This window comes from Schistocerca serialis, chromosome 5 (assembly GCF_023864345.2).
Source record: "Schistocerca serialis cubense isolate TAMUIC-IGC-003099 chromosome 5, iqSchSeri2.2, whole genome shotgun sequence".
Lineage (NCBI taxonomy): Eukaryota > Metazoa > Arthropoda > Insecta > Orthoptera > Acrididae > Schistocerca > Schistocerca serialis.
In genome coordinates this window covers 385,403,013-385,547,191 of record NC_064642.1, presented here as the reverse complement: position 1 = coordinate 385,547,191, position 144,179 = coordinate 385,403,013, and the positions used below count along the sequence as shown (strand labels likewise).

Genomic DNA, 144,179 nt, shown 5'->3' with positions numbered 1-144,179 from the left:
ATAGGTTGGTCTTATCTAATAATTCTTTGAGGGCAGAGAACAGAGTTCCATTTCAGAGCGCTGTGTATTCATTTATCACTTGTTTTCCTTCCACTGTGGCTTTTTGTATTTGATAATTTTCTTCAATAATTAGTTTTTGTGGGGGGGCTGTTGCTGCATTTGAGAATTTTCAAATCAGTATTGATGTTTGTTGGGTTATGTTGCTTGTCCATAAGGTGTTCAGCAAATGTGGAATGACAGCTGTTACTTTTTAATGCTCTTCTATGTTCTGGGTACCTGGTATTAAAGTTTCTGCTTGTGTGTCCTATACAAAAAACCATAGTGGAACGAAAACAAGTGATAAATTATAGTGTTTCACAGTGTAGAAGATGAGGTAAAATAAAATGTAAGTGAAACATAATGTAAATAGATGTATACACACACACACACACACATACACAGAATTAATTAATTTCAGGCATAGCCATAACAATTGTCAAATCGTAATTTTGGCTTAAATAATTTGTCTACTTTAAGGTGTAAGTGGTTGCAGGTGACAAACTGTGAAACAAAACAGTCACTGTAGAAACATTATACTTCAGGAAAACAACACCATGTGGTAAATAGGTATGAATTCATAATGTTATGTGTTTCTTCAAATATCTGTAATTACGATTTAAAAACTAAAATTTATATGTATACAAACAGTACAGAACATTCTTTATCTTTAACAGCCATAAAATAAAAGCCCACGGAACTGGAGTAAAACATGTTTGGGTTAAAAAACAAAATCATATGTTGCTCAAGGCGGACCCTGTCCAAAAACATATGTATTGTTAAAGCAAACACGGGAAAAAAGAGCTTCAACCCCAAGATGATTATGTGTGAAACACGTTAAATATATGTGACATGTATGTACGTGAGCAAATCCACAGGTAAAAAGCTCCTGCTAAACACCTGTAGCGATTTCGACGAAATTTGGTTCACAGACAGAGAGGAGGAAGGAGGAGATAGTCATAGATAGGTGGGAGGAAGAGATGAACGGAGAGAGGGGCAAGGGACAATGGAGAGAGAAAGGAAAGAGAGAGGGATCAGAGGAAATGGATAGGGAGTTAGTGGTGTAGGAGGTGGACGGAGAGTGTGGTTGGATGAGATGGACGGAGAGAAGGGGAAGGAGGAGATGGATGGAGTGAGGAGGGAGCAGGAGATGGGTTAATAGGAGACTGGAATCAATTCGTACCCAGGTAACACTGGGTACTCAGCTAACCTGTTATATAAAGCAAATTATAAATGTATGCAAACATGAAGAGCGAATGAAAAGTAATCTGTATTCAAAACTTGGAGTTTCACGTAATTTAAACGAGTCAAGTAATGTGGATGAAATTGTTTTCTGTGCTAAAGACTTTAATAACACAAGATTTTATGATTGGTGGTTGTGTGAGGGCAGGAATTACAGGTTTTCTTCCTAAATAATTCATGAAAGATGTATCGAAATGACTTGTTTGCTACTTCTGTTTGTTCGCTGAATTTAAATTTAAAGTTCTTCAAGGAGATCCATTTTCTTTCCTTTGTTGGCAATGTTTATAATTTGAATGTTGGCTTTAATACCCGTGACAGAGTGATTACTTTCTTTCAAATGTTTTGCAGAGATGAATTTATCAAAGCTTTTGAGCCGAAAGGCATCCATGTGTTCCCAGTACCTTTCAGTGAAAGTTCCTCCTGTCCGGCCTTCATAGAACTCGTAAACGCCTGACTTGCAGTGACACTACCTATTTGTCTTGCTGCAGTGGATAATGTGCTATTGTAACTTAAACTTGCTATTAGTGCTTAAGCTTATTCGGATACCAATGTTACTCACCGTTATCTGGATTTTACTTAGCACTAAGATTCAGAAAGCGGTTGTTCTCGGACTGGCAAGAGGAATTTTCGCGGGCATCAGAAATCAAAGGCAGTCACTATGCACTAAATCATCCCACGATTCCAAAGTACCATGGTAGAAAACGCACAAACATCAAGCAGCTTCACGACAGTTCTAACAGGGCTGAAATTTAATGACTGCAAATTCAACAAGCACCTCTATCGGCTCAACCTAAGCGTCACCCCCTCTATGTCTTTGGGGAGAGGAAGTAGATCCAAACCATGTATGTCTACGATGTCCTGGGGACACGTGTCACATAAACGTACTTGCAAGTAATCGTCGGGCTCTTTGTCATCAGTTCCCAAGCAGCCTTCAAACGTTGTTATCAACGATATAGCAATATATGTATATACTGCTATGAGTTCGTCAACAGTGCCGACATCAAGATATAGCTCCCCGGGCTACTAATCTAATGCTGTTGGCAGCTACAGTGCCAGGGGAATACCAGAGCTCAATTAATTGACTACATTCCCACGTGCTACTCACCAAAATGTATGTCACTATGTATCTCCTGCATGTTTCTGTCCGAATACTTTTGTAACTAATCGTATGGCTGTAATATCCAAATCTGGTTCTTGTAAACTGTTCCCCTGTTCTGTCTAGATGGTGCTTACACACCTGCACAAATGTTCGTGCAGGATATACAACAGAACATTTTACTGTTACTTTAGATAAATATGGACTGAATTCGGAATATCTCAAATGTGTACCAACGGCGATTTGTCATTTCTTATTGTGTTACCAGCAGGATTTTTATAGCATACTACACCTTTGCATCCCGCCCACCTGTTTAACTGAGTGGTAGCGTGTTTGCCTGCCCGAGGATGGGCCCGGGTTCGATTTACAGCCGGCTTGGAGATTTTCTCCGCACGGGGACTGTGTGTTGTGTTATCCTCATCATCATTTCATCATCACCGACACGCTAGTCGCCCGATGCGGCGTCACCTGAAATAAGACTTGCAACTCGGCGGCCGAACTTCCCATGTTAGGGCCTCCGGGCCGACGATGCTACATGATCTCCTTTTTTCCGTGTATCCCGCGTTACATTTTCATCTTGTTTACTCCTTTCAGTATACTGTGGCTGTAAAACTTATTTTATGTCGGATTCAGTCCTTTGTTAAGCCTATGTTACTTCGTGCCAGAGTACGACTTAAACTAATGTCCACTTTGAATTCTCAAAACAAACTGTAATATAATATTTCCATTCTTGAGATGGCTGTATGAGCACTAAGATTGTGAAAACAGGTCTGCATACTATGGCAATGTGTTGCCATTGTCGAGATTTTTAGCTTTTATGCTACTACATTCTCCGAAAGTTATTTGAAAAATTTTGGAAATTAATAAACACAAAATTTCTCCATTTTTATTCTTCTGGTCATTTACAGTATCGAGAAAGGTATTACAGAATATCTATATCTTGAATAGATTCATCTAATGAAACGTTTTAATTTCCAAATAGCGCAAATCCAACGTACAGTAACGAAACTAAACGCCGTGCATTCTATATGGATGGAATAACTACTGACAGCAATGTGAGAATCTACTGACGCATGGTAGGTATCTCTTGCTAGAGGGCGGGGGGGCACGGCGTTCAGATCACGCGTTTACTTCACACTTCGTACACTGTTAACAGTCCATTAGGACGACAGAATGTGCGAGTGGGAAGGCGTACTACTTACACTATCTCGAGAATATCGCAAAAGAAGTTTTATGCATCAGTGATATATCGGTGTGGTGCGACCTTGAGCACGAGCTGGTGGTTAGCATTCAGGTCCGTAATGGATGGATCACTGGATCGAGTCCCCCTTGTCTTTTAATTTTTTCCAACAATAGTATTGTTATTTCGTACATATTACATTTGAAAGGTAATATGATGAAAAGAACAGGGTATTTGCATGAAGTTTTATTGAATTTCCAATGTTATTTCTCTGTTTAATATTTTTGTTATTGCAACAAATATTTTGCGACTTTTATTTCTGTGGGCAAGTTAAAAACTTTATCAACCGCGCTCAAACTTGTTCATATTTGATTGACAACGAACGAGAAACTGCTTCGCGTGAAGATGCTATTAAAATACATTCAATCGCACATCGCCAACTTCTCGCCACCGATATTGACGAATGCGTCGCGTTACGGATCGTCTGCATCCACATTATCGGAAGAAAGAAAATTTTTTTCAAAATGTCGAAGACCTTTGATTTTTCTGAGAAAATATGAATATTTCTTGCATCTGCGGGAAAATTGTATTCATTCAATATAGTAGATGCCATTTTAATTTATGTTTTCTGCGTCTGTATGAAAAATATCAACCTGCAACTTGTAATGTCGAAAGCACATCCGACGATTAATCGTACATTACCCTCATATTCTGGCATATTGTAACTCATTGTAATACTGAATAAAGTTATTTACAACTTTATTTACCGATGTTAGACTTGTGTTTTCCAAGCCTGTCCCTCGTCCTTGAAAAATATGTGTCCAGATCGAAGCGTCCAGGTGCATAGCAGTTCTCGATATCTTACCCGACAGCTGATATAAGGGATTTAAGAAATCAAGGCACACATACATTTTCAGGAAAACATTACGCGTTTGATCGTTTACGTGTCGATAATCAATTACATTTGTCTTGATAATAAGAATTAGAAAACTACCAAATAACATTGGAATTCAGTAACAGTTGATGTCTTTTTGTCATATTGCCTTTCAAATGTAAAATGTACGAAATAACATAAGCAGTGTTGAAAAAAAATGTAAATTAAAAAAGCGAGCAGGACTCAATCCAGCGATCCACCGATTACGGAGCCTGAATGCAAAACAAGAGGACCACCACCATATCGTGCTCAGAGTCGCAATGCACCGGTACATCATTGATGCATAAAAATTCTCCTGCAACTTTCTCGAAATCGCCTAAGAAGTATGCCTTGCTACACTGGTGTCCATAATTAAAGCAACAAGAGGGAATTTCGCCACGTTGCGTCTATTTTGCCACAAAACAGTAGAAACAGGTGATAGCAAAGTAGAAACAAAGAATACAGAATGTTGACAACTGCAACATGCATAACAGTTGATGAAAATGTTCTTCGTTTTTTCCAACCTAACAGATTTGCGCACACGTTCCAGCAACTGGCTGAATGTATTCACTATGGGATGTAACCACCTCCGGTAGTAATACGACAGAGCATGGTGAGAATAGTCATCAATATACGAGGGCTATCCACAAAGTACATTACGTTTTGGAATTAAAAATAAATACAGTATTGGAAATTTTTTTTATTATATACAGATGAAAGCCACTCTTAAATACTACTTTTCTACGTAGTTGCCATTTAAATTAAGGCACTTATCGTAGCGATGGACGAGCTTGGAAATTCCTTCGTCGTAAAATTCGGCCGCCTGCGCCTTCAACCACGTGGTTACCTCTTCTTGAAGTTGTGCGTCGTGATCAAAACGCTGCATAGCCAACCACTTCTTCATTGCTTGGAATAAGTGGAAGTCGCTCGGTGCCAGGTCGGGACTGTACGGCGGATGAGGAAACAACTCCCACTTAAAAGATTCGAGAACTTCACGAGTGGCATTTGCCGTGTGGGCCCGGGCGTTGTCGTGAATCAGCAAGATCTTTGAGCCCAACTTTCCCCAGCGCTTGTTTTGTATTGCTCTTCTGAGGTTCTGCAGAGTTTGGCAATACCTTTGAGAGTTTATTGTAGTGCCTCTTTCCAGGAAATCCACAAAAATCACACCTTTTCTGTCCCAAAAGAGGTAACCACGTGGTTGAAGGCGCAGGCGGCCGAATTTTACGACGAAGGAATTTCCAAGCTCTTCCATCGCTACGATAAGTGCCTTAATTTAAATGACAACTATGTAGAAAAGTAGTATTTAAGTGTGGCTTTCATCCGGTCGCAGGTTCGAATCCTGCCTCGGGCATGGATGTGTGTGACGTCCTTAGGTTAGTTAGGTTTAAGTAGTTCTAAGTTCTAGGGGACTGATGACCACAGCTGTTCAGTCCCATAGTGCTCAGAGCCATTTGAACCATTTTTTGTGGCTTTCATCTGTATGTAATAAAAAAAATTCCCCATACTTCATTTATTTTTAATTCCAAAACGTAATTTACTTTGTGGATAGCCCTCGTATAACGCCCCATTCTTCCGGCGGAGCTGCTCGCAAGTCTTGAAGAGTGGTTGGTGGATGTTGACGTGATGCAAACCGTCTCCCTAGTGCTCTCCAGACATGCTGTATGGGATTCAAATAGGGAGAGTGAGTCGGCCAAGTCATGCATGCAGTATCTTCCGTTTCCAAGGAAACATCAACCACTCCTGCTCTATGAGGTCGAGCATGATCGTCCATCAATACGAAGTCTGGGCGCACAGCACCTCCCAAGATCGAGTCACGATACCTGACAGCAATTAAACCTTTCCGATTCACCCATGCAATTTCATAAAAAGGTGTTCGATTGGTCAACATAATCCCTGCTCACATCATTGGGTATCTCCCGCGACATCGGTCTCTTTCCACAATGATTGGGTCCCAAAATCGTATTCTACGTGCCCTTCAGATTCGAATCCGTCGAGAATCACTCTCCAGGCCAGATCGGGACTCATCTGTGAAAAGAACATTGGCCCACTGTTCGGCCGTCCAGGTGGCATGTTGACGACTTCACTCTAGGCGCTCCCTTCTGTGAAGACACGCCGGAGTTAAACAGACAGCAGGTCTCTGACAATAAAGGGCACTCTGCTGAAGCCTTCTGTACACCGTTTGGCTCGATACAAAACGTCCTGGAGATGCTGCGAGGTCAGTTGCCAGATGCAGTGCAGTAGTAAGTCGCTACCGCCATGCCCTTACAACCAAATAAGGGTCCACACTTTCTGACGTCACACGAAGTCGCCCCTGTCCTCCGGGATACAGTTTCGGTCTCTATAAACTGTCGCCTCATCCGAGAAACAACAGAACGATTCACATTTTCGAGCCATCGGGCCACATCAGTTTGCAACTCTTCTCCTTCCTTTGTTCCTATGGGCCTTCACAGCAGAGAGTGTGTAGGGGTCTTCTTTGTGTCATACTGCACTGTCTGTGACTGTGTACACAGCGATTGTGGATGTGGGACTACCCTACAAACACTACTCCGCTTAATAGATGCCCAGACGGTATTGCAGGCGCAGTTGTCCGTTGATCGGAATGCCAGCTTCTGTGCAGAACACCATCGTAACGACATCTGTTGACAGTTCGTACGATTATATCGTGCATTAGACACAGGACGGAGAAATAGCAGTTAGTTGCTTTAATTTTAGACACCAGTGTATAAATTAATGACTTGGCTGATAGTATTGGTTACAATCTCAGATTTTTCGCAGATGATTCAGTTACCTATGAGGAAATTCTAGCTGGTAAAATATCCACTTAGATCTGAGCAACATATCACCTTGTGCAAAGACTGCCACATTGGTCTTGATGTAAAGAAGAGTGCGGTTGTCCGCTTAACGAGACATAAAAGATTGATATCCTTTGGTTAACACATTAATGAGCCACAACTAGATTCGCTAATATTACACATATAAAGAGTGATCGAAATGTCGAGCACATTAAAACGTAATTGATGTGTGACGAGTGGCACCACGCTGCTGCAACCAATAATCGTTCATCTGCCTCAAGAAGCGAATTAACCGTGTAGGCCTAACGACATTGTTCACTGTTGTTTCAAAGAAAATAGAGCTCACTATTCTGCCACTCGATACGGTACAACATACGCATTTTCTGACAGTGTGTTTTCATGAAAGACTTGCGAATTTTCGGTTGACCAAATTCTTGTGTTCTAACTATTCGCTTATACACTAAGGTGAAAACACGTCTCATCAGTGAAGAAAATATGGCCCAGTTCTGCACTCCAATGGATGTCAAGAAGTGACCGAAACCACGTAGCCCACGGAATACTAGACGCCTTTATTTTTATATTATTTTTTTTATTTTTTCGTGCACACTTCGAACATGATATGCACGATATTTAACTTCTGTGTATCTTTCTAAGCTCTACCGTACGAAACCTGAGACTGGGCTGACAGTTTCCTCAAGCTTTCGAAGGCGAGCGCAGCATCGCATCACCCACTTCAGTCAGCTTAGCGTCTGTCAAAATGGCCGGTTCTTCCCATAATCTTCTTGTCTGCAACCGATCCGCATTCCCGGAAACAGGCGATTTATCTCGTTGTTGAATCGTTCAGCACTGATGTGTCTGGATATTTCCCAGGAATTGCGTGTACGTGGGCAAACGAACGACTGGCATAATACAGGTCAACAACATAAACTCGTTATTGAATTTTTCAGCACTGCGGCATTTGGATATTACGCACGAATTGTGTGTATATATGCATACGAACGACTGGCAAAATACAAGTCAACAATGAGAACTCGTTGCTAATGGAAATACGCTTGTTTACCAGTAATACACATGTTATGTGACCTGCGCCCGTAAAATTGGCGTTTTTGTTTGTTATCGGTAACATCTGTGTTGCTATCTTGGTGTGTCTGATAAAATGAATGCAATAAAACTCCACTTTACAGACACCTATTTTTATGTGCATGACTTTTCGATCGCACAGTATTTGCTAGTAACAACGTGTAAGCATATAAAATTGAATGATCACAAATGCTCAGCATTAGGTAAAGCGAATGACGGGCCACTGTATCATTGACATGATACTGGGAAACTACAGTTTCTTCACAGATGAGAATACATACATCAGGCCGGTATTACACTATCCAATTTTCTGATTTGATAGTGTCATAAGCGCCCCTACCCCCCCCCCCCCCCCCCCCCCCGCCCCCCATGAACCATGGACCTTGCCGTTGGTGGGGAGGCTTGCGTGCCTCAGCGATACAGATGGCCGTACGGTAGGTGCAACCCCAACGGAGGGGTATCTGTTGAGAGGCCAGACAAACGTGTAGTTCCTGAAGAGGGACAGCAGCCTTTTCAGTAGTTGCAGGGGCAACAGTCTGAATGATTGACTGATCTGGCCTTGTAACACTAACCAAAACGGCCTTGCTGTGCTGGTACTGCGAACTGCTGAAAGCAAGGGGAAACTACAGCCGTAATTTTTCCCGAGGGCATGCAGCTTTACTGTATGGTTAAATGATGATGGCGTCCTCTTGGGTAAAATATTCCGGAGGTAAAATAGTTCCCCATTCGGATCTCCGCGCGGGGACTACTCAGGAGGACGTCGTTATCAGGAGAAAGAAAACTGGCGTTCTACGGATCGGAGCGTGGAATGTCAGATCCCTTAATGGGGCAGGTATGTTACAAAATTTAAAAAGGGAAATGGATAAGTTAAAGTTAGATATAGTGGGAATTAGTGAAGTTCGGTGGCAGGAGGAACAAGACTTTTGGTCAGGTGAATACAGAGTTATAAATACAAAATCAAATAGGAGTAATGCAGGAGTAGGTTTAATAATGAATAAAAAAAATAGGAGCGCGGGTAAGCTACTACAAACAGCATAGTGAACGCATTATTGTGGCCAAGATAGACACGAAGCACACGCCTACTACAGTAGTACAAGTTTATATGCCAACTAGCTCTGCAGATGATGAAGAAATTGATGAAATGAATGATGAGATAAAAGAGATTATTCAGTTAGGGAAGGGAGACGAAAATTTAATAGCCATGGGTGACTGGAATTTAGGAAAAGGGAGAGAAGGAAACATAGTAGGTGAATATGGATTGGGGGTAAGAAATGAAAGAGGAAGCTGTCTTGTAGAATTTTGCACAGAGCATAAATTAATCATAGCTAACACTTGGTTCAAGAATCATGAAAGAAGGTTGTATACGTGGAAGAGCCGTAGAGATACTAAAAGGTATCAGATAGATTATATAATGGTAAGACAGAGATTTAGGAACCATGTTTTAAATTGTAAGACATTTCCAGAGGCAGATATGGACCCTGACCACAATCTATTGGTTATGAACTGTAGATTAAAACTGAAAAAATTGCAAAAAGGTGGGAATTTAAGGAGATGGGACCTAGATAAACTGACTAAATCAGAGGTTGTAGAGAGTTTCAGAGAGAGCATAAGGGAACAATTGACAGGAATGGGGGAAGGAAATACAGTACAAGAAGAAAGGATAGCTCTGAGGGATGAAGTAGTGAAGGCAGCAGACGATCAAATAGGTAAAAAGACGAGGGCTAGTAGAAATCCTTGGGTAACAGAAGAAATGTTGAATTTAATTGATGAAAGAGAAAATATAAAAATGCAGTAAATGAAGCAGGCAAAAAGGAATACAAACGTCTCAAAAATGAGATCGACAGGAAGTGCAAAACTGCTAAGCAGGGATGGCTAGAGGACAAATGTAAGAATGTAGAGGCTTATCTCACTAGGGGTAAGATAGATACTGCCTACCGGAAAATTAAAAAGACCTTTGGAGAAAAGAGAACCACTTGCATGAATATCAAGAGTTCAGATGGAAACCCAGTTCTAAGCAAAGAAGGGAAAGCAGAAAGGAGTATATAGAGGGTCTATACAAGGACGATGTACTTGAGGGCAATATTATGGAAATGGAAGAGGATGTAGATGAAGATGAAATGGGAGATACGATACTGTGTGAAGAGTTTGACAGAGCACTGAAATACCTATGTCGAAACAAGGTCCTGGGAGTAGACAACATTCCATTAGAACTGCTGACGGCCTTGGGAGAGTCGGTCATGACAAAACTCTATCATCTGGTGAGCAAGATGTATGAGACAGGCGAAATACCCTCGGACTTCAAGAAGAACATAATAATTCCAATCCCAAAGAAAGCAGGTGTTGACAGAGGTGAAAATTACCGAACTATCAGTTTAATAAGTCACAGCTGCAAAATACTAACGCGAATTCTTTACAGACGAATGGAACAACTGGTAGAAGCCGACCTTCGGAAGATCAGTTCGGATTCCGTAGAAATGTTGGGACACGTGAGGCAATACTGACCCTACAACATATCTTAGAAGAAAGATTAAGGAAAGGCAAACCTACGTTTCTAGCATTTGTAGACGTAGAGAAAGCTTTTGACAATGTTGACTGGAATACTCTCTTTCAAATTCTGAAGGTGGCAGTGGGAAAATACAGGGAGCGAAAGGCTATTTACAATTTGTACAGAAACCAAACGGCAGTTATAAGAGTCGAGGGGCATGAAAGGGAAGCAGTGGTTGAGAAGGGAGTGAGACAGGGTTGTAGCCTATCCCCGATGTTATTCAATCTGTATATTGAGCAAGCACTAAAGGAAACAAAAGAAAAATTTGAAGTAGGTATTAAAATCCATGGAGAAGAAATAAAAACTTTGAGGTTCGCCGATGAGATTGTAATTCTGTCAGAGATAGCAAAGGACTTGGAAGAGCAGTTGAACGGAATGGACAGTGTCTTGAAAGGAGGATATAAGATGAACACCAACAAAAGCAAAACGAGGTAATGGAATGCAGTCGAATTATTAAGTCGGGTGATGCTGAGGGAATTAGATTAGGAAAGAGACACTTAAGTAGTAAAGGAGTTTTGCTATTTGGGGAGCAAAATAACTGATGATGGTCGAAGTAGAGAGGATATAACATGTAGACTGGCAATGGCAAGGAAAGCGTTTCTGAAGAAGAGGAATTTGTTAACATCGAGTATTAATTTAAGTGTCAGGAAGTCGTTTCTGAAAGGATTTGTATGGAAGTGAAACATGGCCGATAAATAGTTTGGACAAGAAGAGAAGGGTAGCTTTCGAAATGTGGTGCTACAGAAGAATGCTCAAGATTAGATGGGTAGATCACGTAACTAATGAGGAGGTATTGAACAGAATAGGGGAGAAGAGGAGTTTGTGGCACAACTTGACAAGAAGAAGGGACCCGTTGGTAGGACACGTTCTGAGGCATCAAGGGATCACAAATTAAGTATTGGAGGGCAGTGTGGAGGGCAAAAATCGTAGAGGGAGACCAAGAGATGAATACACTAAGCAGATTCAGAAGGATGCAGGCTGCAGTAAGTACTGGGAGATGAAGAAGCTTGCACAGGATAGAGTAGTATGGAGAGCTGCATCAAACCAGTCTCAGGACTGAAGACCACAACAACAACAGTGTAATAAGGAACTTCGTCAAAGTTAGGCCTTGGTCAAATTTTCTTTGATCAAATCTAGCGCCTTGCCTTAGATCTAATCAAAGAAAACGTTCGTCATCTATTTACTGCTTTGAGGAATGTAGCCGCTAGGAGCGTAAGCGTTGCCGCAACTGTTTTCTGTTTAATGTAGAGTTTATAAAAGTTAAATATGACCACAAAGTCCGAGAGCACACATGACGTTGGCGCAAGCGCAGTGAAAGAACTGTGTCGGAATACTTGATGACAGTGTAATGCCTATGGAAAAAAAAAATCCATTTTGCGCCACATCAAAGATCTTTGTCAAAGAAATATGATGAATATTTGATGAAATTTCATTGTCAAAGAAAATTTTATAGTGTAATACCGGCCTAATATATGTATGGTCTTTACCCAAATACAAATTAAGTTTACAGATCGTATATCAAGTAAGGCTAACAGGGTGCTTCAAGCACATACAAAAGAAAAGTGGAGCGACTGGTAACATGCTTATTTCACTGGCGAGTGCATGTAACAGAAATACTGAGAAACTTCAACTGGCAGACATTCGAAGAAAAATGACTTACACCGCGAGACTACTTCTTTCGTATAGCCTCGCTGCCAGTTTTGTAATGGCCTCGTCGCTACTACTATGGGGCCAAGTTGTTATGGTTAGCCGAATACGTGAAACGGCTTCTGGTGTAGTACACCACTAACACAATTTCTACCTGCCACTTATTACACAGCTGTGTCCCGGGACCAGATGACAGGACAGGATAACGAAGGTTCTACAACACTCCAAGAAATTAGTAACAGAGTCATACTAATGAATAAAAAATATCTGCTTATCCTTGTGACTTGTTTAATAATGAAGTCTGCTACACTGCTTGTAATATAACACAAATACAAGGTCCTCGATGTTTAAGTGCTAATAATCGAAGGTTAACTTCACAGTCCATAGCAAATATAATTTACAACTGTCTGTTCACTTCTAAGAGTTCACTAAACGACGATCGCTGTCTAAGTCAGCCCTGAACGATGATTTATAACCAAGTGGGCGAGAGCTGCTCTATCTTCCGAGTAGGCTTCTGTCCGTTATCGCCCGATCAATGGTGGATTCTACTCGGTCGGCAATTGGTGGAGGCGAAGACGATATCTTCATCCTCAGCGCCACCCGTGGCGCTGGTAGAACTCGCACAAGGGGTGAGTCTCTATGGCACTGGCACCATCTTGCATCTTTGCGCCTGTGGTGCTTTTGCCCTGGCTGTGTCTTGTTCGGACGACACAGCAGCTTCAAGAACAGTTTTTCGGGCAGAAATAACGGAAGGCAATCCCGCCTCTCTCCCCGCTCCTTGCGCATGTGCCTCTTAGGAACGGCGCAGACAAAGTTGGGCAAACAACAGCTTGTACAAATGGCGTAAAAGCAGTGTATCTATAACTACATCTATATCTATCCTCTGCAAACCAATGTGAAGCGCATGTCATAGGGTTCGTCCCATAATACAAGTTATTAGGCCTTTTTCCCATTCCATTCACTTATGGAGTGCAGGAAGAATCATTACTTAAATGCCTTTGAATGTGCTGTAATTATTAATCTAATCTTGTCTTCGTGATCTCTTTGAGAGCAATACGTAGGAGGTTGTGATATATTCCTAGATTCATCACTTAAAAATGGCTCTAGAAACTTTGTAAAGAAGTTTTCACGTCTCCATATCTGATTGGTCAGCGTGGCTGACTGTCATGCTGGGGACTAGGGTTCGATTCTAGGCACTGACAGGGATTTTTCCTTGGTAGGCTGGCTGATAGGGCGTGTACCCAGTCTCGTGAGAGCAACTGGGGAGCTGTTCGACAGATTAGGAGCGATTCCAAGGTCAAGGAGTCCCACAACGACCGGTAGAGCTGTGAAATCGGTAGGCACGCAATTTGGTTAGTAGCCGCTTCTGAAGTTTAAAGTCATATCCTTCTTGCCATCGCATCAGACGCGGCCTGTGCACATGAGTTTAGTCTCGGGAACATGGCGGAAACATATTAGCTCGATGGTGGTGCGTGCACAGTGCTGTGAGCCATCAAAATGAGTGGCCGTAGGGAATTTAACATCTTCAGTGATTGTGGAAGGAATAGTGTCAAAACCTAGTGGTATAGAAATTCAGCCACACACGGGCAGTAGTGGGGCTACAGGGGTGAGAGTTATTTTGTTAGTGCAAGTTGCCTACATCAGGGGCAGGTATGCACTCAGGGGGGAAACCTATTGTTCTCCTTTGATTAACAGGTACTTAACCTATTTTCTGTTAAGTGGTTTTCCATCTCACCCCATTTCCTTTTGATTGACAGGCACTTAATCTATTGTTCACCCTGCCCCCTACCCCTTCCCCCTCGCTGCTACAGGTACACTTACAGGTCTGAGTCAATTTGAGTCACTTCTTAATTAAATTGATCAATTAATTAACCCTCAGGTGGGAAAGTGCCATACCCCCCTGCCACACACACTCCCCCCCCCCACCCTGGTTGGAAATTCATATTCCATCAGGAAAATGAAACCTATACTAACCTAAGTAAATGTCAGGAAAGAAAGGGCACTTGGACTACCTCCACTAACCTGTCACCCAACCACCACCTCATCCTAGGATATGGCGAGAGGTTTGAATTTTGGCGGGAAGATAGGTCAATTGGGCTGTCTCTGCTAATCTAAGAAAATGGTGGGAAAGAAAGGGCAGTTCCACTAACCTAAGTCACCCAAACATCACCTCCTCCTAGGGATTCATGGGAAGAGGACTCGACCTCTGCTGGACATAAGTCTTTATTATGTTCAATGCACTAGTGCATTTAAACAATTAGAGGCACTACCACCATCCAGTGTGGACGCCAAGGGGTCCAGACTCCAACCAACCTAGTACACAGTACCACCACCAAAAATCATCCCTCCTGTGATATAATCCAAGATGGTGGGGGGAAATGGTGGGAAACAGTGTGGTCACCAAGGGGTCCAGACTCCAACCGACCGAGTACACAGTACCACCACCAAAAATCATCCCTCCTGAGATGTAATCCAAGATGATGGGGGGAGATGGTGGGAAACAGTGTGGTCGCCATGGGATCCGGACTCCAACTGACCTAGTACACAGTACTACCGCAAGAGGGAGCTCTCATCTGTGATGTAATCCAAGATGGCAACCATGACGTCAGCTGATGACGCAAGTACTGTTATTTAGGATGGTGGCAAACAGTGGGTTCACCATGAGGTCTGGATATAGTACACAGTACTGCCACCAGAGTGCACTATTGTCCAGTCCCTGACGTAATCCAAGATGGTGGGGGGGGGGGGGGGGGAATGGCAGGAAACAGTGTGGTCGCCATGGGATCCAGAGTCCAACTGACCTAGTACACAGTACTGGCACCAGAGGTCGCTGTCGTCTGTTCCATGACATATTCCAAGATGGCTGTCTGATGGTCGAGAGCAAGGGTCTCACAACAGAAATTTCAAGGGCATATTGTTTATTTATAAATAATCAGTCTGTGAGGGTTGGATTTCTCTTGCTCATCATTCTCTGCTGTTTGGAAACTTGTAGGTCTTGTAAGAAGTAATTACATGGAGCAAACATGTTGCATAACCTAAAATTCCGCACTGTAATCTGGGTGTCTTAACCTAATGTTTCGCCATTTGTCGAAACTTAACCTATTGTTCTGTTAAGTGGTTTTCCATGTCACCCCCATTTCCTTAAAATAATCTACCGCCTTTGAACCAAATTAAGTAATTAGTTATGTCCTCCCACCAGCTTCTGGTACACTTTTCGAATTTCACATGCTTATGAACGCCATTTATGGCGCATTCTTCTTTGTCACACTCCCCTTAAACTATTGTATTGCGCTTTACATAAAAAGTATGCAAATTAACCTATTGTTCTGCACTTAACCTGCTGTTGTGCTCCATGTCACCCATTCACATACACTCTCCCCTTAACTATTGTACTGTTAACACCACATTGATATAAAAAATTTATGCAAATTAATTTTATCGGTATTCCTGACATGTGTGGGGTAGTTTTTCTTAATTTGCAGCATCCTATTGGTCAGTGAAATCGATGGAATACAGTTTAAACTAAAGATCACTAGTAAAAAACACATCGTCCCCCCACTCGACAACCGATGCTGCCGCCGTCAGCTGCCAAGCAATGCGTAGGTGTCGGTTCGGGTCCCGCAAGGATGAGGCTGCGACATCACTTTCATACATGACACCTGAGAAATTCCTGTCAGAACACATGTTCACCTAGGTACCTGTGCTGGTGCAATGACACATAGCTGCGGTACATGTCTAGCGCCGAGAGAGACGCCCCAATGCTTCCCAGAATAGCACAGGTTGCATTGTTCCTCGCGACCCTAACGGAACTTGCAAGCTGTGTCTAGCATGCACGCGTACCCAGCGCGGCTAATGCTTCACGGCAAAATGCTCATCCTGCTGTCAATATACCTCTCAGAAACGTTAAATGTTCACACCGCTAAAAAGCCTGTGCACTCATACTAAAACATCATTAATCATAAAAGCATTCTTGTTGTTTGGAAACAGATCACTGTCAAAGCACAGATGGGGGGAAATCATAACAATTATGCAAACAGAATTCGAAGCACTGTCATTCAGAAGAGAAAAATGTCCTGAATTTTCTGTATCCTACAGCTACAGGTCGGGAAATGTCCTAATGGCACAGTGGCGGATAAGTGACGGCATCCCCGCCAGAGATGGATGATCTGCTTCAACTTGTCTTTGAACACTTGCTTTCTCAGAACTTTCAGCACATACATTACCTCCAACCTACAATTTAGGGGATTCAAGGCATTGTATGGAATATATGGAAATTGGTGGAGAAGAAGGAGCTCATAACAGGAAATTCAAGGGTCTATTGTTTATTTATAAAAAAAATCAATTTGTGGGGCTTGGATTTCTCTTGCTCATCATTCCCTGCCATCTGGAAACACGTAGGTCTTGTAAGAAGTAATTACATGGAGCAAACATTATGCATAACCTAATGTTCGGCACTGTACCTTGGGTGTCTTAAATTAATGTTTGGGCCTTTGTTGCCACTTAACCTATTGTTCTGTTAAGAGGTTTTCCATGTCACCCCCATTTCCTTAAAATATTCTAGCGCTATTGATACCAAATTAAGTAATTAGTTATGTCCTCCCAGCATTTTCTGGTACACTTTTCGAATTTCACATGCTTTTCAGCTCCATTTCTGGCGCATTCTTCTTTGCCACACACCCCCTTAATCTTTTGTACTGTGTTTCACATAAAAATTAATCCAGCGTTCTGCACTTAACCTGCTTTTCTGATTCACGTCACCCACTTACGCACTTCCTCCCATTAACTACTGTACCGCTAACACCACATTGATACCAAAAATTTATTCAAATTAATTAAATCGTTATTCTTCACATGTATGGGATAGTTTTTCTTAATTTGCAGCATCAAGGGAATATAACTTAAACAAAAGATTGCTAATAAAAAACACATCCCGCCACTCGACGCCCGACGCTGCCTCCACCCCTACCACAGTCGCCGCTACCACTGCGAGCCACCGTCAGACACAAGACAGCGCGAGCCATTGCTCTCACACTGCTGCAGGTGAAAATTGGGTCTATTTTCGTGTATACAGTTAGAATTCTTTGAGAGTTATACTGACGTCACAGAACCCCAAGGCGCACTCATGTTGGTCCCATACGTGACGATACATAGCTGTGGTATGGTCCAGCAGAGAGAGATGTTCCAATGCTTCCCAGAATAGCACAGGGTGCATTGTTCCTTGCGCAACATGAGAGACACATCTAACCGTGCTTAACTGTCCAGTATGACTGATGCTATGCCGCAAAGTACACGCCCTTAGCTACAAACCCTGGCAAGAGCATCTAACAAGGTTCTCAATCTTATACTGATGTCACATGAATACGTAAAAATAAGAATCGAGTTGACCTCACGGAAATTGTATAGTGTCCCAAAAATAGTTCATGCTCGCTTTCCCGATGTCTCAGCTTGTATGCACGGAAATTTTTGCCCTAACAGACCTAACGTGGTATGGGTACCATCACGTGTTACCCTTCCTGCTCTCTATAGACACTGTACCCCCTCCTGGATGGTGAACTCTCTCCCTCCATTTATCCAACTCTTACCTCACCTCCCCCTCCCTCTGTCCTTTCACCGGGCTCCCTCTCCCCCCCTTCCATCCTGTTTCTCCCCTACCTCCCTTCTCTTTGACTCCTTTCTCTCCCCCTCCCCCCCACCGAGTCCTTTTTCTTTCCACTTAACCATCTTCCCCACTCCTTCTCACGGCTGCCCCACCTCCCCCCTTTTTCTGTGTCCTCTCCCTCCATTGGCTCCCACCTTTTTTGCCTTTCCTCTCCTCTCCCTCTTTTTTTGCCCTCACCTGTCCTGGTCCTCCCACATATGCCTGGGTCCTCCCCCTCCGTATGCCTTCGTACTCTATAGTGCAGTGTTGTGCATCCCCTTTTTAAGTGTTGTGAACAGCCACCATACTGTTTTTAATTGTTGTGAACAGAAAGGAGACTGTTGCCATGTGCCTTAATTGTCTATTTCAAGGGGTGGGGGAGGGGAGGGGAACCTGTGGTCCTCCCAGTCCAGCAGCTGGACACAGATTGAGTGAATTTCCTGCCATTTTTTCCCTGGCCTATCTTGAATTACAACACAGGAAGAGAGAGGGAGAGTGTGAGGGGAGTTTCCTGAGTGGGCCCCATGTGCCAGCTGGGGAAAAAGATGATGTCATCTAGTGCTGACAGGTAGTAAATTGATCAATTTAAATTATTGGCATAGTTAATTTGATATCCCACTACTCGCTTACCTCAGTGGCAGAGGGTTACGTAGCATGACAACTGCCAGGTTTGAAAGTATGAGAAGTGGAATTTATGGGGTTTGTCTTCCAGTACAACAACTTACAGTCATGTCTGCCTCTTACTGATTAGCTACTATGGTGAAAATTTAGAGACGGGAGTAACATGTATTACAGAGATGATCATCTTCAAATGCGGTACTTGTTTACAACAAGTGACACATTTAGTGAACATCTGTGATCATGTCTAATATTGCATAATATTTTTAAATATAAGGAAGTTATTAATCAGTTAATCATCCACTCACACAGAAAGTCAGGAAATTACTGTGTCATAATTTTGAGGTCGCTGAGGGTGGCAGCAAAGAACAGTTGGCATGAAGTTATCCAAATTTTGCCGACTGCTAGTGACCAGTACATGGGAGTTGGCGACCAATTTATTGCGACCTATTATAGCTCATCTATTGGGGCTTCACAACATACTAAATTGGGTACATCACCAATTAATAACAAGATGGCGTGCATCCCCAGGTGCCATCCAAAAATGTCGGTATTTGCTCTTGAGCAAAAATAATTGGCGACCACTGCTCTACAGAGCGTCGTCATGTCGCCTTGGTATCCTCAATTACCAGATGCCTTTCTAACGAGTACGTATGGGAGATTATCGAATGACAGCTCCAGCGTCTCAACAATCAGCATTAACTGTCCCTCTTTTGACCAACCAAGTGCAACAGGCATCGAACTCCATCCCACAAAATGACATCCGGTACCTATACAACACAATGCATGCATGTTAGCATGCTTGAATTCAACATTCTGGCGGTTACATCGGTTATTAATGTACAAGCATTTCACATTTGCAATGGTGATCCTCGCACTTGCATTAAGCTGTGATCTCGTAATGTTAATCACTTACATATATTAGTCACAATAAAGGATGACAGCCAAAAACAGTTGCAGGATCCTGCAACTGTTTTTGGCTGTCATCCTTTATTGTGAAGAATTTTAACAGTTGCTGCTGCAGCCATGTTTAAAATCTTGACATATATTAGTATTGGGACAAGAGTGATTCTGGCACACTCTGCATTGTTGCCAGATTTATCCAAGATGGCGGTGGTGACATCATCCAAGATGGCGGTGTTTAGACTTGGCAACAACGAATGACATCATCCGATATGGCGGCTGTGATGTCATTAAAGATGGCGGATTTTGGCGTGAAGTATGAATTTTGGCAGGAAAGTGCCGCAACCCCCATCCCCCCACATAAATGGTGAGAAGTTTGAATTCCAACAGGTTAATGAGACACACCTGGGTTATCTCGAGTAAGCAAAGAAAATCGCAAGAAGTTACTTGGGCTACCTCCGCTAACCAAAGTCAACCGACCGCCACTTCCTCCTATGAACTGGCGCCAAGGTTGAATTTTGGTGGTAGACGAAAGTCATTTCGCTGCTAGGGTAAGAAAATAGCGTGAAAGAAAGGACACTTGTACTAACCTCAGTCACCCGACCGCCACCTCCTCCTAGGAACTGGCACCAAGTTTGAAGTCCAACAGCACAATGCATCACACCACTGTTATCTCTGCTAGGCAAACAAAATCGCTGGATGATATATCACTTGCCCTACCTCTACTAACCTATGTCACCCGACCATCACCTCTTCCTATGAACTGGCACCAAGTTTGAATTTTGGCAGTAAACAAAGGTCAATTCGCATATCTCTACTAAGCTAAGAAAATGGCGCAATAGAAAGGACACTTGTACTAGCCTCAATCGCCGGACCGCCATCTCCTCCTAAGAATTCGTGGAAAACAAGGACTTCTCTTCATTATTTAAACAATTTCATTCAGGTGTGTTTGCCACTGGGTCCAGAGCTCAACTGACTTAACACACATCGCCACCACCAGACGGCGCTCTCATCTGTGACGTAGTCCAAGATGGCGACACCAAGTGTATTTACCACGAGACCCAGACTCCAACTGACTTAGTACATATTGCTGCTAGATGCATAGGGGGTGAGTAAAACCAGATTGTAACTTTACTGTAGGAGACAGGTTCGAGGAAGGTGACTCATTTCGAGATATGAGAGTGCAAGAAATATGATTGACTTGCGGGTGTGGTCCGATACAGATATGTGGTTGACTGGAAAGACCTGATTCCAAATGACAGACATCATTTCTAGCAGATAGCTTAAGACTAGAGATCTGAAAAAGCTAGTGTACATTTCATACAACCTCAATCGGCACATCATCCACTACTGCTGTTTGTGTTGCTTCTCAATCAGTCATTGCCTATAGCTCAGTGGATATATCGCAGGATCTCTGACATAGTATTGAGACAGAATCCTCTAGAAATACTATATAATTATCTAGTTGGGGCGGTATGAGGGAACCGCAAATACTGCTTACTTACTACGTTCCTTAGTCAGATCACTTTCAAAATGCGGTAATTTTATCCTGAGGTTGCATCATGGTCGGTAATACACATTCCTACGATCACCGTCACGGTATTTGCCCGGTAAAAACTACCTCAATCAGAGGTAATGTCGTACCAAGATTCGTAAAGTGGGTATAGGTTTTAACCTGGATACTTCTGCACGCCTGACGAACCAAGATCGCTTGTGACAGTAACATACGGTAGTTGCTGCGATCGGGTTTTTCTTTAACATCTCACCGATTACGTCTCTCTTTCCAAGGCACAGTGGTAACACATGCAAGAAAAACACAAGAGACATGCCCACCTGTGGTTGATTTTCGGTTAGTATTATTTCGTGTGGTAGGCAATCAGTTATTGACGAAGTATTATACTTAGTAGTAGTTGTGGGTGCATGATATGTTCGCATTTCGGCATCAGATTTATAAAGTATGTGTTTGTGGAATGGAAATGGCTATGTCCAGTCGTCAGGAGGGTATGGATATGACTGGAGTACTGTGATAGCAAAGGGAAGAGTATGTCTAGTCATAAGAAAGGTAGTGATATTTGTATTTCCAGAGCCACTGCCGACATCAGGGTGTATTTCCGATACTTCGCTCATTGTCGAATGCCATTAAATTGAGGCCATGATTGTAAGATTTACTTGTAAGTATAATGGTAAACATATGTGAGCAGTTTTCTGGAATAATTCCGTGTATGCATGGCCTGTGGTGGGAATGATTCATGTTTCTGGTTAATGGCAGCAGCTGTCGGAATGCAGAGGCCTGTTTGAGTGTAGTAATGTATCTGAGTTAGCTTTGCCGTCCTCTAGATGACCGAATAGCGAACTAATACGTAATATGTGTTGGGCGGCTTTAGTGATCAAGTGGAAATTTGAGAAGATTGTGTATGGAAGGGCGTTTGCACTGGACTGTTGTTATTTCCTCCCATGTAAATTGTTCGGTTGACGGCTTCTGCACATTTCGCACCTTTATTTAGTTGAGGGAAGATCGATTGTGGTGTGTGCATTTGACATGTGGAAGACATGTTTGCCTGTTCTCTAGACATGGGGTAGACCTTAGTTGGCTTGTAAATTATAGGGGTGATTTGGAATATGTTACATAACTGACATCGATATTCGAGAGTGGAAATAAGAGTTTAATATATTTGTTTCTAGGTAGTCAGTGGTTTACAGCACGCTGCACCTCACTAAAGTTTGGGATTTGTAGAGAAATAATTTCCAGTTTATATCTTGGGAATTATGTTGCGCTAGCGATCGGTTTGATGCTGCCTAGTGCTTGATATCGAGAAGTACAGTGAAAATGGTATAATATTATGGCGAACAATGTGGGAATACTTGTGTTCATCTAATCCCAGAGTCTGGAGATGGGTGTAGAAACGCAAGCAAGCAGGCAGGTCCAGACCAGAAAAGGGTAGCGTGTTTGTACTGAGGGGGAAACTAGCCGGTCTTTGCACATCAGTTCTGAGAGTGACTTCGATTCATTGAGGGCTTTCTGATGTAAAAGGGGTGATTTTTTATGGTGTAGGATACGAATTGTATGTTTACTACATGGACACAGTATGTGTTTATATATTGCTGACTTGGAGATCAATTTCATGCACTAATATTCAAGCTCCTGACACCAGTGGGAGGACAGTGTAGATGAGTAGGTGTCTTTACGAATTTGACGATATGTATGGCACTTTGCGAGGTTTGGTTGTTGGTGCCATATGGCGATCAGTGTAAAATAGTTTATTGCAGCCGAATGTCACGTCTGTGAAAGAAAGAAAAGGTGGACGGTGCTTTTCTAGGACGGGGGAGCATCGTGACATATAGCCTGTGTGAGTGTGGGCATAGTATAATTTTTTCGGTTGCTGTACAGATATAAAAGATAAGTGGACTGTTTGTGTAAAATTGCATTGTAAAGTTGCTGTGGCTTATGTTGTGTCAAATGTGTATATATTGTAAAGTTAGTGTGGTTTATGTTGTGGCATGAGTAGAAAGGATGACTGTGTGTCCTATCGTGAGGGATGTATAGGTTCAGCAAATAGATAAAAGGGAGAGATTTTTTTATGTGGGAAAATTACATGCACTGTAGATAATGAGGTTGGTTCAAGAAGGACATTGGTCAAGAGAAGAGATTACCTGTACATAGATCGGTGTCAGACTGTAGCAGCAATGGTAGTATTTAACTGTAGTTACACTGGTAGATATGTTCCTGGCTTCCAATATTCTTGTGAGTCTGGTATGTATTTGATCAGCTATAGACAAGTTAATAGGTTGCACTTCAGCAATATGTGCAAAATAATTTTACCGCTGAAAGTCCCAGCAAGAAGAGGTGGATGGTGCTTGGAAACCGGCGGCATCAGTAATTCCACGGGTAAATTCCGTAAGAGCTAGTCATAGTGCTCTATTCATTCACATCATTTTTGCTGCGATATGGGAGCGTCTGTGAGAACATTTGCGTATGTTTAGAGCAGGAAGGATAGCATGTGATGGAGAGGGTACCATGTAGGTCCACGAGGAAGACTGCTTTCGATGTTATTCTGCGCTATTTTCGTAAAGAGGTTGTGTTAGGACAAGAAGCTGAGACAACACGAAAACTCGTAAAAAAGCGCACATTACGTATTTCTGGGGAACTATGATCTTTACTACATTTCGACTTGGTTATTATTTTAGATAGCAATGTGGCTTCAGTATAACATTGAGAACGTTGCTAGATGCGGTTGCGATGGTAAGTCGCTACGTGTGGCAAAGCATCAGTCAAACGTCACACATGATCCGTTAGAATCGATGAGGAGAAAGCAGCTTTTGCTATTCTGGAATGGATTTCTGCAGCGTCTTCGCCGGACCGCGGTTAGAGTGAGGGTAGCAACGAACCCACGTGCACAGCCCTGCTTAGAGCCTGCACTTTATAAATACGCCTTCACTCCCGTCTGATTGCGTCATCAACAGCGCCTAGATGACTTTCACCTGCATTTGGCGGCTGCTCGCGTCTGCCGCTCACGCCGGATCACGTCAACATGTGTGTCTAGGTGAACACGTATTTGGATAGGAATTTCTGAGAAATGAAGTATGAAGATGTCGCCGCCTCATGCTTACAGGACCCGGGCGAGGGTCTGTGCGTGGTTTGACAGCTGACGGGCGTGCCACTTGTTTGTAGATGCCTGTGCGCTCTACTGGACAGGGCTTGGCGGAGGGTGTTGGTGCGCATTGATTGCATTATTTTGTGAGCAGGTCGGTAGGCTGTACTTGAGTTATTTGGACAGTTTACGCGTACTGAGCGTGTCTACACATCCCTGTGCTGCATTATTTAGGAGGAGTCTGCAAGTGTGTAATGAAATTATTTCGGAAAATTCTGAGTTGTTTGCGAGTCTGAAGAGCGTTATTTAGAAGTAGTTTACAGGTCTGTGGGCTGTGTGAGATGGCCCCAAGCATCTCAGAGCCTGTGTTCTGTGTAAGTGTGATAAATATAATCCATCCCTAAATAAATTGTTTCAAAATAAATAGAGTGCAGTCGTTCTTTACTCTATACAGCAACCCAGTGCAGGCTGAGTCATTTTCGCGCCATTTTCCTCCTCCAGACCACCATCTTGGGTTACATCTCATAAAGAAAGACAGCACCATCTAGTGGCAGTGCTGTGCTCTAGGTAAGTTGTAGTTTAGATCTCATGGTGGAGAAATTGGCTGCAAAATAAAGACTTTGTTTCCAGAGTCATTTTACCGCCATATCCCCTCACCATCTTCGATTACATCACGAAACGGACGACAGCACCCTCTGCCAGTGGTACTGAGTACTAGGCCTCATGGTGAACACATTGTATGCCGCCATCTTGAATAACGGTACTTGCGTCATCACGTGACATCACGACAGCGCCCTCTGGCGGTGGCAATATGTACTAAGTCAGTTGGAGTCCGGATCTCGTGGTGAACACACTGGGTGTCGGTATCTTGGATTATGTCACAGGTGAGAGTGCCGTCTGGTGGTAACGATATGTACTAAGTCAGTTGGGCTCTGGACCCCCTGAATGAAATTGTTTAAGTAATAAAGAGAAGTCCTTTTTGCCACAAATCCTTAGGAGGAGGTGGCGATCAGGCGACTGAGGTTAGTACAAGTGTCCTTTCTTTCGTGCCATTTTCTTAGCTTAGTAGAAATATGTGAATTGACCTTTGTTTACTGCCAAAATTCAAACTTCGCGCCACTTCATAGGAGGAAGTGGCAGTCGATTGACATAAGTTAGAGGAGGTATCCCAAGTGACTTCGCGCGATTTTCTTTGCTTACTAGAGATAACCAGGGTGACGCATTATCCTGTTCGAATGTGAACTTCCTGCCATTTTTGTGGGAGTTTGGGGGTGTGGCATTTTCCTGCCAAAATTCATACTTCACCCCAAATTCCGCCATCTTTAATGACATCACGGCCGCCATCTTGGATGAGGTCATGCACTGTTGTCAAGTCTACATGCCGCCATCTTGGATACATTTGGCAACAATGCACATTGTGCCAGAATCACCCTTGTCCAAAATACTTATGTTAACTATCCAAATTTTTTCCTGAAATTTCATTACTCTGCATTAATTATTTCTTAGTGTTGAGTTTTTTTCCGTCAGTATACGCATGAAAGACGTTATTCACTCTCGTTGTTCATTTTCATGATACCTGTAATTACATGGCTGATTTATCACCATTATGTCGCAGACATTTGATGACAAAAAAAAACATAGCTTACATAAAATCAAGCTGTCTGCCCCCTAACAAACAATACAGCTGATTTTATCACATAGCAAACATGACAGGTCGTATGTATATTTCACGGTTCATTAATCATATTTTAATGACATTATCTTCCTCATACATACTTTAATAAAATCCCTAAGTGTTTCGCATATGCCACTGCAGAAATCAGAAAATCGGACACAAAGCAGCAACTGAAATGCAGAACAGTCACTACCGGTAACGTAAATGTCTCCTGTTTCTAATAAGCAGTAAGCAAATGCTAGCCTTTCTTCGGGTACGTTGGTCGTCGGTAACTGGCGTTCTGCTTTTAGACTTCCTCTTCAATTTAATGAGAAGTCAGCCAAAAACGTCAATCGACATACGTGGAAGGTATGTTAAGCTGGGGCTACAATAAAGTGTTAAATGCATTATCTCAACGCAGTTCATCTTTACGTACAAACTGAGACATCCAAATTCTTCCTTTTCCACGGCAAGTCTTACGTTTCTGGTCTCCATCACGACATTGATCGGAATAAGTTAAGCAATTTTATCCCGACAACGTCAGCGCCAAAAAACATCACACATGTTCCTTACCTCGCGCCAGAGTAAATGCTTATTCGCAGATAGGCAATGATGGAGCTCACACGCGAACCGTTTGCTGATGTTAATCCGCTTGTATTCTCTTCGGTTAAATGGGTCTTGACGTGTACACGTGGCAAGTTAGAACACTCGTTGCTGTATGTTCTATATAAATACGATTATACAAATAGGAGTGGGACATAGATGATAGCAATGCTGTGTGTGTCTGTTTCTCCTCTTCGGGCATTACTGCTCTTGAATCACTTGCTCCTTACGCTGTAGCTTGTAGGTAGGTAGTAGATTCGTACAACACATTTTATATTTTCCTGTAAGTGTTCTGATATTCTAGGAATTAACGAACGTTTGATCATAATTGTTTGTTTTGTAAGCACCATACTCAGTTCTGTACGGAATCTTCTCCTTCGCATTTAGTCATCTGCTTATTATTTGAGAGCGCAAGAACCTATCGATTGCTTATTATTGAAATCGAACATTTCGATTACATACGATCATTTTATGAGATTGTAGTATGTAATCACGTACAGGTTTATTCGTCACTATCAGCGTCTACACTCCCGTCGCTTTGCACGATTAATACCATTTCTGCATTCTTTTTGTTTATTGTTTGGAATGTATGAGCAAAGGGGGCAATTGTTGTCTGGTTTCTCATCAAATGCGAAAATGCTGCAATTTACTGGCCTACCCATTAATGACAGTAGTTCTTGTGGTAGTTCCTCCGCATAGTACCGACTACTCCCGGTCACTGATTAGTGTGCAGTTTGTTAGCGACTGGTGTAGGTGTAAAATAGTCACGTCTCTGGCTATGTTTACAATGAATCGCGTTCACAATTAATAGAATGTTTCGAGCTGTTACGCCGTGGTCGAATGGATTTCACATTTAAACCCAAAGTTTTTTCCCCGTCTGCGGAGGATATTTTCAAGCGGGATCTTAGCTCTGAGTGTCTGATACACGCAGGCTCCCTGCTGACTGCAGCAAAATGCGTTTACACGTGCTTCCGCGCAGTGGCGTGACGTCCCATGTTATAATACCCGAGTGCAATTGGCCGTTTTCGACTGCCGTCGTCCGTTGTTGCTATCGCGCCATCGTAGAAGGCTGGAAGACATCTTCAGCGCCAGAATCCAGACACTGTATCGTTCAGTTTCACGCCCTCCTCCTGCTGAAATTCCTGGGATGATTTACAATCTGTATGGCTCTCTGTACAGCCTTTCATGGTATCCGCTTGTGGCTGCCAGTAGTTGACTCCTATTAAAAGTAGGGCGTCAAATTGAAGGAGATCTGGATTTCGGTGCTGAAAAATATGTGTAGCAGCCTTCCAGTATGGAGTGATAGCAACAGCGGAAGACGGCAGTCGACAACAGCCAATTGCACTCCGGTATTCAAACCATGAGACGTCACACCACTGCGCGAGAGCACGCGTAAACGGAATTTTGCTGCTGATAGTAACGAGCCACAAAGTGAATCGGACACTTAAGTCCTCCACAGATGGCGACGAAACGTTGGGTTTAAATGTGAAATCCATTTGACCGCGGCATAATAGCCCGAGACAATTTATTAATTGTGACATTTACGGCCGTGAAAGTTTATACTTTTCAATGGGTCGTATTAGTCGTAATACCACATTCCCTGCATCATTGGGTGCTTCATATGGACCAGCAGGCAGCTTGCCTGCATATACCTCCATACATAGGATATGAAAATTTCTAGCATCATTGCATACACTTTTATGCTGTGTTTTTCTGGCTTATTTCGAATGTACTTCTTGAATTTGCAAAGTCCCCGGAATGCTTCCAACATCTCGGCTATTGTTGTCAGTGCTCCTGCATACAGTCAGTCACAAATTCATATTATATTTCTCTCATTGGTACCGGATTACCTCTTTCCTTCCTCTGCGCCCCCGTAACGTCATCAAATCGCACAATGTGCAGAAGAATATTGACACTCCGTTTGCAAATCCATGCATGCAAAAAACATAGTGTGTAATGCCACCAGTGGGCCATAGTGCACTCCTATCAGGAATAAAACACCAAGGGAAGTTGACAGTTGTGCAAAATCTGTCTGTGGGCTTTCTCAAACACTACGGGCATAAGCTGCTGCAATTCTGTCTAGCTCTAGATTGTGTAATTTGCCATACGGTCAACCAGTTTCCAATAATCGAGAACGTTTTCGAATTTTTTGCTTCCCCCTTTACACCTGCACAATATTCTGGCCAGAAGTTTTAGCTGGATGGGCTTTTGTTTTTCCATTCCTACCTTGAAACATATCACGATGTTCAATAGCTGGGGCTATTGCAGACGCACTTTGAGAATTGTTGTCCGACTGCTCTAATGCTGTATCGATCCCTTCATGCTCAGACTGTGCGTTGGTATCAAAGACAAGTGCTGTGTGTGAGATTCTTGTCTTGCGGTTCTGTGCGTTAATATCGAAGACAAGTGTGGGGCGTGATTCTCACGTAGGGCCTGGCCACAACAGTAGCTGTTCGTCTGACGTGATTTCTTTCCTGTAAAATTTTATATATTTTCACATCTGGCGGAGCATGTAATGTATTCTGTGAACGCAACTGCTTCATTCAGTACGTAAAACCAATGCTAATTCTAAATTTGCTTCTAAAAGGCGTAATGTACACAGAATACATTCAGGAGAAAAATCAGGCCAGTTGCAAGTTTCTAGCAGAAAGAAACAGACTGAAGGATAAGCAAGGAGATATTTCAAGAATCCACAGGGAATTGTTATGTAATAGCTCCCGTATGACAGAAGGTTAACCATGCACAATGCTCCAACCAAACCGCTATCAGCAGGCTTTAATTGTAATTTGAGAGACGAAAGGCGCATCTACCGCAGGGAGAGCTAACAAAAAAATCACTGCCAATTCGATACTTCACTATCTTTAAAATACATTGAAATATTTTAATAAAATCATGAATGTCAGATTTTTTCTCAAACGCGAGCGATCGCGGCCTAAGAAGTGTCAAATTATGTAAAATGGAACACGCTCTCAAAAATATTGATATTAGAAATTAACTAAACATAGATAGTAAAAAAATGGAAAAAAATAAGATAAGTTAAACCGGACCTCTACAAAGAATGGATCTCGAAAGATTACCAGTAAAAATAAAGAAATACAAACCACAAAGTAAACGAGACCCTAACATTGAGGAAAAGACGGGAACCGTAAAAAGTAGTAAATAGCCTAAAATGAGAAGTGAATTATAACAATAAGAGGTGGAACGCTGCACTTGGTTGAATGCTAATGGCACTGTTGTAATGGCAGTAATATACCTCGACAGCGTGTCTGAAAAAAGGTTCCGCCTCGATTGTCGTTTCTAAAATACAGGGTGTTTCAAAAACTTTCATCCGATTTCTAAAAGACTACATCTTCTACACCAATAAAGATAGAAGGCTGGATGAATTTTATCTACCTTATCGAAACTTTAAGTTTACCTTGGCGCCAGTTGCATATTGGCTGTTCACGTTTTGCTGCCGTTGTGGTCTCGCTAGCCCTTTCGTTCATAGCCCGATTTCCGTCGAGACCTGGTGAGGATAATACAGGAACAAAAACAAAATATGAATGCTCCATTTCAACAAGTACAATTCAGTTACAACAGTGCGGCGTGATTAGTGTAGAATTCAGTGTCTTCTTATCTCACGGCAACGTACGTGATATTCTTCCTCTGGAGGTTTGTGTATGACTCCGTTTATGTGCCACCTTTTGCAACAACTTTGGATGAACTGGCATCGTTGCACAACGGCAGTGATAACGCAACGATTCCAGATCCACATAAAAGTAGGGGACGAGTCTGGCTGCCATTAGATGTTCGTCGTGTGTCCGGTGGAGAGCTCAAAGAACATTTGTGAAATTTAGGCCCACTGATCATTTGTGAAAGTTAAACGAAAACTTTGATCCTTAATGTAATTGTAAAACGTACCCCAAGGTTTTATGTGCACTCATGTAAAACATATACCCTTGTAAAATCGGAGGGTTCTTCTGAAAATAAAATCTTTGTAGTCCTACACGTAGGCAAAAATTTACCTCCAGTATCAATCTACATTAGTGTACAAGGTAACAGTGTTACGAAACAGCATGCATCCATTTATCTGTCTGAAACAATTATTAAGATTATTTAATCTTTTCAACTACTAAAAAAAACGTATTTGATCACCAAAAGCGTTTCTTTTATTGACATGAAACATCGTCAGTGGTCTGGAATGAAACAAATTTACAATAATGAATTTTTTCTAAATCTAAAAACACGTCGTTAAAAAGGTATTGTAGTGGGATTTTTACTTACCGCAGTTTTGCACGATTTCCGCTTATATGTGGAATTGTTGATTTGCTGCGGTGCACATCTCTTGACGTGAAATGCGAGGTAATACAGCACCGCTCCTATTGTTTACGCCATCCTGGCTAAACGTGTTTCTGTTTTTTGTGTGTGTAGTGTTGCCAACGTAACTGGCAGTTAGGGTTTTCAATTTATTTAAAATCTTCCTTCTGATCTGTGTTTTACTTTTGCCATTTGTATTTATTTAGTATGTAAGGAAATGTGTGTGTGTTAAAGAGAGAGAGAGAGAGAGAGAGAGAGAGTTGAAGACGCAGATTGTGAATAGGTATGGGTGGGGAGGAAGGTGGGCGGACAGAGATCAGTAATGATAGTGACAGCGAATGCAAAGTCAAGGATGCTATAACGCTCGCATTTCAATAAATTTTTATGAACTGATTTTAGATCTAGAAACCAAACCAAAATTGTCAACAGGTATGTTTTAATTCAATGAAACGAAACCTTATCGTAACATAACTAGCCTACGCATTTTTAGAAACTGATGAGGGATTTTAAATAACTTAATACTGTGAAGCAGATACGTACAGATTCGCCACACAAATTGAGAACTTTCTGGAACAGCCTGCACTGTAGCAATGTGGAAGCGAGTAAAAGGAAAATAAGAACACAAAAAAATCGATCGTTTCGCAGCCACAAAGGCAATTACCGTAGCTCATCTCACGTCCCGCTCCCACCCTGTCTCTTCAGAGCCATAAATCACATAAAGGTAGGAGGGCCCGCCAACAGGACTCTACGAAGCGACAGGTGGAAAAAACACGACCGCGAGATGGAAGGGGAAGTGGGCGGAGCTTGAGCGAGCATTGGTGGGAGTAGCCGCGAAGCAAATGCGTTTGTGCAACGCGGAAAATACGAAGGCGTCCAGTAGTTGGCTCGGAGAGCTCGCTCGCAATGACTGCGAATGGGTATGTGGTGAGCGTCGCCAAGAGCGTAGAAGCAAACACGGTGCAGGGGCTGCAAGCGCAGCAGCGCGTGCTGGCGCTAGCGCAGAGCCGCGGCGTCGGAATAGTCCAGATGAACGGTCAGCGCATCTACGGCCCGCCCCGCTGCTGGGACGGCCCGCCGCCCCCGCGCGGCTGCGAAGTCTTCGTCGGGCGGCTGCCGCGCGATGCGTATGAGGACGAGCTGGTGCCCTTCTTCGAACGCGTCGGCACAATTTACGTGCTGCGGCTTATGATGGACTTCAGCGGCACGAACCGTGGCTTCGCCTTCGTGCAGTACACTACTCCGGAGGCGGCCGCGCTCGCAGTACGCCAACTCGACGGCTGTCACCTGCGGCCGGGCCACGAGATCGGCGTCGTCCCATCCGTGGACAACTGCCGCCTCTTCATAGGCGGCATCGCCCAGGACAAGAGCAAGGCCGAGGTCCACGAGCAATTGGCGCGCATCGTGGAGGGCGTGGAACGGGTGATAATGTACCCAGACGAGGACGGCAAGGCGCTCAACCGCGGGTACGCGTTTGTCGAGTTCCGGACGCACAGGTACGCCGCCATGGCCCGCCGCCGGCTCGTGCAGCTGTGGGGACACAGCATGGCCATCGACTGGGCCGAACTGGAGCCGCAGTGCGACGAAGAGGTCATGAAACAGGTACTGCACCTACTGCAATTGCGCTTATTACGCGCTGTTTCTCTGTCTGCTGCACAGCTGCTGGCTATACTCGTGACTGGATCTGGACGAACTCGCATTATCAATCGTTTTATGAACATGCTTGCTTAAATGTCAGGTCTGTACGACTACTTGATCGACTGTCAATTATGCGAACTTCACGCAAGCGCCGGCCGGGGTGGCCGAGCGGTTCTAGGGGCTACAGTCTGGAACCGCGAGACCGCTACGGTCGCAGGTTCGAATCCTGTCTCGGCCATGGATGTGTGTGATGTCATTAGGTTAGTTAGGTTTAAGTAGTTCTAAGTTCTGGGTGACTGATGACCTCGGAAGTTAAGTCCCATAGTGCTCAGAGCCATTAACGCAAGCAAACAACGTGTGTTTGCTTGAGCGTGTAGCGGCCCGTACACGATCGTTGGCCGTGTACGGTGCTGTTTGATGCATTTGTCAAGCATAGTTAATGTTTGACGTCTTTTCGAGCAATTTTGAGTAACGGAAAATGTGACAAGATGGCGGATGTTGTTTGTGTCGATATTTAGCAGCCGCATGTTCGGTGGAAAATTGTTTTATTACAATCTAATTGTATCGTTAGTTTCCAAAACTGTCGAAACTACGACCAGGGACGATAACAAAGTAGCACTGACAAGTGCCGAGAAGATGGAGGTATCACGTCTTTCCCAGCCGTAAATAACGCAGGAAGAGGTTATGAACAAAATTAATATTTTACGCATAATATACAAGCAGGAGAGCCATGGAATAAGATAAATAGCTAGTCTCCGGTTCGTTCACAGCGTAACATATACTTTAACATGTTTTCATTTGTATATATTTTTAATCCATTCTCTTCTTTGAACACAGTGCTAGCGTCAATGCAAGGACTGCTTTCTCTACATTTGTGGTCATTCTACCAGTCACAATACTCACGGAACATCGTCTGAGTTAAAGTGAGGTTAAACTGACACTGTACGTGTGTGACAAACCCGCTGCTAGATAATGGCGCATTTTACTAGTTTACGGGGGCCTTAACACTAGAGAGGCTTCTAGAAACATGTCAGTTACCAGATTTTCGTAGAGATCATGTTCAACGATCTGAAACACAACTGCAAATTGACGGATGATTTTATTCGAGCCAGTGATAGCTTTTAAATCATGATAAAGCAAAATGCTACACTGAGTACAATCCTCTTGTTAAATAGAAAGCAATTTATCCTGCAGCATGAATGATGTAGTAAGAAGAAAAGCTAAATTCACCGAGATAAAATTGCTGCAGAGAGAAAGGGAAGGAGAAAGGTTGTAGAATCAGCCCTCAAAGTAAAAGCTTAGTCTTCTGTGAATACGTATGGCAGTCTTCGTGAACTCTTTGTGACTTTAGACTCTTAAATGGTCAGTGACTCGTAAGAAACCCTTTATTCGGAAGAAGACCGCCACCCGATGTTCCGCCTATTGTGCAGAAATCGAACACAATAATTTGCTTCTGACAAGTAGAAATATACTGTGAATATGTTTGTAATTTATATAAAGTGAGCCTCGTGCAACTAAAGGAACTGTCTCTGTATATTTTCCACCATTGCAGCCAGCACCGTGCTGAAAATTCGATCTCGTTGCAAAACCATTCGCTGTCTTCGGGAGACATGTGAGCGCATCGTTGACTTGAGTTTGATGTATTTTAGCTATGAACTGACGCTTGTACATGATGCTAGAGGCGCAGAACGCATTATCATGTATGTAAATGTGAATTTACTTACTGCCCGCGCCAATTTCAGTTGACACTCCGCATGGTAGCTGACGGAAGTGTCCATAAAGGCATTTCCGATTTACAGTCGCTCCCATCAACCACCGCGCTGAGCGTCGAAGCCAGACAGTACCCAGTAGCCACCAACCCATTACAGCCCAAGCAAGCGTGTTCAAGCAACAGTTTGTGTTGCGACTACGTTAGTCCGTGCTGAAGATATATTCACATGATTTGTTTTATTACTATAGGTTAGATAAACAGATTTGAATCTATCATTACTCATGACACCTTCGATTAAAAAGCAGAATGCAATCATGAGAGTAACTGTAGCGCCTCATGAAAGACTGTTTAATAAACAGAGCGGGTAAGGGTTTCAAACCGATAGGTTCACCATTTGACTGTGCGCGTTACGATGCATATTCAATGTTGTTTATTTTAAGATACATATTTGTTTTTGTTTACATTAGTTTTCATTTTTACTCCTTGTGGTAAAAGTTCTTTGGGGTGGTGGTGCCCTACAACCGAAACAAGATATGAGACACGGCCTCTTTAACTGCAATTGAACCTAATAACATTGTGAACAATAATTAAGGCGAAACTGTTGTAGGTAACGTAACGTCGAATTCCCGCATCAGTACGTTGTAATACTGACTGCTTGTTTTCATGCAATAGTGAAGACTATAATAAAGCACTTTTTGATACTCTGTTTTAGTTTTAGGAGACCAAAGTCAAAAATCCCGCGTCGTTATGTTGCAATCCCAACTGCTTGTGTTGTGAAAACTACATGAAGCACGTTTTCGATACACATTGTGTGAAGCACTGTACACACACACACACACACACACACACATGTGAGAACAATACGGTATTGCTTTAAATACGCAGTTATACACTAAATAAGCATTTATACGGCACTTATCTCCGTCATCTCTGGTTTAATATATAACTCTGATTTATTTCCTCACGTAATTGGTTTTGAGAGAATTTATACTTTTAATCATGACTTGTTTGTATATGATAGGGCAGTTGGTTTATATGTAACATACTTAACATCCAACTTTGTCTTACTGCGATTGGCTTTCGCTTTAATTCTGTGAAAACAAGCATTCGTATTCTCGAATAAGTTTTCGTAGAAATGATATACTATAGAAAGCTTTCGTAGAAGTGATATACTGTAGAAAGTGAAGCTGCTGAATAATTTATTTTTAATTGTACGACCAGTTTCGGCTAGAGACTACCATTTTCCAGTACCTGTTGCACAACATTTGGCCTTGTAACACTAGTATATAAAATCGAACGATTTTTGTATCTAGAAAGTGTCTGCAGAAAATTGAGCGCTTATGTATACAGACTGCTGAGAGACATTTCTTGTCTAGACATGCCTTGCAACAAAATCGCAGTACTTTTGACTCTCGTTTGAAATGGGAGGCATAAGACAGTTTCTGGACAATATTGCGCAACACGTGGAAGTGTGGACGCGTTGGTGCGCATGGCCGCCAGTTATTCTCGTGGCGCCGTAAAAACGCTTCGTCCAATTTTTATTATTTCTATTTTCTTATTATTAAACATCTTTTATCAAGATGTGCTCAACGGAGAAAGGACTGCAGTTGACTGAAGATTTTCACGTAGTGTATTTGCGGGAAGTTGTAATTCCGAATATAAAAATCGCAACAAAGAGTTGGTTGTCGAGGAACTGACCAAAAAATATGAGTTGATGAGTGATGTTCAAACAAACATGCCCTGCTACTATGAATGTCGAAACTAAATTACAGCCGATACACCTACCTTTAAGGCCAATTCACGTAGTTCGTCACGTCAAGGTGTGCTCATACCGTCCGTCAGGACAACGCAAGTCAATTCAGGTCACGTGATGTCAAGGCACACGGCTGTCCTCAACTGTATTTTCACGGGGCTTGAGATTTTCGCAAAATGATTTTCAGAGCACATGCAAAACGCGGTAGCATGTAAATGTGAATGCTGTAGTCCACATTTGTACGAAAATGACATTTATTGGAATCAAATGGTTTGCTTGCAGGGATAGCTTGTACATTAGAGAAGGAAGACAGAAGTGCAAAACAACACAAAAAAAGAGTGGATCCGAAAAAAATCATTACGTGGTACACAAGGGAAATTTCACACATTATACAAGGAGCTCGAGGAAGAGGAATCCGCATTTTATGCTTTAGAAAGGTGAAGCACTACTTCTTTTCATTTGTCACGTCAAATTGCTCCCAGAATAAGTGAAAGGAACACAGTATTGCAAGCTGTCATCACATGAAAAATTGGTGAGTTTAAGGTCTAGTCGCCAGTCCAGTGCAAATTTTTGTGTAATATTCATATCTTCCTCAATACCTTTCCCTTCAAGATGTGTAGGTTTTCTTTCCATATTGTATTTGGTTTTTAATAGCTAGTGCCGTATTCGTACGAAGGTTAGCTAATGTAACCACATAAATATTGACCACTTTCGCTTGCAAAGCTGTTTCACACACAGCCCAAAGAGCTACTTGACAATAAAGAAGCCTGCCACTAACACGTTTAAATAAACAACCTTAACATGTTACTTTATGTATACTTTGTCGCAAAAAAAAAAAAAAAAACATTTTGCCATTAATACAGCGCCTGAAGCTTTCAAGCCATTTCTTTATGTAACAGAAATGCCTGAGAACATACAAATAAATTATGAGATTCTACCCACAGTACTTTTTTCAGTTAATGGTGAAGCCATATTGCTATCCACTACACTGTGAAATATTAAATACAGTACCAGTTTGAGTAGAAATCTACTTTATAAATGTAGTAGAGGGGAAGTAATTCAGAATGCCCATGTAAAATTCAAACTGCTGCCTTACTGCTTCAGTTAATCTTTCGTCATTTATTAAAAATTTAACAAAAGAAGTAAGGGTACGAAACGATTTATAACAAATAACGAACAACATGCTACTGATATCGATCACGAAAACCACATCGAAACGAAATATGGAGGGTTTGGCCGTGAATCGCCAGGAAATGATCTAGGGGTCACGTGATCAATAACGGACTGATGACGCCAGCCGTCGAAAAAATCTTGGCGGTGTCCAAACATGGCGTGAAGGGACAGGACGGCCAATGTAGATGCCGCCATTTGAAATGCATTGCAGAATGTTTTGACGTGACGGACTATGTGAATTGGCGTTTACGCTTTCCACTTAATGAGAAGAAGCATGAGAGCACTTGTGTCAGTTTCAGTGAATTCGCGGCCGTAGTAGGTCGTGGTCCAGAAAATTTATTTCAGTATTATTACCTTTCTTTGTTACCCGGTCGAATAGCCACACGTGTTAAGCCGCACTTTCGGAAAGGGGAGGTGTGCCGGCTCTGAATCGTATCCGTCCCGCTTATTATCGACGAGGGCCAGTGTGCCGGACAGCCTAGGTGTGATTTCTAGGCGGTTTCTCACATCTCAGTAGATAAATACCGTGCTGGTACCCAAGTCCTATCTTAGTTACATTATTTGCAAACATTTTGAAAACTTCTTTCACATCCTTTTAGTACCTCCCGTTTTTTTTCTACTAGTAGCATGTAAGATACAGAAGGACGTAGGTTGCAGTAATTACTCGCAGATGCAGAAGCTTGCACAGGATAGAGTTGCATGGAGAGCTGCATCAAACCAGTGTCTAGACTGAAGACCACAACAACAGCGACGTAAGTATATTTTGCAGAAAAGCTGGTCTGTGAGCTCTATTGACCATTTGTCAGCGGTAATATTTCGATTGCTTCTGAATAGTGGTTTGGAAACACAAAGAACAGCTTTTGTTGCAATAGCAAACCGTTTAAATATTTTTGTAGTATATGACTTGTACTGTATATCTAGTTGGTTCGAACATTCAGCAAGGCATTCAATTTTCAAATCGTATTTTACTGGTTTGCATCCAAAGCCGACCAGCATTTCATCCGTAGTTGCACTGGTTCCGGAAGTATAAGGTGACTAAGAATTTTGATTAAATACTTCAAAAATATGTCACATCGCCGCAGCCGGTTTAGGTTTGCTCGTAGTATTTTCTATTCATGAATGTCAAACCTCAGACAAGGTGATTAAACAGCAAACCTTTTTTTTGCAGAAGTTAGTTACTAAGCGAAAACTTTCACGACCAGTTCTGTCTGTTGAAATCATAATTGCTCCATTGTCAGACTTGAAGGCAGCAGTTAATAGCGGAAGGTCCACTAAACAATTTATTTCACTGGAATTTGTTTCATTTTACTCTGTCCAATCCTGACTAACTGGCTTATTACGAAGTGCCTGAATTTTCAAATTTCTATAGCGCACAACTATATCTAGTATATCTTGTGAGAAGAGTTTGACATGTTTCCGAGAGCAGAACTTTTGGTAAAGCATGATTATTTCCCGGCAATTTCGTTAATTGTGGGCTGCCGTGATTACAGCTCGGGTTGGTTCGGTGGCAGCCCATTTCTATCGTCCGCCCCCCCCCCCGCCCCGTTTATTTTATTTTATTTTATTTTATTTATTTTTTTTTCGGCTCACCTGCGACCCCATCGTCTTTACTTTCAGTAACCTGCATCTCAACTTCGTCATCAGATTCATCGCCAGGAAGTTCACTCGCTGTTTCTTGCTTATTTGAAAATGCATTTTCGATGGTAATGTTGCTCTCGGGATCGCTATCTTGAACTGAACAGTCAGCACCACATTCCTCAGTGCATATTTGTACACATTCCTCAGAGACAGCATCAGTAGCGTTACCGTTTTTTGGATTCGCGGACGTAGTCAGTAAACTGAAAATATTATACCTATCTGTCTCCGATCTCGAGAAAATGGATCGTATGCGGCGCATTCACTTCCGATCACACGCCCGCGACAATGAAATATTTATAACATCCCTTATATCTCCTAAACTGCTCGAGACATCGAAACGAGATTTCGGCGAATGGTGGCACACAAGCAGGATAGTACTTTGCCAGTATGTAAACACATTGAATTTTCTTATCTTCGCTTAAGTTGTACTTTCTATTTAATTTTTTCATTCCAGTGACTGATTCTTTAAGAGTTGTCGACAGCTAGTAAAACTAAGTTTCCTAGTATGAAAATAACATGAAATTTCTTGTCATATGTTACCGCAAACCGACATAATGAGGTTTTTTCGCAAGCTATTGAGCTCTCTCGCCAATTATTTGTTTAATGAGACACTGTTTCACAATTGTCACAATAGCTGCTTCAAAAATGAGTTTGTGCAAATTATGCTGTGTTTTGGCGTTTTGGCAAAAGAAGTAAAATTGAACCTGTCAACAGGGGAAATGTGTTCATTATTCATAAATTGTGATGCTTCTTCGAATGAGAAAAATAAATCAAATTCTGTTGGAATTTTGGTTGAATCCCATAACCCATCGTATTTTTAATACTGAGCGACTGGAATGGAAACTTACGAAAGGAATTTATTCCGTTTCTTCATCTGAGCAGTATTAAAGTAATGAAGAGTGTACCCTTCAGGCGGAATGACACGCACATGCCAGATGCTGGTTATTCACTTACGCCTTGCCAAACTGACAATCTGTGATTCGCGAATAAAAAGTTGTTATTGAGAAAAGTAAGCAATTGTTACGTGGCACAACACAATGGTCAATGTATTGTCAGCAGCTGAGAAAATACACGCAACAGGAACGCGGAAGCTAACCAAGTGTGTTTTGGGAGAGCAAGAGTTCACGTCGTTCGAGAAACATTGTCATGAAAGTACATCTCCCTTGTCAGCAACACATTTCAACAAATTAAATATATATGAGATAATCAAACTTTATTAGGATAGTCATAATACCGACCACTACCTCATTTGTGTAGTCTGTTGTGTAATTAGTTTATTAATGCTGATAGCATATATGCAACCACTGATATGCTTTTTCTCGTCACGACGAGCCGATTAAAACAACATTGTTTATGAGGGCTTCTCGACTGTTTCTAGCTTGCAGTGAAAGTGCCATGTCCACATATACGTAGTGTAATGTCTTTTATTACATCCATATCTAGGACACTTTTTACCAGAAGCACAAACGGGTCATACCTGTGGAAATTACGCCTTTTCGACTTTTTGCAACAGATTGTAGAGATACGTGAGCCTAACAGGCAGCAAGTACATAAGTTTTTTTCACTTCCCTAGCTTGCTTCTAGGTCACGTGATTTTATAGTATTTCTTACTTCCGTATTCACTACCCTCACGATGAATCGTCTGTCCCTTCCTACGATCTGAAAACATTGTGGAGGCAGTAGATATAATTCCAGTGGCTAGTGGCTCACCAGCTATTGAACTGTGCATTGTTCTTGACAAATAAATAAAGAAAACAAAATAGTATACAGACATCTGTAACTGAAAACATACTAGCGGAAAGAGTGCTCGCGTGACTCGCGGCGCGAGAAACTGTGCCACAACCACAACGCCGCGCGACCTGGCGCAGGCGCGTGCCGCGTCCCAGTCGCGTCGCGTCGCAATTTGCGCGGTCCCATTTGAACCTGCGTTGTTACAAAAAAGCGTGTTGCGCTGCGCCCTGCCACACGCGCTATAAGCATATCAATTTGCGCCCAGCCTTTTAAACTGCGTCGCGGAGCCCTGGGCACTAACCAGTTTGTTGTTTGCGATGGTTTACTTGGCTCACGAAATGCAGTTGCCTGACCACGGGGAGCGTCTCCCCACCACAGAAAGCTGCTGAACTGCGCATGCTGCCTGATCAGTACATAAGGAAGTTAGTATAACTTCATACTTCTCTGGAGTTTCTGATATTCCGCAAAGCCTGTTAAGGATTAAATTAACCTCTGCGTCAACGTCCATACTCTGCAAACCACAGCAAAGTCCACGGCAGAGGGTACGTCCAGTACCAGTTATTACGGTTTCTTCCCACTCCATTCAGCTATGGAACGCAGGAAGAATGCTTTTTTTAATGCATGTGCGAGTTGTAAGCATTCTGACCTTGACCTCACGTTGCATATGCGAGCGATACGTATAGGTTGTAGTATATTCCTAGAGTCATCTTTTAAAGCCGGTTCTTCGAACTTTGTTAGTAGACTTCTTCGCATTTAAAGCCGGTTCTTCGAACTTTGTTAGTAGACTTCCTCGGGATAATTGTTTACGTATGTGTTCAAGAGCCCGACAGCTCAGTTTCTTCAGCATAACTGTAACGTTTAACATTTTGCCACGGTTGAAACAAACCTGTGACCATTTGTGTCGTCCTTCTCTGTAAATACGTTCAGCACCCTCTGTTAGTCCTGTTTGGTGTGCGTCCCACACTGTATTCTAGAATGAGTCCCACGAGTGATTTGTGAGCAATCTTCTTTGTAGACTGAAAGAGCTTCCCCAGTAATCTACGAGTACCAGTACAATGAAGCCCATAGCCTGCCTTATCCTGAATGGAGCATAAATGATAATTCCATTTCATATCCTTACAGAGTGTTGCACGCAGGTATTTGTATGAGTTGGCCGATTCCAGTCGTGACTCATTGATATTATAGTATACTACGTTTGATGAAGTGTATGATGAGATAAAAGAAATTATTTAGGTAATGAAGGGAGGCGAAAATTTAATAGTCATGGGTGACTGGAATTCGGGAGTAGGAAAAGGGAGAGAAGGAAACATAGTAGGTGAATATGGATTGGGGGTAAGAAATGAAAGAGGAAGCCGTGTGGTAGAATTTTACGCAGAGCATAGCTTAATCATAGCTAACACTTGGTTCAAGAATCATAAAAGAAGGTTGTATACATGGAAGAATCCTGGAGGTACTAGAAGGTATCAGATGGATTATATAATGGTAAGACAGAGATTTAGGAACCAGGTTTTAAATTGTAAGACATTTCCAGGGGCAGATGTGGACTCTGACCACAATCCATTGGTTATGAACTGTAGATTAAAACTAAAGAAACTGCAAAAAGGTGGGAATTTAAGGAGATGGGACCTGGATAAACTGACTATACCAGAGGTTGTACAGAGTTTCAGGGAGAGCATAAGGGAATAATTGTCACGAGTAGGGGAAAGAAATACAGTAGAAGAAGAATGGGTAGCTTTGATGGATGAAGTAGTGAATGCAGCAGAAGATCAAGTAGGTAAAAAAAACGAGGGCTAGTAGAAATCCTAGGGTAACAGAAGAAATATTGAATTTAATTGATGTAAGGAGAAAATATAAAAATGCAGTAAATGAAGCAATCCAAAAGGAATACAAACGTCTCAAATATGAGATCGACAGGAAGTACAAAATGGCTAAGCAGGGAGGGCTAGAGGACAAATATAAGGCTGTAAAAGCTTATCTCATTAGGTGTGAGAGATAGATACTGCCTACAGGAAAATTAAAGAGACCTTTGGAGAAAAGAGAACCACTTGTATGAATATCAAGAGTTCAGGTGGAAACCCAGTTCTAAGCAAAGACGGGAGAGCAGAAAGGTGGAAGGAGTATATAGACGGTCTATACAAGGCAATGCACTTGAGGACAATATTATGGAAATGGAAGAGGATGTAGATGAAGATGAAATGGGAGATACGATACTGTGTGAAGAGTTTGACAGAGCACTGAAAGACCTGAGTCGAAACACGGCTCCGGGAGTAGACAACATTCCATTAGAACTACTGACGGCGTTGGGAGAGCCAGTCCTGACAAATCTCTACCATTTGGTGAGCAAAACGTACGAGACAGGCAAAATACCCTCAGACTTCAAGAAGAATATAATAATTCCAATCCCAAAGCAAACAATTGTTGACAGATGTGAAAATTACCGAACTATCAGCTTAATAAGTCACAGCTGCAGAATACTAACACGAATTCTTTACAGACGAATGGAAAAACTGGTAGAAGCCGACCTTGGGGTAGATCAGTTTGGATTCCGTAGAAATATTGGAACACGTGAGGCAATACTGAATGTACGACATATCTTAGAAGAAAGATTAAGGAAAGACAAACCTACGTTTCTAGCATTTGTACATTTAGAGAAAGCTTTTGACAAGGTTGAATGGAATATTCTCTTTCAAATTCTGAAGTTGGCAGGGGTAAAATACAGGAAGCGGAAGGCTATTTACAGTTTGTACAGAAACCAGATGGCAGTTTTAAGTCTGGGGGCATGAAAGGGAAGCTATGGTTGGGAAGGGAGTGAGACAGGGTTGTAGCCTCTCCGTGATGTTAATCAATCTGTATATTGAGCAAGCAGTAAGGGAAACAAAAGAAAAGTTCGGAGTAGGCATTATAAAAACTTTGAGGTTTGCCGATGACATTGTAATTCTGTCAGAGTCAGCAAAGGACTTGGAAGAGCAGTTGAACGGAACGGACAGTGTCTAGAAAGGAGGGTATAAGATGAACATCAACAATTGCAAAACGAGGATAATGGAACGTAGTCGAATTAAGTCGGGTGAAGCTGAGGGAATTAGATTAGGAAATGAGAAACTTAAAGTAGTAAAGGAGTTTTGCTATTTGGGGAGCAAAATAACTGATGATGGTCGAAGTAGAGAGGATATAAAATGTAGACTGGCAATAGCAGGGAAAGCGTTTCTTAAGAAGAGAAATTTGTTAACATCGAGTATAGATTTAAGTGTCAGGAAGTCGTTTCTCAAAGTATTTGTATGGGGTGTAGCCATGTATGGAAGTGAAACATGGACGATCAATAGTTTGGACAAGAAGAGAGTAGAAGCTTTCGAAATGTGGTGCTACAGAAGAATGCTGAAGATTAGAGGGGTAGATCACGTAACTAATCAGGAGGTATTGAATAGACCTGGGGAGGAGTTTGCGGCACAACTTGACCAGAAGAAGCGGTCGGTTGGTAGGACATGTTCTGAGGCATCAAGGGATCACTAATTTAGTACTGGAGGGCAGCGTGGAGGGTAAAAATCGTAGAGGTAGACCAAGAGATGAATACACTAAGCATATTCAGAAGGATGTTAGCTGCAGTAGGTACTGGGAGATGAAGAAGCTTGCACAGGATAGAGTAGCATGGAGAGTTGCATCAAACCAGTCTCAGGACTGAAGACCACAACAACAATAACGTTCTTTCGTTTTGTGAAGCATTTCCGAACATTCAAAGCAAGCTGCCAATCTTTGTACCACTTTGAAATCTTGTCAAGATCTGAGTGAATATTTATGGAGCGTCTTTCAGACAGTAGTCCATTACAGATTACTGCATCATCCGCAAAAAGTCTGAGGTTACTATTACTATTGTCCGCAAGGTCATTAATATACAACAAGAACAGCAAGGATCACAACACACTTCTGTGGGGCACACCCGAAGTTACTTCTACATCTGACGGTGACTCTCCATTCAAGATAATATAGTGTATCGTCCCTACCAAAAGGTCCTCAATCCAATCACAAATTTCACTTCGAGCTTAATATTCTACTGCTTGTCTACGTGATTGCCAAACCCTACCTTAGCCAGCAAGGTCTCCAGATCTCTACCCAATTGAGAACGTTTGGAGCATTATGGGTGGGGCCCTCCAACCACCTCGGGGTTTTGACGATCTAACGAGCCAATTGGAAATAATTTGGCACGATATTCCTCAAGAGAATATGCAACAACTCCGTTATCAATCAGTTCCAAACGGAATAACTGCTCGGGGGCTGTTACAATCTTGACTTATTACTTTTTCGATTACATCGCGAAAATAAGATTTAATTATGAGAAGAAAGTGTGCGCATGGAAGAACATTTTAGGAACTGAAGTTCCGTAACCTGTTGCGTTTTCTTAGTTTCAGTAGCCGGCCGGGGTGGCCGAGCGGTTCTAGGCGCTTCAGTCCGGAACCGCGCGACCTCTACGGTCGCAGGTTCGAATCCTGCCACGGGCATGGGTGTGTGTGATGTCGTTAGGTTAGTTAGGTTTAAGTAGTCCTAAGTTCTAGGGGACTAATGACCTCAGAAGTTGAGTCCCATAGTGCTCAGTGCCATTTGAACCAAGTTTCAGTACATTTTGGGAGGGGAGAGGAGAAAAATAAGCAAATGCTTATGACAAGTCATTAAACGTTGTAAATATACTGGTTCAGAATTATTGGTAACTGTTCGAACGGCAAAGGAGAAAAAGGCGTCATAACGGAATGTCCGTGATTCACGTACATACACTAATGGTAAATAAATCGCAATAGAGTAATGAAATTTCGGGAAAACATTTTCTAGGTAACACAGCTAAGTGATTGACACTGCAAGATAACAGGTTAATGTAAGAGCGATATAAGCCATTGCAAATGTGAGATGGGTACATTAATAACTGGTGTAACCGCCGGAATGTTGAATGCAAGCATGTCGGATGCCAGTTTGTTGGATGGAGTTTTATGCCTGTACAGGAACTTATGCCTGTACAGGACCGGGTAATGCTATTTGTGGATGACGCTGGAGTTGTCCGATGCCCCAAACGTTCTCGATTGGAGACAGATCTGGTGATCGAGTAGGCCAAGGCAACATTTGTGAGCCCTAGAATGGTGTTCGTGAATGGAAGCACAACATCTCGAATCACCACTTGACATACAATTTTACAGTCGGGGTGCATGGGACAACCGCCAGAGTGCTCCTGCTTCGTACAAAATTGCTGCCCACACCATAGCTCCAGTTGTTGATCTATTGTACCTAGCACGCAGACAGGTCGGTCGCAGGCACAACTGGCCTCCTCCTGGCCAAAACACGGCCATCGCTGGCACCGAGCCAGAACCATCTTTCATCAGAAGCCTGCCCTCTAATGAGCCCTCGCTAGACTCCACTGAAGTCGCAAAAGGCGTTGATTTGTTTTCAGTAGAATGCACGCTATAGGGCGTCTGGCTGGCTGGCTGGGCTTGAACTAACCGATTTGTAACAGTCCGTTGTTACGGTAGTGCCCACTGCTGCTCAAATTGCCGCAGCAGATGCAGTACGATACGCCACAGCCACACGCCGAATACGACGGTTTTCTCTCTCGATACTGCCACGTGGCCGTTCAGAGACCGGTCTTCTTGGGACTATACGTTCTCGTGGCAACCGCAGTCATGTGGCGCAGTCTTTGCAGTGGCTAGTGGCTACATTCGGCCCAACTCTTTTTGCAGTACCGCAGAAGAAACATCAATCTTCTCGTAGCAAACTCAAGTGAGATGTTGATAGTGGCGTTTTTTTCACCTTAAAGGCATTCGTCACATCAACTCACTGTGTCCAATCTCTAAGGTAATTAACGTTCACGACTGTTACATAGTGTGTTTAAACCAAACCTTATTTGCATCCTCATAATGCCACTACCATTATCACTCTTATGCGACTGGTGCGAAAGTTGTTAAGCAGGTGAATGGGTTGAAAATAAATAAATCGCCAGATCCTGATGGGATTCCAATTCGGTTTTACAGAGAGTACTCTACTGCATTGGCTCCTTACTTAAGCTTGCATTTATCGCGAATCTATGCCCAACGTAAATTCCCAAGCGACTGGAAAATAGCGCAGGTGGCGCCTGTTTATAAGAAGGGTAGAAGGACGGATCCTCAAAATTACAGACCAATATCCTTAACATTGGTTTGTTGCAGGATTCTCGAACATATTCTCAGTTCGAATATAATGAATTTCCTTGAGGCAGAGAAGTTGCTGTCCATGCATCAGCACGGCTTTAGAAAGCATCGCAACTGCGAAACGCAACTCGCCCTTTTTTCACATGATATCTTGCGAACCATGGATGAAGGGTATCAGAAGGATGCCATATTCCTTGACTTCCGGAAAGCGTTTGACTCGGTGCCCCACTGCAGACTCCTAACTAAAGTACGAGCATATGGGATTGGTTCCCAAGTATGTGAGTGGCTCGAAGACTTCTTAAGTAATAGAACCCAGTACGTTGTCCTCGATGGTGAGTGTTCATCGGAGGTGAGGGTATCATCTGGAGTGCCCCAGGGAAGTGTGGTAGGTCAGCTGTTGTTTTCTATCTACAAAAAAAAAAAAAAAAAAAAAATGGCTCTGAGCACTATGGGACTTAACAGCTGTGGTCATCAGTCCCCTAGAACTTAGAACTACTTAAACCTAACTAACCTAAGGACATCACACACATCCATGCCCGAGGCAGGATTCGAACCTGCGACCGTAGCAGTCGCGCGGTTCCGGACTGCGCGCCCAGAACCGCGAGACCACCGCGGCCGGCTTCTATCTACATAAATGATCTTTTGGATAGGGTGGATAGCAATGTGCGGCTGTTTGCTGATGATGCTGTGGTGTACGGGAAGGTGTCGTCGTTGAGTGACTGTAGGAGGATACAAGATGACTTTGACAGGATTTGTGATTGGTGTAAAGAATGACAGCTAACTCTAAATATAGATAAATGTAAATTAATGCAGATGAATAGGAAAAAGAATCCTGTAATGTTTGAATACTCCATTAGTAGTGTAGCGCTTAACACAGTCACGTCGATTAAATATTTGGGCGTAACATTGCAGAGCGATATGAAGTGGGACAAGCATGTAATGGCAGTTGTGGGGAAAGCGGATAGTCTTCTTCGGTTCATTGGTAGAATTTTGGGAAGATGTGGTTCATCTGTAAAGGAGACCGCTTATAAAACACTAATACGACCTATTCTTGAGTACTGCTCGAGCGTTTGGGATCCCTATCAGGTCGGATTGAGGGAGGACATAGAAGCAATTCAGAGGCGGGCTGCTAGATTTATTACTGGTAGATTTGATCATCACGCGAGTGTTACGGAAATGCTTCAGGAACTCGGGTGGGAGTCTAGAGGAATGGAGGCGTTCTTTTCGTGAATCGCTACTGAGGAAATTTAGAGAACCAGCATTTGAGGCTGACTGCAATACAATTTTATTGCCGCCAACTTAAATTTCGCGGAAAGACCACAAAGATAAGATAAGAGAGATTAGGGCTCGTACAGAGGCATATTAGGCAGTCATTTTTCCCTCGTTCTGTTTGGGAGTGGAACAGGGAGAGAAGATGCTAGTTGTGGTACGAGGTACCCTCCGCCACGTACCGTATGGTGGATTGCAGGGTATGTATGTAAATGTAGATGTAGAAAGTTCAATAGACGTCATCTTCGTAGAAGACTTCCGTTTATGTCACACAACTTCCTGGTGTTCAAATTTTTTTCGTCAGTGTACATACAGTTTCGAAAATACTTGAATAACATAAAAGGCGCAGCAAAAGCAGAGATGCGTTTCTACACGATCGTAAACGTTAAGATGGATGCCTCCTTTTCGCAGTGCCATGCATGAGTGACATTGTTATCAAAAATTAATTCTTCTCCCACTAACAAAATGTCTGCCTGGATTAATCTGAGCAAACAGTAGAGGATGGATTTCGAAGCAAAACGTGATTTCTTTTTCTAGTAGAGGATGGATTTCGAAGCAAAACGTGTTTCCTTTTTCATATGTTTAAAGGTAATGGCAAAGATTATATTTCGTACGTTGGCAAGAAACTTTAACTGTGTTTTTAACGAATATTTTACTGCAAGTCAACGCAGCTGATTCAATTCTTCATTGGCAAATAAAAAAATTTAGTCCAATTTATAACAAAAATCAACAATATGTTATGGACGGAAAATGAGGGTCCCTGGATGACGACACAGAGTACAGCAAAGCTAAAGTCGGCAGAGCATTCGGGGATTCTCCAATATAAGACGTAGCGAACGCGGGTATCGTCATGTGACGTTGCGTGTGAAACTACAGAGCATCGCCCAGAATGAACAGCATTCATAGCAAATGCTTAAACGAATATGGAATTCATATTTTTAGTGAGAACAATAACCCTTCTTGTTTCAGGTATCAACACATTCGCAGGTATTATGCGGACACTATGTCGTGGCAGTTTTAGGTAGGGAGTGTTTTGAACTGATCTTGCGTTCGATACCGGTGATATCCTCGAGCTCACTGATAACCGGTAGAGGTCAAGCCTGAGTTACACCACTGCCAAACGCAGCAAATAATTGCGCTGTAGCCACTATCAAATGGTTTTTATGCTCCATTTCGTTATGTGTTGAGGATTGCGTTTTTCATATTCTGAAATGAGTGAAGAGACCGCTCCTGGTTCAAAAAGGGATTCGAAAACTAAAGGTATCAGCGATCCTTACGACTGCTATGTCAGTTCCGCTTTCGTGGGAAGACAGAACGCGGGAAGTATGATAGCAGCCCTTAGAGAGGGAGGCGTGGCTTAATCCCCCTCACCGCTCCACTCCCCTCCGGCAGTCGAAGTTCCCGTTTGCTCTCACGGTCTCAGCCAGCTGCCACGCATCCACACACTTTTGCTTTGTTGTTATTTATTGACGATGCACTACAAGTTTCGAGTGGGCAACCTTACGTGCTTTTTTTCTTTACAATATCACCATGCCACTGCATGAAAACAGGGAATTGGAAATTAATCTTCACGATTTTAACGAGTCAGAAAGACAAAAGACCTGTATTTATGTGTCGTTGCTTAGATCAGTGGCGGCCGCTTGGCATTTGTTGCAGCACCCTGTAAACATCGCACCAAATTAAGCCATTTCACTTCCAATACAAGCTTGAAATGGCACGCAAATTACGCCAGTTCTCTTCGAATGCGATCCGGAATCGTATTAAAATTTCTCTAAAACGGACGAAAACATGTTTCTAGTCATCTCTCCATGATAACTAGAAACACCTAACCTAACCTAACCTCCGTGCAGGGACCACTGGTAATAAGTATACAATTGAAAAGGTGCCCTCGTCTGCTATCGAGGACCTGCATACGTTTCAACGCGCCGCCCCCTGCCGGAGATGGCTGCTGTCATTCGAAAGACCTGGAGTGTCAACATGCTGTGAATTTAACGCCACGGCCTGCCTTTCTCGTGTGCCATGTTCGTGCAAGTGTAGAGTATGAGGACTTTTTGAGAAACAGCTGTCGCGACGCCACTGTAATCGAGTGGTGTACTGCAGAGGCTGTTAACTTACAGACCTCAGTTTGAATCCAGTTGATTCCAACTTTCATTTTATCCATCGTAATGTTAAACTATTAACTATAAAATTTGAAAATGGCATTTCAGGTTATATATGTAATATTAATGTATTCAGTTTAATCACTATTACTACTCTTGCAAGTCAAAAGGCAATACTCGAGATCAGGGGTGCTCAGCCTTTCTAGGCATGAGCTCTACTACGTGAAATTTAGCCCATGTAGAGATCTACTGACTTTACTCTAGCGATATCAACCTATTTTCACTAAAGCGCGTTACCAAGGGGGTGGGGTGGGGGTACTTAGCGCCCACGCTAAAAACTTTAAAAACAAAATTCGTTAATTTTTGTTGTCTTTCATTAACAACATGCTCTTTTAAGAGGTACTGACGTGTAAGTAGGTCCAGAAGCTGAAAATATCTTTCATCACATTCTTAGGTCTACCAACGACTTTCAGTCGTTGTTGAATTTCACTCATAACATAATCGTTAAAGTGAGACTGACGTGTAAGTAGCGAACCAGCAAATGCTAAAAATGACATTCATTAAGACTTAAATTTTGGATTAGCTGAAAAATTTTAAACATTTGTATTGACTGCTAGAAGACTTAATCAAAAACAATTCATATCATAATTTTTACAGTGTTTTAAAATATGAAGTACGAGGCCTCATTACAGTATTTGTAAAACTAAGCACAGAAGTACCACCGCCCTTTTCTGCTTGGTATTGTGAGGATTAAAAATTTATGAAATCTTGATCACAAAACAACACAGTAGTCAAAACTTATTCAAACATGAAAGATAATTTTATCTCCATAAAGAGTTGTATGCGTACTACTTAATTTTCAAGAATTACACTTGTGAAAAAAATTATACACCATCACAAATGTTGATAAACGTTTACTGAGATACTTGGCTTTGCATATCGTTGACAAATTTATTATAGTCTGAATAATTCACCAGCGCCAACCTTACACAGTGTGAAAGATGAGAATCAGGCAGTTTATTTCTACATTTAGATTTCACTATGTTCGTCGTTGAAACCACTGCCTCACATAAAAAAGTTGATCCAATCAATGATATAACATACGATGTCATTTTTACAATGTTAGGGCAGGTTTTTCGCTTACTAATTTCCAGAAGTTACCTTCATTCTACTCTGAATTTTAGGAAATGTCATTTTGAAGTTGAAGCATTTGCTCTTCCAAGTTCAGTCTCAGTCTCACTAAAAGAGTGCCCTTTTTACTTGAAATATCTTCCACAACCACGTTTTGGAAAGTTTGAGCTATGAAAGCTACACCAGGTTCCACTGTCTTGAAATCTGGAAATCATTTTTCAAATTTCGTCTTCAGTGCTGTCACGTTGGTCGTATACTGATTTGGAGCTTCTTGATTCAACGATACTTGTAGGTCAGACATTTCTGATTGTATTTGACGAAAGTGTTTCACATTTAATTTCTGTAACTGTGGTATCCAAAGATCAAGTTTTTGCATGAAACTCCTCATGTAAGACACATGAGTTATGACAGTCTGGTTTTATTCCTGAAGCACTTTGCCTAACTCATTTAGTTTAACTATCATGTCACTTGCAAATGGCAGATTCAACAACTAGCTTACACCATACGGTTGGGGGTAATGTCACAAAAGATTTTATCACTGGCAGAAGTTCTCTTAAATCTGTTGAGAACCATACCTATAGGTCGGCCACCAAACTTCAGTATGCAGTAGATCTCCGTACTGGCTGTCCAATTCTCCAAATAGCACTCTTAAACTTTTCCCTCAGCATGATTGAGTGAATTGAATTCACAGTTTTGGTGACAATACAAGTACGATTTTCAAAATATGTCCACAAAGCACTTGCTCGATGCAGTGATACTTTAAAAGAAAGATAGGAAAGATTCATCGTTCGCACACAAGGTAACAAATGCTTTGTGTTTGCCTACCATGCAAGGCGCTCCATCAGTAGCAGTACATGCAAGCTTCTGAATTGGCAAATCATAATCCGAAATGCAGGGTTTGAATGAATTGTAAAAATCTTTTGCTTGTGTAGTGTCTTTCAAGGTCAATTCCTCTTTTACACTGAAATCTGAAAATATCATTCTTAAAAAAATCATAACTTGAGGTGAATCGACCCCATCTGCTGACTCGTCTAACTGCAGCGAGGAAGACGAGCAGGATTCTGAATCTGTTATCAGCCGACCTTTGTTTTCTGTCGTTAATTACACTGTTCTTGTTATAGTAGGCCTCGAAAGAGGCATGTCTGATGGCTGATATGATCTATGGCTTCATTTTGAATGTGAAAAACAAGGACTCACTAGCTGCCAGGAAGTACTCCTTAACAAGTTTGACATCGTCAAAAGGCTTCGCATGTTTCATCGGTACTCCAAATGCACGAAATTATCCTATATTGGATGAAAGACCTTTTTGTCTAAGTTTTACAAAAAACCACTGCTGTGATTGCAATTTAAGAGTAGAAAGTTTTCCTCCGCAGCTGACTACCAAAAGCTGCTTCCGACGCGAAGTCTTCATGAATTCTTCTAAAATGACGTTCAGTATTTCCCATTTTAGGTATGGTTAAAGTGGTGTTACGTATCAAACATATACACCTATTTTTATGCGTTGTAACAAAAAACTCTTCTTTCCATTCATCGTGGAAGTGATAAGTTTTCCTGTGTTTAGCTGCACTTAATTTGCACAAATACGGTACTAACAGGGAACCCCTTGAGTTCGATGTCGCGAAAGGCCAACGACGTTTACGCATTCGACGCCCCATATCTACATTACATTTATATGGATACTCTGATCTCGTATATCGCGCGGAAAGAACGAACACATATATCTTTCCGTACAAGCTCTGATTTCCCTTGTTTTAACATGGTGATCGTTTCTCCCTATGTACGCCGGTGTCAACAAAATATTTTCGCATTAGTGGAGAAGATTGCGCCGCACATAAAAACGCCTTTGTTTTAATTATGTCCACCCCGGATCCCGTATCATTTCAGTCACATTCTCTCCCGTATTTCGCCGTAGTACAAAACGTGCTGCCCTTCTTTGAACTTTTTCGATGTACTCCGTCAATCCTATCTGGTAAGGATCCTACACCGCGCAGCAGTATTCTAAAAGAGGACAGTCAGTCTCCTTAGTAGATCTGTTATATTTTCTAAATGTCCTGCCAATTGAACGCAACATTTTCTAAGTGTCCTGCCAATAAAAGGCAGTCTTTCGTTAGCCTTCTTTACATTTTCTGTGTGTTCCTTCCAATTTAAGTTGTTCGTATTATAATTCCTACGTATTTAGTTGAATTTGCGGCCTTAAGATTTGACTGGTTTATCGTTTAACCGAAGTTTAACGAATTCCTTTGAGCACTCATGTGGATGACATCACACTTTCCGTTATTTAGCGTCTGATGACTGTATTAGTCGATAAACGACAGCGTCATATGCAAACCACCTAAGAGGGCTGCTCAGTTTGTCTCCCAAATCGTTTATGTTGATATACAGGAAAGGGCCAATAACACTACCTTGGGGAACCCCAGAAATCACTTCTGTTTTACTCGATAACTTTCCGTCAGTTACTAGGAACTGTGGCATTTCCGACAGGAAATCACGAATTCAGTCACATAACGGAGACTGTATTCCATAAGCACGCAGTTTCACTAAAAGCCGCTTGTGTGGTACAGTGTCAAAAGCCTTCCGGAAATCCAAAAATAGTTCAGATGGCTCTAAGCACTATGGGACTTAACATCTGAGGTCATCAGTCCCCTAGAATTAGAACTACTTAAACCCAACTAACCTAAGGACATCACGCACATCCATGCCCGAGGCAGGATTCGAACCTGCGACCGTAGCGGTCGCGCGGTTCCAGACTGTAGCGCCTAGAACCGCTCGGACACGGCGGCCGGCCCGGAAATTCAGAAATAAGGAATCAATACGGAAGCTCTTGTCAATAGCACCCAACATTTCATGCGAGGAAAGAGCTAGTTGTGTTTCACAAGAACAATGTTTTCTAAATCCGTGTTGACTGTGTCAATTGACGGTTTTGAAAAAAAAAAGTTCAAATGTGAGTGAAATCTTATGGGACTCAACTGCTAAGGTCATCAGTCCCTAAGCTTACAGACTACTTAACCTAACTTATCGCCGGCCGTGGTGGCCGAGCGGTTCTAGGCGCTACAGTCCGAAACCGCGCGACCGCTACTGTCGCAGCTTCTAATCCTGCCTCGGGCATGGATGTGTGTGATGTCCTTAGGTTAGTTAGGTTTAAGTAGTCCTAAGTTGTAGGGGACTGATGACCTCAGAAGTTAAGTCCCATAGTGCTCAGAGCCATTTGAGCCAACATAAATTATCCTAAGGACAAACACACACATCCATGCCCGAGGGAGGACTCGACCCCCCGCCGGGATCAGCCGCACAGTCCAATGGAGGGTTTTCTTCGAGATAATTAATAATGTTCGAGCACAATAAATGTTCCAAAAGCCTGCTGCATATCGATGTTAATGATATGGGCCTGTAATTTAGTGGATTACACGTACTACCTTTCTTGAATATTGGTGTGACCTGTGCAACTTTCCAGTCTTCGGGTACGGATCTATTGTCGAGCGAACGGTTGTATATGATTGTTAAGTATGGAGCTATAGCATCAGCATACTCTGAAAGGAACCTAAGTGGTATGCAGCCTGGGCCAGAAGATTTGCTTTTATTTAAGGGGCTCCGGAAAGGCTCAAAATCATGAAAAGTTCAATTTTTACTTTTTTGCGTTTTCTGAATCTGCAGACTATTACCTTTTAATAGATATATAATTTATTCAATTCCGAAGACTACAACTATTTTTAATTTTTTTTTGAAATGTGTTCTACATGGACGTGACCCACTGTGGCGCTGTTAAACTGCTGTCAAATGGTGTTATTATTAACGTCCGTGTTCATCAGGTACATTTTAGTGATGTGAGATAAAGTATGTGTTGTGGCTAACCTGTGATGGTTCAATATATATCGTGATTGTCGATTGTTTCATGTTTATTTACTCTGTCGTTATCTCGAAAATATTCGTAATTAATTCTGTTTCTTGAGTCTCTGTTTTGTTGAAGTATAATAATGAGTAAAAGTAAAGTTATTAGAAATCCTCTGAAGGCTTTTAAGAAAAGGAGAAATGTTGGAAAGCCAAAGGTATGTGTTATTACTGTAAACAATAAAGACGATAACCAAGTGAGTGAACCTAACCTCTCAAGTACACCTGCCCATAGCAAAGTAGGAAAGAAAATACTTCACAGAAGAAGCTTGGTTCAATGAGTGAAAACTATGAATGTTTTATGGATGAATCGGATGTGAATGAAATATTTGATATGTCGGTTCTCAAAGGAATTTTTTCAAACTGTGTAAGATGTATTCATTGTAGTGAAGTTGGTCTGGAACTCTCCATAATAAAGCACGTAGGACTTGCTAGTGAAATACAACTGAAATATGATAAGTGTTCATACATGACCACCTTTTGGAACAGTGTTGTAGTAACTGCAACTGAAGAAAATGGTAGCAAAATCTACGAACACAACAACGAGCGATGCTTGCTTTAGACAAGGAACGCCTTCGGGCTGCAGACAGGGCTGGTAAGAGTCTAGAAATACAAGCAAGAGTAAACAGGAGGAGGAACAAGAGGAAGCTGGAGGTGGAGTTTGCAGAGGATGAAGATAATCCATCCTATGGACCTGGAATGCACTAAAAAGTTAATCCAATCTTTGTCGCTCGATCCCCAAAAGTTTTATTTTCTCATACTAATTACATGTTTTCTAAGGATCTCCCAAACATATTTGTTTCAAACTTTCAGTAAATGTTACACAGTATCTTCTGCATAATTTAACACAGCCTTTTTCCAAAAAACTGTATATTATTGAATATATAAATAAAAAATTGCAAAAAAAGTGTTGTGTATTTTCATTACAATTGAAAAAAAATCATCTTTAATAACTGAACTAAAATTTTGTAAAATCCCTGTGGTAAGTTGTAGCCCATATTCCAATAAATAATCTGTAAAAAGTTCAACTTCCTACCTCAAATACTTTGTGAGGAAAGATGTAATTTATAAGCGTTATTTTAACATTGCAAGTATAGGGCGTTCCGGAGCCCCTTAAGTGATTTAAGTTGCTTCACTACTCCAGGATATTTACTTCTACGTTACTCATGTTCTTGATTCGAATTCTGCAATATGTACTTCGTCTTCTTTTGTGATGGCATTTCGGAAGGCTGTGTTTAGTAACTCGGCTTTGGCAGCACTGCCTTCGATAGTATCTCCATTACTATCGCGCATAGAAGGCATTGATTGTGTCTTGCCGCAAGCATACTTTACATACGCCCAGAATATTCTTGGATTTTCTGCCAAGTTTCGAGACAAGGTTTCGTTGTGGTAACTATTATAAGCATCTCACATTGAAGTCCGCGCTAAATTTCGAGCGTCTGTAAAGGATCGCAAATCTTGGGGGTTTTGTGTTAAATTCGGCATGTTTGTTTGGTTGTTTCTGCAACAGTGTTCTGACCTATTTTGTTAATTTATTTGGTATAAATTTGTCAATTGCTGTCGATACTATTTCTTTGAATTCAAGCCACATCTGGTCAACGTTTAATTTGTTAACTTGGAAGGAGTGGAGGTTGTCTCTCAAGAAGGCGTCAAGTGAATTTTTATCTGCTTTTTGGATAGGTATAGTTTTCGTTTATTTTTTTGAGGATTTGGGGGTTACAATATTCAATCTCTCAATGAGAATCCGGTGTTCTCTAATCCCTGTATGCTTGTTATTAACTGAGCATCATTCGTTGCTAAGAGGCCAAGTATGTTTTCACAGCCGGTTGCTTTTCGCGTGGGCTCATGAACTAACTGCCCGAAATAACTTTCAGGGACTGCATTTACCACAATTTCGGGTGATGTTTTATGTTGTTGTTGTCTTCAGTCATGAGACTGGTTGATGCTACTCTATCATGTGTAAGCTGCTTCATCTCTCAGTACGTACTGCAGCCTACATTCTTCTGAATCTGCTTAGTTTATTCATCTCTTGGTCTCCCTCTACGATTTTTACCCTCCACGCTGCCCTCCAATACTAAATTGGTGATCCCTTTGTGCCTCAGAACATGTCCTGCCAACCGATCCCTTCTGCTAGTCAAGTTGTGCCACAGACTCCTGGTCTCCCCAATTCTATTCAATACCTCCTCATTAGTTATGTGATCTACCCATCTAATCATCAGCATTCTTCTGTAGCACCACATTTCGAAAGCTTTTATTCTCTTCTTGTCCAAACTATTTATCGTCCATGCTTCACTTCCATACATCGATACATCCCCATACAAATACACTCCTGGAAATTGAAATAAGAACACCGTGAATTCATTGTCCTAGGAAGGGGAAACTTTATTGGCACATGCCTGGGGTCAGATACATCACATGATCACACTGACAGAACCACAGGCAACAGAGCATGCACAATGTCGGCACTAGTACAGTGTATATCCACCTTTCGCAGCAATGCAGGCTGCTATTCTCCCATGGAGACGATCGTAGAGATGCTGGATGTAGTCCTGTGGAACGGCTTGCCATGCCATTTCCACCTGGCGCCTCAGTTGGACCAGCGTTCGTGCTGGACGTGCAGACCGCGTGAGACGACGCTTCATCCAGTCCTAAACATGCTCAATGGGGGACAGATCCGGAGATCTTGCTGGCCAGGGTAGTTGACTTACACCTTCTAGAGCACGTTGGGTGGCACGGGATACATGCGGACGTGCATTGTCGTGTTGGAATTGCAAGTTCCCTTGCCGGTCTAGGAATGGTAGAACGATGGGTTCGATGACTGTTTGGATGTACCGTGCACTATTCAGTGTCCCCTCGACGATCACCAGTGGTGTACGGCCAGTGTAGGAGATCGCTCCCCACACCATGATGCCGGGTGTTGGCCCTGTGTGCCTCAGTCGTATGCAGTCCTGATTGTGGCGCTCACCTGCACGGCGCCAAACACGCATACGACCATCATTGGCACCAAGGCAGAAGCGACTCTCATCGCTGAAGACGACACGTCTCCATTCGTCCCTCCATTCACGCCTGTCGCGACACCACTGGAGGCGGGCTGCACGATGTTGGGGCGTGAGCGGAAGACGGCCTAACGGTGTGCGGGACCGTAGCCCAGCTTCATGGAGACGGTTGCGAATGGTCCTCGCCGATACCCCAGGAGCAACAGTGTCCCTAATTTGCTGGGAAGTGGCGGTGCGGTCCCCTACGGCACTGCGTAGGATCCTACGGTCTTGGCGTGCATCCGTGCGTCGCTGCGGTCCGGTCCCAGGTCGACGGGCACGTGCACCTTCCGCCGACCACTGGCGACAACATCGATGTACTGTGGAGATCTCACGCCCCACGTGTTGAGCAATTCGGCGGTACGTCCACCCGGCCTCCCGCATGCCCACTATACGCCCTCGCTCTAAGTCCGTCAACTGCACATACGGTTCACGTCCACGCTGTCGCGGCATGCTACCAGTGTTAAAGACTGCGATGGAGCTCCGTATGCCACGGCAAACTGGCTGACACTGACGGCGGCGGTGCACAAATGCTGCGCAGCTAGCGCCATTCGACGGCCAACACCGCGGTTCCTGGTGTGTCCGCAGTGCCGTGCGTGTGATCATTGCTTGTACAGCCCTCTCGCAGTGTCCGGAGCAAGTATGGTGGGTCTGACACACCGGTGTCAATGTGTTCTTTTTTCCATTTCCAGGAGTGTACTTTGAGAAAACACTTCCTGACACTTAAATCTATACTCGATGTAAACAAATTTCTCTTCTTCAGAAACGCTTTCCTTATCATTGCCAGTCTACATTTTATATCTTCTCTACTTCGACCATCATCAGTTATTTTGCTCCCCAAATAGCAAAACTCCTTTCCTACTTTAAGCGTCTCATTTCCTAATCTAATTCCCTCAGCATCACCCGAGTTAACTCGACTACATTCCATTATCCTCGTTTTGTTTTTGTTGATGTTCATCTTATATCCTCCTTTCAAGACACTGTGCATTGCGTTCAACTACTCTTCTAAGTCCTTTGCTGTCTCTGACAGAATTACAATGTCATCGGCGAACATTAAAGTTTTTATTTCTTCCCCATGGATTTTAATACCTACTCCGAATTTTTCTTTTGTTTCCTTTACTGCTTGCTCAATATCGAGATTGAATAACATCGGGGAGAGGCTACAACCCTTTCTCACTCCCTTCCCAACCACTGCTTCCCTTTCATGTCCCTCGACTCTTATAACTGCCATCTGGTTTCTGTACAAATTGTAAATAGCCTTTCCCTCCCTGTATATTACCCCTGCCACCTTTTGAATTTGAAAGAGAGTATTCCAGTCAACATTGTCAAAAGCTTTTTCTAAGTCTACAAATGCTAGAAACGTAGGTTTGCCTACAAGTTTTTCCATTCGTCTGTAAAGAATTTGCGTTAGTATTTTGCAGCCGTGGCTTATTAAACTGATAGTTCGGTAATTTTCACATCTGTCAACAATTGCTTTCTTTGGGATTGGAATTATTATATTCTTCTTGAAGTCTGTGGGTATTTTGCCTGTCTCGTACGTTTTGCTCACCAGATGGTAGAGTTTTGTCAGGACAGGCTCTCCCAAGGCTGTCAGTAGTTCTAATGTAATGTTGTCTACTCCCGAGGGTTTGTTTCGACTCAGGTCTTTCAGTGCTCTGTCAGACACTTGACGCAGTATCATATCTCCCATTTCATCTTCATCTACATCCTCTTCCATTTCCATAACATTGCCCTCAAGTACATCGCCCTTGTGTAGACCCTCTATATACTCCTTCCACCTTTCTGCTTTCCCTTCTTTGCTTAGAACTGGGTTTCCTTCTGCATACCTCCGGAATTAATCATGTATTTTCGCCAACATATCGATAATAGTATGAGTCGGGTAAGTGTTTGAAATCAAACTCATGTTTCCTTTGAACCTTTCAGGAATTATATCTTCTGAATTGGGAGGTCGGTAAAAGGATCCAATTATTATTTTTTTTCCGGTTGCCAACAATGACGTCTGCCCATACTAACTCACAGGAACTATCTACTTCAATTTCGCGACAAGATAAACTATTTCTAAAAGCACGTTTTGTCTACCATGCAAATACAATTGGTGTTAATGGCAACAGGCGGCGGGGATTGGAGGAACCCATTGGTGAGCACAGCATGAGGCTATGGAACGTAGTCGAACTGCGTAATCGACGAGTAACTCACAACAGTGCTAGTGGCGTTGATACAAAGCAGACGGCAACGATAAACAAAGCAAACATTGCACTATAACTACAACAACAGTTCCCGTAGTTGAAATTTGGTCAGATGGAAACCAAGGTATTTCGCATAGTGAGAGAGAAGTGGCAGATGAAATATTAGCCTTTCTGCAAGATGAGTCAGTGGAATGTGTAGTGTATACGCTCGAATGCGCGGACAACGAGCGTGATGAGTACGACGATGATAACGTGCTTAACAGCTGAAAGTAATATGGAAACAGGTGTCGAGCCATCTAGTTCATCATCCTTGTCGGATAAGGAGCCAAAATTCCATCTCCAGTGGAACGCAGTAAAGGACAACCGTTGTCGAAGTAGCGGGTACTAAATGTAATTATGTTCGTGGAAAACTATCCGCAGCTTAGCAGAAAAACAATTATGAACAAAATTCGAACAAGTCCGCAGCAATATGAACGTGCGGTGCATAAGAGAAACCACGGACGCTCAAAGGAGGACAAGGCGCACTTGTTACAAAAACTGGTGTTCGCGCATTTCAAGGGTGCTCGATTCAGTTTACTGGCTATGCATGTTCGTGACCTGCTACGTTATGTACATCAAATTGCATGCGACATAGATTACAGTGATTTGAAGGGAAGCATTTCATGGCTGCATAACCTCAAACAGTGCTACAAGATTGAAACAAATTTCAGACAAAGCGTTAACTTGACGATGCAGAGCAAACTGCGGAATCGGTCGAAAATCTGTAAGTGAGATAAACAAACTTATCCAACCGTTGGATAAGGAATTTGTTTTCAAGCCCGACCAGTCGCTGTTTGAAGAGAGTTGTATCAAGATCAACAAACATCAGTGTCATTTCGCATTCGTCTACAATCACGCCGGCGACTGTTAATCTGGAAAACAAATGATTGCACTAACAAATGATTGCACTATCTGCAGCTACGCCTTAAAGGACAGTCGGTTTCACTATCAGTTCTACGACAGCCTGTTTCGCATTCGGTTGCACGCCTTTCACATTCCATTGGTTCTCATCACCCAGTTATGCAATACGCATTTTTAAAGATTGGAAATGTCCTGTACGGTTCGTAACGCCTAAGGAGTTAGTCTTTGATCCTGATGGTGGGAACCTTCGCGATGACTGTGACGCGCCATTTTCTGTTCGGTTTTCGTGGTGCAAGTTAATGGTTTGTTTTGAAAATTTCTTGAATGTCGACGATGCCCATTTCTTGAAGTGTAATACATACATCTATCTCATAGAACGTTGGTCACTGCACCTCCCGGACACTCGTTTTCTGCCGCCCTCCTGATGTACGTCGTAAGCCATTGGCAGCAAATATTTTTTTCTTTCAAATCAGACATACTACAGATTGATCACCGCACGCAAGGGGTTGCTTGTGAGACCTGACTCGACAGAACGCGGCTTGCCGTTGCGATGCACGGCACAGTGGACGGTTGGGACTTTTCAGCTGCAAGTGACGTCACACACGCAAGAGCGATTAATCGGCGTGACCGTTAAAGGCGTGAAATGCGGATGGAGACGAAAGAGGCAAAACGGCATTGTCAGATTTACCGCCAACAAATACTGTGCCAAACACTCATTGTCAACAAGCTGGTAGTTTACAAAACCGCTCATTTCGGACAAAGGTTTTGGACGATCGCCTCATAGAGCCATGGTCTGTCGCGATCGACGCTAGATGGTGGTAAAACAAGCGATTATACAAGGAAGCGTAGTATGGAAGTGTTTGCTGCACACCTTTGGAGGAGAAAGTGACATAAGAGTAAGGTAGAAGTACTTCAAATGTAAATTTAATAACAGCGGAGCTTTGGGCGAGGCTCACAGATTTTGCTTACATACTGGAAATTTTGAAATACTTTCAAAATATTTTGATCACCTTCTTAATTGTGCGGAACCAGTCCATAAGCTCGAACACAAACACAAATGAAAATTTGAAAGATCCCCCTCCTCGCAATCAGAGAAATTGAAGAAAGTATTGACCCTTTATAGTGCTAGCAGAGAAGATTTTATAACAGCAGAACTTTTGAAATGATCACTATCAAAAATATTTAAAGTGAGCTAAAATTACTCTTTGAGAAAACTTGGAAAACAAACAAACTCTCAGGGGAGTGCAAAGTGGCCTTGATACAGCCACTACACAAGAAAGGCAATAAACAAGACATTAACAACAAAATGGCTCTGAGCACTGTGCGACTTTACTTCTGAGGCCATCAGTCGCCTAGAACTTAGAACTTGTTAAACCTAATTAACCTAAGGACGTCACACACATCCATGCCCGAGGCAGGATTCGAACCTGCGACCGTAGCGGTCCATTAACAACAACAACAACAGACGAATTTCCTTGCAACCAGTTTCATATAATATAGCAGTATTTTCCAAAATTATACCAGACTAGAAACATTTACGTGAATATCAAGGTGGTTTTAGAAATTATGGATCATGATTCTGAATAAATATTTAATCTAAAGTCAGTGAAGCCAGGTCGTTAAAATCACACGAGCTTTCAACCGAGCTCTCATCGGCTGTTCTCAAGTGGTAAAAGACTGCCGTGTCACCATGGCCTCGCAGTTATACAGCCGTGGTGCTCGCTGTGACATGACTGGTGCACACTTCCACGCCTGAAATGGTTATGTTTGCTTGCGTCCTGCTTCTGTCGCGCCAGCTTCAATCCCGTGATGGCCAGGTCCCATGCTGTGCTGAGTTGGAAACCGCCATGAGTAAGGATTACAATATCACCTTACCCCCAGTAGTGTACAGCTATGAAATTGTCCACGAAACTGTACACCAAGGTCACAGAGACCCTGCTGGAGAAATAGTCAGAACATTGAATATTTTATAATGCAATCGAACTCTCAGATACTAAAAGCATTTTTTTTTTCAATCAGACTTTATTAGGGTGGCCGTCAATAATACCTGGAAGTCACACCCGCCCCGCCCTGCAGTCCGCCTCGTAGCTTTGTTGCCGCACGTACACTGTGAACTGCCCCTGCAGGATGCGCAGTGGCCAATTTTCGTCCTAGGCGCTGGGCGAGTTCATTCGTTTGTTCGTTAGGGGAGGCTGAGACAACACCTTTCGGCCTGTCGGCAATGACAGAATCGAGGCGCTTGCCCGGCGATCATTTACAAACAATTTTATAGATACTATTCGGTAAAAGAAACCAGTTTTGCGTTTCTTGTAGCTTTATATGTCAGGTTCATGATGATGTACCTATCATTTCGTTAATTGTAATGGATATTGTGATATATGACAGAAGATGTTCTCTCCGAGATTTTGAACCAAGAATTGGCAGGAATGTAATCGTTGTACATGATTGCTGGAATCGGTGGTCACGGGAAGATACGGTTGTGAGAATACCCGTCACTGGACGGCAACGGGGCACTAACGAGAGGGAAGACAGTCATAGAAATTCTTCCAATCCATATATCGCATACAGCAAACCAGTGCTTAACAGTATTGGTTAAAAACAGTCTTGGTTTTTAATTTTTTTATTTTTCATCTACGCGTAGTTGAAAAATAAAAAAACTAAAATTGCAAGCAAGGCTGTTTTTAAGCAGTACGGAAGACAGTCATACTCGGCGATTGGCTGTGGCGCATTGTACTGCGTCTGCAACAGCAATTCGGGCAGCAGTTAGTAGCACCACAGTGGCCCAACGAACTTCTAAAAATCGGTTACTTCAAGGACATCTCCGAGTGAGACGCCCAGTAGCGGTGCGTTCCACTTAGGTCGGTATTACACTAACAGATTTTTTTGTCAAAGATTTGAGGAAATATTCGTCAAATTTATTTGACAAAATTCTTTTACGTGGCGCTAAAAAGGGGTATTACCCTGTTATCATATTTTTCGTCATGTTTCAAGATGGCTGACAACAGCAATGTGTTATTAACCGCAACAGTTGCATGTACCACAATTACACTGTGTGTACATGTGGAAGAGAAGCGGGGGAAAAAAAGGAAACGTACCAGGGTGAAGCCGTGGGTTTTACGACGAGACGATTAAAGCATTCAACAAAACTTGTTACATGAGTTTGTAGTGGAGGACGGCAAGTCGTACATAAATTATTTAAGAATGGCTGGGCATACATTTCAGTATTTGCTCAGTGAAGTGTATCCTCATATCACAAAGCACAATACTCACTTAAAAACTGCTATATCTGCAGAAGACAGGGTCATTGTAACACTCTGATTCCTTTCTACAAGAGAGTTAGGTTAGGTTAGGTCTCCAATCTGTTTTTGTATTCAGGGTGCCTCACGTTGTAAAGCGCCTCATCAGCTTCATACATGTCTATTAATTTTGTATTTGTCGGTACACACCAATTGTATTTACCAGCAATGTTTATAAAAACACTACAGACGACAGAACGCTCCACGTGGTAACATGTCACATTGCAGTGAACAGAAGACAAGCGACTTTTATGATCAAATCTACAGCTAGGCCCTAGATTTGATCAAATTTATATGACGACAGACGAGATTTGACAAAGTGCCCTATTTCACCATCAAACTTCTTTGACAAAAATATTTGACGTACCAACTTTGACAAAGAGCTCATTGGACGTCGGAGTGGATGTCTGTTGTGTTTTCTGATGAAAGAGTGGATGTTTGCTGTGTTTTCTGATGAAAGAGTGGATGTCTGTCGTGTTTTATGATGAAAGTCGGTTCTGCCTCGGAGCCGGTGTTGGATGTGTGTCGGTTAGCCTGCAATCAGGCTGCCTGCGACCTAGACACACTGGTGTTATTGTCTGGATTGCGATTTCGTACGACAGCAGGACCACTCTCGTGGTTATCCCACGCACCCTGACTACAGATTTGTTCGTGAGTCTGGCGATTTGACCTGTTGTGCTGCCATTCATGAACAGCATTCCAAGGGGTGTTTTCCTGTAGGATAACTGTCGCCCACATACCGCTGTGCAACCCTAATGCTGTACAGAGTGTCGACGTGTTGCATTGGCCTGCTGGATCACCAAATCTGTCTCCAATCGAGCGCGCATGGGACATCACCAGACGACAGCTCCAGCGTATTCCACATTAATCGTTCCTGTATTGAACCACCAAGTACAACATGCACGGACCTACGGACCTCGATCCAACAAACTGACATGCAGTACATGTACGCACAATGCATGCACGTGTGTTTGCTTGCATTCAACTTCCTGGTGCTTACGTCGATTACGTACCAGTATTTCAGATTGACATTCGCTTTTTTTGCGCGTACATTAACCTATGATCTTGCACTTCAATCACGTAAATATGTTACCTAGACAAATGTATTCTCGAAATTCCATTACTCTACATTAATTAATTAATTATTTCATGGTGCTGGGATTCTTTCCGTCAGTATACAGTTGCAGATGTTCTCCAGAAGGGAAAGGGTGATGCATGGAAAAAGTTCGTTCCTATCAGACTGAAACCGTACAATGCTGTTCAATACAAGAAAATGGAAGTATTCTTTTCTGTTTCACACTGTGCACATTATTTTGTATTTAACTCATTTGCTTCCCTCCAAGCAACTTACTTTTTCAATTTGTTTTTAAGATCACAGTTTGCAGGGTCCTGTTAACGTTACTGATCATGTTCTATCAGCTTTAATGTTGTCTTCGTATTCCACTTCATACTCAAGTATTTTTAAACACAATAAATGGACACCCTTTCGACAGAAACAGCAAATCGCTGCCGTACCAACGGAAATGGGATCCGGCGTCCACAGAGGAGAGGGGACGCGGCGTCCACAGTAGGAGTAAGGTCACAAGGCCAAACTACCGCCAAAGCTTTGATGTTACCGCCCGCAGCCAGAACCGCAACCAAGACCAACCGCTTCTTTGGCTTCGATTTGCCGCCCGTACACACGAAGCAAACCACGCTTGTCGTTCGCTAGCCTAGTGTGTACGGGCCGCAAAGTGAGTATACAGACCTCTCATCTCCGCACTTGCTGTACGTAGAGCGGTAAGGCCGTGGTGCTACTCCTGTGTCCGCTGTTGCCATACGGTCGCATCACTTTCTCCTTGTCTCTCACTGCTGTTGTATCAAAGGAAGGCGCAACAATTACGTGTCAATACCGCTGCACACAAGGCCGTTTCCTGACGCAAGGGGCAGAAGGTGGATATACGATCCTACATGGTCGAGCGTAAAATGTACCTGTCCACTCGGACAATATTGGAGTCACGAATGGTGGCGGTCGTGTTTAGGCTGTTCTGCGCACCTACGTCACGCATACTCCGACAGCCAATGAGCGTTCAATAATAGCGCTCTGCTCTGAATGACGTAGTGTAGCTAACGCGAGCATTAAACGTGATCGTAGCGAATTGTTTAGTGAATTTCTATTTCATTTGTTACGAGTTGTCATCGCTGATGGTGGTGGTAAGTGATAAATTGTGCATATGCGAGCGAGACACAAAATTTGCAGTATATAAGCTGCCCTCGAGCGGAAAGCAGGCGCATGCGCATAACGCAACTGTCGCTTGGAATCGTCCCGTCCGTGCTTCGACATGCGCGAACCGCCATCGTTCGTGCATATCGGACTGTAGTAACACCTGCATCAAAAAGTTTTTGTCGCCAAATCTCAGAAAAACTTTTCTTTCACCGCGAAAACTGCGTGCCGTTACCCAGTAGCAGAGTGTGCTTCCTGAACGGTACGGGGAATAATATGACCTATGCTCAACCTATTCTATATGTAAATGGGAACGGGATTTATACTGAACTTCGTTTGGAGGAACAAACGTTACCCTATTGACCACGAGTGGACAACCGCAGGCCCGTGGGATCGGCCGCGATAGGTTTCAATCCGGCCCGCGAAAGTAATTCGTCACTTAGGACGCCTTATCAAATATTTCTGCCGATGTTCGGCTCACCTCGAGTTTGCAGCTCATTACGCAGACCAGTGAACGATTTACTCACTCTGGCATGCGCAGTTCCTTTTGTTGCCGCTGAGATAGAAGAAAACTTGAATGACCTGTCGCAAAGTTACCGATAACTGCTTGTCGACTGGGATTGCATATCGCTTTTGTTTTTCTATTATTTCTCATAGTAATCAAAAAAATGGTTCAAATGGCTCTGAGAACTATGGGACTTAACTTCTGAGGTCACCAGTCCCCTACAAATTAGAACTACTTACACCTAACTAACCTAAGGACATGACACACATCCATGCCCGAGGCAGGATTCGAACCTGCGCCCGTAGCGGTCGTGCGGTTCCAGACTGTAGCACCTAGAACCGCTCGGCCATCCGGGCCAGCTCATAGTAATCCTTAAATACTATGGATGTTGACAGGAACAAAATTACTATGGAGGCGTCTGTCAGACCGTTTTATTTTTTATGTATGAAACCACTCTTTTACTGAATATAAATATTTATGACTTCCTGTTGTTTATTTACACTTCTTGGAAACGGACTTAACAGAAATTTTTATTTTTAAACAATTCAGAATTTAAACACAGCAAAATTTGCAATTTATTTTTATTTTTTATGTTACTAAAATAACATGACGTAGTTACCTGACTACTCACACACAGCTTATCGCTAGGGAGATAGTGTTACAGATTCGCAACCTAACTGTATGGAAAAACACGTTTCAGTCGCAACAAATTGTGTTTGGAATGAGCTTTGAGTTTACTTCACATCGTTTCAGCCTTAGAGCTGTTGTTGCCCCCCATAATTCTATCAAGGGAGAAATTTGCTCAAATTTTTATTTTAACAATGACGAAGAAAGTAATTACCTTCAACATATTCTACTGATGCTCTGAATAAAATTTGTAATTGCTTTCAGCCTGCCTACATTTCACACAAAGCCCCCTGCAATTCTCGAACCAAATCGGAATACCACACTGTTGATACGGATATCTTGTTTACCATTTCAAAGAAGGACAATTTCTGTATTTAAGGAGGCTCATATCTCCCAAACTGTAAGTTTCCTCCGAAACTTCTAGGAATCTGTTGCAATTCAGGCAACGGAAGTTTTTAAGACAACTATTGTAAAACGTCTGAATTAAAGGAACAACGTTCACAACGCGTAAATAAATGTAACCATCTAAAGATTGAGTGAATATAAAAATGAATGTACTCTCAAAAACGCGTGTTTTGAGGCATACTTTGGTGGCGTGGCGTGTCGGGAAAGTGTGCCATTCACATCGGAGCGTTATCCCATAAATAAACATTCAAGTCAGGCAGTGTTGAGTTGCCTTGTTCTTGCGTTAGTTTAGCGCCTTTGTTTTGTCAATCAAAAACATTTTTCTGTTGTTACCAAATAAGAACGCTTCACCATCATCTTCACGTCATATTTTCAGCACTTTATTTCTTTCTCCGAATTAGTGTCGTGATCACCAAATACTCGAAATCAGGGTTATTATCACTGTCATCAAAGGTTTCATCTGAGAATTCATTGATTCGTTCTTAAATATCCACATCAGTTCCACATAGATAACGTTACATGGAAGGCCTAGCTCTAGTCCCATGGAGAAACGGTAGCTTCAACCAAAACATGACGCCCAAACACTGTGGTATGTCTGTAACACCACTCATGGCCAAAAAATAAGAAACAAATTGCAACAACAATGTCAGATTTCTGGCATGAGTAGTTTGCCATCCAGTAGGAAGAGTCTACTTCATCTCACAGGGGTGTATGAAGTATTAGAAGACAAAAAACCTTAGCTGTGTGTTAGATCGTCCTTAGTAGTTAAGGGCTAACATTAGTAAATGATTCTTGTCCGTTGTGGAAATATTACAACAGAGCAACTACTGATAATGAACGTAATTTATAATGAATTAACTCCGATCACTTATTTTCATAGGCGTTTATGTTTATATTTCCGTGATGAAATTTCAAGATGCTTGGACTCCCATATTCAGTTGTTTACGTGTAGTAATCATTTTTCTTAACTAAAGGCGTCGTAGAATTTTGCAACGGAAGTTTTTAAGACAACTATTGAAAAACGTCTGAATTAACCCTTTGTTGCCTGACGGTACTTAAAAGTACCAGTAAGTTTTGATTCTCATTATTTTCTCGTGGTGCAGTTTCGTGATCTGAAAGCCTGTCGGTACGTAACAGTAGCACTGCTCTACTGTTACATAGATGTTATTGTGCAATACATAGACCTCTCTGGCGGTCAGAGCTTGAAATTGTTTTTCGCGCGCTGCTGTGAAAACAGAAGATTGTATGTGCTTGTTTCCATGGTGTTGCCTGAATTTGTGTGCAATTTATTGAAACTTTCGTTGAGCTTTCCATTGTACGTACCTACCTTCTTTTTTTTATAATAGTTTGAAACATTACGTTACAAGTGAATGAGATAAAGTGGAAAATATAAGGCCAACTTATTAGTACCGTCAGGTTGTGCGAACACTTTATTGTAGCAACAATGCGTTACCTCTCACTAGTTGTTCTGTCCACTTTTTCTCACACAGAAATCTGTAAATACATTTGCCTGTGGAACAATTAGAACAAACAGGAAAGGTTTGCCAGGGAATTTACCTAAAGAAAAATGTCTAAACCGTGGGGAATCAAATCACAGAGATTCATCTTTAGACCTAACAGGATTTCAATGGCGGGAAAATAAAGTAGTGTATTTTGCGTCAAACTTCCATGGCACTGAAAAGAGCGTAGTGACAAGAAAACAGAAAGATGGAACTAGTATGACTGTACCATGACCAGTTATTGTATGTGTTTACAATAAACACATGGGTGGTGTGGATCATGCAGACAGATTACGTTCAACTTATGGTCTTGACAGGCGATCAAAGAAATGGTGGCACCGTCTCTTCTGCGGAGCAATAGAAATTGCTTTTGTCAATGCTCACGTCATTTGCAGTGATCTACAAGGGGCACTGCCACTGCTGGAATTCAGCCGTGCTGTGGCACTAGGGCTAATGAATGAACAGCAAGTGCCAGATTTCAAAAAGAGAAACTCTGGTAAAGATGAAATAACTCCCCCAAAGAGAAGGAAGGATAACTTTTCTGTTCCGAAGAATGTTCGTCTTGGCAACTGAGAAAACCATTTTGTAGTGTTCATTTGTAAAAGAGGACGATGCGAAATGTGTGCGAAAAATAAAATTCAGTCGACACCACATTCACAATGTTGTACATGTAAAGTGTATTTGTGTTACAATGAGAAAAAGAACTGTTTCCTACAATTTCATGAGGTATCACTAACACTAAATATGTGATATGTATATACTGTCAAAAATGTATAGCTAAGTTACTATGTATTGTGAAGTTGCTCTAAAATAAATTTATGCGAAATTTAAAAAAAAAAATTCAGAAATATCATATTTCTGTTAATTAATTTTCTAATGTAAAAATATTTAATATTTATGTGGAATAAAGTACAAGTTATAAAAATGGGAGCACTTTTCTGCGCATACTGTGATTCTGTCCATGGAGTCTGACGGTACTTCTGAGTACGAGGAGAGAAAAAGGTTGTGAAACATAAAATAAAATTTTACAAAAAATGCTACCGTCATTTGAGGCCACAATAGCATAAATTCTGCAAAGAAAGTGTTAAAAAGTAAGTTTTTTCTTATGTCAGGAAACAAAGAGTTAAAGGAACAACGTTCACAACGCGTAAATAAATGTAACCATCTAAAGATTGAGTGAATATAAAAATGAATGTACTCTCAAAAACGCGTGTTTTGAGGCATACTTTGGTGGCGTGGCGTGTCGGGAAAGTGTGCCATTCACATCGGTGCGTTATGCCATAAATAAACATTCAAGTCTCGAACGATGCAGTTTTGACTCCTTGCGCAAGAAGCGCTGCTGTCGCGTTTTGTAACTAGGCGGCCCGCGAACGCTAGATCTAAATCAGACCTGCGGCTCACCGAAGGTTACTCATGCCTGTTGTAGACGTTGGGCTGCCTCAGGTTCCGTTTTGGAATCGACCCTGTAATCTACATGGTGTCCCAGGAAGAATGATGTACGAGGCATGTTTTTCCAGTAAGTGCCGTTTTTAAATTAAAAAAGACGTGCGAAGATATCTCAATAATTTTATTTTTACACGAAAGCCTGTACCTTAATCTACGCACCGAGCGAGGTGGCGCAGTGGTTAGCACACTGGACTCGCATTCGGGAGGACGACGGTTCAATCCCGTCTGCGGCCATCCTGATTTACGTTTTCCGTGATTTCCCTAAATCGCTTCAGGCAAATGCCGGGATGGTTCCTTTGAAAGGCCACGGCCGATTTCCTTCCCCATCCTTCCCTCACCCGAGCTTGCGCTCCGTCTCTAATGACCTCGTTGTCGACGGGACGTTAAACACTAATATCCTCCTCCTCCTTAATCTACGCAGTAACGCTATTACAGTCTGATTCTTCTTCGTTTACGTTGTGTACTGAGTGTTTAAGATGCCTCCGATAATCGTGAGTCCCGCCGACTGTGAAGTACGGGCTGTTATAAGATTTGTTAGTCCTAAAGACCTAAAAGCGATCGATATTCATCGTGAGATCTGTGCAGTTTACGGAGGAAACATTATGAGTGATGGAATGGTAAGAAAGTGGCTGAGATCATTTAAAGATGGCTGCACAAATGTGCGTGATGAACAACGGAGTGGGCGTCCTTCGGTAGTTGAAAGTTTGGAGGAAGTGGACAATAGGGTGCGAGAAAACACGCTTTACGATTCCCTCCTTGCGAGATGACTTTCCTAATGTTTCTCGTAGTGTTTTGTATGGCATCGTGACCGAGTACTTGAATTACCGAAAATTGTGAGCACTTTGGGTACCGTAAATGTTGACAGATATGCATAAAACCAAACGTTTAGACAGTGCAATGACTTTCACACCAGAATCAAAGCAGCAGAATCAAAGCAAGTTGAGCAAGGGCATCGTTTTGCTGCAAGACAATGCCCGTCCGCATGTGGCGAATCAAACCAAAGATCTCATCACATCTTTTCGATGGGAAACTCTAGATCACCCTCCGCACAGCCCCGATCGTCCACCTAGTGACTACCATCTGTTCCTGCACTTGAAGAAACACCTGGGCGGTCAGCGTCTTCAAGACGATGGCGAAGCCAAAACAGTGGTGATGCAGTGGTTAACAAGTCAGACGGCAGACTTCTATGAGGAGGGTATTCAAAAACTGATACAACGTTATGGCAAGTGCCTCAATATTGACGGAAATTATGTAGAAAAGTAGATTAAGGTACAGGCTTTCTTGTAAAAATAAAACTATTTAGTTATCTTAGCACGGCTTTTTTTAATTTCAAAACTGTACTTAATTAAAAAATAACACGCCTCGTAAATTCAGGGATATGACAGGAACGATTGTTCGAAGCAAAAAAGTCTAGTAAACATGGGTTCTACAATGTATACGTTAAGAGCTATGTACACTTACTCATCTTCTCTACGGTATTGTGAAATAACTCTGACCAAGTGCTCGTAGCTCTTACGGTATACATTTTAGAGCCTACAATTGCTAGACATTTTTCGTCGATTTGGTCCATACCGCCACTCAAAATATAGAATAGCTTTTTTAGCATCCTATACTTATTCGACACACAAGACTTGCAGCCAGTTAACATAGGCTCATTCGCCAATGCCACAGCCACAGCGGTACATCGCTTAGACAAAATAAATAAATAAAATAAAATTTCCAGAATGGGATTTTCACTCTGCAGCGGAGTGTGCGCTGATATGAAACTTCCTGGCAGATTAAAACTGTGTGCCCGACCGAGACTCGAACTTTTTTTTTTTTGTTTATTTAAATATATTAACAACGATACATTAAAAAAAAAGGACATTTTATTCTATTAATCTATTATATTCCTAGTGATGGTTAATATTACTGTCATTTTATATGTTTTCGTTTTTATATTTTCCTTTTTCGTTTTTCTCTTATTGTTTGTTCTTTAAACCCTTTTACATGGCCATTTGTCGTCTTTTTTTTGAGGGGGGTAGACATTGCAGGACAGGCATAACAGTTTATATTTGGCATCGATGCATTGATTTTGAGTTTATGTTTCTGTATGTGATGCACTTGTGATGCCACAGGCACATTGTGTATTCTGGTTTGATTCTTCCTCTAGTTACACTGTTAAGTGGGACAGTATGAAGGAAACGTCACCATGATATGTGGAGCAGAAGTGGAAGAGACTTTTTTTTTTTTTTTTTTTTTTTTACATATACTACAGAATATACCTAAATTCAAGAAGAGAGAAAATTTTTGTCATATTACATAAGAGAAGTAGAAAGGATAGTGTGAGTAATCAATAGAATTTTATAGGCACAAAGTAAAGGAAATCATTTAAAAAAATATCTAATAATAATAATGAGTAGTTGGCACTTTCCACTAAGGAGCACTTTGTGTCACTGATTTCACTAAGAAGAAACACTTTATACTACTATACTTCACTATTTGATGCGAGAAGAGAAAGCACTTTATCTTTTTTGTTGCACTTGTTCACTATCACTGCACACGTTCTTCTTGTGGTGAGTGTGGTGAGGTGGCTGGTGGCGGTGCTGAGGGTCACAGGCTGGGAAGGACTCTGGCGATTGCTGTCTGCAGTGGAATCTGCAGGAAGTTTTTGAAGTTTTCGTGGTATCGCCTGTGCTGCTGGGCTGTCTTGTTCTCCTCCCAGAGGTCCATCAGGAAGGCCAGCTGGTCGGTCTGCCTCCGCGATACGATGGCGTGTGCCGTCATGGCGAGGATCCAGAGAGCCGCCAGTCGCTTGGGCCGTGGAAATGGGTTGCAGTCTGGGGCGGTGATTGCTTCCACTGTGATGCTTCCCGGCGCCGTTCTGTTGATGTGGGCCACCATATGCTGGCACGCTTCCCAGATGTTGATGGCATTCCCGCGCGTGATTCGGTGCTCGAGGGATGGCATTCCCGCGCGTGAATCGGTGCTCGAGGGTGTCGGTCATGCCACATACGTCACACTTGTCACTTGCGACGAGTTTTATCTCTGCCAGTCTTTGGTTGGTTGGTACCGTTCTGTTAATTATTTTGTACCATGTCTCCTTCGCATGTTTAGGCAACACGTTTTCCGAGACGTTCCCCCATATTTGTTTCCAATTGTATTGCGGGAGTTTTTGTTCAATTTTGTTTTTTGCCGGCTTCCCCCTGAGGGCCCAGTATATTCTCTTGGCTGTTCTGTGGCTGGGGTTCGCCACGGTGTCCAGAACGTAGCTTTTGTTGGCGTAGTGCAGCCTGACGTGTCGCATTCTGAAGGGAATGTGCCTCGTGTCGACCGGCGCTTGTTGTGATGCGGGCTTGTATCTTCCAATTATCTTGGCTGTGACGCTGTCAGGGTTTTTGTCCTGGATGGCGAGCGTTCGTTTCAGTAGAAGGGCTGCACATTTGGTCTTTATATCAACTAGACCTAGTCCCCCTTCTTTCGTTGGCAGCGAGCACGTTGCTTGCGCCACTTTGAATATATTTCGACGCCACAACAGGTAGTACACTGCGCTCGTTAGTGCTCGCGCAATTTCTGTCGGGATGCTTAAGATTTGCGCAAGGTACCAAGCTTTCGACAGGATCGTCGTGTTTATCAGTTCTGTTTTCTGGTGGATTGTTAGCTTCCGGTTCGCGTGTTGTCTGGAGAGACTTCTTATGGTGTGTAGCACGTCCCTCCAGTTGTATGCGGCTATTCTAAGTGGACAAGACTGTATATATATTCCAAGAACTTTATGGCTTTCTGCTATTTTATACCGCTGGCTGTCTGGTTTGAGTCGTTGATTCCCTATGGGCAGTAGCACTGTTTTTCTGGGGTTGGTTTGGGCGCCTGACGCTTTTTGGAATGTATTCATGATGGTTTCTACTCTCCCAATATCTTTCTGGTCTTCAATAAAGATGCCTAGGTCGTCAGCGTAGGCTATACATGCTACTGCTTTGCCTCCTACGGAGAAGCCTCTGATGTCGTTTGTGAGTTTCCGCAGCAGCGGGTCCAGTGCTGTAGCGAATAGAGCCATTGACAGTGGACAGCCTTGCCTCACGGATCTGTCCAGTTTTATCAGTTTTGTTTCCCAGCTATTGATTATTACTGTCGATCTCGCAGTACTTAGTATCTTCTGGATGATTGCGATGAATTTTTGCCCAAACCCGAGTCTGTTTAGTGTCTCTACGAGATATTTGTGGTCGATCCTGTCGAAGGCTTTGTTGAAGTCCACCGAAATTTGGCACCTGTGCTTCTGGTGGTGGCTGCCTGTGCTATTATGTCCCTGTAGGTGCATGTGGCGTCAAATATATTTTTCCCTGGTACCGCACATGTTTGCCACGGACTGATGACTTTCCTCATCGCCGATTTCAGGTTGTTTGCGATGCATTTCGCTATTATGTTATAGTCGGCGTTGAGGAGCGTAATCGGACGAAACTCTTCAATGCGGCGGGCGGCTCTCTTCTTAGGGATGAGTGTTATGGTCCCTTCGGTCAGCTCAGGTGGAATTTCCGCCCCATCGAGTATCTCGTTCACCATTTCCGTGAATTGCCCTCCTAGCACGTCCCAGTATGCGAGGTAGAACTCGAGCGGGATGCCGTCGGCCCCGGGTGCTCTTCCTCTTGCGCTGGTCCTCATCGTTTCTTTGATGTCATCCTCGTCGACATTTTCTGTCAGCAACGCCCTGTCTGCGTCTGTGAGCACGCTCCTCGTCTGCTGGAGGATTTCAGCAGTTGCCGCGTCGTCTGCCGCTTCTCGACGGAACATGTCTCGGAAATAGTCCTCGATGTGTTTTGTTAACTCCGTTTTCGTCGTGACCGTCTTTCCCTGCTTGTCCTGAAGCTCACTTACGCACTTCCCTGCGCCTCTCTCCCTTTCCCTATTTAGGTGGTGCATGGTGAGTGGCTCTTCATCCACCTCGCCATATGTTTTACTTCTGGTGAGGACGCCTCTTATTTGCTGTTTCTTTATTTGAAGGAGTTTTGCCTTGATTCTCCTCACTTGCGGCAGGTATTGCTGGTCGTCTGCTGGTGCGTCTTTCAGGCACTGCTGGTAGAACTCGGCCGTGGTTCGCCTCCGGAATGACTTTTCCGCGCTGTATCTTATCAACAGGCTGCGCATTGTCGGCTTCGCTCGTGCCAGCCACCACTCGGTCGTGCTGCTGTAGCGTGCGCGCTGTGCCAGGCATTCTTGCCACGTTTCAACTATTTGCTTGCGCAGTTCCGCGTCCTGCAGGTGTTCCGTATTTAGCTTCCACGTGCTTCTTGTGCTGACGTTCTTTCCTTTTTGGAGATGCAGGCTGCATTCGTAGCTGCAGTGGTCCGAAAAGATGACAGGATAGACTTCGACGTGCGCAACATTTTTAGTTGCTGCTCTGCTGATATATATACGGTCCAGTCTGCTTTTGCCATTTTTGTGGTGGTATGTAAATTCAGTGTGTTGGATGGAGAAGGCGCCACGAATCTTCTATTTTCAGTCGTCGGATCAGTTGTTGCAGTTCTGGGCACATGTTTGCTACAGGTATTTGGTCTTCAGCTGCGGCGACACAGTTAAAATCTCCTCCAATGATGATGTTGTTATTGTTCTGCATCAGCAGTTCGGCTACTTCTTCATTATAGAAGGTGCTTCTTGCTCGCTTGTTGTCTGTGCCAGAAGGTGCATATATGTTGACAAAGAGCGTCTCTTCTATGTTCAGCGCTGTCCCTCGGCCGCTTGACAACATTTTAGTCCCGCCAAAGTCGATCCCGTTCCGTACCATTATTGCCGTACCGCATTGGGATTCTGGGTCTATATTTGTGACTGCCGCATATCCTGCTATCTGGTTTATTTTAGTCGTAACCACTTCTTGCAATAGTGCAACGTCTGTTCTTCTATGGCGTAGGAAGTCCGCGAGGGCTCGAATTTTTAAAGATGTGCTCATTTTATTTATGTTAACTGTGACAACTTTATAGATTGTATTTGCCTGTCTGCTCATTTAGTTTATCAGTCGGTGCTGTAGTCTGTGTCCATGCGGACATCTCTCTAGCTGTTTTCTCTTCGGTCCTGTGACGAGTTGGAGCTGCGTCTTTTTTTGTTTTTCTTTGCGGGTTTGTTTACCATTTTCGTCGTTTGTGTCTGTTCGTCGTCTGTATTTTGTTGTTTTTTCGGTTTGTCACCGCTTCCCCTGGTGGAGGACTTTGCGGTGACATCGTCGTTTTGGTTGAGCTTTAAAACTTTTCTCAGGTGGTTACTCCTCTCCTTTATCCACTGCTCGCGCGTCTGCTCCACGGTCGGGACGGCGCTCCCGCCCGCGGGCGTCGTCGCGTCGATTTGCATATTTTCGGTGGCCTGCTCCTCTCGGAGTTCCTCCTGCACCTGTTGTTGTGGCGCGCGCTCGGTCATCGGCTGACCTTCCTGCTCCGCCTCGTCCGAGCTGGCGTCGCTAATCTGCCTTTTCTCTGCGTTTGCTGCCGGCTGGCCCGTAGCGGGGACAGGGACAGGTTCACCCTCGCCCGAGGGGGAGGGCTGCGCGGCCGCCGCCGTTGTCTCCGCCCCGGCTGGGCTGCCGCTGCCCGCGTTCTCCTGCGGCTGTCTCTGCTGTGGCGCGTCCGCGTCCCTAATCGGGGGAAATTCGGCAGCGAAATTCTGTGCTCTCCCAGCGTACGTATCTTCTCGGGGCAGCTGTAATGGTTTTCTTCGCGGGCATTCATTTCTCATGTGTCCTGTAGCGTGACAGATGGAGCAGGTCTGCGGCTGTCCGGTATACGAAACGAAACCCCTGTGCCCGCAAACGTTAATGAAAGACGGGATATGTTTTCTGAGGTCCATTTTTACCGTTCGGACGCCCGAGTCCACCTGTATTCGGTAAGCGCTCCCCCATTTTTCTCTTGTTAGTCCAAAAACATTCCCATAAAGCGTACAGCTCTTAATGATTTCCTCGTCCGGTACTTCAAACGGTAAATTGTAGATTTTGACGTTACGGATCCCGTAGCCAGAAGGCTGCATCTGAACGTTGCTTAGTGACCCATCTCTGTGTCTAAATTTCCAAGTTCCCCCATTTGTATTCACCAGTCTGTCAATTTCTGCGGGATTTCCTATTTTTATAAACAGAGCGTACAGAATAAAGTCCAACTGAATTCCAAGAATGTCCTCTATCGGCACTTTTACGTCATCAATGATCCAATTGTGGATGTCGAAAGCAGTCGGCTTCTCCAAATTCCTATCAAACGTGCACTGGATCGTGTCTTCACGATTGAGCTTCGCCATGATTTTCCGATTTTTAAACGTTAAGGGGCTCCGGAACGCCCTATACTTGCAATGTTAAAATAACGCTTATAAATTACATCTTTCCTCACAAAGTATTTGAGGTAGGAAGTTGAACTTTTTACAGATTATTTATTGGAATATGGGCTACAACTTAACACAGGGATTTTACAAAATTTTAGTTCAGTTATTAAAGATGATTTTTTTCAATTGTAATGAAAATTCACAACATTTTTTTGCAATTTTTTATTTATATATTCAAAAATATACAGTTTTTTGGAAAAAGGCTGTGTTAAATTATGCAGAAGGTACTGTGTAACATTTACTGAAAGTTTGAAACAAATATGTTTGGAAAAACATGTAATTAGTATGAGAAAATAAAAGTTTTGGGAATCGAGCGACAAAGATTGGATTAACTTTTTAGTGCATTCCAGGTCCATAGGATGGATTATCTTCATCCTCTGCAAGCTCCTCCTCCAGCTTCCTCTTGTTCCTCCTCCTGTTTACTCTTGCTTGTATTTCTAGACTCTTTACGGCCCTGTCTGCAGCCCGAAGGCGTTCCTTGTCTAAAGCAAGCATCGCTCGTACCATGTTAGAACCTATCTTCATTCCCATATTTCTAAATACCTTGCACCTTACAATGTTGCCATCATTGTAAGTCGCAACAGCATCATACACACCAAAGTGAGGTGTTTCTATTCCAACAAATACAGTCTTGGGGATTCTCGACCATATAACACTATTTACACTTTCATTGGGGATTTGAGTTTTTCCGTGAATACACTTTTTCAACAGTTCAGGTGCTGCTAAGTCTCTGAAAATCGGTTTTATCACCTCCATTATTGCATGAGGCAGACTATGCTTATGAGTGTACACTTCACCAGTTAGCAATCCTTTGTTATATTTACACCAACTGTCTTCTTCTTTGGGACACAAGCTATGTTGGGGATTTTCATCGGTTGAAGAAGTATGAAAAAAAAGAGCCCAAACAGCCTTCTTCATTTCGTCGACACTTTGTGTATTTTGCCTAGTAGCCATTCCATAATAGTTCTGTATTTTGTCAATTACACTGTCAGTTAACCTTCCCTTCCCATCCAACCCTTTACCATCACTGAGTTTTTGTTTTTTGTACGAAGCTTTCAGTCGCCGAAGTCTTGTTCCCATTCGCTTCTGTACGTGTCCAATACACTCAAATTTCTGCACTACAACATCAACACCATAGGGCTTCAGTCCTTGAACATGTTTGAAACTTTTAGAATCACAGTCACCAAGGTAATTAACATATCGCACTTTATCACACGCCTCAGAACGCTGGAATATACTGGCAACACCAGCCACTTCCATTCCTCCACTACTGCCACTATAGTTAGCTTTGCAATTATTTTCATGTGTACCTTTATATTTTTGTGGACATCTACAACACTTTGATATTACTGCTACATCTAAAACTTTCCCTGTATACGTACTGGTGGCAGATACTATACCATGAAGAGATGTGTGTCCTCATTTATGCCAGGTACCATCGAACGCTGCAGTCAAATCTCTGTTACCATTATTTTCCATTACTGCCTCTTCCACAGCGTTCTTCATAGATTCTATACAGACATCTTCTACTTTAGACCCTATTAATTTATTATAGGTCGTAAACTTGGTTGGGGGATTTGGAAGATTCATGATGCCACAGAAAATTGCACCTGCAGTAGCACCCTTACCAACTGAACGCAAGGAATAAACAAATCTAATGTTGTGTTCGTAGATTTTGCTACCATTTTCTTCAGTTGCAGTTACTGCAACACTGTTCCAGAAGGTGGTCATGTATGAACACTTATCACATTTCAGTTGTATTTCACTAGCAAGTCCTACGTGCTTTATTATGGAGAGTTCCAGACCAACTTCACTACAATGAATACATCTTACACAGTTTGAAAAAATTCCTTTGAGAACCGACATATCAAATATTTCATTCACATCCGATTCGCCCATAAAACATTCATAGTTCTCACTCATTGAACCAAGCTTCTTCTGTGAAGTATTTTCTTTCCCACTTTGACTGTTACGGGCAGGTGTACTTGAGAGGTTAGGTTCACTCACTTGGTTATCGTCTTTATTGTTTACAGTAATAACACATACCTTTGGCTTTCCAACATTTCTCCTTTTCTTAAAAGCCTTCAGAGGATTTCTAATAACTTTACTTTTACTCATTATTATACTTCAACAAAACAGAGACTCAAGAAACAGAATTAATTACGAATATTTTCGAGATAACGAGAGAGTAAATAAACATGAAACAATCGACAATCACACCAGCGATATATATTGAACCATCACAGGTTAGCCACAACACATACTTTATCTCACATCACTAAAATGTACTTGATGAACACGGACGTTAATAATAACACCATTTGACAGCAGTTTAACAGCCCCACAGTGGGTTACGCCCATGTAGAACACATTTAAAAAAAAATTTAAAAATAGTTGTAGTCTTCGGAATTGAATAAATTATATATCTATTAAAATGTAATAGTCTGCAGATTCAGAAAACGCAAGAAAGTAAAAATTGAACTTTTCATGATTTTGAGCCTTTCCGGAGCCCCTTAAAGGTACAAAGTTTTATACTCGCCAAGGCGAAGTAGCTGCAGCTCGGCGTCCACCTCAGGCGGCGGGCGCGGTGCGGGGTCGGTCTCGTGGCCGGCCGGCGACGGCGGGGCGGCCGGGAAATCCTCTGCTACCTGGCACGCACAATAGCGAGCGGCACACGTGTTCACAGGCGGGCAGCCAGCCGAGAACTCGGGACCTTTGCCTTTCGCGGGCAAGTGCTCTACCATCTGAAAGGCAAAGGTCCCGAGTTCGAGTCTCGGTCGGGCACACAGTTTTAATCTGCCAGGAAGCTTCAAAATAAAATTTGTTTGAAAAATAGTTCACAAAACAGCCAGTCAAAATAAATCTCTACAAAAGTCAATCAATATTTTATACTGGAACTAGGCGGAATTTACACACACTTCTACCGTTATTCAATAAAAACTGAGCCTGCCAAGTGTCTTGAAGTTCACAGATACCCGTGGCTGTACTGTCAACAAATAAGTCGGTAAAAGTTAATAAATCACGCATTATAAGGGAACATCGTCAACATGACCCTACATTTTAAGGAGAAAAAAAAGCGCCCGAGCGCGAAGTGTAGTGTAGTGTCATAGAGTATAAATACTCTTATGTATGGAGTGAGCATACGGATTCGCAGAACGAGAATTCTGCCCGCAAAAACTATTGCAAGTTAAGTCACGTGATTTCCGTAGGGTGCATTTTTGCTAGCATAGCGCTTAGCGTATTTTCACTGCTATTACTTCACTGCTACAGGTACATCACCTTCAGAAGTACCGTGAAACTTGGTATATAGGTTTTACAGACATCATTAACAGTTTGATACTAGGAACTGAAGCTGGATTAAACAGTGAAGAGCAATGGTATCGCGTTTTTTCGCCACAGTACCACAGTTGTTTATTTGCGATTTTTCGTTAACGGGATAAAAAGAGACAGCCAACAAAATTTTTTTGCGCTTTCAATCACAACTTATTCACACTGCCGGACCGCTATTCCAATTAGTTACGTTACACTTCACACTGTAGACGGCGCCAAAGTGTCACGTAAAAACAACGCATTTGGAACTTTGAAATTGTTACGGTAAATACGGTAAGCGATTTGCTCCACCTGCTTGTCCTTTATTATTTTCAATATTTCTTTATTTACCCACCTGATTTTTATAGACAAGAAAAATGCCTATAACATAAGGAAGCTGGTAGTCTACGTGCCGACTCGCCGTGTTGTCCAGCGCAACTATGCGCGCCTACGGGTGCACAAAGAGAAGGCTGATTAGCGTGCTAGTCAAAGGTGCTCCAGTCACAGTGCCACGTCACGCGCGAGCCGCTAGCTGTATGTAGGCTCACACGATTGTACAGAAACTACTCAGGAAAAAAAAAGATTTTTCCGGTGCTCATAGCATTTTATATGTCTGCTTCACGGGGAAGCAGACATCATCTCGCTAATGGTCATACTTATATTGTGGTACATTGAAGCAAGAAATTGAGTAAACACTACACCGTCGGTGGCCACACGGAACGAGGCGAGCGTTTCTGCTGTGGGCACGCAGCAGCCAGCGTATTAATCGACAAGGAACAAGAGTGCCTGAAAGTTGTCACTAGTAAGCATCGTTATACGCAGCTATTTGACTAACTTCCATAAAAGGCAAAGGAAAACGAGACAACTTCACAGATGAGGTCGTGCTAGATATAGTGCAAAATAGTGGACTGACGTTCGATGCTTCTTTATTTGAGGATGACGATAATGATGCTTGCCATTTCACCACAGTCACGGGTACAATGGGACAGGGATGTAACAACGAGGAAATTTTTATGATAATGATGAAGGCTGCTGTAGTGCGAGTGACAAACAACGGATGCGCGCGAACATTTAAAAGCTGTACAATCAGGTCATAATTGCGTACTGTAAGAATTGAGCCCTAAATTTTCGCGGGGATCGACTTCTTGGGCTGATAGCTTGCATTTGTACGTTTTTCTTCTTTACATTTGAGGCCAAGTTGGAGATATTCCCTTATTTATAAGTTTACTTGGAAAAACGCTTTACCTTTAAGTTCAAAATGGCTCTGAGCACTATGCGACTTAACTTCTGAGGTCATCAGTCGCCTAGAACTTAGAACTAATTAAACCTAACTAACCTAAGGACATCACACACATTCATGCCCGAGGCAGGATTCGAACCTGCGACCGTAGCGGTCGCTCGGTTCCAGACTGCAGCGCCTAGAACCGCACGGCCACTCCGGCCGGCACCTTTAAGTGACACATGACATAAACAGCTAATAAAGCAGTGCTACATGGCTTATACGTATTCTTTGATAATCGGAAGGTCATAGCTAAACAGAAAAAAGAGTCTCCTGCTTTACGAAGCACTAAAACTGCCATCAGTGATGTACACCTATACAGTATGTCCAAAACAAGATACGGTTATCTATATTGATTGTTAAAAACGCAGCATCCCATAAACATCCAAAACTTAAAAGAGTTTGAAAGGAGGCTCACTGCATATCTGAAAGCCGTCGACTGCCGGTAAGGTGTCTGAGACAGAGGGACGAGGGGACGGTTCAAATTCAGGTTTAGGTTTCCAGTCGCTTCCCGGAATCGCTTCAGGCAAATGTCTGAATGATTCTTTTTTAAAGAGCACGCTTGACTTCCTTCCTAACCTTTTACCCAATCCGTGGTCGTGCTCAATCACTAATGCGATCGTCGTCGACGGGAGGGTAAACTCTAATCTTCCTACTTCCCGTCTGCTCAACCAATGTACAAATTCGTCATTCGTTCACTTAATTATGACATATGATCAGCGCACAGCATAAAAATCCGTAGTTGGTACGTATTATTACGTCAGTAGCATAAAAATAAGGTTAATGAACACTACTATAAATATCTTTTAAAAACCTTCATACAAACCTATAAATAATAAATAGATACTTGAAAGACGATATATTAGAAAAATGACGTCTCAAATACAGAGGGTTGGAAGATGAGTAGCATTCAGGACACTCGAAAAAGTCGACAATAACATAATTTACATATATAAGAAACGAACCAGAAAGAACCAAAGAATCGCAGAGAATAGAAAAATCTTTTTAAGAACACAGTACAAAATTTAGAAGCCTTTTAAGCTAAAAGAAATAAAGCACCAGAGACAGAATGGTTAACTAAAAGGGAAAGAGACCATGGGGAGCTAAAGGAGGTCTGATAAAATACGAAAGACCAAAGAAAGAAAAGGAATCGAGGTTGTTACGTGATTGTAATTAGTCAGTACTATAATTTAGAAAATGCCCTTTTTCGTGTATCGAAGCTTTGTTTCCTATAATTAAGTGTAAAAGCCGTTGTAATTTTTTCCATTCGTTAAAATGTAATTACAAACTGTATAGTCAAATGCAACAGTTACTTGAATCAGTGTTGATATTATATTAATCTGTACTTTTGTCGCCTTGTGACTTTTTTAATTACCCATATTGTAAGTTATTTGACTCTGTATTTAATATATCTTTATTATTACAGACTTTTTTTTAATTCGGCGTAAGAACCTTTGGACCGGAAACCTCAATTAAAACAAGTGTTATGAAAAAGAAAATAAAACGGACACGTGTAGAGTCCAAAAGAATACCGCTTTGTTTTAGACATGAAAAATAATTCATTTTACTTTCGTCACAAATATTTATTCATAGATTTCATAATTACATATATTAGAATACAAAACATCGGTTTGAAAAAAAAAGTCTCGAATCACAAAAGGAAAAACAAGTTTTTGTAACTCTGCGTAACAGTGAAGTAAAATGAAACAAAAATTCAAACTGGTTTATTGAATTACAAATGAAACGAAACAGTAATAGATTGCTGTAGGATGAACATATAAGCTTTATTCTTAAGTAGCGAGTTCATTATTTTAAGAAGGGTCATTTTAACCTTCGATGTCATTTGTATTGCTACTACCGCCTTCCTCCAACGTTCTCTTCACAATGTCCAGAAAATGTGAATCTGGCATTGGCATAGTCGAATGACAGCTCGAAGCCATAGTAACATTGAAAATAAAGCACCGCGTGAATTATGTTTACCAAAATGGGTCTCAGCGAAGAAATGAAATGTACGCAATCGGGAAGTCCTGCTGAGTGCAAGTGGGCGAGGAGGCAGAGGCATCCCTCTCCTGTCTACAGCAGGTAAAAAGAACACACACACACACACACACACACACACACACACACAGCAGAATCCTGCGCATCACATGACAGGCGCATTTGACTGCTGGTGCGCAGTATCAGACACTTTCTATCCTTGCGCATATGGAGGGAATATTAGTGCGTATATCGTGGGTTAACAGATGCGTCGGGAGACTACTGTTGCTTAAAATAAAACTATAACAGAGTTATAAATGTTCGCAGCAGGCAGGTGGCCGTAAGAGAGCACTGAGACTTCTTCACATACGCCGGACGTGGACAAATCTTACTGTACACAGCACCAAGTCCTGAGCAGTGTGAAAAAGCGAACTTAATATATTCGTTTTGCAGTCCACATTTATGTTTCAGAAGAATCATTCAGAGAACAGCAAGCGAGGATTTAACATTTGAAAAAGCAAGTGGGTTCATAGTATGAAAGACAACGAAGCATGCGCAATGCCAGACATTTTCAGCGATGGAGAAAGCGCTTGTTAAATTTTTAAAAAATCTTTTAAATGCGTAATAGATCGCGCATATGTATAAGAATTAAAAGATGATGCTTAGATTAGTTTTGGTTGTCAATCAGCCCATCAAGTCTGCGAGAAGCACAAAAGAACAGAAAATCTTCGTAGAAAAGCCAAAATGTAATCTTAAAGCCTAAAATGTTTCAAGGAAACAAATACAAAGGTGTAATAATCTATTATTCATGGCAAAAATGTCAGTATCTGACGTACGGAATGAACATCAAGTATAAATGGTTCAAATGGTTCTGAGCACTATGGGACTTAACATCTATGGTCATCAGTCCCCTAGAACTTAGAACTACTTAAACCTAACGAACCTAAGGACATCACACAACACCCAGCCATCACGAGGCAGAGAAAATCCCTGACCCCGCCGGGAATCGAACCCGGGAACCCAGGCATGGAGAACGCTACCGCACGACCACGAGCTGCGGACTCAAATATAAATATTACATGAACGTGAATCACAGGTAACTTTACAGTCTTACAACACAGAGCAAATTGTTTAAATGTACCATACTCGTATTAGACGCAGGTTGAGCAGAAACTAGGTGCACTATCTTGCACCTGTATTGATCCAATGAAATAAGAAATTTAGTATTTACGCCAACGAAAGTGAGACTGGTTCTATGCTTGTGGGAGAAAAATAAAAATAAAAAAAGTCGCCGTAGAATATTTTTAAAGTAATCGTTAATTTCAAAATATCTGAAAGAAACTAATGACCTAACACTGATGGTAAACATGTCAGCTTATAATTACGTAATGAACATTGTATATAAATATTATCTGAACTTTAATTACATGCGACTTCAAAAAGTTGCACCAAAGGAAAATTTTTTAAGTTTACCATTTTCGTATGAGACGCATGTCAAACAAAAATTAGATATACCACTAGAAACTATATCATACAATAATAATAGTACTGAAGTTCAGTGAAAAATTATTCAGTTGTAACAGCACAATAAAGCAGCCTGTTCTACACCAATAGGAATACACGAACCAGGCAAATGTATAGCAAATAGTAAAACATTAAATGTGTAGTTAAAAACCGTGACAAAATTTAAAGGAAGAGTATACAAAGGGTAATGAAATCGTAGTCATACAGGCCACAGTTACACGTTACTTGTCGATAAGAAAATAAAATATTTGTATATCTATACTGCCCAACATGATTAATACCCAACCAAAGCCATGACCTCGCGCAGGCCGCAGCAGAAGTTGACAGAAGAGGTGGCGCGCAACTACTATCAAAATGAATGTACGTATCTATGTGTGTACGTATGTTCCACACCTCCTCCGAAATTACTGGACCGATTTCAAGCAAATTAGTACACATTACTTACTCTCCGGAGAGAATCCCTACCTATCAGAGACAGGGGTGACGTTGAAAAATCAGTGTAACTCAGGATGCGCGAATTCGCAAACTTTTTCATACAGTATTTGAGAATGAGAGCACTTAGTGGCTTGTAACAAACTGTATACGTAACTTCCAACGCTTACGAAACTTCTTCTCGCCGACAACTCCCACAAAATGAAAGGAAAAAAAAAAGTTTACTGCTTACTGTATTTTCGCAGTTCATGCAATAAAACTGCCGCATCAGGCATGATGTTTTAATTTATTACTTCTTTGCTACCAACATTATTCACGACAGATTTTGCAGATAGCATTCACGTATAACTGAATGTACGGGTAAAATTATGTCAGTATACGACACGTACTTCAGGAGAGGCTACGTCATAATCATGAGATGCGTGTACAAATGCCGCGTCATGCATGACGTTTTAATTTATCACGTCTTTATTACCAACTCTGTACGCAACACATTTCGCAGATAGTATAAAAATGTACCAATGAATGTACCTGCAAAATTAAATCGTTGAACGACACATTGTTCGGGATACATGACGTCATAGAGATAGACTTCATGAAATAGGAACTGTTGACGAAATTCGCTACATGTATATGTGAAATACGTACGACATGTACGGACTTCAGCAAAGCTGTAGGTAAAAAGCTGCTCGTAAACCCCTTGATTTGGGTTGATTTCAACCAAACATGGTACACATATTACTACACTCCTGGAAATGGAAAAAAGAACACATTGACACCGGTGTGTCAGACCCACCATACTTGCTCCGGACACTGTGAGAGGGCTGTACAAGCAATGATCACACGCACGGCACAGCGGACACGCCAGGAACCGCGGTGTTGGCCGTCGAATGGCGCTAGCTGCGCAGCATTTGTGCACCGCCGCCGTCAGTGTCAGCCAGTTTGCCGTGGCATACGGAGCTCCATCGCAGTCTTTAACACTGGTAGCATGCCGCGACAGCGTGGACGTGAACCGTATGTGCAGTTGACGGACTTTGAGCGAGGGCGTATAGTGGGCATGCGGGAGGCCAGGTGGACGTACCGCCGAATTGCTCAACACGTGGGGCGTGAGGTCTCCACAGTACATCGATGTTGTCGCCAGTGGTCGGCGGAAGGTGCACGTGCCCGTCGACCTGGGACCGGACCGCAGCGACGCACGGATGCACGCCAAGACCGTAGGATCCTACGCAGTGCCGTAGGGGACTGCACCGCCACTTCCCAGCAAATTAGGGACACTGTTGCTCCTGGGATATCGGCGAGGACCATTCGCAACCGTCTCCATGAAGCTGGGCTACGGTCCCCCACACCGTTAGGCCGTCTTCCGCTCACGCCCCAACATCGTGCAGCCCGCCTCCAGTGGTGTTGCGACAGGTGTGAATGGAGGGACGAATGGAGACGTGTCGTCTTCAGCGATGAGAGTCGCTTCTGCCTTGGTGTCAATGATGGTCGTATGCGTGTTTGGCGCCGTGCAGGTGAGCGCCACAATCAGGACTGCATACGACCGAGGCACACAGGGCCAACACCCGGCATCATGGTGTGGGGAGCGATCTCCTACACTGGCCGTACACCACTGGTGATCGTTGAGGGGACACTGAATAGTGCACGGTACATCCAAACCGTCATCGAACCCATCGTTCTACCATTCCTAGACCGGCAAGGGAACTTGCTGTTCCAACAGGACAATGCACGTCCGCATGTATCCCGTGCCACCGAACGTGCTCTAGAAGGTGTAAGTCAACTACCCTGGCCAGCAAGATCTCCGGATCTGTCCCCCATTGAGCATGTTTGGGACTGGATGAAGCGTTGTCTCACGCGGTCTGCACGTCCAGCACGAACGCTGGTCCAACTGAGGCGCCAGGTGGAAATGGCATGGCAAGCCGTTCCACAGGACTACATCCAGCATCTCAACGATCGTCTCCATGGGAGAATAGCAGCCTGCATTGCTGCGAAAGGTGGATATACACTGTACTAGTGCCGACATTGTGCATGCTCTGTTGCCTGTGTCTATTTGCCTGTGGTTCTGTCAATGTGATCATGTGATGTATCTGACCCCAGGAATGTGTCAATAAAGTTTCCTCTTCCTGGGACAATGAATTCACGGTGTTCTTATTTCAATTTCCAGGAGTGTATATGAAAAGAAACATGTTGGGGATAGGAACGGACAACCTCTTATTCGGGTGGTGATGGTATTATGGAGAGAGAATGGGGGAGGGAGAGATGGGGAGGCAGAGAGGGTGAGGAGGACGTGGCAGACACATAGGATGAAGGAGAATATGGAAACATGAGGGAGGAGGAGGTGGACACAGTGATTTGAAGCGGAAAATGGACAAGTAAAGGGAAGAGAAGGAGAGAGACAGAGGGAGGGGGAGGAGATGAGCAGAGGAAGGAAAGACAGAGGCGGGAGGAGGAGATTGGTAGAAAGATGAGAAGAAGGAAATAAACAGAGAATGGGAAGAGGGTATGGACGGAGGGAGGGAGAGGAGAAGATGGGTTAAAATTGGAATAAATACATACCCTGGCACTGCGTGTTACTCAGCTAGTAGATCGATAAACAGAATAATAAAAGATAACAGTTACAATTGTGTGTGGAAAGGACGCTGTAGTTCAAATGGGTTCAAATGGCTCTGAGCGCTATGGGACTCAACTGCTGTGGTCATAAGTCCCCTAGAACTTAGAACTACTTAAACCTAACTAACCTAAGGACAGCACACAACACCCAGCCATCACGAGGCAGAGAAAATCCCTGACCCCGCCGGGAATCGAACCCGGGAACCCGGGCGTGGGAAGCGAGACGCTGTGGTATTTAAATTCACTTGACAAAGAAAACTGTGGAAATGAAGGCAGAAAATAGAGCCAACACCGGCATTAAAGACAAGCAATTTGTGCTGTTAAAGCCAAAACAGTTTTCTATGAACTTGACTCTCATACAAGAGCAAGTTATTGCAAGATATGGTTTCTACCGGTACATACAATTTTTGTATGTCTTATACGAGCATGGTGTGTTTAAAGAAGTTTGCTTTTGGTGTATCATTTTCTGGGCCGGCCGTTGTGGCCGAGCGGTAATGTATTACAGAGCATATCTCTTAACATTTGTCTTTGACATTAATTAAGTTCAGGCGGCTAGAAGTCCACCTCCCTCCCCCCGTTATCCCCTTTCCAGGCCGACATAAGTTCAGGAATGTGTTCCCAGTTCGAGCTCCCTATCCATCCACAAATATGTTGTTTGATTTATAACTCAACCGGAACAACCAAGCTCGTATAGCGGGAAAATAAAATTATTTTCGAGATACTAGTACATTAAGCGACATTTCGTTTGTGTGGGGGAAACAGAGGGAAAAGAAACCTTGTAGAGGTAAGCAACCAGTTGTGTTCAGTGCACATCGGGAACTCTTTGATTACACAACTTTTATTTTCCGTATACATGGCAAGCTTCATTAAACATGTTCAGATTAACGACAAAGTTGACCAATTACAGAAAGTCCATGAGCTCAGAAGAGTCACATGACGAAAATCTTTGAACACGTTAACTGTATGGATGCCGAATGCCAGCTGAGGTGACGCATCATGGGAAGAAAAACTGTAACGCATCATTTCCGTGGCAGCGACTGTCGTCCACTGTTGCGAGTGATTGGCAAGTTTGCCAGTGGCCGTGGAACAGCAGCTATTCTACCGTCTGTAGACAAATGGGAGGCTTCAGTGAATCCCGACTGGGGTGGTCTGACAAGGCGCGGGTGTTTCCCACAGAATAACCGGCGTTTCCTGGTACCCTTTGTGAAATAAACATTCCGAAGTGTCCACAAGCAGCAGCACTTTACAGATATCCTCCGAGCCTTAGCAGGAAATGGCCAGTCGCGGTGACTTCTTTCTGCTCTGTACCCCGATTGACCGAAATATCGTCATGTGATAATTATTCAGGCTGAACCATCTCTCATTCTTAACTGTGGCACTGAGAATGGATTTAAGGAAGAAAATTGACCAATTATCCAGTTTTGTATAAAAGTGTTTAGTAGTGATTACATCTGTAGTACACAGAATATTGTTGTGATCTTCAGTCCTGAGACTGGTTTGATGCAGCTCTCTATGCTACCCTATCCTGTACAAGTTTCTTCATCTCCCAGTACCTACTGCAACCTACATCCTTCTGAATCTGCTTAGTGTATTTATCTCTTGGTCTCCCTCTACGATTTTTACCCTCCACGCTGCCCTCCAATACTAAATTTGTGATCCCTTGATACCTCAGAACATGTCCTACCAACCGGTCCCTTCTTCTCGTCAAGTTGTGCCACAAACTCCTCCCCAATTCTATTCAATACCTCCTCATTAGTTATGTGATCTACCCATCTAATCTTGAGCATTCTTCTGTAGCACCACATTTCGAAAGCTTCTATTCTCTTCCTGTCCAAGCTATTTATCATCCATGTTTCACTTCCATACATGGCTACACTCCATACAAATACTTTCAGAAACGATTTCCTTACACTTAAATCTATACTGGATGTTAACAAATTTCTCTTATTCAGAAACGCTTTCCTTGCCATTGCCAGTCTACATTTTATATCTTCTCTACTTCGACCGTCATCAGTTATTTTGCTCCGCAAATAGCAAAACTCCTTTACTACTTTAAGTGTCTCATTTCCTAATCTAATTCCCTCAGCATCACCCGATTTAATTCGATTACATTCCATTATCCTCGTTTTGCTTTTGTTGATGTTCATCTTATATCCTCCTTTCAAGACACTGTACATTCCGTTCAACTGCTCTTCCAAGTCCATTGCTGTCTCTGACAGAATTACAATGTCATCGGCGAACCTCAAAGTTTTTATTTCTTCTCCATGGATTTTAATACCTACTCCGAATTTTTCTTTTGTTTCCTTTACTGCTTGCTCAATATACAGACTGAATAACATTGGGGAGAGGCTACAACCCTTTCTCACTCCCTGCCCAACCACTGCTTCCCTTTCATGCCCCTCGACTCTTATAACTGCCACCTGGTTTCTATACAAATTGTAAATAGCCTTTCGCTCCCTTTATTTTACCCCTGCCACCTTCAGAATTTGAAAGAGAGTATTCCAGTCAACATTGTCAAAAGCTTTCTCTAAGTCTACAAATGCTAGAAACGTAGGTTTGCCTTTCCTTAATCTTTCTTCTAAGTAAGTCGTAAGGTCAGTATTGCCTCACGTGTCCGAATATTTCTACGGAATCCAAACTGATCTTCCCCGAGGTCGGCTTCTACCAGTTTTTCCATTCGTCTGTATAGAATTCGCGTTAGTATTTTGCAGCTGTGACTTTTTTAACTGATAGTTCGTTAATTTTCACATCTGTCAACAATTGCTTTCTTTGGGATTGGAATTATTATATTCTTCTTGAAGTCTGAGGGTACTTCGCCTGTCTCATACATCTTGCTCACCAGATGGTAGAGTTTAGACAGGACTGGCTCTGCCAAGACCGTCAATAGTTCTAATGGAATGTTGTCTACTCCCGGGGCCTTGTTTCGGCTCAGGTCTTTCAGTGCTCTGTCAAACTCTTCTCGCAGTTCCGTATCTCCCATTTCATCTTCATCTACATTTCTATAATATTGTCCTCAAGTACATCGCCCTTGTATAGACCGTCTATATACTCCTTCCACCTTTCTGCTTTCCCTTCTTTGGTTAGGACTGGGTTTCCATCTGAGCTCTTGATATTCATACAAGTGGTTCTCTTTTCTCCAAAGGTCTCTTTAATTTTCCTGTAGGCAGTATCTATCTTACCCCTAGTGAGTTAAGCCTCTACTTCCTTACATTTGTCCTCTAGCCATCCCTGCTTAGCCATTTTGCACTTCCTGTCGATCTCATTTTTGAGGCGTTTGTATTCCTTTTTGCCTGCTTCATTTACTGCGTTTTTATGTTTCCTCCTTTCATCAATTAAATTCAATATTTCCTCTGTTACCCAAGGATTTCTACTAACCCTCATCTTTTTACCTACTTGATCCTCTGCTGCCTTCACTACTTCATCCCTCAGAGCTACCCATTCTTCTTCTGTTGTACTTCTTTCCCCCACTGCTATCAATTGTTCCCTTATGCTCTCCCTGAAACTCTGTACAACCTCTGGTTTAGTCAGTTAATCCAGGTCCCATCTCCTTAAATTACCAACTTTTTGCAGTTTCTTCAATTTTAATCTGCAGTTCATAACCAATAGATTGTCGTCAGAGTCCACATCTGCCCCTGGAAATGTCTTACAATTTAAAACGTGGTTCCTAAATCTCTGTCTTACCATTATATAATCTATCTGATACCTTTTAGTATCTCCGGAATTCTTCCATGTATACAACCTTCTTTTTTTATGATTCTTGAACCAAGTGATAGAATATAAACAAATCAAATATTAGAATGAGAATGAGTCTGGCTTCATGAACCGTCTCTCATTCTTACTGTGGGGTTGAAGAGATTTGAGGCAAAAAATTGACCAACTATCCAGTAATGTATAAGAGCGCAACATGATCTAACATGATCCACAGTACATGCCAGAAAGTGACCTTTGATGAATTCTAGGATGACCCAAAAGAGGGCAGTCCTGAGGCTTCCCAATGTCTGCTGCTCTCTCTTCAGACTCCGCCACCACTAAACAAATGAAAGCACTTGTAATCTCCCCCCTCCTTCCGACTAACAGCTATTATCCTGTGACTCTTGAAATTTTCCCGGCGTATCGAATATTCCACAAGATTTCGGGATTGCAGCTGGATCTCATCGACTTCTTTCCACGATATATCGGCTGACAACCTTACAGCCATCTTCAGGCGAGTGTTTGACACTGGAGATTGCTAGTGCAAGTCGCTGTATTTATACGTAAAAGTGCCGTAGGCGCGCATGCGCAAGTTTCCGTAGCATGCGTGCCACCTGTCGATTCCAAGGCCCTCTACGATATTACTGCATCTATGGAGCGCCAACGAATGCGTGAAAAAAGTAAAACATGCACGCAGACGTGTCCAAAACAATAAAATGCAAAATTTCAATATTAAAATTAAAATTACTTGTCGCTCGACATGTCAGAAGCCATAAAAAGTTGTCTTTTGGTTGAAATTAAAGAAATCAACGGGTCCCAGGCATTATTCAATAAAAGGCCGCCATCCCGATTAATAAGATTTTCCGCTAAACGTATTTCCACGGATTCCTTCACAACTGAATCCCAGAAGGATCTCGATGGGGCCAAGATTTTCGTGGCCGAATAATCCATAGTATGTCCTGTGGAAATACAATGTTCGGTTATGGCCGACTTACTGGGCTGTAAAAGGCGAGTGTGGCGCTCATGTTCAACGCAGCGGTCGTGTACTGTGCGTGTGGTTTGACCAATGTAGGCTTTCCCACACTCGCAAGGTATTTTATAAATTCCAGCCGGAAGGCTGACATTTCGAGCGACAAGTAATTTTAACTTCAATATTGAAATTTTGCATTTTTTTGTTTTGGACACGTCTGCGTGCATGTTTTACTTTTTTCACGCATTCGTTGGCGCTCCATAGATGCAGCAATATTGTAGAGGGGCTTGGAATCGACAGGTGGCACGCATGCTACGGTAACTTGCGCATGCGCGCCTGCGGCACTTTTACGTATAAATAGAGCGACTTGCACTAGCAATCTCCAGCAAAAAAACAACACGCTGGGCGCACGCCACACCTTCACCTGCCCAAGTTAGGCAAAATTTTTCTGCCTGACTCATGTAGTACTATCACCGTCAGAGGGTGGTACGGGACTACAAGTCCCACCGCCACACCTCCAAAGTGAATTGCAGTGACGCAGTCACTGCCCTGTGGAAATTACTGCCTCACCAACACAGTTAGACCGCAACAGACCGGTGATGCTGTATTGTAACATATCACCCCGGACTACAAGTCCATTAAATAAAAAAAAAAAAAATAGCAATCTCCAGTGTCAAACACTCGCCTGAAGATGGCTGTAAGGTTGTCAGCCGAAATATCGTGGTAAGAAGTCGATGAGATCCGGCTGCAGTCCCGAAATCTTGTGCAATAAGCTATTATCCTCAATATGAAAAGTATTTTCTGAAGATTAGAGAGGGGTGAAGATTACAATAAACTTTCTTGTTTATTTATCTTTTTGTGTAGAGTTGGCTCCAATTTTTCTTGTCTAGGGGTCTGATTCTTGTAGCTGAAAATTCCACATTTTAGGTCCTCACGGTTGGATTTAATTTGAAGATTGTTGCAGAATTTTTGTTGCTACGTTAATGTATTTTGTCACATTTTAGTATATCATACGGTTTTTTGATTTTTCACACTAACGATGCCGAAATTACATTGTTTGCACAAAATACAAAAATACGTCCGATCACTTCACAGGCATGCTTACTACCATCTCCGTCGGCGGAAATAACAATATTCCAAAGGCTTTTCTTGGCAAATGAATTTCTATTAGTTTCTGTTCCATTATTACTTTCGATTATTATTTTATAAATGCATCCAGAAATAAACATAGTAACTAGTACAGTATTGTGTAATTAATAATAGAAATTTTAAGTATGCCAATAGGTCGTACTTTCAAATGTTTTTTTAAAAAATAATTTTAGCTGTACATTCAGAACTAGTACTTATCGACTGTAACATCGAAAATAAAGTAATTCCGTTTCATAAATTTTAGCTTGAAATATAACATACTGTGTATAAAATTATATGAAAGTTTCCAGATAAGCAGCTGAGGTAATATTGACTCGTCCAAAATTTGAGCCGGCCTCCGTGGCCGAGCGGTTCTAGGCGCTTCAGTCCCGAAACCGCTGCTGCCTCAACGGTCGCGGGTTCGAATCCTGTCTCGGGCGTGGATGTGTGCTGTGTCCTTAGGTTAGTTACGTTTAGGCAGTTCTAAGTCTAGGGGACTGATGATCTCAGATGTTAAGTCCCATAGTGCTTAGATCCATTTGAATTTTGATCCAAAATTCGAAAAATTATACTGGTATTGACAACTTCTGTTGAGGAAAAGTAATGCTAGAGAAGGATGTCCCGTTATTACACACTGTACAATATGAAATTCAATTATGCAGCTCGTCAGTACGAATTGTTTTAAGGACGTTTACATGATATATATACCTGTTATCAATGTAAGTAATTTATCTCATCCAGCGAACACTAGTGAGGGATCGATATTTGCTTTTTTCCTGAATACTTCCTCCATCTCCTTTTCAAACACCCTCCACGTATTTTCACATTGGTGCGACTGAAAGTAGATGTCGGATACTTTCGTTAATTCTTGTGCCATGACTACCCATAAGTCTTGTTTCCGTCTGATTTTCGCAGGACCAACTCTAGGTGCATTCACCTTGCAGCTCTCGATGAGCTGCAGCGTGGTCTCCCTCGACCAATGTACTTCACTGGGAATGTGGAACTTTGTAGATAGTTCGACATATTTAGTTCTGAAAATGAGCAATATAAATTGTAAAATTTCCATATTCGCCGTCATATAACTGACACAGATCATCACAGTGGAGATAGAACGCGTTTCTTACCTTCCTCCTCAACGATGCACGTGGCGTTGTTAAAATCGTTGCTCCTAAAAACACCGATTTCTGGAAATAAGTGATGTAAGTTTTAATGCAAAAAATGTTTATACTCGTTGCCACATAACCGATACGTATCAGATCGACACTATACTAGAGATATAATAGGTTTCTTACCTTCCACCTCACCGTCGCCCGAGGCGCTGTTTCTGAAACTGTTGCTCATCATGTTACAGCTTCACCACAAGAGGAGATGGGCACAAATGGGAAGTAGCCACCTACGCACATTTGCAGATAGAGGTAGGGTGTCAACCAGCGCTACAGGTGTTCACAGCGAAACACGTGAAACCCATAGGATTCTGACGGTCGAAATTATCACGACCCCACGTATTCGCAGTAGAAACGGTTACAATCGGTTGTGATAGCTTTACTCGAACGAATCTAAAATGTCATGGAGCTGTGGACAGCATGCGAAATCGAGGAGTCGGTCGGTGGCAGTGGCAGAGTGCAAGCGAGGAGTCGATCGGTGGCAGTGGCAGAGTGCAGGACACAGGACACTAGTTCAGCCCTCTGGGGCGGAAGTTGTGTGGAAATGTATTTCGGAAGTTCGTACTCTAGGAGCAGTAACGTTGTCTCTCTAGATGGGGGAAGTTCAGCAATGTTCGGAAGTGCGTGAGAAAAGTCGTATCTAGTGCTGGTTTTCGAGGTGGGATTTGATGTTCGCGAGCATACAGTTTAAGGCGGGCCGCAAGATATGACGCAGGGGGGCTCACGCCAAATTCCTCACGGCAGCGTGAGTCACGGCGACAAGCATTGCAAGTTGGATCGCAGTTTCAATACGCAGTTTGCTGAGGAACTTTGGCTCTGGCAGAGATGGCGACTACTTCTGCTATGCTAATAGATATAAGTTCAGAATCGGATTCCGATTCTGAGTTTGGGTTCGAAACGGTGTGTTACATCGCTTTGATGAAACTGGCTACAGGTTCTCAGGCCGAAGAAGGCACTAGGAGGACCATATGGTGTGAGTCAGAAGGGGCATAGTAGCTGGTGAGAAAAGCCCTTGCTGTCGCTAGGGCTACTGTATATATAGCGAGAAGTGAGCAAATTTCATTATTATCAATTAACAGAAACCGTATTTTCATAGCAGAAACAGAATCCTATTAGTCATAAGGACTATCCAACAACAAATCAATTTAAACAGTGCTCATAGAACTTCGTGTCATCACTTGGACGACAGTTTCGATTCTATATTGATATCAAAGACGTGGTGAAATCCATCTATTCCGTTTTCACTGGTAGATATGGAGGGCTACACGCTAGTAAGGAATGATATTATAAGGAACCTAGGCATCTTTTTTGATAAACATTAACCAGGACAGAGCACATCACGAAAATTTGCTACAGAGTTTTAACAATGTCAATGTAGAATGTTATTACAATGCAACTTACCATTTCGTATGTCCGTTTCCTTGGCCACTTCCTCCCACTTCTCAGCTTTCAGCTTCGTTTTCAAGTAATCTTCATGGCTTGTATCATACAGAACTTTGCGAACACGTAAGGCTTCAATTAGCTTTTCTTCCATTTCGGACTACCAACAGCCAGAACCACCGTGAGCCTCGCAGTAAACTGCGGTCCGCAGGGTCACCAAGCGCAGGAACTGTGTCACGTCACGCTGCGCTCTAACGTGCGCAGGACCATTCAGTTGTGTGGTTCGCAAAAACTCACCTTGAGTCACCCTGCGTCACCTCACGGACTTGCGTCTCATCTTGCGTTGCGGTCAGGCTAAGAGGCGGCCTAACAGGGGTGGAGCAACCGGGTAGCTGGAGCTGGAGACGTTGCCCGACAGACGAAGCGGATTTGGCGGCGTCGCAGCGATAATCGTGCAACGGGGAGTGAAATTTCAAGTCATCCGATTTGCGTTAAAAAATTGTTTTATGTAGACTCGTATCTGTACTTAGTTTCTCAATAAAACTTGTTACTTTTCGCGTAAAAAACTAAAAACCACTGTTTTAGAATTGTGTACGTTCTCTGCAATACAGTCTTTCTCATTCGATTTTGAGAAAACTATTTGGTAAAACGAAATTATTTTTTCGTATGTTATAGCCAGAAATCTCAGCTTGACAATGAACTGGTTTTCTTTTCATTATTTCTCGTAGTTCTTGTGATACTTCAAAGCAAAGTACAACACTGCGCATATTTTGAAAAGTTTGCAGTGAAAACTGTAGTCGCTGGCCAGTTTGCGTTCGGTGCATTTTACGGCATATAATGCTGCGTAAGAAAAATAGCTTACACATCAAAATTGTTTTTAACGCTGGAAGGAAAGCCGTACCTGTTTCCAGTCTCGAGTCTTGTGGACGCGACGAATTAAGACGCGCCCATACTCGACGCTATGACTGCGCGCTGCACTATCGCGCAGCAGTACTGGATTGGGAGCCAACCAGTATGGACGTACGCAGAAGAAAGCAGGCAGTGTTTGCTCATTTCGTTTACAAATACATCAAGCAACGCAACAGGAGGTTTTGGGTTCAGCCGCTCGTTAGTTCACGACTGCTGAGAGGAGCGTTCGTGATTGTGTTTACAGATTTACGAGAAGATGAAAGTAAATTATAATTTTCGAATGACTGTTTGGTTTGCAAATGTGTTTGTTTTTCTACATTTCAGTGCTTTAGGGTACATATTTCTAAACATCTGGTTTGTCTTTCACACGTTGGTGAATAGCAGTCATTGAAGATTAATTGACGTGTATCTGCTGTTGTGGCGTAACAAGACAGGTACGCCACACTGAAGTAGCCGAAAGGCACGCGTAATCTCACTTAGGCTAGATAGAGGTCTGAAACAGGATACGTAATGAATGGTAGCAAGAAAAGTACGTAGCTGCTATTATACTTAACTTTTAATCTTTGTTGTATACATCGTTCTTGATGAGACATTTCATACGATAACTATCAAACTATGTACGGCTAATGGCGCCTTGCTAGGTCGTAGCCATGGACTTAGCTGAAGGCTATTCTATCTGCTCGGCTAATGAGCGATGCTTCGTCAGTGTAGTCGCTAGCAATGTCGTCCGTACAACTGGGGCGAGTGCTCTTCCGTATCTCGAGACCTGCCTTGTGGTGGCGCTCGGTCTGCGATCACACAGTGGCGACACGCGGGTCCGACATGTACTAAATGGACCGCGGCCGATTTAAGCTACCACCTAGCAAGTGTGGTGTCTGGCGGTGACACCACATTTGCACAATTTCAATTACAGCAAAACATTGTTTGTAATTTTGCCTTTAATGATCATCGTGAATCATCTCGTATATGTAACAGAACGTTTGCCGGTTAATCTCATATATCCGAAAATCTTTTCCTGTTATTCTGATAGTTGAAGACAGAATGTACAGTACTTGCCACGTTATTTTCTTGACAGACGTAGCTCACTCAGATGCATTGGCGTCTTAGAAGCCCCCATGCAGCACTCGTCTATGAGCACAGAGACGTCGCGGTATCCATTCCGCCATAGGTTAAAATCTAGTCTAATTCATACGTAGAAGAGGATCTAACCTCTCCGAACCTAATTTCCTTCACTAAGCCAAAAACAGACGAAGGGGACCGGACGTATTGTGACCAAGATGTCGGCAGATGTAATAGGACGATCTCTGGCGACTGCGCCTGGCAGCTGTTGTCAGTGCCACTGTGAAAGCAGGCTAAAGGCTAGTTTACACGAAAAAATGGTTCAAATGGCTCTGAGCACTATGGGACTCAACTGCTGAGGTCATTAGTCCCCTACAACTTAGAACTAGTTAAACCTAACTAACCTAAGGACATCACAAACATCCATGACCGAGGCAGGATTCGAACCTGCGACCGTAGCGGTCTTGCGGTTCCAGACTGCAGCGCCTTTAACCGCACGGCCACCTCGGCCGGCTGTTTACGCGAAGATGTTGGGTTGCGCCACTCGTTGCGTGGAAAGAGTCGTGTCTGAAAGGAAAGTTTTGGCAGCTGCACGTCACACGAGTTGTGATGGAGTTAAAGCTTGTTGCGTGGAATCGCTGCATAATAAAAAAAGAAGAAACGTGTTTGGATTCGTGACTGGATTAAGAATAGACGTCAGCCCGGTTGCTCAGCATCCTTGCTGAAATAATTTATAATGGAAGACCCAAGATGATCTTTTAATTATCGTAGAATGTCACCAGAACTGTTCACGTTTCTTCTAAATAGAGTTAATTATGCGATAAGGAATAAAGATACGTAACGCATGAAGCACTGTCGCCAGAACTGAAATTACATATGACGTAGCGTGCATTACAATCGAGAACACTGGGCATGCTACAAGATGCGGATTTCGTGGTGATGACGCTTTTTATTAACGCCAGTAATAATAACACTAACAGTAATTATAATTAACATTAACAGCAGTAATTATTCGAAGCATTAAGAAGAGAATGGTTGGAAACTACTCTCTTGAAGATAGATCTGTACATTGGCAATATTTCAAAATTCAAACATATGTGAGTGGGGAGTACTGCTACGACGTTTTAAATCACTGCCGGCCAAACGCAGCACAGTGTGCAGACGTGCGGAAGTGCTGCACATGTGCCCACGTGTGCGACAGCGACATCTGTTATTAGACATGTGTCCTAAATGAACGGCGGCGGCTCCTCTTCCCTGTGGTACAAGCAAGAGCGCAACATATCCAGCCTCGTTTACCCCTGGTGACCGTAACCTTAACAGAGAAGTACTGAGAAATGGCAGGGCAGGAGATCTATGTTCTCAGTCGTTTAAAGGGAACTGCAATTCTTTTTTGTAGTCGTTGGTGAAAACTCAGTGTTTGCTGTGCCGCCGAATAATAGTCGGCCAGCGTAAGTTTTCAATTGAAAGACACTACAATACATATCACAAAGACGGGTGTAGTATACTCAACAGTGAAGAACGGCAAGCAAAATTAAATGTCCTTAAGAAAATGGATGAGACACATCAACCTGATTTTACTGTACATCAAAGTAACTGATACTTCTTGAACTCTTAGTTTCTTGTGTTACATTTATGTCTGTTTTACTGTACGCTGTACAATGTACTGTTTTCAATATTTCAGAATGACAACCACACTAAATCTTCACCGCAAGAAAGTTTTAAAAATCGCATTAAGAATTGCACAATCTGGAAAACCCTTTTCCGAAGGGGAGTTTGTGAAAGGGTGTCTGATGCTGCGGAACTTGTGTGTCCCACGTACGTTTGCAGGTTTCAAGATATCAGTCTATCCAAACAAACAGTGACAAGACGTATCAGTGCTATGGCCGGCGATCTGCACAGGCAGCTAATAAATAAGGCTTAAATACTTTGTTGCTTTCTCTGTTGCGCTCGATGAAGCAACAGATCTTACAGATACAGCCCAGGTTGCGATATACACTCCTGGAAATGGAAAAAAGAACACATTGACACCGGTGTGTCAGACCCACCATACTTGCTCCTGACACTGCGAGAGGGCTGTACAAGCAATGATCACACGCACGGCACAGCGGACACACCAGGAACCGCGGTGTTGGCCGTCGAATGGCGCTAGCTGCGCAGCATTTGTGCACCGCCGCCGTCGGTGTCAGCCAGTTTGCCGTGGCATACGGAGCTCCATCGCAGTCTTTAACACTGGTAGCATGCCGCGACAGCGTGGACGTGAACCGTATGTGCAGTTGACGGACTTTGAGCGAGGGCGTATAGTGGGCATGCGTACCGCCGAATTGCTCAACACGTGGGGCGTGAGGTCTCCACAGTACATCGATGTTGTCGCCAGTGGTCGGCGGAAGGTGCACGTGCCCGTCGACCTGGGACCGGACCGCAGCGACGCACGGATGCACGCCAAGACCGTAGGATCCTACGCAGTGCCGAAGGGGACCGCACCGCCACTTCCCAGCAAATTAGGGACACTGTTGCTCCTGGGGTATCGGCGAGGACCATTCGCAACCGTCTCCATGAAGCTGGGCTACGGTCCCGCACACCGTTAGGCCGTCTTCCGCTCACGCCCCAACATCGTGGAGCCCGCCTCCAGTGGTGTCGCGACAGGCGTAAATGGAGGGACGAATGGAGACGTGTCGTCTTCAGCGATGAGAGTCGCTTCTGCCTTGGTGCCAATGATGATCGTATGCGTGTTTGGCGCCGTGCAGGTGAGCGCCACAATCAGGATTGCATATGACCGAGGCACACAGGGCCAACACCCGGCATCATGGTGTGGGGAGCGATCTCCTACACTGGCCGTACACCACTGGTGATCGTAGAGGGGACACTGAGTAGTGCACGGTACATCCAAACCGTCATCGAACCCATCGTTCTACCATTCCTAGACCGGCAAGGGAACTTGCTGTTCCAACAGGACAATGCACGTCCGCATGTATCTCGTGCCACCCAACGTGCTCTAGAAGGTGTAAGTCAACTACCCTGGCCAGCAAGATCTCCGGATCTGTCCCCCATTGAGCATGTTTGGGACTGGATGAAGCGTCGTCTCACGCGGTCTGCACGTCCAGCACGAACGCTGGTCCAACTGAGGCGCCAGGTGGAAATGGCATGGCAAGCCGTTCCACAGGACTACATCCAGCATCTCTACGATCGTCTCCATGGGAGAATAGCAGCCTGCATTGCTGCGAAAGGTGGATATACACTGTACTAGTGCCGACATTGTGCATGCTCTGTTGCCTGTGTCTATGTGCCTGTGGTTCTGTCAGTGTGATCATGTGATGTATCTGCCCCGAGGAATGTGTCAATAAAGTTTCCCCTTCCTGGGACAATGAATTCACGGTGTTCTTATTTCAATTTCCAGGAGTGTACATACGAGGTGTCGATAACGCACTGTGTGTAACAGAGGAGCGACATCTGTGCGTAGAAACATGCACTACATGTACGCTGATGGCTGCGGCGTGCACGCTGTGACCCGGAAGTTGCACATGTGCAGGAGCACCGCACGCGTGCAGAATTTCTGGCCGGCCCTGTTTTAAATAGATGAATCTTGAGTAAAGAATGTAGCATTCCCTCCTCTCAACAATAGTCCTTAAGAAAAGAGGCGGCCAACTCAAACGCTGGGATTTTAATCTTGCAGTCGAGAGCGTTTCCACAGCTTGATCTACATTTGCATGTATTTTTCGTAATTCAGTTGTATATGTGCTCCTAATTCAATAAATTTTGCCCTGCAGCTCAGATAGTGTCAAACTATCTTCTGATCGCACGTGAAGGTCGTGCAGGAACAGCAATATGTTGCTATTTTTGTAATCAGCGTCACTGAAATCCCACAAACACTTATGCAAAGCATAGATATCCAAAAGGTGAACATTATTCTCCGTTCCCCACGTCATATTTCAGTTTGCCTACACTCAACGAACACACACATAACCTCAAAACTCATGTAACGAGTGTCGCCAAAGTTGGAACACGCCGGAAGTGTTAGTTTCACCGATGAGTTGCGCAAACGCGCGGCACGCATGCGCAGCGGCCAGTAGCGCAGTTGCCTGCAACCTAGTGTCGTCGTGTAAACTAGAAACTACACTTAAGACACAAGTCTCCGATTCGTTTAAACACAATGGTGTTCACGTAAAAATGAGTTAACGAGCACAAGCCTCCATCGCCATGTTTCCAGGTATGTAAACTTCACGACATTTGGGTTTTCAAAATATAAGTAATGTTGTGGTACGGCCGGAAGAAATCAACTGCACCAAACCACTGTAGTATTGTTTCGTAGTTTCTATTACTATGAATTTCTGTTACGGGTCCTTGACTGTTACATGTAGCCAGCAGTTTATATGTCTGTGGATGTTCCGATGACTCTAGAATTTTTTTCGTTTGCTTTTCATGTGTAATAATAATAATTGAGCACAACTTTCTCAGAGCTTGAAACTGTACTTGATATGCCGAGGGTAACCAAATGATGCACGGGTACGACAAACAATATTCCCTCTCGCCACGCTCGCACACGGCAACTACAGTTTCTCTTCTCTGATTTGCGCCCTGTTGCGGAGGTGCCTTGCGAGCTTGTCTGCAACCAATTACAGGTGTACACTACTGGCCATTGAAATTGCTACACCAAGAAGAAATGCTGATGATGAACGGGTATTCATTGGACAAATATATTGTACTAGAACTGACATGTGATTACATTTTCACACAATTTGGGTGCATAGATCCTGAGAAATCATTACCCAGAACAACCACCTCTGGCTGTAATAACGGCCTTGATACGCCTGGGCATTGAGTCAGACAGAGCTTGGATGTTGTGTACAGGTACAGGTACCAAAGCAGCTTCAACACGATACCACAGTTCATAAAGAGTAGTGACTGGCGTATCGTGATGAGCCAGTTGCTCGGCCACCATTGTCCAGACGTTTTCAATTGGTGAGAGATCTGGAGAATGTGTTGGCCAGGACAGCAATCGAACATTTTCTGTATCCAGAAAGGCCCGTACAGTACCTGATACATGCGGTCGTGCGTTATCCTGCTGAAATGTAGGGTTTTGCAGGGATCGATGAAGGGTAGAGCCACGGGTCGTAGCACATCTGAAATGTAACGTCCACTGTTCAAAGTGCCGTTAACGCAAACAAGAGGTGACCGAGACGTGTAACCAGTGGCACCCCATACCATCACGCCAGGTGATACGCCAGTATGGCGATGACGAATACACGCTTCCAATGTGCGTTCACCGCGATGTCGCCAAACACGGATGCGACCATCATGATGCTGTAAACAGAACCTGGATTCATCCGAAAAAACGACATTTTGCCATTCGTGCACCCGGGTTCGTCGTTGAGTACATCATCGCAAGCGCTCCTGTCTGTGATGCAGCGTCAAGGGTAACCGCAGCCATGGTCTCCGAGCTGATAGTCCATGCTTCTGCAAACGTCGTCGAACTGTTCGTGCAGATGGTTGTTGTGTTGCAAACGTCCCCATCTGTTGACTCATGGATCGAGACGTGGCTGCACGATCCGCTACTGCTGTGCGGATAAGATGCCTGCCATCTCGACTGCTAGTGATACGAGGCCTTTGGGATCCAGCACGGCGTTCCGTCTTACCCTCCGGAACCCACCGATTCCATATTCTGCTAACAGTCATTGGATCTCGACCAACGCGAGCAGCAATGTCGCGATACGATAAACCGCAATCACGATAGGCTACAATCCGACCTTTATCGAAGTCGGAAACTTGAAGGTACGCATTTCTCCTCCTTACACGAGGCATCACAACAACGTTTCACCAGGCAACGCCGATAAACTGCTGTTTGTGTGTGAGAAATCAGTTTGGGTCAGCACGTTGTAGGTGTCGCCACCGGTGTGTGAATGCTCTGAAAAACTAATCATTTGCATATCACAGCATCTCCTTCCTGTCGGCTAAATTTCGCGTCTGTAGCACGCCATCTTCATGGTGTAGCAATTTTAATGGCCAGTAGTGTAGATCTCCTGTCCGTTGCTTTCCGTTTTTGAGTCGCTCCGCGTAAGGACAGCAGTTGGTCGATTGCCTGTGGAGGATGCGGGGAAGTCCAGCTCCTACATCGACCGCTACGGGATGATGGGCCGTGCGGGGGGAACAAGCCACGCCTGCTTACCACCTGTGCTTACTGCTGCGGCAAAAGCAGAAGTCAAATGTGGAGCCGGAGGTAAAAACGGCGGCCCATTGTGTTAAAATAACTTACGGGATTGCAGCCGGGTGACGTCGTCGACAAGCGCCGACATTTCGATAGGAGCAGACCCTGCCATTTTCAGAGCAAAACTGGAGCAGTTAAGCGCTTAATTTCACTATCGATATCTTCTGACGTCGGACATCTTTGTAGTTTGTGATGGCGTAAGTGTTTACAGAGTGTGTGTGTGTGTGTGTGTTCTCTTTCTGGAGTTTCTATGAAACCGAGGTTTTAAATTCCCATACACAGTGCGTACGTGCTGCAGTTTTGCCCTGGAAATGACAGGGTGTGCTCCTGCCGAAATATCGGCGGTTGTCGATGACTTCACCCGGCTGCATTCCCGTAAGTTATTTGAACATCTAAAATGATTCCTGAAACCTTCATAATAATTTATAGTTGCCGGAGGAAATATATTGAGGGAATGCAAAATAAATGAATCATGATTAATTAGACTTAAAATAGAGAAAAATATTTTACATATTTTAAATATTTTTCAATAATTTTCATATTACAATAGTTCACTACTCAAATGGAACAAACGATCGGTAAAATCGAAGTTCTCCCAGACTACATTCCCTCAACCTCACTCTCCGTTAAATGGATTTGGAAAGGGGTGGCGGGCGAGGGAGATGGACATGGTTGTGTGTTGGTGGAAGAGAAGGAGGAGGACTGGATGTGTGAGCCGGAGTATGGGGATGGGATTGGGACAACAGGAGTTTGTATCACAGGAAAAGAGGTGGTAGTGTTTTGGTAGATTGTGGGGACAGAACTTCCCATAACAATTTCAGATCTGAGTTTCTGCGCCTGTAATTGAGGCTGAGGCTGCCTTAACTGCTCAGTATACGCCATAGCTAGTCCGTCCATATTAGATTCCTGAAAATTACGAAAATAGTATGAAATAATGCCGACGGCTTTGAAGCAATTGTAACACCAGTTCCCGTCAGATAACCGAAGTTAAGCGCTATTGGATGGGTGATATCCGGGTCTGCCAAGCGCTCTTGGCAAAGGGTGAACATAGCCCTTGAGAGGCCAGTTGAGGAGATACTTGATTGAGAAAAGTAGCGGCTGCGGTCACGAAAGCTTATGTAACGGCCAATTTTTAATGTGAAATAATGTCAAAAAATACACCTTTACACAAGGTTTTAACGTAAGTGAACTTTTTTCCAGATTCTATCATCTATTGGGAAGTTATTGTAGCAAGTTTTGAAGACGAATAGAATTTCAGTCATTGTGTGGATGCTTCGGACGGCAAGCATGCGGCTATAAAAAAAACAGATGGGAGTGTATCTCTGTATCATAATTAAAAACACATTTTTGTGTTATATTATTTTTGCAGTAGGTAGTGCAGTTTAAGAATTTACGTATGTACATACTGGGCCAAATGGTTGTGTTTCAGATGGTAATGTGCTGCACAAGACAAATTTCTACAGGAAACTGGTTATCAGGAGGTTTGAACCTAGCAACTTTATCTCCACTACCGAACAGGAAAAGAATGGGTTTGTAGGGGATAGTGCATTTGTATTTAACAGACGTATCATGACATGAAACTATTTTGCTTGAAAAATATTACGAAGAACAAACGAATATTTAATTACATCTAGATCTACATCCATACTCCGCAAGCCACCGGACTATGTGTGGCGGTACCTCTATCGGTTCTCCCTTCTATTCCAGTCTCGTTTGTGGAAAGAGAGATTGTCAGTTTGCCTCTGTGTGGGCTCTAATCTCTCCGATTTTATCCTCATGGTCTCTTTGTGAGATATACGTAGGAGGAAGCAATATACTGCTTGACTCCCCGGTGAAGGTATGTTCTCGAAACTTCAACTGAAGCCGGTACCGAGCTACTGAGCGTCTCTCTTGCAGAGTCTTCCACTGGAGTTTATCTATCATCTCTGTAACCCCTTCGCGATTACTAAATGATCCTGTAACGAAGCGCGCTGCTCTCCGTTGGATCTTTGCTATCTGTTCTACCAATCATATCTGGTACCGGTCCCACACAGGTGAGAAGTATTCAAGCAGTGGGCAAACTAGTGTACTGTAACCTACTTCCTTTGTTTTCGGACTGCATATCCTTACGATTCTTCCAATGAATCTCAGTCTGGCAACTACTTTACCAACGTTTAATTTTATATGGTCATTCCATTTTAAATCACTCCTAATGCCTACTCCCAGATAATTTATGGAATTAACTGCTTCCAGTTGCTGACCTGCTATATTGTAGCTAAATGATAAAGACCTTTCATTCTGTGTATCCGCAGCACATTACACTTTTCTACATTGAGATTCAATTGCCATTCCCTGCACCATGCGTCAATTCGTTGCAGATCCTCCTGCATTTCAGTACAATGTTCCATTGTTGCTACCTCTCGATATACTACAGCATCATCTGCAAAAAGCCTCAGTGAACTTCCAATGTCATCCACCAGGTCATTTATGTATATTGTGAATAGCAATGGTCCTATGACACTCCCCTGCGGCACACCTGAAATCACTCTTACTTCGGAAGACTTCTCTCCATTGAGAATGATATGCTGCGTTCTGTTATCTAGGAACGCTTCAATCCAATCACACAACTGGTCTGACAGTCCATATGCTCTTACTTTGTTCATTAAACAACTGTGGGGAACCGCATTAAACGCGTTTCGGAAATAAAAAAAACACGGCATCTACCTGGGAACCCATGTCTATGGCCCTCTGGACGAATAGCGCGAGCATACTCGAACATAATATGTGTTCCAAAATTCTACAACTGATTGATGGTAGAGATATAGGTCTATAGTTCTGCACATCTGTTTGACGTCCCTTCTTGAAAATGGGGATGACTTGTGCTCTTTTCCAATAATTTGGAATGCTACGCTCTTCTAGAGACCTATGGTACACTGCTGCAAGAAGGGGGGCAAGTTGCTTCGCAGACCCTGTAAAATCGAACTGATATCCCATCAGGTCCAGTGGCCTTTCTTCTTATGAGCGATTTTAATTGTTTTTCTATCCATCTGTCATCTATTTTGATATGTACCATTTTGTCATCTGTGTGACAATCTAGAGGAGGACTGTCTGGAGCACGGAGAGTTGAAAGCTATGGATAGCACTCTACTTGCGTGCTGTACGTTGCATAATTATTTGCTAAAGAGAAACAAAACATGGTTTCCTGTGATAATTTTGATAAGAGGATGTCGTGAATTCCACATTCTGCCACGTCGCTGGCGTTAGTTACAGTCTCTTTCGGCGCAATCCATGACGAGAGAACAAAATGAAGAAGGACACTAAATCCGGGAAGTATTTCCGAATTACTTCATCAATGAGGGACAAGTACCATTACAGGAAGCAGCCAATGAAAACTGAAATCAGAAAATATATAATCTGTATAAATGAGTCAAATGAAAAATCTAAGTGAAAATTTTTTTTCCGATGCTATTGGTAATGTCTTACTGTTCCTGCATTATGAAGGTCGTTCAATAAACAATGCCCCACATTTTTTAAAAAGCCATTAGTATACATAGACAAATGTCCTTGTTGGTGATTCGCATTTGATATATGTTCTGTGCGCAGGTGTTTCGAACCGTTGCAGATCCATAGTACGGTGTCAAAATGGCGTCTACTTACCACTCACGTTACAAGCAGCGTGCTGTTATTGAATTCTTGTATGCAGAAAAAGAAACTGTGGTGAACATCCATAAACGTTTGTGTGCAGTGTATGGCAGTGCCGTAGTTGATAGAACTGTTGGGCGATGGGTAAAGAAGGTTTACAGCCTCAGGAAATGCAGAAACAGAGCCCCATAATCAGCCACGCTCGAGACACCCTGTCACAGCCACTGCTCCAGACATGCTGGATCGTGCAGATGCCATTATTCGTGCCGACCGGCGCATCACAACTCGACAGTTGGCTCTACAGTTGTCGGTCAGCATTGGAAGTGCGTCTGCAATGTTTGATACTCTCGGATATTCAAAGAGGTGCTCGCGATGGGTTCCACGAATGCTCATAGCGGACCACAAGATTTAAAGAAAGGCCATTTCATGTGAATTCCTGGAGCATTTTGAGACTGACAGAGAGGCCTCGGGGAACACACATTGAAGATGACAAGAGTGTCAGTCATGCAGTGAAAACATGTACGTTTACAGGACAAGAGCTTTTACCAGCAGGGAATACATGCTCTTCCACAATGTTGGTGTACGGCCATAGAACGCGATGGAGACTATGTAGAAAAATAGGACATGGACAAGTGTTGTTGATTGTCACCAAATTCTGACTCTTTAACAATAAACATATTCTGAGAAAAACAATCTGGGGCATTAGTTACTCCCATCTCTTGTGTTTGTGTTTCTTTCATCTAGTAAAGAGAGCAGGTCGAAGTACGGGAGCCGAGGTTTATTTATGTATGCTCTGTTCCTGCTCCTGAAATCTTTGATTCCCTTACCTAAAATACCACGCAGTGGTCAAATTAGTGCTCAGCCTCAAGGAAAAGTCGTAAAATGTATCAGTGTACAACACTATTGTGTGCTATTCATTGTAATCAGGTTGCACTACAACGTATTAGTAGAATCGTATTGATATCTATTCAGGTTCAGTGGCCTTGCCTCTGCATAATGATTTCGTTTCCTTTTTTGTGACATGATCACTTATTTCGATATACATCATTTTGACGTTCGTGCGACGATGGAAACGAGGAACTACAGTGCGATCTTCCTCAGTGAAGCAGTTTTGAAAAAAAAAAAAACGTTTCGTATTTCTGCCATCATTGTGTCATGGTGTCATCCTCTTGTTTCGATGCCATTATGGACACAAGATCCTCTGGACAGATGTCTTCCACGGAAAATCTAAATCTGGGTAGCCGTACAGGGGTTTGAAACACTAAATCTGGATAGCCGCACGCGGATTTGAAACGTTGCCCTCCAAAATCCTAGTCCAGTGTGCTTAACCACTGCAGCATCTCGCTCGCTAAAATTTATCAGCATTTTCTGTCAAGTCAGTAGACAGAACTTTACTTTCGAATAAGTAGAATGCCTCACTCATGGTTCTCTTTATGATAATTTCACAAATGTCGAAACTCAAGGTACCGATCATAATCAAGTAAGGAAATAGAACTTCTGGAATCAAGCAGACTGCAGATTGGTTCTCTATTAATTTTGGCATTTACCTTCAGGAAGAAGCGGTTTATTACAGGCGCGAATATTCACACAAAACTCAGCAGGCCTTGTCACTCTAGCGATTACTTGCTTATGATGGCATCAGCTGTTGGACCTAGGCCCACACTCAACAGGACACTCACACACTAAATGCCTCAGGGAACCAAACCAAAAACAAGATCTGCTATATGATAATTTAACAGCTGACTGGTGATAGTTGTCACTATAAGAAGAAGAAACAGGTGGCTTACTATCACTTGGTTTATGCTGCTCATTAGCAAATGTAAAGGCTTCCACAGAGTTTACCAAATCATTGAGTTGAGCAAAGGTTGCCGGCTTGCGAGTGAAAACGAGTTGTTAGTGATCCTCAGACATCATGCCCTCAGAGATGCTATAAGTACAGTCCTGTTTAGTGACATTTATACTCAAAGATGAGACAGCAGTACGGACATACTCAATGTATTGAAATGTGATTTCATCAGAAACCTGTTCTCACCAATAAAACAAGTGCTCAAGTTTGTTCCTAATATGTGCTGGCAATTTCCTTTCAATTATACGAGCCATAAGCTGCCCCAGATTTTCCCACTCTTGGAGTACATGAGACAGCAACTCACTTAACAAACCCTTAGATAAAGGATAAAGAAGAGAAATAATGACTAAATGCAATATCTGCAAGGCGTTAACATGTGATTTAAACTGCATGATCATCCACAACGCTTCACGAACTTGGTCCAGTTGGTCAACCCCTAGTTCAGTAATACAATTTAAACCACTAGTTCAGTGATACCATTTAACAAACACAAAATAGGATTCGGCAGTTTAGCAAAATAATCTGAGATGGATCCCCCAAGAGCTTGGGCTTCGGCCTTTATAACTTGGAACTGTCCAATTAAAACACCCTGTTCACCTCGTAGCCCTTACTCTCAAAACCTAACGCACCCGTGGTAATCTGTAATTCCTTAATCCTCATGTGTAGCAGTTTTACAATACTTTTCTGCTGAACACTGAGTTCTAAGTGGGCTAGATTGGAAAGACAATTTTTGAAATGGTAGAAGTGAGACTGAACCCTACACTTGCTTATGGGTGGGTTGGTTACCCTCCAAGAATTTAATGTTTTAAAGTAATTAATACAAAGCTAAAGAAATGATGGACATAGTGGCAATAACCTCACTGATCATTTCAGATGAAATCTGAAGAGGCTCGCCCAGTGCCTCTTGCAACCATGCCACCAGATCTGAAACACCGCCCCTCATTTGGTATGCAGTGAATGTGCAGCTTGTATTGAAGATGTTCATGTTTGAGATAGCCTTTGTCTGCACAACTCCTTGCCTCAACACTGGCTGTGGTTCTCTGTAACAAATTGAAATCGGATACAAATATTACATTTGATAAGGAAAAAATGATGTTAACAGGGGTAGGCCATACACCTGATGCTGATTCCTTTTTCAACAACATACTTATGTGATTCAGCTTCGGCAGCTATGAAGGTGAGCTACCACTCAAAGCTAAATGTAAACAGAGAACTTTGAGTGTCTGTGTCTACTATTACATGACATATTGAGAAATTTCTTCTCAAAAGCAAGCTGATCCATCACAGTAAACTTTGTAATTTAAATTTTTAATGCTTCTGTAATCCTTGTTTTCTGAATTATAAATATTGTTGATTTCAAAGCAGTGTCTCCAGTTATGTGTGGCTTATGAGGAGGTGCTGGACCATTGTAACCCATTATTTTTAACTCTCTATGCATGGTCATTATTCTAGCTGGACTTCTGGTAGGATTTTCCAACTAACAAGTGATTTGTTCCTCAGATTTCATCCAATTTTTTTACAACCATTCCTTGCAATGCTCGATGATCCCTGTCCATCAGTACACGAGGTCTGTCTGGTTTGGGTTTTTCTGTGGTTGTTCCTTTACATTTCCATTTCACAATCTCATCACCAACAGTCGACTTGGGCAGCTTTAGTGACAACACAGTACTCGCCACTTCTGTTTATACTGGTAGGTCTGCCGCTTGTGGCATCTGGTGGTCGTTTCGCATTACAGAGAGGTTTCCTGATACCTTTGGTCAGATAGTGTGTGCACATGGTTGAAAGGCACAGCTGCATCCATTCAGTGAACACTAGACAGTGAAGCCAAACAGTGGAAAATCTGGGATGGAATGTAACAGTATTAGAGAAGGAAAGTTGCTGCTCACCAAATAGCGGAGACGCTGTAGCCACAGCAGAAAGGTTAACACAGTTATAGCTTTTGGCCGTTAAGGCCTTTGTCAGCAATACACACACACACACACACACACACACACACACACACACACACACGCACGCACACACATGCGTCTGCAGTCTCAAGACAACTGAAACTGGTGTGGTTCGTGTGTCTATTGCTGACAAAGGCCTTAATGGACAAAAGCTATAATTGTGTTTATATTATTGTTGTGCCTATCGCGATTCAGCATCTCTGCTATGTGGTGAGTAGCAACTTTGCCTCTCTAATATTGTTACTAGACAGAGAAGTGATTGATATCAGGAGATGACAATTTTGTGTTTACTGCAGCATAATGAGCATTTTCAACAGGCTTTCTTAGGAATATTCATGCCTTTGTGAGGCTCAGTGGTTAAGTGTCAGATTACAAATTTGTAGATCTAGGGTTCGATCTCCACTGGATCCTAGGATTTTTTTCTGCTAATTAGTCTTTTTTCATCTACGGCAATGATAACATCATATTAAGTTGGTTTAAAAAAATCCTAGTTTTTGAATTTTTGTACTGTTGGAGCCAAGATAATTGGCTTGATATATAGATGTCTACATGTAGATCCATACTGTGCAAACCACTGTGAAGTTCTTGGTGTAGCAGTAATTGGGGCCACTTCTCATTTCATTCATATATGGAGCATAGGAAATATGATTGTTTAAATGTCTCGGTGCATGCCATAATTAGTTGAATCTTGTCCTAATGACATGTGCAGAAGTGATACTATTATTGTTGCAATATTGGTAGAGGAGCCATAAAGATATGCCAAATAAGAACACAAATGTACCGTACAATGTAGGGTTTTGTGGCCGTTGTCATCCTCAATAAAATATTCTCAGTACATCATCACATGTCATGTTGTCTACAAGACCAACAGTTTGGTCGATATTGCAAGTGGTCTTCTTCAGGATGATATGTCTACTGCAAGGCCGATGACATTCAGATTTTGTTGTTGTTGTGGTCTTCAGTCCAGAGACTGGTTTGATGCAGCTCTCCATGCTACTCTATCCTGTGAAAGGTTCTTGATCTGCCAGTACCTATTGCAACCTACATCCTTCTGAATCTGCTTAGTGTATCCATCTCTTGGTCTCCCTCTATGATTTAATCCTTCACGCTGCCCTCCAATACTAAATTGGTGATTCCTTGATGCCCCAGAATATGCCCTACCAACTGATCCCTTCTTCTAGTCACGTTGTGCCACAAATTTCTCTTCTTTCCAATTCTATTCAATACCTCCCCATTAGTTATGTGATCTACTCATGTAATCTTCAGCCTTGTTCTGTAGCACCACATTTCGAAAGCTTCTATTCTCTTCTTATCCAAACTAGTTATCGTCCAAGTTTCATTTCCATACATGGCTACACTCCATACAAATACTTTCAGAAACGGCTTCCTGACACTTAAATCTATACTCGATGTTAACAAATTTCTCTTCTTCAGAAACCCTTTCCTTGCCATTGCCAGTCTACATTTTATATCCTCTCTACCTCAACCATCATCAGTTATTTTGCTCCCCAAATAGCGAAACTCATCTACTACTTTAAGCATCTCATTTCCTAATCTAATTCCCGCAGCATCACCTGATTTAATTCGACTTCATTCCATTAACCTTGTTTTGCTTTTGTTAATGTTTATCTTATATCCTCCTTTCAAGACACTGTCCATTCCGTTCTGCTGCTCTTCCAGGTCCTTTGCTGTCTCTGTCAGAATTAAAATGTCATCGTCGAACCACAAAGTTTTTATTTCTTCTCCATGGATTTTAATTCCTACTCCAAATTTTTCTTTTGTTCCCTTTACTGCTTGCTCAATATACAGATTGAATAACATCGGGGATAGGCTACAACCCTGTCTCACTCCCGCCCCAACCACTACTTCCCTTTCATGCCCCTCGACTCTTATAACTGCCATCTGGTTTCTGTACAAATTGTAAATAGCCTTTCGCTCCCTGTATTTTACCCCTGCCACCTTCAGAATTTGAAAGAGAGTATTCCAGTCAACATTGTCAATAGCTTTCTCTAAGTCTACAAAAGCTTAATCTATTTTCTAAGGTAAGTCATAGGGTCAGATTGCCTCACGTGTTTCAGATTTTATGGAGTGTAATTTCATCCTGCTTGTAAAGTCAGTTTATCTGGAACATAACTGAGCTCATACTTTGACCTGATGGCAGGAATGGGGAAGTAGGGATTGACAACCATTATTGATTGTAGTTTTTATTGTGGTGCCTATTGGCAGGTATTGGCGAACATGGGGTAAGGTGGTACAGTGACATATAGTGTTTTGATCCAGCAGGTGGTACTGGCAAGTTTCTTGTAAACACTGAGAAAGACGGAATCATCAGGTGGCAGCTGAGCCAACTCAGTGTGTGATATGCATTTGGCTGCTATGTTTACTGCCACACCTGGTGGGGACAGTCTCAGTAACGCTGTCGTCCCATAGACTGGCTACTGTTGGCAACTAAGATGATACGAGTCTCTATCCCTTGTCACTATTCATGTTGCCAGGCTGCTTCACAATTTCAATTGCCTCATATCTTTCTCTTAAAGGTAAACTGTATACTAGCTTGGACTTCAGCTTCCTGATATTGTGTAGTATAGTCACACTTATTGTGATGTTGCACCACTACTGACTTGCTGTGGTGAGCTCTATATGTTTTCAGTGATTCATTAGGCATGTGGTAACAGGATGCTCATTTCAGCAGTGTACACCATTCCAAACTCATAGGTGACTTCATTGATTGCTTTGCGAAGCTTAATACATCTCTGATTGTGTTGCTGCTTCGATAGATTGGCTTGATGCCCAGTGGGCACAGAATTCTCCCACTCATCCACTGATTTCCTACGTGGTGGTAGGAGGGTGATGTTATTTTGTTTCATCTTTTTCCCTCCCACAGACTTATTTTGTGATATGATAATGCTATTATTGTTCTGTTGCCTTGTCATTCTCAGTGTTTGTGGATTACAGTTTCTACAGTTCCTCCTGCAAGTATCTTACATCCCTGATTGCATGTGCTCTGTTTGTTAATGTGTGGAAGACTGAATTATTTTGTTTAGGGTGACTATGGGAGGTAGCGTGCAGGTATCTTCAGTACTTGTGTTTTTCTTACACACACTGTAGATATGTGAACCATCAGGCTTTCTATACAGGGTGGTCCATTGATAGTGACCAGGCCAAATATCTCACGAAATAAGCATCAAACGGAAAAACTACAAAGAGCGAAACTCGTCTAGCTTGAAGGGGGAAACCAGATGGCGCTATGGTTGGCCCGCTAAATAGCACCGCCATGGGTCAAACGGATATCAACTGCGTTTTAAAATAGGAACCCCCATTTTTTATTACATATTCGTGTAGTATGTAAAGAAATATGAGTGTTTTAGGTGGACCACTTTTTCACTTTGTGATAGATGGCGCGGTAATAGTCACATACGTATAAATACGTGGTATCACGTAACATTCTGTCAGTGCGAACGGTATCTGATTCGTGATACATTACCCATGTTAAAGTGGACCTTTTACCAATTGTGGAAAAGGTCGATATCGTGTTGATGTCTGGCTATTGTGATCAAAATGCCCTATGGCCATGTGCTATGTATGCTGCTCGGCATCCTGGTCAACATCATCCAAGTGTCCGAACTGTTTGCCAGATAGTTATGTTATTTAAGTAAACAGGATGTGGTCAGCCACATGTGAAACGTCAACCACGATCTGCAACAAATGATGATGCCCAAGTAGGTGTTTTAGCTGCTGTCGAGGCTAATCCGCACATCAGTAGCAGACAAATTGTGCAGGAATCTCAAAAACGTCTGTGTTGAGAATGCTACATCAACATCGATTGCACCCATACCATATTTCTATGCACCAAGAATTGCATGGTGATGACTTTGAATATCGTGTACAGTTCTGCCACTGGGCACAAGAGAAATTGTGGGATGATGACAGATTTTTTGCACGCGTTCTATTTAGCGACGAAGTGTCTCTCACCAACAGCGGTAACATAAACCGGCATAATATGCATTATTGGGCAACGGAAAATCCACGATGGCTGCGACAAGTGGAACATCAGCGACCTTGGTGGGTTAATGTATGGTGCGGCATTATGGGAGGAAGGATTATTGGCCTCCATTTTATCGATGACAATCTAAATGGTGCAGTGTATGCCGATTTCCTACATAATGTTCTACCGATGTTACTACAAGATGTTTCACTGCATGACAGAGTGGTGATGTACTTCCAACATGATGGATGTCTGGCACACAACTAGTGTGTGGTTGAAGCTGTATTGAATAGCTTATTTCATGACAGGTGGATTGGTCGTCGAAGCACCATACCATGGCCTGCACGTTCACCGGATCTGACGTCCCCAGATTTATTTCTGTGGGGAAAGTTGAAGCATATTTGCTATCGTCATCCACCGACAACGCTTGACAACATGTGTCAGCTCATTGTCAATGCATGTGCGAACATTATGGAAGGTGAACTATTCGCTGTTGTGAGGAATGTCATTACACGTATTGCCAAATGCATTGAGGCTGAAGGACATCTTTGAGCATGTATTGCATTAATGTGGTATTTACAGGTAATCACACTGTAACAGCATGCATTCTCAGAAATGATAAGTTCACACAGGTAGATGTATCACATTGGAACAACCGAAATAAAATGTTCAAATGTACCTTCGTTCTGTATTTTAATTTAAAAAACCTACCTGTTACCAATTGTTCGTCTGAAATTGAGAGCCATACGTTTGTGACTATTACAGCGCCATCTATCACGTAGCGAAAAAAGTGGTCCAACTATAACTTTCATATTTCTTTACGTACTACACGAATATGTAATAAAAAATAGGGATTCCTATTTTAAAAAGCGCAGTTGATATCCATTTCACTTATGGCAGCGCCATCTAGCGGGCCAACCATAGCACCATCTGGTTTCCCCCTTCAAGTTAGACAAGTTTAGTTCTTTTTAGTTTTTTCATTTGACGCTTATTTCGTGAGATAATTGGCCAGGTCACGATCAATGGACCACACTGTATGCTCCCACATTGAGGAAAGGAAGCAAGCTGTTCTTCTCTATCCCCATTGTGGATTAGATATTGGCATGCTTGGATTAGATATTGGCATGCTGTTGATGGAGACAGTGATGGAAATTGTGCAATTCCTGTTTACCATATGACCAGTTGATAAAAAATGTCAGGTGGAGGAGGTTGTGTGACTAGGGCCTCCCGTCGAGTAGACCACTTGCCGGGTGCAAGTCTTTCGATTTGACACCACTTCGGCGGCTTGCACATTGATGGGGATGAAATAATGATGATTAGGACAACACAACACCCAGTCCCTGAGTGGAGAGAATCTCTGACCCAGCTGGGAATCGAACCTGGGCCCTTAGGATTGACATTCTGTCGCGCTGACCACTCAGCTACCAGGAGCGGACAAATGTCAGGTACCGAAATAAGAATTTTGGGTATAGCGATACAGACTTAAGCACTGATTCTTCAAATGCATCAATGAAGATGTATGCTGCAACTAACAAGATTGGGGATCGCATAGTTATACCATCTGTATGTTCATAAACTTTCCCCTTCCACCTGAAGTAGGTGTTCATTAAGACAGTGATGCACAAGAATGTAGATGTAAGATGCCAGACATTTCTGTAGAATGTTATTGTTTGTCCCACTGGTATATCTGTGAATAAGGATGTGATGTTGACGCTTACCATAAGGTCTATAGGTAAGATATACTTGTCTTCTAGAAGTGCGGAGTTACTAATGAATAACTGTGTACAGCTAACAGTTACTGCAACTTCTGTGTTATGAGTTTTTTTGCCAGGAGGTAGATTAGCAAATTTATACCATTGACTGTGGACTTTCAATGGTAAGGTTTTGCTTGTACCTTGGGCAGCTCACATATTCTTAATGCTATTGGAACCTGCAATATCAGTCTTTTGGATGTGTTGAATTCTGTCCAAGATTTCTGCCTGCAGCATTCTACTAGGTATCTTGGCCATCTTCCCTAGGTTCCATGTAAATGGATTCACTGAGCGCATTGTGCATTCTGTTCTGGCAAGTAGTCATGTTGATTACAGTGATGCATTTGCTTGTATTAAAATATGTCACAGTCGATTTTGAGTTCCACATTTTAATATCGTTCTTCTTTTGTGATACTTTCTTTCGATGGATTTGTTTGGACTAGCGGCATCATCATAGGGGTCTTTATTTTATGCTTCTGCTTTTGGCAGGTGATGTTACAAAACTCTGGAACGATTCGATAATAGCTTCTTTAGGAGTGTGTTTAGGTACTATGGCAAAATTCAACCCCTCGGCCAGGATTTATGTGGTAGTATCACTAAGAGTGATGCTAGAAAGGTTACCGCCATCCATTGCTTGTGTAGTTTTAGTTTTTCTTCAGTTATCTTGTGCTTTAAAGTGCTGCATTTCTTCTTCTATGTGTTGGAGATACTTTCACTAGAGCTGGTCAATTGTCAGTAGGTCACTGATCCACCAGTCCGCCACATACTGTTTTACAGCTAGGGTAAGGTGTATTGGAATCAGTCTTCTGTCACCAACTTAAAGGTTGGAATGTGTACAATGAACACTGTACTGCAGCAATCCTTTACTAGCTCGTAAGCAGATGTTGTTAACTTTCTTCGATTTCATAAGGCATGTTAGCTGTGCGAATCAGCCATAGCAGTACATGTAACACCCAAAGGTACATAACAGAATGAATTGTCTTAACTGCCACTGACCACCAAGGGAATGTCACAGTACTGGCTTGCCCCTCACATGCTGGTAAAACCAAAAGCAATCCCAGTAAAAACTAGTGTCAATAAAAGTTGTCACTTCCCACCGCCCAGTTACTGCCACCCAATCTAAACAGAGTTTAAATGATATCCTGACAACCTTACTCTATGAACAGGATGAGATTACACTTTATAAGACCTGAATCTAGCACTGGAACAGTAGTAAATACATGAGGTCACATACCTGGATGTATGTGTCAATTAAATGATTTATAAAATTAATTTTATTTTGAAGTATATCCATTATGGTGCGTGTTATTTTTCAGGTGAAAATTCTTTATGTGCGAGGTCTCTCAGCAGCGACAACGGAATATGATATACGGACAATGTTTGAAAGTGTGGCGGAAGAAGGATGTATATCAAGGGTTAAAAAGGTGAAAAACTTTGCCTTTGTCCATTTTAAAGATAGAGAGAATGCTGAAAAAGCATTGAAGCATTGGAATGGTAAGCGAATCACCACATCTATGCTTGTCACATGTCTTACAATATTTTTGTTTGTAGCCATGTCCCACAGTAAATACCAGTGTTCTCAAAAAATTTCAGAGAAGAAGGTACATGGATCTGACTTGGAAGTGACTTGGGCAAAACCTGCAGACAAGTTACAAAAAATTCCAACAGTGAGGCGTAAGCATACAGAATCTGCCAAGCAGATGTCAAGGTATATGTTACAATATTACATTTCATATAAATAAGCATAAAGTGATGTAACTATGTCCAGTGTCACACACACACACACACACACACACACACACTGCTGCTGCTCGTACTACTACTACAAACTCAGAAATACTTCTATGGAGTGGAAGGAATTGTGAAGCAGATATGATTTCAGTTTGTGTGGAGTGTTGTATTTATAAATATTACTGTTGTTTTCTCAACTACGATTGTTGACAACAAGCTTAGTAAGGGAGTAAATACATTGAGAGGCTGTTGCCAACTGTTTAAAGAGCTGTTTACAAGTGGTACATGGGCTGCCACATATTATCCTTACATGCTTCTGTGCTACAAATGCTTGTTCCGGCAGTGCTAAGTGATCTCCAAATATGATGTGTTAAGACAATAGTGAACAAAAATGGGAAAAGTAAGTCAACTGTCTGAAATTTTCATCTCCAAAATCTGGTGGTATTTATAATGCAAAAGTTGCAGAGGTTAGAAGTTTAAGATAATCTGTAACTTGTGACTTCCAGTTAAGGCTTGTATTAGTATAAACGTCTAAAAAATTAGAAGACTCTGTTCCATTTATGGATTTATCCATGACCATTATTTCTAATTGTGTGGCTAAAGTGAAGATTAGGCCCAGAGACAGTCACGGCAGTGTTTCTTTATCACTAATAGGTTGTCGACACATCAGTTTCACATAGCCATTGGGATGATACATTCATGTACCCAGTGAGGAGTCTGGTGTAATGTGGGTTTCTGCAGAATACCATTTTCCACTTTTATCCTCTTAGGGCAACAAAAGATATTTGTGGAAACTGAAAATGTAGTTCAGGTAGTTTTTAAGTTTGTAACATCTCACTTCCCATGCCCTCATTTGATGGATGTTTGGGTAGTAGCAAAAGAAAGTCATCTCAACATATTGGCAAGGCACAACTGTGACAGGCTGCTAATTGGCAGTGGGAAAAGAAGAGAGCATTTATGGTTTTTCAAGAATTTTGATGAGAATAATAGAAGATGTAGAACATACAACATTGTTCAGAGCAATCAAAGTTGATAACTTAGAAGATTGAAGAGGGTACAGCAGTGGTGTTGCCTAAGTTAATTTGAATAGTTATAAGAAATAAGTTTAATTAGGTTAAAGCCAAAGGACTGTTAATTGATCCTAAGAGTTGAGAAAAGAATGTTAGTTGACCATAGCAATCAAATTAGCAGCAGAACATATTTGTGTAATTAAGTAACTTTTGTCACATTTGTGAAGAAGAATCTCATGGGCGACACAAGAAATCCGTAGTGGGATTTCAAGACTACAACTGCAGCAGCGACCTCCAACAATGCAGTGCAGCAGCTGGTCAGCTGGCTATGCTATGGCTGCACAGTAGCTCTTTGCTATGTCACCTAGCTTATATGAAATGCATTGGCAGTGGATTGCAACTTGCCTTGCACCCTAGCAGATGAGCTGTAAACAGCCCCAAACTGAGATTCATCTTATTAGTAGTTTATTTTGTGAAATGTTGTAAGGATCCATTTCTCTGGATTTGAGTAGTTGAGGCAGAATATAGTAACATTGTTTAGATACAAACAAGAATACATATATTTCTGTTAAAGTTGTATACCCCTTCAGATTAGGAAGATGGAAGATTTAGTAGCTCTAATTAAAGCTTAGAGGAGCAGTTAGATAAATTAGTCAAATTAAATAATAAAGAGCCTGCCAGAAAAATGTATACACACTTTAAGGAATGAAAAGTATTACTTATGTGTTTATTTTACATTAAATAATTGATCACACATGTTGTAAAACCTTCAGTTTAGCACATGGTTACTTTTAATGTTCAAAATGTTTACCGTTGGCAGCAATACATGTAACAGAACGAGGAGCAGCCGCCGCAACTACGTCAGTCAGTGTTACAGTGGAGATTGCAGCACACGTCACTGTAATCTCCTGGCGAAGCTCCTCCAGCATGCGTGGCTTACATTGATAAATGTTATCTTTCACAGTTCCCCACAAGTACTGGCGACCGTGAAGGAAACTCAATGGGCCCTCTTCATCCAGTCCAATGCCCCAGAAAATTGACATCCAGGAAAGCTTGTACGGCTAGGTGGTAGTGTGGTGGTGCCCCGTCCTGTTGGTAGAAGACCTTTTCATCAGCTCCATAAAGCACATGTATACCTGGCAAAAGTTTATGTGCATAACATTTCCAGGTACACCTCTCCAGTGACAGTAGCATCAAAGGAAAAGGGTCCTGCTAGCCCTTAGATGATAGTCCACACCACACATGAACTCCTGGTAGATTGACCGCTTTATCCACATAAACATGCAGATTTTCCGGTGACCAGTACACACTGTTATTCCGATTCATGGTTCCCTTAAGTTTAAATTGTGCCTCATCACTCCACACTACCTTCGTTACAAGTTGTTCATCATCAGTTTCCATTTGCTGATACCATGCACAAAATTGCGTTCGGCGATCAGGATTGTCATCATTAATCATGGAATGTAAACTTTCCACTTTGCAGCTGTCAGAATTCTTCGTACACTTGTACTGCTAACCCCCACATCACATGCACATTGCATAGCAGACTTCTGTGGAGAATTAACAAAACATTTCCAACAAGAGAGCCGACGAAGCAGGAATTGTATGAGGCCTGTTTTTTAAGTAAGTACTGTTTTGAAATTAAAAAAAGACACGCTAAGATATCTCAATATTTTTTGTTTTTACATGAAAGCCTGTACCTTAATCTACGCACTGACGCCATTACAGTCTGATTCTTCCTTGTTTACATTGTGTACTGAGTGTTTAAGATGCCTCCGATAATCGTGAGTCCCGCCGACTGTGAAGTACAGTCTGTTATAAGATTTCTTAGTGCTAAAGGCCTAAAAGTGATCGATATTCATCATGAGATCTGTGCATTTTACAGAGAAAACATTATGAGTGATGGAATGGTAATAAAGTGGTTGAGAGCATTTAAAGATGGCCGTACAAATGTGCGTGATGAACAACGGAGTGGGCGTCCTTCGCTCGTTAATGAAAGTTTGGTGCAGGAAGTAGACAATAAGGTGACAGAAAACAGACACTTCATGATTTCCTCCTTGCGGGATGACTTTCCCAATGTTTCTCGTTGTGTTTTGTATGGCATTGTGACAGCACTTGAATTACCGAAAATTGTGCTCACGTTGGGTACCGAAAATATTGACGGATGTGCACAAAACCAAACGTTTAGACAGTACATTGACTTTCCTTGAGCGGTACTACAACGACAGTGATGATTTCTTAAGCCAAATTGTCACGGGCAATGAAACATAGGTGGCCTACGTCACACCAGAATGAAAGCAACAGTCCATGAAAGTTGAGCAATGGCGTCGTTTTGCTGCAAGACAATGCCCGTCCGCATGTGGCGAATCAGACCAAAGACCTCATCACTTCTTTTCGATGGGAAACTCTAGATCATCCTCCGTACAGCCCCAATCTTGCTCCCAGTGACTACCATCTGTTCCTGCACTTGAAGAAACACCAGGGCGGTCAGCGTCTTCAAGACGATGACGAAGTCAATACAGTGGTGATGCAGTGCTTAACAAGTCAGGCGGCGGACTTCTATGAGGAGGGTACTCAAAAAATGGTACAACGTTATGACAAGTGCCCCAATATTGACGGAAATTATGTAGAAAAGTAGATTAGGTACAGGCTTTCATGTAAAAATAAAATTATTGAGATATCGTAGCACATCTTTTTTTAATTTCAAAACGGTACTTACTTAAAAAACACACCTCGTAGATTTATGCTGTTTTCCTGATCTTCCTTTGTGAATATTGCAAATTGTTCCATGCAATTCAAACTTTTCAGTGATGTGTTTGATTGTTGGGTGGGTTGGCGGTTCTGTTTCAAATTCCCACCTTCACAGATATTGCACATCAATGGCATTATCAAACTTGAAAAACCACTTCACAAAACATTTTCGTTGCTCGAATGTCAAGCATGCTCCAGCTATCTTGTTTTCCCAATACTGAGACGAGAGTACTAACATCTGTTGAGCCAAAGACCGTACTACAACACACTCGTAACTCAAATCGAACAACAATATCGATAGAGTTGTCAAATAGTTTTAAAGAATTCAATACTGACGTCTCAGTATTAAAGAGACAAAGGCAGGAGATAGGTACAAAGTAGATAAGATTTCTAGTTTAGAAACAATAATATTAAATTTTTCTTACAAATTACACACTGAATAATTGAACATTGTCAACCAATAAGAAATAAAGTGAACGAGCAGTTAAAAGAGGTACATAAAGAAACTAGGACATTAAATAATCAAATCTCAGATACACAAAAATGGGTAGAAATATTAGAACAAAATAAAGAATTTGGTGGTGTAATATGTGCCCCAGACACTTTGACTAGTTTGGAGGAATGTCTACAAGTACTAGATATACAGGGTGTACAGAAAGTCTGGGAACACTTTCAATTATTTATTGCACAAGAACCAAACGTTGTACAGATATCATACATAAGTCATTTTGAAGAGAAACCCTGAATTATTATAATAATTTTTTTTCATGTATACTGCCACAGCATAGTGTGGTAATTTGCCGATAGTTAGTGCTAGTTGCAAACATGGTGAGTTCAGGTACGGAACGAGCTTTCTGTGTGTTGGAGTTCACCAAAAACAAATGTGTTACAGCTGTTCAATGGATGTTTAGAACCAAGTATGGTAAAAAGCCACCAATAAGGAAGGCCACTTACCACTGGCACAACAAATTCATTACAACGGTTGCTTGTGTCCAGCAAAGAGAAGCGGATGTCCCAGTGTGAGTGAAGTGAATGTGAAGAGACATTCAGAGAGACATTCAGAAGTAGTCCAAAGAAATTTGTTCATCATGCATCCCGTCAAAATGGCTCCAATGACTGTGTGGAAAGTCCTGCAACAGAAGCTGTCTATGAAACCATTCAAATTGGAGCTAGTGCAAAAGATCAATGACGATGGAAAAGACAAGCGCTTTCTGTGTGTTGGAGTTCACCAAAAACAAATGTGTTACAGCTGTTCAATGGATGTTTAGAACCAAGTATGGTAAAAAGCCACCAATAAGGAAGGCCACTTACCACTGGCACAACAAATTCATTACAACGGTTGCTTGTGTCCAGCAAAGAGAAGCGGACGTCCCAGTGTGAGTGAAGTGAATGTGAAGAGACATTCAGAGAGACATTCAGAAGTAGTCCAAAGAAATTTGTGCATCATGCATCCCGTGAACTCAAAATGGCTCCAATGACTGTGTGGAAAGTCCTGCAACAGAAGCTGTCTATGAAACCATTCAAATTGGAGCTAGTGCAAAAGCTCAATGACAATGGAAAAGACAAGCGTTTTGAGCTTTTGTTCACCGTTGCAACAATTGAATGAGGATGGGGATGGCATTGTTGATTGCTTAATTTTTAGTGATGAATTCACTTTTCACACTAATGGGAATGTGAACAAGCATAATTGTCAAGCATGGGGTACAAAGCATCCACCTGAATGCCTTTAATCTGAGCGTGATTCCCCAAAGGTAAATGTTTTTTGTGCCTTGTCACATCAAAAACTGTACGGGACATTCTTCTTCACCAAGAGCACTGTCACTGGGTATTCCTACTTGGACATGTTGCAGCAATGACTGGTGCCTCAAATGCAATTGGACTGTCTTTTCATCTTTTGACAGGATGGGACTCCACCCCATTTTCATTGTGAGGTTCGTGGGTTCCCGAACACAGAGCTGCTGCATCGTTGGATCGGCCGTGCTACAGAAGGGGACAGCTGTTTCATGAAATGGCCTCCCTGATCACCAGAACTCACTCTGTGTGTCTTTTGTCTGTGGGGAGACATTAAAGATGTGATGTACCAGAGCTCCAGGAAAGAATATGGGAAGCGACTGCTACAGTCAACGATGCCATGCTGGGATGGGTATGGAAAGAATTTGATTACTGTATTGACGTCTGCCGGGTCACTCATGGTTCTCATATCGAATGTTTGTAAAAAAAAACTTTCAGAGTTTCTCTTCAAAATGCTGTATGTATGATATCTGTACAATGTTTTATTCTTGTGAAGTAAATAATTGAAAGTGTTCCCGGACTTTATGCACACCCTGTATTAAATGTATGGTGGGAAACCTAGTTTCAATAAATATTAAAGATAAAGAATATTAAGGTAGCAGTTTTAGATTTGAAAACAGTGTATATGGAAGCAGTGAAAGTACACGTAGTGACCCTCGTATCACTTTGCGTTTTAAGATTTATAGCAATAGGTATATGTGCCTTGTTGATTACTTTAGAGAAGTCTTATGTTACAATTACATACTATTTAAGCTATTATGTCAAGTGATGTTTCTGGGAAAAGTGAAGCTTGAAGGTAGCGGTCTGCATCATGTCAGATTCTCTACAATTTGTGGATGCAATGAATTCGTTGGTGAAAAGAATATTATTTTACAGAGAGGTAGGTGAGAAAGATTTACAACGCATCTTTTCTCCCGATCCAGGAGGAGGTTGTAAGGTGTAAGGTCATCTGGGATCAGTATTGATGTGAATCTCTCATGGACTGGTAAAAGACAGCATGAACTTTATTTATTTATGAAATTTGTTTAGTTACACGAGTTACTTCATTGTCTTATTGCTTTATGTCATTACATATCTGAGCCTCTATAGCCTTTTTACATTTTATTGAAATGATTGATTAAATGTAAACGATGGGTTTTGAACAGTGCAATGAACAAGGGAGTCGTATATTCAGCTGTTATAGATCCGTTGTTAAGTAAGCCAGTTAAACATCACTGCTGGAGTAGTGATGGGGAATGTCATAGTGTTAAGTCATCACTAGCAGGAAAAATGTAGCACTTCGTGGAGTTCTTACTCTACATTATACAATATTGTTATGTGAAAGAAATCCAAATCCACAGTTGAACCTGTGATCCTTGGAGATTTGGCAGGCTGCCAGCCGTTCGGTGTCCGAGTTAGCTGTTTTAGTATTTCATATTTTGTTTTCTCTGGAGCAGTTTCTTCTGCTCTTTCTATTCTGTGATCTTTAATTTAAATCTATCTTCTACTGTCCAGTTCTAATTTTAGTCATAGAATGACGTCAAAATTGCCACTGTCCTGTTACACAGAGACTTACTACTGTTATCTTCTAAATAAAAGGAAGGAATACAATAAAACAAACAAATTCATTACAGTCACAATGTATGATGCCAAATATAGATTATGTATTATGAAGAGTTGAATACTTTTTAAATTTTAGGACAGATTGTGGTTGCGTTGTATGGCTTTTTATATGGCAGATTACATATCGGAAGGAAATAGCTTGTGAGATAAGTAACCATAGACTGACTTGTAATGATGACTGCTTTATGAATTATGAACATGTTACTTCGTACATTCATGCTTACCATAGGTGTATGTTAGGTTCAGTTTTTGGGGCCCATTCACATGAAGCCGAGACAAGGTTGTTCTGCAGGGTATGCCTACCACACTTCATCCTCCACATCTTGGCGAAGAACTCATTAGGGAGGGGATACTGGGATGGGGGGTGGAATGGGGTGCTGTCTATAGAGCTGTATTGTCTTTTTTTCATTTCTAGCAAACTGAATCTTGATTTTCATTTTCTTACTTCTCTGACAGTAAGGCCTATTCTATCATCTGTCTATCCACAGTCATGTGTTTCTATCGATGAAACCATTCTTTTCCACTGACCACATTGAAATCTCTAAACACAGGATGGGGTAGGACAAGGAAAGCATGGAAGGGCAAACTCTGAATAGCAGCATCACTTGTCATTTGATTGTTAACATTTATTTAGGCACCACAGTATATCAGGAATAAATAATAACTACAAATAATTATGAGTGACATGGTAAAGCTAATTAATTACTTAAACCAATAATCTGCTTTAACAAACTATTTTACCTTAATGAATCACAAAACTCAGTGCCAGAATAAACATAAAACAACACAAATTTTTTTTAAAAACATCATTCTTTATAAAACAGAAACTGCTCAAATTGCAATAGCAACAATATTTTAAGATAATGTAAGAAAAGTTGACAAGCCCTTCAAAGGATTTTTGGGAAAATAACTGACATTTTTTAAAATAAAACAGCCTCTAAACACACAGGTGGGCAAATACAGTGCTAAAAGTAATCCTAAAATCTACTGAAAATATTATCACGTACAAAAACAGCACAATGGATTAAGGTTATCCGCACGTGAGACAAGTACAATGTAAAGCTAGGCTCAAACAGTAATAATGGTTAAATGATTTGGAAACGTTCACGTAACTTAATAATCAGGACAGTGCTTTGTTTAAGGAAAACTAGCTACCTGGAATTCACAAAATGTGCAATACAAGCATATTCCAAAGGAAATGTAGAACTTTACATATGGTTCCATGAATCAGAACGTTAACTAACATGGCCACTTCTTAACTTAAAATCTTTCAGCAGGAAGCACAAACCAGCAGGCTAAGGTGATCATGGACATGCCTCAAAGACAGCCGATAAACACCAAAGTGGTGCGTATGGCAACAAGCCTATGCAGCCACCAACCACTGAAAACCTGGCCGTGAGGCTCAGAAGACTATGTACGGCTGTTAACAAATGCCACTTAGGTGAAACATAGGCCAAACAAACTAGTTAGGCAAATATTAATGGCCACAGTCTCAAGAAATTGGCAGCAAAAGGGCTCTTAATCCTCCACAAAAATTGAAAAACTTACCCTTAACCAAATTTAAATAGTATCAAATGCACAGTAGTGGCAAAGGTAATGTCTCTTAAAAAATTTAGCAGAATAAAATTTGATACAGATAAACTTCATAAATGCTCAGAATAAGATCTGACAGTAATTTAGCCATACCACATGGCAAGGAAGCTTGCATGAATAAAACTGTTATGTAAGGAAAATGAAAAGCTTACCCCTGTGAGGCGGTACTTTTAGATCTTATAAGCGATGCCTCCTTGCATGGCATTTTAGACATGTTAATCTGCAACACAATTTTAATACATGTATTAAATATAGGAAAATTTCTTCTAAAGCAAACAAATATAAAATGAAAGAACAAATGCATAATGCTTCAAAACACTGAAAATACAGGTACAATCACATATACAGCCAAATTCGGCTGATCAGAGATATAAATAATCTGAAACAGTAGTCCCTTGGCTTAGATAATTACACCAGAAAGGCAATAGAGGTGGGCTTATCACAGTATGAGAAATACTGACCATAAACACACGGAGTGTCAGATATTTGATAATCCTGGAAATATCCAGTGCGGCTTGTAGCACCCAGTCACACACATCATGGAATATTAAAGTTGGACAAATCCGTGGCCGTAAACAGAAGGACGCTGTACTCAGCTCAGTGTTGTGACTCTGACTTCACTAGTTACACATAGTTTGAACATAAACAGTGCTAACAGTCGACTGATCCACTGTGTCCAGAACTAGGCCTGTAATGCCCTCTAGTCCACTTTGACTCTCCACCTTGATCTTACTGCCTTCCCAAAGCTGCTCACAGCATACTTTAGGAATCACTCTATGAGAGATAATCAGCGACAAGCAACAGTTGATATACACTGCCAATAGTGGCACCAGTGAAAAATGCTTGAAGTCCAGGGCATGCAAAATCGATTACCACCACAGCTCATCACCCACTCAAACAATACCTCCCCCCTTCAGGACTGGAGGGAAAAAGGAAGAGGCTAATTAGCGTGTTTCAGATGGCTTCAGGATTGAAAGGATAAAGGGAAGAGGCTAATTAGCATGGTTCAGCTTGCTCACATGAATCTGAAAGGTTCTAACAGCAGCCAGATTGTGGACAAGTAAGTTGACAGGATTCTAGATCCTAACAATGGAGCAAGGACCTACAAATCGAGGAGCTAGTTTTTCGGTAATTCCTCAGTGCTGTCCCCTGCCCACATTATAGTTTCGGACGAAAACCTTACCCCCCATGCAGACTCCGAACAAGTTTCGGATGAAAACCTTACCCCCCCATGCAGACTCTGAACAAGTTTCGGATGAAAACCTTACCCCCCATGCAGACTCGGAACATTTGTCTCCATTGATTATAATGTCTCTCTCGACAACAATAGGATAACTCTATATTGTTCTTTGTCCTATCCTAGTTTTACTTAATAATGTCAGGAGTAATATGCTCAGACAAAAGTTCATTTACTGTCCACAAATTAGACAGAGGGGAATTAAGGGGGTAAGCAAATATAAGCGCTGCCAGAACAGCCTTACATGCCTCACGTTACACAGAATTAAAGGCGAAATTAATCCAATGGAGAAACATATCCCATTCAGTTTGAGCTGTGGCATAAGTAATGATCAAAGCGGCCTTTAAATTTGCTATTAACGCTCTCAGAGAAGGAATGGTGAGGATAATATGGGTTGATAGAAATACGCATAATAGTGCTACTAAAGGAAAACCGCTTAACCTCACTAGAGATAAAGACCGGTGCATTGTCACTAAGAAGAGCCTTTAATGGTCCAAACCATGAAAAACAGATAGTTAGGTGGCTCATCATTATAGAAGACACAACTCCTCTGGGCTTCGTTCACATTCAGATTGTAAAAATCCCCCGCATGAGTTGCTGTTAGGCTTACTGAATTAATAAAATTCACACCCGCTGACTAAACAATGGATATCCTTCTATAACAAAGGCCATATGAGGTGCCAGGGTCTTGTAAAGGCCCAAGTGGCCACCCAACAATGAACTATGAAAATAATGAAAAACTGAAGGCGTAAGTTCCATAGGTAAACAAATTCTAGTTCCAGCTAATTTACCAACCTCATAACACCATGTACCTTTTCTCAACAAATAACTGGGAACCACCTCACCAGCCAACAGACGCTTCGTAATAGGCCCAAATAAGGATTGTGATCTGGTTCAATCTTGAGATTGGTATAGAGCTGGAGAATCTCAGTTAAGGCACCATAGCCGGCCGTGGTGGCCGAGCGGTTCTAGGCGCTACAGTCTGGAACTGCGCGACCGCTACGGTCGCAGGTTTGAATCCTGCCTCAGGCATGGGTGAGTGTGATGTCCTTAGGTTAGTTAGGTTTGAGTAGTTCTAAGTTCTAGGGGACTGATGACCTCAGAAGTTGAAAGTCCCATAGTGCTCAGAGCCATTTGAACCATTTTAAGGCACCATAAACAGAAGTGGCCAATACTGAACACCCTTCACGTTCCTAAGTTCCTTCATCAGATGTGCGACCAAGCTCATCAACAACCTGATTATTAGAGCCATTAATGTGATGGACTCAGAAATTATTAGAGCCATTAATGTGACGGACCCAGAAATGAATGGCAGATATACAAAAGGCCCACCTAGCAATCCTGCTGGTTTTCCTAGGACATGCCGAAACCCAACTCAAGGCTTGATTATCGGTATCCTAATTAAATTTGCCATGCTCGAGTTAAAATTTAAATTTCTCTAGAGCAAGTAAGACAGCCAAACTTAATATTGCAGCTCAGAATCTACTAACCTCCTTGAGGCAAAAGCTAGAAGGCACCTTTCACCCAAATCTTCCTGTAAATGCGCAGTGGTAACTCCAGCATTGGAAGAATCCATCTGAAAGATAAACTTCTTCCCAAAATCTGGAATAGCCTATACCGGAGGGCTACTAATGGCAGTTTTGATAGCTTGTAAAACGGATTGCTGACTCTCTCCCCAAACAGATTTTCCCCCTTTTTACAAAGGTTAAGGGGGCAGCAAGCTCAGCAAGATTAGGGACGAATTTCCTAAAGTAGTTTGCTATACCAATGAATCTGGCCACCCCTGTTGTATTCGTTGGGGAGGAAACTTTTTCATATCTGAAGTACATTCTTGATCAATCCTAATACAGTCTTTGAAAACCAGGTGACCCAAGAAAGAAACGTGCTGCCTAGTGAAAATATTCTTTGGTGGCTTGATGGTTAACCCAGCAGAACGAAGCCTCAACAAAACCTGCTCAGCATGACAAAGGTGTTCTTCAAAAGAGTGACTGTAAACAATGAAATCATCAAGATAATTATATATGCAAACAAATATAAGCTCGCCCAGTATGTGACCTAAAAGTCGCGAAATGACAGCAGCCTCAGCAACCAAACCAAAGGGCACCCGATTAAATTCATACAGATTCCAGAGCCCTTTGGTGACACAACATCTGTGGAAGGAGAGCTGTATTGGAGACAGCTTACACAAATTATGAAACTCGACTTGAGATGGGTGCAAGCATATGGTGGAGCAAGTTTATTGAAAGCATGAATACACACGCAATGAGCAGGAGGCTCACTCGCAAGAGTTATAGCCCGCCCCTGCTGGTGTCATCTGTTAGCTCTAGGTTCATGCCTAACCGGGCAGTCACACACTAAACAGATATAGGAACCGCACGGATAACAATGTTTACTAGCTAATGAACTGGTAGATGACAGGCAATAGTTGTTACTTGGGGTAGGAGGGACTGATTGAAATCCCTTATGCTGATCATGTTGCCCATCCATGAACCTTGTTGCTTCCATAGAAGGAACTATTTCATTCAACTGAGAAAAGGTAGTAGGTTTCTGGGCAAAAACAAGATGTGACTGGTCTTCCAGTTTCATACCTTCCAAAATGTTTGAAATGCAATTTTGTTTAGCAACTTTCATTTCCAAGGCAGAGACAGAAATACGAGCATCCTGGATATATTGAAACAAGATTTTGATAGATGCTTGCACCTGCCAATGAGTCGTGTCTTGAGAGACATTAAGACTGACACTCACTGCGTGAGACGAGGAACTTACCTCAGTCAGTGATTCCGATGCGACACTTCATGGGCTGCCTACTGTACCCCTGACCTCAGCTGAAAAGTATACTATTGATTAGTGTAGTGTTTGGAACGCAGTAGGAATCTGGTCCGTTAGAGGATGCAAGTCATCTACTCATAGAGTAGTTACTTTCCGGAGTACCCCCTGACACATTTCCCTAACTATATACATGTTACTAAGAGCAAGTATCATAAGTATGAAACTTTAACATCCCGACTGCTGCGTGGAGGCAAGTGGAGTTCTACTAAGTACTTTCTGCTATGGATCATGACAAGTCCGGCTCCTGATCCCGACCGACACAGAGGTAGCGTCCCTGACATCTATCCATTTAGGCTCTGCCTCCAGTTGGCGGGTCACCTATTTATAAGGGGTGGTTGCACCTGACACCACCCACCTGGAATGTTCCATGAAGGCAGTTTCATTTGTGACTGCCATGAGGCTAACACATCACTTCTTGCTGCTAGCACGTGATATTGCTTAACTTTCTCTGTAAGTGTTCTCTTTGTGCTGGTGCCTATGCTGTCCAGGGGTCAGGCAGCTGTGCTTGGCTACAAACCTCATGATGCTCCAGGGTCCAGTCCTTTTTAGCTGAACAAACTTTGCATGGCAGCTTCTGACACGTTGGACAAATATTTCATAGGCCTCTTGTTCAGCAGCGGTTTCTAAACCGTCTTTTTGACAAAATCTGAATACTTCCCACTTAGCCATTTTACAATTCTTAGCACTGAGTATTTTACTATATACGACACCTCCCATCCCCTGGGGAAAATTTTGTAAACTTGGAACTCCGAGGTTGCAAAATATTTATCAACTAATACCCTGTGCCAGCTTTTATTGTCAATTTTGTCTTTGTACATCAAAAAAGTTAAAGATTCTTTATTGCATGACGTATTCTGTGAGAGTACTTGGTTCATTAACAGAGTTTGCATTTTCAGTTGTCACATAAGTTACAATTTCACAAAAATCTGTATTCGAGGTCCACACACCTCCACTCATTCTGTCTTTTTGGAATGCTTACATCACTCACATTTGGCTGCCCTTGTATCAGAAATTTAATACACTTTACACCACATGAGTCTCCAAGACTTGGACAAGTTGACACATATTTTCCCTACACTGTTTATGCTATTTATATCTAAGGGTTTGAGTTAGGTTATCTTTTGTCTGCACGCAGCATTGGCGACTCCCACATAGGCATGTTTATTTCTATCTTTCTGGTGGGTTGCGGCGTCTCACTACGTTCTTTCCATAACACTCTGGCAGTGTGAGGGATATGTGGTACAGCCCTCATTTCATACTCTACTATCTCTACCTCCTCTCCACACCGTACATTCTGGTCCGAGGGACTGTACCTTACCATACATCTAGGATTATTATCAGTTACAACCGTATTTGTTACATACACGTTGGTACAACATTTTCCTCCTACTTTACAAAGCTGTCTTCCACACTTTCTAAAACATTTGCAATAAATACACATACAGCAAGTTATAAGTACTATACAAAGCAACACTGAACTCCCGTATCCCCACATGGAATACATACTGTTTGACCAACTTTAAATGTTGTTCTCTGCTGGTACTCTATTTCATCTTGCAAGTTGTCCATTTTGCAGCCTGATATCTTTAAATCGTCTAGATGTCTAACTATATGCTCTAATGGTAGTAGTATGGGGATTTGTGTCATGTTTTGCTTTTTCTCTTTGCGGCCTGACTTCTTTAAATCGTCTAGATGTCTAACTATATGCTCTAATGGTAGTAGTATGGGGATTTGCGCCATGTTCAACAATCTGTATCTGTGGTTAGCTTAGGAACTGTGTCTACTTTATCTATGTTGGTGCGAATGACATGATCAGCTTGCAACATTATCTGTGCACCATACCCCTTACATTTACTTAAGAAACTTAATCTACCAGTGCCTCGCACAATGATGTCGCTGGGTGGTGAATCATTGCTTAGTATCATGAACCTTTTGCCCTTTGAAGCTACGTACAACCATTCGTCGTCGCGTATCTGCATCCAGATACTTTCATTTAAAATTATACATTTAAAATAGCAAGTTTTGGGATCCTCTTGGACTGGTTGTAACATGTGAGCTTCACATCGCTCGTGATCAGTCAACATTAGGATGAATTTTTGTTTACAGATCTGTTTTCTCATTGTGACCATTTTACAAAGGAATTGGTCACGAGACAGTTGAGCAAACTGTCGCTTCGCTTCATCTATTATGAGGAATTCCTTCTCTGGTGCTATAGAAATGAACAATTTCTTTACCTTATCATATTCAGTCAGTAATGGCCATACCTTATACAGTGTATATATGTAACTATTAACTAAAGGTACACTTAATACATAACTTAAGGTGTCATCTGCAAAAAATATGTCTAAATCTACTACTCAAAATAACAGGTATCCTTGGTCCTTCGTGAGTTCCTTGGGGAACTTTTTGTTTTTCAGTTATTGTATGTTGTTGTTGTTGTTGTGGTCTTCAGTCCTGAAACTGGTTTGATGCAGCTTTCCATGCTTCTCTATCCTGTGCAAGCTTCTTCATCTCCCAGTACCTACTGCAGCCTACATCCTTCTGAATCTATTTATTTATTTATTTATTTATCTGCTTAGTGTATTCATCTCTTGGTCTCCCTCTACGATTTTTACCCTCCACGCTGCCCTCCAATACTAAATTGGTGATCCCTTGATGTCTAAGAACATGTCCTACCAACAGATCCCTTCTTCTAGTCAAGTTGTGCCACAAGCTCCTCTTCTTCCCAATTCTATTCAATACCTCCTCATTAGTTATGTGATCTACCCATCTAATCTTCAGCATTCTTCTGTAGCACCACATTTCCAAAGCTTCTATTCTCTTCTTGTCTAAAGTATTTAACGTCCACGTTTCACTTCCATACATGGCTACACTCCATACAAATACTTTCAGAAACGACTTCCTGACATTTAAATCTATACACAATGTTAACAAATTTTTCTTCTTCTATGATTAGTTCCAAATACTTAACTACCTGCACAGGATTTATCAAATGTGGTTCTAGGAGACCATTCTGCATGTCCACAATGGCAGAAATCAACAAGTCATACTCTCGCTCTACTTCATTAAACTTGGTCGTAAGTTGCATTAACTGTTCTGTGTTTGTTATCATAATCAGGGCCTGTTGTGCCTTCCTACTGGTGCTCTTCTCGCAGTCTTCTACACCCCTACTTAATTTTACTGCACTTAGTGTCCGATTAATCGTATGTCCATTGGTGGTGCTTCTCATTCCATGAGTATGGTCAGCATCATACTCCCCATCATGGTTGTCACCCATAGTGCCTGCATCATATTCATCTGTAACAGAAACGGCTTTCCTCAGCTTTCCATTTCCATTTGCACGACCCCTTACTTCTTTTCCTGATATCAGTTCACTCTGGGATGCACTACTTTAATTATCCCATATTACACAGAAAATTTTTTTCAACTGATTCATGTGTATTTTTACACATTTATTTCCTATTAATCTACTTATTACATTTGGACCTTTTACGTCCCACTACAGTGTACGCCCCTAGTCATTGACTGTCCAGCTTCTTACTGCACCCGCTTTGCATGCTTTCATCATACAACAGCATGCGATCACGCCTTTGAAATTCTTTTGGGTTTTGCATCTGGTCGTAATTGACTTTATTTCTCTGTTTGGTTTCCTGGGTCGCCACGAATGCATCTTGATGCAGCAGCTGCATCCGTTGTTGGGCCTGACTCACATAATCCTTGTAGTTATAAACTACATTTGCAAGTTTTCTCTGTAATTACCCAGGTTGGTTACAATTCCTTCCAAAAAACAATTCGAAAGGTGTGTCACAGCTGTATGGTGCAGAGTCGTGTTGTGCACAAATGTCACGAAAGAAATCCAGTGGCCCCAATTGTCCTGATCTCAGCTAATGTAGTGTCATAACATTTCAGTTAGCATACGATATGTACACTCTAGTGAACCATTTGTCGTTCGATGGTAAGCTGTCATCTGTATTTTATGTATCCTCAATAGCTGACAGACACACTTCATAGTATCGCTTATAAAATTAACCACCATGTCACCGGGTAAAGCTGTGGGGATCCCAAACTTCAGAAGTATGTTCTGTACCGATTCACATGTGACCGTGTCAGTGTCTTGGTGGTCAATTGGTTTGGCTATAACAAACTTTTTGAGTGAGTCCTGAAACGTTAGGATATATCAATTACCGGAATGGCTCAGTGGTAGGGGACCTACAATGTCAATATTGCATCTTTCAAAAATAAACTCTGGGATTGGCTGCTTCATCATTATGTGCCTTATTTTGTTTTTCTGGCAAATCTCATACTTCTTTATGAAATTCTCTATGTCTGCCTTCATCCCAGGCCAAGTACAGTATTGTTTCACCCGTTCATATGTCCTGCCCGTCCCCTGGTGTCCGCTGATAGAGGATATGTCCATTTGCTTTAGCACTGCTAGCTTTTCTTCGTTACTCATCACATTCTCCTCGCTTGTTTCCAGTGCATCTTCTCTATGTCACCAGCTTGTTTTTCAGTGCTTGGTGTCAAAGCCATTATCGCTGCTACAGCTGACTCGGCTTGCATCACTGCGGACGTGGCCTCGGCCAGCTTAACTTTACACTTGTCATTGTCCCTGGCTGGCTCCTCAGCACTCTGTTTCTGTTGTGCATCCTCATCTAACATGCTGTGGATATGGAAAAGTGCATCTCTAGCTTCAGGTGGAATTTTAACAACCTAGACGATGGATCAGATATACTGCACAACCACACCAGTGGTTTGTGGTCTGTGGCCGGCCGCGGTGGTCTAGCGGTTCTAGGCGCTCAGTCCGGAGCCGCGCGACTGCTACGGTCGCAGGTTCGAATCCTGCCTTGGGCATGGATGTGTGTGATGTCCTTACGTTAGTTAGGTTTAAGTAGTTCTAAGTTCTAGGGGACTGATGACCACAGATGTTAAGTCCCATAGTGCTCAGAGCCATTTGAACCATTTTTTTTGTGGTCTGTGATTATCTTGAATTTTCGTCAGAATAAGTACGGCAGAAATTATTTGATAGCCCATACTATTGCCAGCAACTCATGCTCTACAGCACTGTAATTTCTCTCTGTTTTGTTTAGTGTCTTTGATATGCGTGCCATCGGCAAGTCTTTTCCCATCAGCTCTTGGCTAAGATAAGTGCCCAAAGAGTGACTGCTCACATTCGTCGTGCTAAAATGTCCTTGTCAAAATCCAGATATTGGAAGGTGGGAGGACTGAGCATTTTCTCCTTCAGCTGCTGGAACGCTTCTTCTGGCGCTCTGTCCCATTAATAGGGAACCTCTGTCGTTAGTAGCTCATGCAAAGGTTTAGCAATTTTACTGAAATTTTTCACGAAATGCATGTAATATCCAATCATCTCTAAAAAACTTTTTAATTCAGTCGTTGTCTTTGGTTGCGGATATTTTTCTATTGCCTCCAATTTATTAGGATCAGGTTTTAATCCTTCCTCAGTTAGCACATGTCCTAAGAATGTCACTTCCTCGTGGAGAAACTCACATTTATCTACTTGTAACATCAAGTTTCCCATTCGCAAATGATTGAACACTTCTTCCAGACGAGCATTGTGCTCTTCTTGTGATATGACCACTACTACAATATCATCAAGATATATGAATACCTTGTTGACTTGTACACTGTTTCCTTGTACACCCATCATCACTGTATTCACCAGTTGCTGAAACGTAGATGGAGCCATCTTCAGGCCCATCGCCATCTTGTTATGTTCATAATGGCCCCGTGGTGTACTGAACACAGTCTTCTCCTGGTCTTTTTTGTCTATCAGTACTTAAAAGTATCCCTTGGCAAGGTCTGGCATGGAGAAGTACTTCGCCTCATCTATTCTGGGCAATAGATATACCATACTTTTTGCTATTATCATTTAGTTTCCTGTAGTCTGCCACTACCCGCCATTTCTGTTTGCCACTCACATCTGGTTTTTTTGGTAAAACTATGAAAGGAAACTTTCAAGCACTGGTGCTGGGTGATATTATGCCCTCGGCTAACATCCCCTCTATTTCGGTTTGTAAGACGTCCTGCTGTGCTTGTGGTATCCTGTAGGGCCTCTGATTTATTGTGGTTCCTTCCACTTCTGGAATTAGCGGGATCTTGTGTGTTACCAATGTGGTGTGCATGAGCACATCTCCTGGTAAGTGGAATACATTATTATAAGCAGCACATAACTCCTCTATTGTCTCTTGTTCTTTACTATTCAAGTGCACTGTGTGCATATTTTCTTTTAGCAAACTCTGCTGTGATTTTGCTTTCTCTTTCCACGTTGTCAGGGTGTGTCGGACTTTATAATGCTCAGAGAAGGAACATTCTCTGCAAACACTACAAGTGTGGGAAACCGTACATCCTGTTCTCTGGTGTTCATTATACTTGTGATACACATCCCTTCCTTGACTGTTACTAGTGCTTGTGGTGTATAGACCCCTGGTCTAGTTTCTTGTCTCAGAATCATTACCTCTGAGCCTAGTTTGCGTGTCACCCAGACTTTTAGAATCCTTTCTTCCCGTGCTCCGATAATTATTTTGGGTGGATTCTGGTCATTCCATGGCCCCTGTTTGGATAATTTCTCATCGCTTCTGGTGCACGTAGCCTGTTTGCAACTCCCTATTCTTGGCTCATGTGAGATGGTGGGCAATAGTAACTTTTGTGTTTGTTCAGTTATGATACTCATTTGCTTGCCCTTAATCCAGGTTCACGGCATGTAGCTATCTGCGGGTAGCTGTGCTGCTGTCATATCAGGCTCTGTGTGTCTCCTGTGGCTCACTTTTCCTTTGTGAGACACTACTGTACTTTCATTACAACTCGTTTTCATTACGACTGAGGACTTTGGTTCTTCGCCTCCCTCTCCCCAGTTTCTGTTAGTTTGCACTGTAATTTGAACTGTAATCGCATCTTTCCTGGCTTCCCTTAACGCGATTCATTCTCCATGTATTGACATTTTGCAGTGTGCATAATTTAGTATGACCTTGTTCTTTTCCAGAAATTCTCACTCCCACAGTTTGTCAAACGTTAAACCGATCCGAGCATCTACTGCTAGGAATTTCAAGATCCATTCGTCCCCTGTCTTGATCTGCAGCTGTAGGGATACTTGCCCTTCTGTTCGGATTTCTTCGTTTGCAAAACTTTTTATAGTTACTACCTTCCTGTTGTCCCATTGTACATGGTTTTCCAAGAAACTCGGCTTTATGAGATTCACACGAGCCAGCTATCAATTAATAGCTTTGTTTTTGTTCCATTCACATCTCTACTTTGCAAACACACATAATCATTCTTTCTAGTGCAGTCAGCAGTTTGTACTATTCCTGACGCAGCATAATGGGACTGCTGTTTTATGCCCATTTCGTGTTTCTCGGCTTTCTCTGTATATTTGCCCACTTACTGTCCTGGCATTATGATCGTGACCCGTTTCCCTTGAATTGACAGCCTAGCACAGTCGGGTCTGTGAGGAGCTTCTTTTACTGTATCTGCCTTACAAGCAGTATACTTCTGTCTACAGTCTCATGTTATATGCCCAGTCGTGCCACAGTTGAAACATTTAGCAGCTACTTTTAGTTGAAACATTTAGGAGCTACTTTTCGTTCTTGCTGAGGCATGCCTATCACCCGGTGCTTCTCCTTGTCAGACAGAATTACACATTCGTATGACACTGCTAAATCAGTGGCCTCCAATAGAGTCAAATTTCACTCCTGAGCTCTTATTACCGTCTTTATCTTGTCATCATATAATGCTGAGCTCGTATTACCATCTTCATCTTGTCACCACATACACTCCTGGAAATGGAAAAAAGAACACATTGACACCGGTGTGTCAGACCCACCATACTTGCTCCGGACACTGCGAGAGGGCTGTACAAGCAATGATCACACGCACGGCACAGCGGACACACCAGGAACCGCGGTGTTGGCTGTCGAATGGCGCTAGCTGTGCAGCATTTGTGCACCGCTGCCGTCAGTGTCAGCCAGTTTGCCGTGGCATACGGAGCTCCATCGCAGTCTTTAACACTGGTAGCATGCCGCGACAGCGTGGACGTGAACCGCATGTGCAGTTGACGGACTTTGAGCGAGGGCGTATAGTGGGCATGCGGGAGGCCGGGTGGACGTACCGACGAATTGCTCAACACGTGGGGCGTGAGGTCTCCACAGTACATCGATGTTGTCGCCAGTGGTCGGCGGAAGGTGCACGTGCCCGTCGACCTGGGACCGGACCGCAGCGACGCACGGATGCACGCCAAGACTGTAGGATCCTACGCAGTGCCGTAGGAGACCGCACAGCCACTTCCCAGCAAATTAGGGACACTGTTGCTCCTGGGGTATCGGCGAGGACCATTCGCAACCGTCTCCATGAAGCTGGGCTACGGTCCCGCACATCGTTAGGCCGTCTTCCGCTCACGCCCCAACATCGTGCAGCCCGCCTCCAGTGGTGTCGCGACAGGCGTGAATGGAGGGACGAATGGAGACGTGTCGTCTTCAGCGATGAGAGTCGCTTCTGCCTTGGTGCCAATGATGGTCGTATGCGTGTTTGGCGCCGTGCAGGTGAGCGCCACAATCAGGACTGCATACGACCGAGGCACACAGGGCCAACACCCGGCATCATGGTGTGGGGAGCGATCTCCTACACTGGCCGTACACCACTGGTGATCGTCGAGGGGACACTGAATAGTGCACGGTACATCCAAACCGTCATCAAACCCATCGTTCTACCATTCCTAGACCGGCAAGGGAACTTGCTGTTCCAACAGGACAATGCACGTCCGCATGTATCCCGTGCCACCCAATGTGCTCTAGAAGGTGTAAGTCAACTACCCTGGCCAGCAAGATCTCCGGATCTTCCCCCATTGAGCATGTTTGGGACTGGATGAAGCGTCGTCTCACGCGGTCTGCACGTCCAGCACGAACGCTAGTCCAACTGAGGCGCCAGGTGGAAATGGCATGGCAAGCCGTTCCACAGGACTACATCCAGCATCTCTACGATCATCTCCATGGGAGAATAGCAGCCAGCATTGCTGCGAAAGGTGGATATACACTGTACTAGTGCCGACATTATGCATGCTCTGTTGCCTGTGTCTATGTGCCTGTGGTTCTGTCAGTGTGATCATGTGATGTATGTGACCCCAGGAATGTGTCAATAAAGTTTCCCCTTCCTGGGACAATGAATTCACGGTGTTCTTATTTCAATTTCCAGGAGTGTAATCCTAACAAAGACTGCTCTGCCTAGTTTCCCAACTAAGGCGTTACTGCCTACCATTTCCTCCTTCTTCTTTACTTGTTTTGCTGCCTCCCTGAAGTGGAATTGCATTGTTTCCACATGAGACCCCATTGAATCACGCTTTCCTCTTTCTGTTGCCGACTATTAAACATTTTACATGCAAAGAAATCGATAGTACATTTATTCTCATAATTCTCTAATAACAGAGCCCTCTCTTCGGACCGGGTATCTGTGTCATCACTTACTAAGAGTTTATTGCGGGCAGAGCCCGTTATCTGTCCCATGATATATTTTAAGGATACTGTCCTAGCATTAGATTCTATTAAACTATAGGCCTTATCACAGTTATCTATAAATTTAGATAATTGGTCCCTATCTCCATCAGGTTTTCTAAGAACTAATTTAGCTGCTTCACTGTAACACTAGTACACCAGAACCGTCTCGGTTGCTGAAGCTCTATCAAGAGCATTTTCATCTGTAACTTCCCTGCCGGTTGTGCTACTGGGATTATCGCTGTCTTTCATTGTCACTAACGTTGCCAATTGTGGTGGACTCTGTGGTCACATTGCCGGTGTGATGTGTGCCCTCTGCTGTGGTGAGCCGCCTGCTCACGGTCACGTGGCAGTGTCGGCGTGAAGCGACACCATGGTGGTGGCACGGTGCGGTGCCCGCTTGGAGCTGTGCTACGATGCTTCTATGGTTCATCAATGGTCCATTGTGGTGCTGCCTTGGAGCTGTGCTGCAAGGACACTTGGGACGGGTCCATTGATAACCACGATGGAGTGTTGTGACGCTCCCGTTATACCTATTCCTTCACTCAGAATTGCCTCTATTATCAATCAATTAACTAGCCATCACACACCTGGCACCAAACTTTTCGCGTCACCTGTTGTGTCCTGAGAGGGAGTAAGACAGACACTCACTGTGTGATGCAGAGGAACTTACCTCAGTTGGCGATTCTGATGAGGCACTGCTTGTGGGCCACCTACTGTAGCCCTGACCTCGGCTGAAAAGTAGACTATTGACTAGTGTAAGGTGTGGAACTCGGTAGGAATCTGGTCAGTTAGAAGATGCAAGTCGTCTACTCGTAGACGAGTAGTTACTTTCCGGAGTACCCCCAGGCACATTTTCTAACTATATACATGTTACTAAGTGCAAGTGTCATAAGTATGAAACTTTAACATCCCGACTGCTC

At 42.5% G+C, this 144,179-nt stretch overlaps 1 protein-coding gene across 1 annotated transcript; it reads left to right on the top strand.

The window, feature by feature from the left end:
• The first annotated feature begins 31,735 nt into the window (after positions 1-31,735).
• Positions 31,736-122,307, top strand: LOC126481962 (probable RNA-binding protein 46). Its single transcript, XM_050105925.1, has 4 exons — positions 31,736-32,431; positions 120,535-120,712; positions 120,812-120,926; positions 122,187-122,307. The coding sequence occupies exons 1-4, from the start codon at positions 31,736-31,738 to the stop codon at positions 122,305-122,307; spliced, it is 1,110 nt and encodes a 369-aa protein (XP_049961882.1).
• Positions 122,308-144,179: the final 21,872 nt, after the last annotated feature.

What these genes read in the sequence shown, in the direction of transcription:
- LOC126481962 (XM_050105925.1), top strand. Translation starts at nt 31,736, where the DNA reads ATGACTGCGAATGGGTATGTGGTGAGCGTCGCCAAGAGCGTAGAAGCA. An exon ending in ACGAAGAGGTCATGAAACAG is followed by an intron (nt 32,432 to 120,534) that starts GTACTGCACCTA and finishes GTTATTTTTCAG; the next exon opens with GTGAAAATTCTTTATGTGCG. An exon ending in TCTGCCAAGCAGATGTCAAG is followed by an intron (nt 120,927 to 122,186) that starts GTATATGTTACA and finishes ACATTTGTGAAG; the next exon opens with AAGAATCTCATGGGCGACAC.